The 128,592-nt window shown below is 44.2% G+C and overlaps 2 protein-coding genes across 3 annotated transcripts in view; both read left to right on the plus strand.

Annotated features, from left to right (window-relative positions):
- CTSA (cathepsin A) overlaps positions 1 to 5,416 on the plus strand; it is a 14,108-nt gene extending 8,692 nt beyond the window's left edge. Inside the window, exons 8-15 of the mRNA XM_073683898.1 lie at positions 816 to 900; positions 1,024 to 1,115; positions 1,630 to 1,702; positions 2,288 to 2,436; positions 3,369 to 3,444; positions 3,573 to 3,662; positions 4,488 to 4,589; positions 4,875 to 5,416. Of these exons, the coding sequence (XP_073539999.1) occupies positions 816 to 900; positions 1,024 to 1,115; positions 1,630 to 1,702; positions 2,288 to 2,436; positions 3,369 to 3,444; positions 3,573 to 3,662; positions 4,488 to 4,589; positions 4,875 to 4,958 (751 nt within the window). The 3' untranslated portion in view covers positions 4,959 to 5,416. The remainder of the gene's footprint in view (positions 1 to 815; positions 901 to 1,023; positions 1,116 to 1,629; positions 1,703 to 2,287; positions 2,437 to 3,368; positions 3,445 to 3,572; positions 3,663 to 4,487; positions 4,590 to 4,874) is intronic.
- Positions 5,417 to 35,000: 29,584 nt separating this feature from the next.
- LOC141272822 (lysosomal protective protein-like) lies at positions 35,001 to 119,074 on the plus strand. Of its 2 annotated transcripts, none has more exons than XM_073683899.1 (15): positions 35,001 to 35,143; positions 35,901 to 36,064; positions 36,138 to 36,249; positions 36,343 to 36,393; positions 38,727 to 38,813; positions 41,536 to 41,691; positions 51,405 to 51,496; positions 52,351 to 52,435; positions 52,672 to 52,763; positions 57,161 to 57,233; positions 57,389 to 57,552; positions 97,065 to 97,140; positions 117,662 to 117,751; positions 117,851 to 117,952; positions 118,830 to 119,074. In XM_073683899.1, exons 1-15 carry the CDS (start codon positions 35,033 to 35,035, stop codon positions 118,911 to 118,913), a joined length of 1,539 nt encoding a protein of 512 aa, XP_073540000.1. In that variant the 5' UTR covers positions 35,001 to 35,032; the 3' UTR covers positions 118,914 to 119,074. The 2 variants fall into 2 exon arrangements, with proteins under 2 accessions (XP_073540000.1, XP_073540001.1); XM_073683900.1 differs by having other exon boundaries at positions 57,413 to 57,552.
- Positions 119,075 to 128,592: the final 9,518 nt, after the last annotated feature.

Raw genomic sequence — 128,592 nt, forward strand, 5'->3', positions numbered from 1 at the left:
ATAGGCAGTTTGTACAAAAACCTCTCAATTGTACTCTAATAGTTATTTGACTGGAAAATTACAATGACTGCAATTTATATAGGTAATTTGGGAAAATCTGAGAAAATATTTGCATAATAATTTGGAACACAGTGTAGAAAAGTAAATCTATACATACCTGTATGGCCCATAGTAGAGATTTGATTGCAGAGAAAGCGCTTTAATCAATTCTATTTTGTACAGGCTTGGCATCTGCCTACGCAATAGAAACCTGCAGCACAAATCACAGGCAGACGGGGCCGGGATGAAGAAAAGCGCGCTCTGTGAGCGCATGCCCGGGAAGTCGGAGCACAGTGCACGTCACAGGGCCCTGTGACGTGCAGTGGAGGGGGGAAATATAGTAACTAAGCACATAGGCGGGGATTGCTTGGCGTCCCTCAGACGCCAAGCCTGTACAAAATAGAATGGATCAAAGCGCTTTTCTCTGCAATCAAAACTCTACTATGGGCCATACAGGATTTTATTTATTTTACTCGCTTATATAGCGCCATTAAGTCCACAGCACTTTACAGACATTGGCACTGTCCCCATTGGGGCTCACAATCTAAATTCCCTGTCAGTATGTCTTTGGCGTGTGGGGAGAAACCTGAGGAGAACATACAAACTCGCAGATGTTGCCCTTACTTTTCTATACCCTGTATGGTCATAGTAGAGGTCTGATAACTCCAAAGTGGTGACAGATTCCCTTGAATGGCTCACCCAGCACCAAACAGTATTATGGGGGAATCTGTAATGACATTAGTTTTCAGTTACATTTTTGTTCTGTTTTCTTGCAGCCTCTGGAAGGAACTGCAGACATTCTGCTGTAAAGAGGGAACTTGTCAGTTCTACAACAACCCTGATGCTGAATGCTCCCTGCGGGTAAGTGCCTTCATTGTGGCCATGACAAGTTGTTTTTCAAGAGGAAGTGGTTTCTTTCAGTTTGATTAATTCTTCCACAATGTGGTTTTGCTGTATTTAATCATTGTGTATGATTGTGTGCAGGTACAAGAAGCTATGCATGATGTATACAGCACTGGTCTAAACATCTATAATTTGTATGAGACCTGTCCTGGCGGAGCGCCAGGGGAGATCCGGTATGTAGTGTCCACCCGATGAGTATACGTTTACAATGACTACTTTCTTTTCTGCAGAAGTGTTGACCTTTCAGAAGATCGTATTAGTAACTGACAATTTTGAGTAAAGAGTAAGCTTGCATGTTTACTGCCGGGAGAAGCTTCAGCCAGCAGCTTGTCTCCCAGGTGGAAGAAAGATTTTGCTTGTTGAAACGCCCACCCTTCACTAGTGACAAAACTGGGCTGCCCTTATACATGGCAGAATCTCCTCGCAAGAGATGAATATTTGTAGGTCTCTATTATACCCACTTCCCCCTCCTGACCGATTAAATGGCTGCTGATAGCGTCGGGTCACAAATCAGCAAGTCTATTAGTAGATTATTTGGATAAAAGGACACTTAGATTCTAGGGTAGTAAGTAAGATGCCAAGTCCTAAGCCTATGTATTCTAGTTTTGGAAGCTTCTAAATTTACACTAATATTACAACTGACTTTGGCAGATAAGATTGTACTAATCTTTCCTCCTTTTGTTTCAGGGATAAAGGTGATCACATAGCTGTCCATTTCCCTGGATTCATTTCACCAAAAATGCATGTGCACTTTGAGAAAGTAAGTGCATTGTATGTTTCCTTTGTTTCTGAGACTCGCTTGGGTTTACTAAAGTCAACAGTAGTAGATCTGCCTGTCTGAACTAATTCATCCTCCAGCTTAAACTTCTGCATATCTGCACAGGAGGCTAGAAACCCTGGGTCACAATTACCACAGTTCTTCCCTTCTGGGTTGTCCCATAAGACCCTAATTCCAGGCATGTATCGCTTGCTGTAGTTTTGGATAATCTAGATATCAAAACTACAGCATTCAACCTAATGAGTGACACATCACTTGAATTGGTGTCTCTGCCCATAAAATTATACTGTTCTTAGATGACGCAGCAAAGAAACTGACACTCTTTTAAAGGAAGCTTTAACATGACAGTATTTTTGCATCAGTATTTGGGAGTAGGTCCAAAATAAGGAAGTTTTATAAATTTCTCTGTAGGTTCCATTCCTAGTTTTCACTCCTCAATCCTAAGATATTGATGCGTGGAAGCGGTCTAGGGTGCCTTAGTTACTCAGCGGCTGTATTTACTGGACATATATAGGTTATGAATCTCAGGATGAAAGTCTCACTGTGACCTTTTTCTCTGTGATGCAGAAACTGGTTCTTCTATCCGGCATGGATAAACCAGTTAAATTGGACCCACCATGCGTGAACAGTACTGCTTCCAGCAACTTCCTGAATGACCCCTATGTGAGGAATGCCCTGCATGTTTCACCTGAGGTCAATAAATGGGAGGTATGCAGGTAAGGACCCCACACTCATTCACGATCACTTGGGAGATGAACAAAGCTTTAGAACATGTAAGGGTATGTGCACATGGCAAGTAGTCACAGCAGACATCTCTGCACCCAAAAAAACCCTGCAATTTTGAAATGTGGGGTTTTTTTTTTGCAAGTAATAGAGGGGAAACTCCTAAAATATTGCGTCCTAGATCTCAGCGGTGTCTCCATTTCACTCTTTAGGAGCTGGCTGCAGTAGGAGCCCCCCCTCTGTCCTATATGCGATGGGGCTATGTTAGGGACAAGCTGTACGGCATTGTCTGCAGCAGGGTGTGAAGACTTTATGGAAGCCATTTTGGTTAAGCTGCTTATAGAAAGGCCTGATGCACACATATACAGTATTTGGGATCTGTAAAACAATCCCAATATTGGTCTTGCTGAAAGGCAGCAACACATGCAACCCACCTACTAAATACATTACCATAATATGCAGAGTCTCAGAAAAAACTAAATGCAGCATGTGATATTTATCTGACGTTTCTACCCCAGAGGCTCCGCGTTCAGAGCTTCTCCAGCCAAACCTGATCTGTGATGGAGAACTTTACTCAGAATTAAGCTACATGCATTACAGCTATGTCTTGCACACAGAATCATAGGCCAAAATTCACGAGGCATGAAGCTTGCGATAAAATTTAAAATGCTTGTTTTTTATTTTGCTGTATGAAACTCCTTTTTACTGATAAATTAATGACTTGCTGATGTCCACTGTACATGTAGGGTGCATTTCTGTTGAGCAGTGCCAGCGCCATACCAGTCAGGTGCCAGCTGTTTTTGTTGAAGGGGGACAAAAGAAACTGGCTGTGACAGGAATTGGTTAAGGAGGCAGTGATCTATCTAGGGTCTATAAAACTGTCTATTAATATATCTTGCATGTCATGTTTATATTGCTTCTGCAGTTTTGATGTATACCGAAACTATGGCCGTGTGTATGAGACCATGAAAGAGCATTATTTGAAGCTACTGAGTACCCTGGTAAGAAGTGCGATTAGAAAATATCGGTGTCGGGAGGCTGCATAAAGCTAATTTATAGTTATGTAGAACTGATCTGAAGATAGATTTTACATCCAATGTTCCTCTGACATAACTCTTGCTCTTCTTAGACCTATCGTATTCTGGTGTATAATGGCGATGTAGACATGGCCTGCAACTTCTTGGGTGATGAGTGGTTTGTGGATTCTCTGCAGCAGAAGGTAAATGCTTGTCACTATGATTTTTAGACTATCCTGAAATTGTATTGTCCAACATAAATGTTTCCTGTTCTCAGTATGCAATATTTTATATATATTTTTTTTGGGGGGTTCACCGCTTTTTATATTTAACTCCATACTAAAAGTGTGTGTGTGAAATTCCAGTATGCCGTAAGCACCTCTCACTGCACGCTGTGAGGTCAAAAAAGTGGTCTGCACACCCCAAGTAAGTTGGGGCCCAGAAGGAAAAATAAGTGGATACTGATGTAAAACCTTTGGCACTACGTGAAGATAAAGTTTGCCACATTCCCTGATATGCTACGGGAAGAGGCCCTTTGTCCTATTGACTGATTACCTTGATAAAAGCCGAACCTTTGGGTACATGAATCTCTCATACAGGCTGACTCGATAAACATTTTTAGAATTTATCTTCACGTAGTTCCGAAAGTTTTACTTATTAGTTTTTGCAAGCTGTGTCGGTCTCTGGGGATTTGGCGCTCTGTATTGGACGAGCATAACCTGCAACGATAAAGATAAATTTATTTGGATCCTTTGAATATTTCACCTTAATTTATTTTGCATCTCAGTGGTGGGTTCTCACTCTTAATAACTACCTTGATATAACACAGTATCTGCTGGGAATTTCCCATGGTTGGGAACGGCCCACTTGATGTCGAGTGTCGGACTCGGGACTGCCATAAACGGCAGCATGCAGTACTGATTGGTTTGCCAAGTGAAAACTGGGTATTTCATACAGCCAGCAGTCCTAAGTGACTACACTTCCACTACAAAGATATAGCTATTTTCTGATTAATCCTCTCTGTTTAGCTGCTGGTACAGCGCCGGCCATGGCTCTATACTGATGGAGGCCAGCAGCAGATCGGAGGATTTGTGAAGGAATTTTCCAACTTGACCTTCCTTACAATCAAGGTATGATTAACTGGAGGGCTGAGCACCTCTTATCAAGCCAACATGGCTGCAAATTCACTAGGGGTATTTCTAGATTTACAGCAGATCCAAAGAGTATATACCAATCTTTAAAAGGGTAGTCACCATTTTCACCATTGAAATTGCTTGTAGCTTTGTCCATTCAAGCCTATAGGATTTGCATGTGGCGACAAGCACCATTTCTCGAAGCCCAATGTTTCATCTATCCTCTAACATTCCTATGTAGAGCTTACAATCTTATTTGTCTGTTTTGTTCTCTTCCTCCAGGGAGCCGGTCATATGGTGCCAACGGACAAACCCAGCTCTGCCTTTACCGTCTTCAGCCGCTTTATTAACAATGAGCCTTTCTAAAGCCTGATGATCGCTATGAAGACTGCACAATATTTATTGGGGGTTACAGCCTCCAAGATCCAGGAGCACTTTTTCTGAAGTCTGTTAAACTACTGCAAGTTTCATTTACTTGACCAAACTCTTGTGTCAGCCTTGGCATGAATCTTTTGCATGTCTCCTAGGAACGGGTCATTCTCAATTGTCTCAGGGTGATTATTGGCACTGAAATAGAATTATTCACTATTTTTCTTTAAGCTGATTTACTCTAGAAGTAGATAATTGTCGGGTTTCAGATTTGTGGCCTAACAGCCAGGGACTAAATGTCCCTCGTAAAATGGCATGGATTCCTCCTGTCTTGGCTGTATGTCGGTGTCATTGCTTTTGCACTAACAATCTCATTGTTTTATTGGTTTTTCCATAAATTTTGTACAAATCAGAATGTAGGAAATGTTAATTAAATTCTGTATTTCTTTACTGAATCTCGTCTGTTTTGATTTCTTCTGAAAAAAATGCATGATTTAGTTTGGGATTATTTTGTTTTTTTTTTTAATATAAACTAATTCCCAGCAGTTACATGTTTGTGCAGTGTGCACTTTTCTACTTGTTTCTAACTTGGAAACAGTAATTTCTTGTTTTAAAAATAAAAAAAGCAGACTGCTTTTTTTTTTTTTTTTTTGGCAAATTTTAATCTGATAAATAAACCACACTGGCATGGAGTATTCATAGTGCCTATAGTTTGAAGGGGGCATAAGTAATCTATGGGTCACCATAAGGCCACTCTGGAGAATCTATGGGGGTCCACCCCATTATGGACGAGGATGTTTACAGTAATGGAACACTTCTATCCATGGTAGGTCCAAATGTATGTGACTGGATTGATCATCTTCAGTCTCTTGATGAGACCAACGACACTGTATATCTGCATATATTGCCCATACTACACAAGAAGTTCCTGATCTACATTAAAGTTACAAAAGTGGTTTCAACCAACTATTACAAGCCCTGGCCATATGACTGCACCTTCAGACATTGCCATGATGAAACTGATCTTGATGGCAAACACCTAATGGTGGTGGATAGGCTGGATTATAATCCAATGTGCTGAGAGCGCTATAGGGGTTGTCCAATGCTGCTTGCTTCCGCATAGTCGGTGGCAGTCTATAGTTAACCCCCTTAATGATGCAATAGTTATCTGAGAAATGTGCAAAAATAAAACAAATATTAAACATTCTTGGAAATTCCTTAATTTATCAAAAGGTATGCACTGTCAGGATTCCAGTATGGCTGCTACCATCAATCTCGCCCAGTCCTAGATTTCAGGATGGCCTTTGTGAAGCACGAGACAGATGTCCTGTCAGGCATCGTGAACATCCAATCCTCCATCTCCTGAAGAGAGGAATGCGCGTTCATGATGCCTGACAGGAGGCTATTCTGACGTGACCTCTGTCTCGTGCTTCACACAGCCCATCCTGAAATCTAGGATAGGGTATCATAGCTGCCTTCTTTGGGATCCGAACAGTGCAGTAGATAAAGCATAGCTTTTTGCTAATTGAAGGTATTTTTTTAGAAAGTTTAATATTTAAATGTATTTTTCACATTTCTCAGAGAACATCTTTTAGGCTGTGTGCCCACTATGCTTTTTTTTCGTTTTTGCAGCGGCAATTCCGCTGCTTAAACACTTGATAGAAGGTCTGCCATGTTCCCCCAATGATAATCCGCATGTGCTGTACACATACTGCGGAAATTTCCGCTGCGGATTATCCTTGCTGAAAAATCCGCAGCACTAACAATTATTTTGTGAAATTGCGGCGTTTTCGCCGCCATTGACTTGCATTGGACCTCATGACATCCGCATCACTGCATCTGCAGATGCGGATTCCATGCGTTTCAATGTGCGGATGGTACCTGGGTTTGGAGAAGAGACTCTCCTGCTGACCCGTCACATGGCTAAATGATGTCATGGCAGGTCCTTTTAGTCCACCGCAAGTTGCTGAGATTCATCGCTAAGGACACCGGGGGCAATCAGAAGGTATGTATGTATTATGGTCGCACTATATAAATCCATGCTGGTTTCATGAATTTATATAGTGTGACCAAGTTGTCAAGCACTTTCCAAGTGATGCTAAAATCGCTAGGAAAGCGCTTGTCAACCCGCATGCGGAAATGCATGTGAAGAACGCTTCACATCCGCATGTCCTTGGCAGGAAAACGCATGTACAATCCACATGTGTGTTTTCTGCCAGGGAGATGCAGAAATGCTCAGGAAAAATCCGGAGCATTTCTGCATCGTGGGCACATAGACTTTAAGGCTATTAACCAACTTTGATTACTAATGCACAAGGGCCGTTCCTTCTTAAAGGGGTGTCCACACTGAGCCCTTGGAGGTCCTGGCCTGCCCTGCTGCCAGCGTTTTATCAGAGCGGGGTTTTTAGTGCCGCTGGTGGAATTATAACTGATAAGCGCATCCGCCTGTCAACTGAAAATGCTGATGGGCTGGATTGGGCCAGACTTCTCAACACCACTGAATGATGGCAGCATAACAAACTCAAATCCAGTGTATTTTTTTTGGGGAGGTGTATTCCCATGCATCTTTTCACATCCACAAATGGGTATGCGCTTCCTGATTTTGGCTAATTGCTCTTGTCCTCCTCCTTCTCATCCTCCACCACCATATCACCAGGGTGACCTTGGTCCGTGATGCAACACCCACATAATTATTTTAAAGGGGGTCTTTATGGTGCCCGTAGAAATTTTTTTTTTTTTTATACAGTATGTTCATGTATAAACCCCGCCCAGGGGTAAATGTTTGTCAGCCCATGCACTTAGTGCATGGGCATTACAAGTATAGGAGACCCGCTCCTTTCTAATGGGAGCATTTTTTCATGAGGCCCTCTACGTCCAAGGGGCATTGGAGTGCCTCCCAATTTTTGGCAGCCCTTGCAGTCACTGCATACGCAATAACAGTATAGGAGACCCACTCGTTAATAATGGGAACAACAAAGCATAGCCGGCTGATGGCTCTCTAACAATAGTAAGGGCCGCCTGATGGCCCTATAAAAATAGGCTTTATGACTTTGAGTCCCTTCATCCTAAATGAAACAGGATGCGTCTGATGTGTCACACACCACGTGGCCAGATAAGGTTGTAAAATGTTAAAATGGTATTTCCCGGTGAATGCATTTGTCTTAAAAAAAAAAAAAAAAAAACCAGTAGGATCTTTCTGTAGTATAAAAAACAGAGTCGCCAATGTAACCTCAGTGTAATCACATTGTTCAACTCCTGCACCACCTCCTCCATCTCTGAAATGACCACATCAGTCACAAGCTGAAAGCACTGCCTTGGCCAAGTGGCAACAGGCTGTGCTGAAGATAACATGCTTAATGCTTAGGTGACAAACCGCCCAGCACTGCAGAGTTGTTGAAAGCTGTAACACAGCAGTCTGATCCGTGGCTCTCACCGCTGAACATACAGCCAGGCATGGTCGTGTGTGACAATGGGCGGAACCTGGTGACAGAGAAATGACAGCTGGAGTAGATACTGTTTCCCTCTATGCCAGTCCTTTCACCGAGCTAAAGAATATGGCTGTGGTGACCTACAACTCCCACTGAGAAGCTGTTTCAGATTGAAAAACATTGGGCCCACCAGAGGATTTGATTCTGAAGGCTCACCTTTCTCCCCTGCTCAAGAGCCCTATAGCAGCTGCAAAGTTTGCGCTATCATAAACTCTCCTGATGTAAAAGCCAGGGCACACCAGAGGATTCTCTGGTGGGACCGTCCAACCCTGCCAAGAAGCAGTCCTGGCTAAGAAAAGTGTGTGGGAATGTTCCCGGACACTATGGCTGCTTTTTTTTACTGAGGTGGAAACCCACGCAAACACGGGGAGAACATACAAAATCCTTGCAGATGTTGTCCTTGCTGGGATTTGAACCTGGGATTCCAGCGCTGCAAGGCTTCAGTGCTAACCACTGATTCAATGTGCTGCCGTTCACCCCCTGATATCTAAGAGGCTGGAGAAACTTGCACCTACTGCCACTCTATCTTCAGCTCCTTTGTGAGAAACTAATGTATTTGGGTTGCCACTCAATCTACCAAATAAAATTCCTGAGAAGGAAATTGGGGATGGCTTCGCTACTGGTACTTTGGGCAGTGCTAATACCATGGCGTTGTACCATAGTTTACTGGAAATATTCCAGGCTGGTAGCAGGCAAGCAGATTCCCACAGAAAAGTACCAGCAGTAATGTTCAGGGACCCGTGCTTGTAGAAGGCAGAGACAATACTGGGAGAAATAGTGGCGGCTGGGGACCAAGTACGGACACCCGGCTGCCGCCATGAGGTTGTGGACAGCTTCCACCTCCACGAGCCTAAAAGGCCACATTTCAAGTGCAAGCAGCTGCCCAGAAATCTGGCAGTTTAGTGTTGCGGCCTGTGGGTAGGTGGCTGGCTGCATACTTGCGCTTGCATTCCAAGTAACAGAAAACTAAGCAGATGGTGGCCTCTATCATCATCATGGCCTCACCTCGGCACTATGAACTCTTCTGAAGGAGAAGCCAGGGCCCACCTGAGGAGTCTCCGGTTCTCTGGTGGGCCCGTCCAACCCTGCCGAGAAGCACCCCTGGCTAAGAAAAGTGTGTGGGAAGGTTCCCAGACACTCTATAGCTTCTTTTTTAATGTGGATTGGACGCGCTTATGCATGTTATTTCTCAAACCGCATTGCAGATCAGGCCATTGCTCAACTCTGTAGTCATGAAATTAAAGGCCCAAAGAAAGATGTTTGTGTGTCCAAGCACCACCGACAAGTGCGAACTGATGTTGGACGGGCCGCCATTGCTTCTGCAACAAGCTGCATTAGAGGACTTCCTGGGAGAAATGACACCCAGAGTAGATACAGTTTCCCTCTATGCCAGTCCTTTCACCGAGCTAAAGAATATGGCTGTGGTGAAATACAACTCTCACTGAGAAGCAGTGTCAAACTGAAAAACATTGGGCCCACCAGAGGATTTGATTCTGAGGGCCCACCTTTCTCCCCCGCTCAAGAGCCTCATAGCAGCTGCAAAGTTTGCGCCTATTATAAACTCTCCTGATGGAGAAGCCAGGGCCCACCCGAGGATTCTCTGGTGGGCCAGTCCAACCCTGCTGAGAAGCAACCCTGGCTAAGAAAAGTGTGTGGGAAGGTTCCTGAACACTTTATGGCTGCATTTTTAATGTGGGCTGGCTCCGTACCATCCCTGTCTACATTCACCTGTCCACGTGTTTGTGGTTAGGCGGTCCTTCCCAGTAAGTGCACTGGGGAGGGCACGGGTAATGTTGTTTGACCCGTGCTTGTGGAAGGCGGAAATGATACCGGGAGAAATAGTGGTGGCTGGGACCGAGTATGGACACCCAGCCGCCGCCGGCATGAGGTTGTGAAAAGCTTCCGCCTCCACGAGCCTAAAAGGCCACTTTTCAAGTGCAAGCAGCTTTAGAGGACTTCCTGGGAGAAATGACAGCTGGAGTAGATATGGTTTCCCAAGTCCTTTCACCAAGCTAAAGAATATGGCTGTGGTGAAATACAACTCTCAGCAAAAAAAAGCTATGAACTGGCTCCGTACCGTCCCTGGCCACATTCACTTGACCACGTGTTTGTGGTTAGGTGGTCCTTCCCAGTGAGTGCACTGGAGAGGACACGGGTAATGTTGTGGGACCCGTGCTTGTGGAAGGCGGAGACGATACCGGGAGAAATAGTGGCTGCTGGGGACTGAGTATGGACACCCGGCGGCCACCGGCATGAGGTTGTGAAAAGCTTCCGCCTCCACGAGCCTAAAAGGCCACATTTCAAGTGCGAGTAGCTTTAGAGGACTTCCTGGGAGAAATGACAGCTGGAGTAGATACAGTTTCCCAAAAGTCAGTCCTTTCACTGAGCTAAAAAATATGGCTGTGGTGAAATACAACTTACCGACAAGCTGTTGACTGGCTCCGTACCGTCCCTGGCCACTTTCACTTGACCACGTGTTTGTGGGTAGGCGGTCCTTACCTGTAAGTTCACTGAGGAGGACAGGGGTAATGTTGTAGGACCCGTGCTTGTGGAAGGCGGAGACGACACCGGGACAAATAGTGGCTGCTGGGGACCGAGTATGGATCCACGGTTTCCGCCGCCATAAGGTTGTGGACAGATTCCGCCTCTATGAGCCTAAAAGGCCACATTTCAAGTGCAAGCAGCTGTCAAAAATTTGGCAGTATAGTATTGCAGCCTGTGGGTGGGTGGCTGGCTGCATACTTACGCTTGCATTCCAAGGAATGGGGTAGGGACAACTGAACGCTGCACTGGGACAAGGACGTGGAAGGTGATTGTTGCAAGTCTGCAACGACAGGTGCATGGCGGGAGGCATCTTCGCATGCGCCAAGGATCACTTATGATGGGCACACTTTTAGGCAGTGACCTGGGAGTCAGAGATGCTTCCAGGGGTCTTCCCCATGCTGTTCCCATGTCTCTTCAGCACTGTATGCATGTGTATGATCATGTGTCACACACCACATGGCCAGATAAGGTTGTAAAATGTTAAAATGACATTTCCTGGTGAATGCATTTGTCTTGGTTGAAAGCTATGCAAAAGTGCAAAAACCAATCAAAAACGCTACGTGTGAACATAGCCCAAGATGTGGAGGAGCATTTTTGTTTTTGTTTATTTATTTTGCCTTATATACAAGTCATTACCCTGGAAAGGATGTTCCTTAACATATTTCCCAGGAACATCCATTTTGGTTTAGTTTTTGTATGTTTTATTATGAGTCTGTAAAAGTGGTGTAATACCTCTGACAATGTTGTTGACAGCAGTAACCTGGGAGTCAGAAATGGTTCCAAATGTCTTCCCCATGTTGTTCCCATGTCATTTGAGCACTGTTCCCATCGATTTGGGCAATTTTTAGGCCCTCTGCAGACCGCCGGGGGGTGCCGTCTGAAAAATGCTAGAGTTTCCCATAGACTTACATTGGGCTCGTTGCTTGGGTCGAGCACCCGAGTATTCTAATGTGCTCGACCCGAGCATCGAGCACCCGAGCATTTTAGTGCTAGCCCATCACTACTTACCACCAAGCTTTTGCTTTTAAAGGGAATCTGTCAATAAGATCAACCCTCCTAAGCAGTTTCCATGGTCATGTAGGTCATGGGAAGTTGAATAAAATGACACCTAGATATCTGCGATCCGATGCCTTATTCCAGAGAAATCACGTTTTTCTTATATGTGAATGAGCTGTTCCAGGGTATGGGCCAAACACTGATCTCCCTGGGAAGCCAAAGCTTATTCAAACTGAAAAGGAGCATTACCAGTGTGAGACATGTAATGACTTACTTTACTCTCATATTCACACACAGCTGTGCAGTGAGATCAGAACTAACACATTACAGCAGAAGTGAAGTTTCTCACATTACAAAAACAGTTGCAGCTGCAGTCCTCTGTGCTTCACCTTCTCACAGGCAGCCAGTGTGGGTAAGGGCATTATAGCAGAGTTGACAGTTCTGAGAAGACCACTGCAAATGTGCTTGTTTTGTTTATAATGAGACAAGGTTCAATTCAACTCTGCTGTACTGTGTTGGTTAAAATCAGGCCCATCTCTGCAGCAGAGCAGACAGCACTATGAGAGGACAATAACTCTGCTCAGTGAAAGATGCACCAAGCTGCTTACAAAACTTATATTGTTAATATGCAGATTTTGCTTTCCTTTCAGAAACAAAAAAGGGTCTAAAAGCCTTCCAATAGTCATTGCTTTGCTTGACACTAACAATATGCCTCTCGGCATATTGACGCTGAAAACAAGCCTGTAAGTAACTGAGCATGCAGCTTGCCATGCTAGCCAGTGTGAGCCAGTTGTTTTGTTCTCTGCTCTGGCCTGCAATGGTTGGTCATAGCCAATGTCATCATCGTTATAACAATGAGTGTCAGCATCGTTCTCTAACCATGTGAATGTGGCGCCCCTGAGGGTTCGACCGCCACAGGAATGCTGCACTTCTTTAATGGAGTGTGGTGTTCCTCCTCTGAGGTAAGACCGGTGCAATGGTAGTTATCTAGTTTTGCATCCAACACCACATTTCCACCAGAGGGAGCTAGTATGCACTAGGTGCTGCTCCCCTGGTTACAGGGAGACTGGGGAACACAAAGTAGTAGGAACCAGTTAGTGGGTGTGGGTGGAGGAACAGTTAGTTAGTGACACTTCTAATTTCATATTTAATAGTATGCCATCTTTGATCTTGGTCTTTTCGGTCTCTTGCTGGTCCTTTAGGTTCTGTGTGGACCTGTCCTTCTAAGTGGTCGTACTGTGCTGTCAAAATACTGTGTGTTAAGTGACTTCCCTCCGGGAGCGCAGATCCTGTGTGGGCCTGCACCGGCATGGGACACAGCCCTCGTACCCCGATCTATGGGACGAGAGGGAGGTTGCAGACGAGGAATGTCTCAACCCGGCCAAGGACCAGGATCAAGAAGGCCCGGGAGCTTTAGAGTGTGGCTCTCTAGCAAATGGGTCCTGGGGAGGATGCAGACGGAGCGGAGTACGCCACCTGTCCTCTTCTACCTGATCTATTCAGAGGGATTCCGGCTGCAAGAGGGGTACCGGCCCCCGACACCCGACCTCGTACTCTATGTCCAGGACGGGATGGAGAGGAATTGCCACCCGATCCATACACCTGAGAGGAGCTCAGAGGGAGACCCGGCCTATCTACACACGCACAGACGGGAAGGGGTAAAGTCTGTAGTGCAGGAACACTCTGGTGTAGGGATGCTACCTCATACTGGACTTCCTCGGAGGTAGTCGGACCCCCGTCCCTGGTGACTGCAGGACTCCGCGAGGAGCAGGGGGAAGCCTTGCGCTGCTTATGAGAACTGTGAGTAAAGCCTTGGAAATTCATCCCTATGGCCTCCGGACTGTTCATTACGCGCCATACCACGCGACACGGTGCCCGCACTCCCACACTACTACCCCCCTTTATCCTGCCTTGCCTGCCCTGAGGCCGCGCTCCGCCTGTGGGGAGCAGCGAGAACTTTAGCCGCCATGACATCGGGCCTCAGCGGACTGTAGCGGCGCTGGCGGCGCATCACCAGACACCACAGGTGGCGTAGTCGACAATTACCACTCAACCCGGAAAGCCCTAACATCATTTTCAATGTGACGGCCCTGGGCACGGAACGGGTCGAGGCCACGACTGCATCCCCGTCCTCAACATCTGACCCGGCTCCGAGTACCCCATCTTCCCAGGGCAGGGCTTGCGAGTGTCACATGAAAACTTCTTGTTCCTCCCAACATTGAACTCTGCCTTCTCAAGTCTTAGTTCCTCACCTTCCTACACTCTCTCCTGCATGGTTCAATGTCTATGTGGGTCCCAACAGCCAGAAGGTGGCGAGCATTATATGAAAGCTGTCTTTTCTCCTTTTCTTATTGATCAATGTGAGTGTTTGCTCTACCATAAATATCAGGGGATGACATAGTTGATCCCATCGTTGACTCAACTGATAAATCTTTGAATGGCTTGAGAAGACCAAGTACATCCATGTTGAGCTGCCAATGCCATACCTCAAAATAACATCCTTCCTTCTCACACATATGGTCCAGCATATGTTTGGTGGAACTCCAGCAAGTTGGAACGTCGTAGAGTAAACTGTGCAGAACCAAACCGTTCTGTCACCACTAAGCGGCATGACAGTGACTGTACCACCAACACATTTGCCAGATGGACGTTCAATTGGCACACAAGTGGGTGACTGGGCACATCTTTTTCTTCTGAGTTCTAGGTATGGATAATTAAAAAAATTAAAGAGGTGTCAGTGTATGACAAGAAGTTGATTATGTTGACAGTGATGGTAGTGACAAGCCACTGCTATATAAAAAAAACAAAAAAAAAACAAAGGGTCGTGTTTACCCTAGACCACTTGGACATTCCACAATGCTTTTGGAAAATGTTCTATGGACAGATGAGGATAAAGTGGAACTTTGCAACACAAATGCATAAGGCTATGTCTGGAGGAAAATCGTTACCGATTCTGCACACCAAAACTTCGTCTAAACTGTGAAGGATGGTGGAGGGAACATCATGTTTTGTGATTTCTGTGCTACCTCAGGGCCAGAAGGCTTTGCGGTCATTAAGAAAACAAACAACTCAGCAGTCCATGATCTCAAACTGAAGAGACATTGGGTCATGCAACAAGACAATGACCCAAAAAATAAGGTTTGTACTTTGGAATAGCCAAGTCAGAGACGCAATGTTAAACCAATCGAGACACTGTAGCTCACAAGAAGACAGCTGTTCTCTCAAGGCCCCCAGAAATATTGGCAATCTGAAATGCATTTGCAGGGAGCAATGATCCAAGATTTATCCTCAGTGTTGTGCAAAATCTTGTGTGCAGCTGCAAAATAGGTCCAAGAAGGTGATTGCTAAAAGGGAACCTACAGGTTATTAAATTCAAAGGTTCACTTACTTTTTTCTTTCTGGATTTCAAATTTGCTCAGTTCAAGACATGAATAAAGCAACAGTTTGTGTGTTATTCCTTGTCTATAATTGTGACTTATTGTTAAAGGACCACCTTTCATTAGTAATCACTGCAGGAAGATAGGCAATTATATAGGGTTCATTTACTTTTTGTTACAACTGTACCCCAATGATTCCTGCATCATATAAGTAGATACCATTGCTACAAACTGCATGTAAAGTTGGAGAGCCAAGGAACTTCATATCATACCTTCGGTTCCTTCTCAATCTGGAGGCGCAAGAAGTTTGTCATGGATCAGGCAATTTCAGGATAAAATCACAGTTGAATATAAAGAGCAAATTAAAAAAGAATGAATATGAGGTGCAGAGTGACATAGAAGCCTATTACAAATGGGAGAATTTACATAAATACTAAAGGCTCTCACAGAGCAGAGCACATGGACGAGGAGGTAGGATACAAACACTCAGGTGAGTGCATCATGAAATTCTCCATCCACTTCCATGTTAGCCAACATAGAAGACACCACCGAGACAAAGAGTTCCAAGACAATCTTGGATTGCCAAGAACAGGACAAGAAGAGTTAGGTGGAGAAGGATCTGGGCAGGGTTTGAACCCTTCTTCCTTGTACTCCCCACTTTCCCCCACTTAACTTCTTGCACAACATCAAGATGAGGGAGCTGCAGGCCTGTGAAGGGTACGTTCTTGGTGCCTGTATTCAGACTGAGTATCAGTGACCTGCAGTAGGTGGATTTGGTGACTTTAGAAGTGTTCCTAGCTATAATGTCTTTCAATAAGGCAAAGATTATTAGGGGTAATATAACTCTAAAGATAAGGTAAAAAATTGACACAAAAATAACTTTTTATGTAACTGAGTGGAAAAATCCTGAGCAACAAGCCCCCATCACCAATATACTGAAGGCTCTCACCTTAAATTCTTGGCCCAGGCTTGCTCTGCAAGCTTCTCATTTTGCTGTGGCCTATTTTTCCATAGAAACTTGCTTGTATTTGCTTGGTTGCTTCTTTCCTGAGGCTTCTATTCTGCTTCCATAACATGCCTTAGGTCAGCGGTATATATTCCTTTCATCTTAGGAATGTTGTCAACATAAAGTGCTTTGGAAAAATTATATTTATATTCGTGTCATCTAAAGCAATAAATATTCTCCTGAACTCCAGGTGAGGTAACCAAGATTTAACCTACAGTATGCTGTGATAATCTCCTAAATTAAAAAGAAAAAGGTGTCACATAAAACCATATTGAGAATGCAAATATGGACAAATCCTGTGGTGCTAGTTAGAGACTAGTTTCTTACAGCAAAGAAAGTGAAAAACCTGCACCACCTGCAAGCAGCTGCAATAGTCAGTGCAAAGCTGAACATGTACAGTGCAGACACGTAAATAGGACTTGGTAACATTTCAGGTGCAAAAGCTCATAAAAAAGTTTAAACAGTCCAAAATAACCATAAGAAAGAAAAATGAGCTGCACTCACCAGTCCTTAAAAGCAGTATCTTTATTCCATGAGGATAAAAAGTCCGGCAAGCAGGGAGAGCGGGGAAGAAAAAAAGCTGACAACAGCAGACAACAGCTGTTTCGTGTGAAGGCGCTTCTACAGGTCTGTGTTACACACAAAACATGACATCACATCCTTTATATGCAAATTAAACAAGAACACATGATCAGAAAAATAAAAAAACACAAATCAGAACAGAATCATAAAAACATAGAAAAATCCAGACGATCATTTAATCCCAATGGACCATTAGCATTCAGGCGAATGATCCATTTAGTTTCGATTTGAAGCAGCAGCTTATTCAGATTGCCGCCTCTACTGGGAAAATGCAGCTGTACTAAGCCAGCAAATCTCAATGATTTAGGGTTAGCATTATGAAATTCAGTAACATGCTTGATAAATCTTTTGGAGCCCTTTTGGGTTTCTAGGGAATGTAAATGCTCCCTGATCCTAATAAATAAAGAACGTATAGTCTTCCCTATGTAAAAAAAATTACAAGGACAAAAAATTACATAAACAATATTCTTGTACCTACAGGTAATGAAATCCTTAACAAAATGTGTAATCGGGCCAATATGCAAGGGATTAGTCGTGAGGTGCAGATTACAAAAAGAACAAGAACCGCATCTGAAATTCCCAGAGGAAATGTTTTTCTGCAACCAATTTTTAGATTCCACTGGGAGTCTGTGTTTACTGACTAAGTCTCCTATATTCTGACTACGCATGTAGGATACTATAGGTTTGTTTTTGGCCACTGATAATAAATCTGGATCAGACTCCAAAAGATGCCAATTGTTCAAAATGGCTTTTTTAATCGTGTCATTAATGGGACTATGTTTGAAATGAAAAACAAACCTTTTAGTAGCCGTTTGTGCATGATGGGAGGATGACTTATAGCGTTTTAATAAAAGACTATCTCGTGTAAATTTTTGTGCTTTCTCAAGTGCGGTATTTAGTACATGTCTAGGATAACCACGAGCAAGAAAGTTGTTTTTCAACTCTGAAGCCTGATCAAGAAAGGTTTGGTCAGAAGTATTCAATTTGCGCAGACGGAGAAATTGGCTGTATGGAACCCCAGATTTAGTATGCACTGGATGAGCACTGTTATAATGTAACAAAGTGTTACCAGCTGAAGGTTTTTTAAATAATTTTGTGTGAATGGTATTATTTTCAATTGAAATGGAAACGTCCAGAAAATCAAGAAAAAGTCCTCCAAAATTCGCAATAAAATTCATATTAGCTGTATTTGTGGTGTTCAAAAACTGAACAAAAGCCGTAAAATCTTCTGCGGTACCCGACCAAACGATGAAAATATCATCAATATATCTTAAAAAAGATCTAATATACTTAACAAACGGATTTTTGCAGGAAATGATAAATTGCGTTTCAAAAAAAGATAAAAAAATATTTGCATAGACACACGCTGCGGGTGTGCCCATCGCAGTCCCAATATTCGGGCGGTACCATTGGTTCTGGAACTGAAAACAGTTATTTGAGAGCACAAAATCAAGGCTTTCTAAAATAAAGGAGGAAAATTCCTCACTTTTATTAGACTGCATCAGGAATTTTTTTACTGCCTCCAACCCTAGTGCTTTGGGGATACGAGTGTATAAACTGGTAACATCTATAGAACATAGAGAAAAATCAGGTTGCCAGTTTACCTCCTTTAGAGCAACCAGAAAACTATCAGTGTCCTTTATGAATGAAGGTATTTTTTGTAGAAACGGTTTTAAAAGCCAATCTATGTATCTCGAGAGACAATAGGGCGGCCTGTTTTTTTTTTTTTTTTTCTAATCATGTGTTCTTGCTTAATTTGCATATAAAGGATGTGATGTCATGTTTTGTGTGTAACACAGACCTGTAGAAGCGTCTTCAAGCGAAACAGCTGTTGTCTGCTTTTTTTCTTCCCCGCTCTCCCTGCTTGCCGGACTTTTTATCCTCATGGAATAAAGATACTGCTTTTAAGGACTGGTGAGTGCAGAGACTAGTTTCTAATCGCCCCTCCATCTCTAAACTCTGGAAACACTTGGTCTGCTCTCACTTTTCATTCCTCATGTTTGGCCCCTTTAAAATAAAACATCTATACTCACCTTCTGTGTCGGCGCCGTTCTAGCGTTGTCGGCACTCACTCGGGGCTCACGTGAGGTTGTCATGTCACGTGAGCCCTGCGCCCAATCAGCGATGGCGTCACTGTCCCCACCATTGGACAAGTCGAACATCAAGAGGAAATCAGAGAACAGCCGCAGTCCTGGCTTCCTGTTGATGTTCAATATGTCCAAAGGCATGGACAGTGACGCCATTGCTGGTTGGGCACAGGGCTCATGTGTTGTAACAACCTCACGTGAACACGAGTGCCTACAACTGCTGGAACGGCGCTGGCACCAGAGGTTAGTTTACGTGTTTTTATTTTAATGGGGCCAAAGATGAGGAATGAGAAGGGGTTGTCCAAGTAGTACACAACCCCTTTAAATCCACTATTCTTCTGAAAGCTTTCTTCTTGACCCTTTACAATCGGGTTTTGGGACTCAACGGGTATGTGCACACGTATAGTATTTATATCAGATTTGTCTGTTGAAAAAAGGAGAGTGTTGTCAAGAAAAATGCTGCTTAAAATACGTGCATTCTTTTGTGCATTTTTACTTGTATTTTTCCCCATTCATTTGAATGGATGAAAAATGCTGCAAAACAGCTGAAAGAATTGACATGCTGCAGATTTGAAGAAAAACGCTTTGATGTTTCAAATTTGCAAGGAAAAAATAAGCAGCATGTGTGTGGAATTTCAGAAATCTCATTTACTTTCTTGGTACTGTAAAACACTGCATTTTTTTCAGCGGCAAAAACAAGCCCTACAGATCCTGCCCTTTCTAAGGTCACTAATGATCTACTAACAGCTAAATCTTATAGTTGCTTCTCTCTTCTGATACATCTGTTCTGGACCTTTCGGTAGCATCAAGCACCCTAATAGACCACCAGCTCCAGTATATTCCATACTATTGCTCTTAAAGGGAAGCCATTATCAGAAATTGACCTATTCTTTGAATCAGGTTTATGTGTTACATGTATTTTGAAAACATTTTTATTCATGTTTTTTTCATATCACAATATTAAAAAAAATTGCAATCTTGCAATTTTTACACTTGTTCTTTCAGGAAGAGTTTTCAGTAGGTTCCCCATAAGCAGAGGTAGGAATACAGTAACGTATAACACTTCTATATATATGATAACACAGGATCCACCAATCACAATAGGTAATGTCACACCTGATCCTGAGTATAAAAAAAGTCGAGATCTAAAATTCAAACTGACCGACTCTGATCTCCCACAACATATTCCATTGTAGGAGAATTGGGAGGCCTCCATACACATTAGACTGTTGGCCAATTCCACTGATATTGGAAGATTTGGCCAACTTTAGTCTACAGTGTATGGAGGCCTTAATACCTAGACACCATGCCAACTCATGTGACGTTATATTTGACTCCGATTTTTGCTTTAAGAGTAACCGTTGTTTTAATTTTTATTTCATAAATCAATAGTACACATGAAAAAAGCAACTTTGTAATATATCTTATAAAAAAATTGCTTCTTTCTCCTCCTCGACTGATCATTCATTCTAAAAAATTCTCAATTCATGATGTAGGGATTCGCTTGCTTTCAGGCAGCCGATAGCATTCACACAGGTACAATGCCTCTTGGTGGAACAGGAATATTTATTAAGGCTATGTGCCCACGATGCAGAAATGAAGCAGAAAATTTCTGCAGCATTTCCGCATCTCCCTGGCAGAAAAAACGCATGCAGATTGTACATGCAGATTGTGCACGCGTTTTTCCTGCAGAATACATGCAGATCCACATGCGGGTTCACATGCGTTTCCGCATGCAGATTGACAAGCGCTTTCCAGGCGATAGCATCACTTGGAAAGTGCTTGACAACTAGGTCACACTGTATAAATCCATGCAAACAGCATGGATTTATACAGTGTGACCGTAAAAATAAAAAAATAAAACTATACTTTGCCGCCGCGTGTGCTGTCGCGCTCGTCCTGGCTTCTTCCGGGTTGCCGGCATCTCGCGAGACAGCCTGCGGTCACACGACTGCGACGTCATCTCAGGTCCTGGAAGGAGAAGCGCTGCAGGGGCCGCCGGACAGGTGAATATAAACCATATTTATTATTTTATTCTTTTTTTCACAGGTACAATGGTACCCAGGTCTGGATGAGAGTCTTCTCTGCTCCAGAACTGGGTACCAACTGCACATTGAAATGCATATTATCCGCGTGTACAAATGTACAGTCACCGATTCTATGCGTCTCAATGCAAGTCAATGGCGGCGCTTCCGCAAAATTAATGGACATACTGTGGATTTATTTGCGCTGCAGAAACGCTGCGGAAAAATCCGCAGCATGTGCATTGACATTGCGGAATGCCATTGGGGACCATGGGGTGCGGATTACCATGCGTTTTTGATGCGTTTCCGCTGCGGAAATTCCGCAGCATAAACGCATGAAAAGCGCATCGTGTGCACGCAGCCTAAAGGACATAAACTTCCACAGGACTTCAAACAAAACAGCCTTTCTGGCACCAAGATAAATAGAAATAAAACAGTCCATGCAGTAGGCGCAGGTATGTCAGTGTAGGGCTCACCTGAACAGAAAAAAGTACAGCTCTGAATCTCTGTCAGAGATTAAGTAAAAATCACAAGACTTCTCACCTCCACACATTGGTCCAAGTCCTTGAGGTGTTTCCACCTCTTCTCCCATACACAATCACTGAATAATGCAGCTAAACTGCCTTAAATAGGCTATTTTGAGGCCTGGAATCGGAAGTATGAGAACGGTCAGTCCCTCCCAGCTGTATGGCCATTACTAAAACCTGGACCCAAAATCCGGTCCAATTAAAAAAACACCTTTCAATACCATACGTGCTGGAGCCTGATTTTCCGGGTCTTATATCACCAAAGCATGGCACCTCAGTGACACATACCTCCCATCTAGGACCTGTCCAACTGCCACCTTACAGTGGGTAAAATCTATTCATTGGAAACAAAGTTTTACATCACTGAGATAGATGACAGCTACTACTGATAAGATTTTATAAAGACAGATGGAGGTAGGAGGAGTGAGAAGCTCCGCTTCTGGCTCCTCCATCCTTCCCCCTCCATTTACATAGAATCTGATTAGCAACTGCTATCTTATATAAATGTAATGTAATAATCTGTCTTCAAAGATTACACATTTAACTTGTGAATTGAGAATTTTGAAAATAAATTATCAGTCCAAGAAGAGAAAGAAGCAAATTTCTCTGATAAGTTGCTTATTTTCATGTGTACTATTGATTTATACAATAAAAATGATAACTACGGTTACTCTTTAACTTTCAATGTCACTTGCATGCTCATGTTATCTGCACCTCAAAAACATCTCCAGCGTCATCCTGTGTTTTTATTCTGATAATGTCCTGAGGCATCCTCTGTGATCTAAACCTCATTTTCCTGTCTGCAAGAGTCAATACTCTTCTCTTGCTGCTACGCCAGTTCTCTGGAATGCTCTAACCTGGACAATCAGGCTAATTGCTAGTATAGTTGTATCCACAGTTTTAACCTTCGCCTTTAACCCCTTAAGCCCCGGAGCATTTTCCGTTTTTGCATTTTCGTTTTTGCTCCCCTTGTTCCCAGAGCCATAGCGTTTTTATTTTTTGGTCAATATGGCCATGTGAGGGCTTATTTTTTGCGGGACGAGTTGTACTTTTCAACGCCATTACTAGTTTTACCATATCCTGTACGGGAAAACGGGAAAAAAATTCCAAGTGCGGTAAAATTGCAAAAAAAGTGCAATACCACAGTTTTTTTTTATTTCTTTTTTTTTACCACGTTCACTGAATGCTAAAACTGACCTGCCCTTCTTATTCTACAGGTCATTACGAGTTCATAGACACCAAACATGTATAGGTTCTTTTATATTTAAGTGGTGAAAAAAAATTCCAAAATTTGGTAAAAAAAAAAATAAAAAAATAGCGCCATTTTCTAAGACCCGTAGCGTCTCCATTTTTCGTGATCTGGGGCTGGTTGATGGCTTATTTTTTGCGCACCGGGCAAACGTTTTTATTGATAACATTTGGGGTAGATCCGATGTTTTGATCGCCCGTTATTGCATTTTATTGCAATTTTGCGGCGACCAAAAAACGTAATTCTGGCGTTTAGAATTTTTTTCTCGTTACGCCGTTTACAGATCGTATTAATTCTTTTTTTATATTGATAGATCGGGCGATTCTGAACGCGGCGATACCAAATATGTGTATGTGTTTTTTTTTTTTATATATATATTTTATTTTGAATGGGGCGAAAGGGGGGTGATTTAAACTTTTATATTTTTTTATTTTTTTTTATATTTTTAAAAACTTTTTTTTTTTACTTTTTGCATGCTTCTATAGTCTCCATAGGAGACTAGAAGCAGCAACTGTCCGATCGCCTCTGCTACATACAGGGGACGAGCAGGTCCCCTGCATGCAGCAGAAATGGTCCTGTGCTATGAGCGCCGACCACTAGGTGGCGCTCATAGCGACAAGATCATGACAACCACAGGTGTCTGCTGCAGACCCTGGGTTGTCATGCACGCCCATCGGCGACCCGCGATCACGTGACGGGGTCGCCAGTGGGCGGGGCTGATGACGCGCTACCCGGAAGCGCGCGTTAAATGCTGCTGTCGGAGATTGACAGCGGCATTTAACATGTTAACAGCCGCGGGTGGATCGCGATTCCACCCGCGGCTGTTGCGGGCACATGTCAGCTGTAAGAATCAGCTGACATGTGCTCCGTTCAGTGAGGGCTCAGCGCAGCAGCCCTCACTGAACGGGCAGTACGCAAATATGCGTACTAATACGTCCCCGGTAAGTAAGGGGTTAAACACATATTTGTAGGCAGAACTACATATCTACCGCATTTTTCGGACTATAAGACGCACCGGACCATAAGACGCACCTAGGTTTTAGAGGAGGAAAATACTCCTCCAGCGATGCGTCCTATCTGCCCGCACTGATCTCACCATGTGAGCCGCGCATGGCGTCACTATCATGCTCAGCTCACAAAGAGAGATCAGCTGCCGGAAGTCACTGCTCCCCAGGCTGGACTGTGTGTGCGGGGAGCAGTGACTTCATGCTCCTTAATAGCGGCACACAGTGCTGCTCCTGCTACTGCCGGGCGATCGCGTGTGCCCGCTATTAAAGGGCATGAATATAAACCCCTCACCATGCCCATGGTCGTGGAGAGAGGTTTAATATTCATGCCCTTTAACAGCTGGCACAGGCGATTACAGCAGCAGCAGGAGCAGCACTGCGGCTACACTAAGTGCCGCTATTAAGGACCATGAATATTCATTTTCTTTAGCAGCGGGCACAGTGTAGGCGGCAGCAGGCGGCTGCTGCCTCCTGTGCCCCGCTCCTCCACCTCTACCGCTCCCCCCACACCCCACACAGCATATATATATATATATATATATATATATATATACCCCCTCGCCCCCCAACATTCGGACTATAAGGTGCACCCCCCATTTTCTTCCAAAATTTCGGAGGAAAAAAGTGCGTTTTATAGTCCGAAAAATACGGTATCTTCTTTCCGTTTTCCCTTTGGGAAACTCCTGGACTGACAACTAAGTTACCATGTGGTAAATTCTAGTTTTGGTATAATTTATAGAAGTGGTGAAAATGACTAATAGAAGATATTTGAAATTAACAATCATTGTGGAACAAGGTGCTCATAATTTTATTTAAATTTCACATTAATTAATGAAATTAAAAAAAATGTTTTTTTTAGTCATGCCTTATGCTTACTTGGCCATTGGCCATACAGTACCTGTCAAACTTTTTCTTCTTTGATACTGCTAAAATAGCTCTGACAGCCATATTATCTTCATAATGTTGCAACTAAGTTGAAGAAGTATCAGAGTAACAGGCCCAAATTTCATTATGAGATCTAGTATCTCACAGTCTAGCTTTACTCTCCCTTAGTCATACACATCAGTGGCATAGCAGAGTTGGAGCCATAGCAGCTCCTATGGGGCACGCAGGGCCGTATTTGGCATTCATGCTACCCTAGGAATTTTAAATGGTCACACCCCCTACTGATAAGTCAAAATATGCGTATGTGCACATAATATACACTACCGTTCAAAAGTTTGGGGTCACCCAGACAATTTTGTGTTTTCCATGAAAACTCATACTTTTATTTATCAAATGAGTTGCAAAATGATTAGAGAATATAGTCCAGACATTGACAAGGTTAGAAATAATGATTTTTATTAGAAAGAATAATTTTCTCCCTCAAACTTTGCTTTCGTCAACGAATGCTCCCTTTGCAGCAATTACAGCAATTCTGAGCACATTGATGCAGGTCTGTATCCAGAGATCCCTACCGATTGCTCATAAGATCTCTTAGAAGTGTACAGCTTAGGAGATAGGATTCTGACTTTCTACTGCATCCGATCTGGGTGCACTCTTCTAAAAGGTCTTTTCTACTGTGATTGGGGGTCTCAGGACCAGATTCCCCACCAATCTGCTCAGAATTATTTGGCATAAAACATAAAAAAATCTCCCAAAAGTTTAGTTACTTTTTGAGGCGCATTTACAATGCTGCCAATAATCGTAAACCAATTGGTCTATCTAAACAGGCTGTCAATCACCGGATACACAAGCAAAATGTTGGCTTGTGAAATAATCTTTCAGGTTAGCTAAAGGGAGTCTGTCACCCCCAAAATGCCAATTAAACTGAATAACCATTTACATAGGGAACGTAACCCCTACAAAAATCATAAACAATTTAGTTTAAAGGAGACGTCCAATCTAGAATGACAAGTTTGCAGTCACTCTGTGTGACTGCAGACTTGTGAATCCTCCCAGGGCAGGCACTGTGCCTTGAGAGGATTCACTGGTGTCTGTGCCGGGAATGGCGGTCAGTTATGCAATATGCATACTCTCAGACAGAACCCGTCTAGTGGGTGCCATCTAGCCAGGAGTTTGCATATCGCATACTTGACCAATGTTTCTGCCCAGACACCGGTGAATCCTTGCAGCTCACAGTGCCTGCGCTGGGAGAATACATAAGTCTGCAGTCACACAGAGTGACTGCAGACTTGTCATTATAGACTGGACAACCCTTGCTCAAAAAATCTACTTTTTCATATGCAAATGAGGGGGCTTCAGCGCATCCTTGGCATGGTCTATGCCTTGGTGCACCCTTATGCTCTTATATTTGCATATGAAAGCCAGTCCCTTTTCTTGATTGACAGCACTTAGTCTAAAACCACTTTGTGTTCTGCACTTGTGATAAGAATTGACACCGGATGAGTACAGCAGGGCATTCCAAGTTCCAGCGCGGGTGTGCACAATGTGGCTGTGGGCATGTACTGATGCCGGATTCCTGTGTGCCTGCAGCCGCCACTTTTGCCCCAAAAGAGTAGCAAGCAAATTGCTTCAGTGAGGAGTAGATGGCCTTGTGATATGCACATGCTTTCTGCTCATTGAACACCCCTTCTCTCTACTGAAGCCATTCAAAGGACAGCCAAAGACAGACAAAAATCAGATTCCATCTATGAAGTGTGTCAGTTTCTTAATCTGTTCATGTTCAACTTTCTGGGGAGCACCAACCACAGCCTCCCAGACACTGATCAGAGAGGTGACTGTTTTCCTTCACCGTAAATCTCTCATTTAAGAATGGCCCACAAGAGCTCAATAGAGTTTAGGTCAGGTGAGGAAGGGGCCATGTAATTATTATTCTTTCATATTTAACCCCATAACGCTCAATGACTGATATGGCACGGCATGAGCAGGTGTAAGTTAATGCTCATTGCCGTGCAGTGTCCGTCATAGCTTTGAACTGGGACAGCGTGTAAACACAATGTGCCAGTTCAGTTGTCTGTGACACCTGAGCTTCATGAGAAGGGGTGCAGGGACCCATGCCGTCGGTCCCTGCACCCAGATTGCTGCAATCGGTCAGTCAATCTGACTGACCAATCACAGCATGATGGAGCAGGAGACGCTGAAATTTCAGCGTCTGCTGCCCGATCAGTGCCGGAGCTCAGCGCTGCCAGTGGCTGAGTTGCGGCACTAAACAGCCAGGAGCGGTGTCAGCGCCGCCCCTGGCTGTTAACCCCCTGAATGCTGCGATCGAGCGCGATCGCAGTGTTCAGGAGGCAGGCAGAGGGCTGGGAGCTCCCTCTGCCTTCAGGTCGGCACCCCCGTGACGTCATCGCGGGGGCCCGACCGTTGCCATGGTGACCAGTGGTCGTCATGATGACCCCCAGATCACCAAGCTACGGAAAGCTCCTGAGTAGTGTGAATGTGGACAGAGCAGGAGAAATTGCCATACACACAGCAGGGGAACAGCTGACGTTACTGAACCCCAATAACACGGCAGCAAGTGTTGACTGTGCAGACGGCACTTCTGAACGCCAACTGGCGGTGTTGGAGCTCAGGGATAATACTGAAAACAGAGGAGCCAGAGGTGTAATTGGAGCAAGTTTTAAATCTGTAGTACAGTGGATGTGGACAGAGCAGGATAATTTGCCGGACACACAGCTGGGGATCAGCTGGCGTTACTGAACCCCAATAACACGGCAGCAAGTGTTGACTGTGCAGACGGCACTTCTGAGCAGCAACTAGCGGTGTTGGAGCCCAGGGTAAATACTAAAAACAGAGGAGCCAGATGTGTAATTGGAGCAAGTTTTAAATCTGTAGTACAGTGGATGTGGACAGAGCAGGATAATTTGCCGGACACACAGCTGGGGATCAGCTGGCGTTACTGAACCCCAATAACACTGGAGCAAGCGTTGACTGTGCAGACGGCACTTCTGAGCAGTAACTAGCGGTGTTGGAGCCCAGGGTAAATACTAAAAGCAGAGGAGCCAGAGGTGTAATTGGAGCAAGTTTTAAATCTGTAGTACAGTGGATGTGGACAGAGCAGGAGAATTTGCCGGACACACAGCTGGGGATCAGCTGATGTTACTGAACCCCAATAACACGGCAGCAAGCATTGACTGTGCATATGGCACTTCTGACCATCAACTGGCGGTGTTGGAGCTCAGGGATTACAGTTCAGGTGGTAGAAACATGAACACAACAGGAGACCTGGATACTGTTGCCAACCAATTATTTATTCTGGAAGAGGACTGGCAAATTCATGCGAAATCCAGGCATTGTTCATTTTGAGAAAAGTAAGCCGGTCAACGTTATCGGAGTATAGTCGCATGCGACGGTCTGTTAGTACACCACCTGCGGCACTAAAGACGCGTTCCGATAATACACTAGCAGCAGGGAAAGCTAGCACCTCCAATGCATACTGGCTAAGCTCTGGCCAAGTATCCAGCTTAGAGACCCAAAACTTGAAGGGGGAAGAGCCGTCTGGGAGTACACTGAGAGGGCAAGACATGTAGTCTGTCACCATCTGACGGAAACGTTGCCTCCTGCTGACTGGAGCTGTCTGTAATGGTGTAGACATTTGTGGCGGCGGGGACACAAAACTTTGCCACATTTGGGCCATACTGGTCTTGCCTTGTGCTGAGGCGCTGCTTCTGCTCCCTCTTTGTGCAGAGCTTCCTCCACTGCCTCGACACACTGAGCTGCTTTGTAAAGCACTAGCAGCACTGCTCTCGGTTGGAATGGAGAACATGATGGAATGCACCCGTGCGTCTTGGTACTCCCGCATTTTACGCTCCCGGTTCAACGGTGTTATGAGGCTTTGTAAGTTGTCCCGGTAGCGAGGATCTAGGAGGGTGGACACCCAATAATCAGCCGTGTTGAGAATGTGGGCGATGCGGCGGTCGTTTCTCAGGCACTGCAGCATGAAATCAACCATGTGCTGCAGACTGCCAACTGGCCAAGAAACGCTGTCCCCTGCTTGAGGCGTGATCTCTGCCTGCTCTGCATCACCTCACCCTCGCTCTAGATACTGACTACTAGAGCATTGTGTACCTCCCTCCTCTGGACAGATGTCTTCCTCCTCCATTGACTCCTCATCATCCTCCTCACAAAGTGTCGCCTGCCTAGGCCTTTGTGAGGAACCACGTTGCGCAGACTGTACAGAAGCAGATGGCATTTGTGACTCCTCATCCTCCACCTCTTCCCAAACCTCGTCCCTTAGTGCTTGCAGTGTTTTTTCAAGCAGGCAGATAAGGGGGATAGTCATGCTGACTAGTGCATCATCTGCACTCGCCATCCGCGTGGAATAATCGAAGGCACGCAAAACGTGGCAAATGTCCTTCATAGAGGCCCACTCAGTGGTGGTGAAGTGTGAACGGCGCGCACTGCGATTTGTTTGCGCCTGCTGCAGGTGGTACCCCATTACTGCTGCCTGCTGCTCACACAACCTCTCCAACATATGTAACGTTGAATTCCACCTGGTGGGTAGGTCACATATGATGCGATGTTCCGGAAGACCTAATTGGCGCTGCAGAGCTGCAATGCGCGATCTTGCATTGCTGGAACGCCGCAAGTGAGCGCACTCTTTGCGGACCTTGTGAAGCAGTGCATCAAGATCCGGATAGTCCCTCAAAAAACTCTGCACGACCAAGTTGAGCACATGTGCCAGACATGGGATGGGAGTGAGGTTGCCTAGGCCAAGAGCTGCCACCAGATTTCGGCCATTGTCACACACTACCATGCCTGGCTGGAGATTCGCTGGCACAAACCACACGTCTCTCTGCTGCTTGATGGCATTCCAGAGCTCCTGCGCTGTGTGGCTTCGATTCCCCAAAGAAATAAATTTTAATACGGCCTGTTGATGTTTGGCCACGGCTGTGCTCATATCGGTCATCATAACAGGTAACCCGTTCACGGGTCGATGTGGAGGTAGACTGTGACGCCTCCTGCAGTGCTGATTCAGAGGAACTGGAGTATGAGGAGGAGTCAATGTGTACAGACTGGATTCCTGCAATCCTTGGAGTTGGCAGAACACGAACAGCACCACTCTCAAGATCTGTACCCGGCTCCACAACATTTACCCAATGGGCAGTGAGGGAAAGGTATCGTCCCTGTCCATGCTTACTGGTCCACGCATCGGTGGTCAGGTGGACCTTGCTACTGACGGCGTTTTGTAGCGCATGTTTAATTTTTCCCTCCACATGCAGTTGCAGGACAGGGACGGCTTGCCTGCTGAAATAAAAGCGGCTGGGCACGTTGTATTGTGGGACTGCCAATGCCATAAATTTACGGAAGGTGTCAGTCTCAACCAGCCTGAATGATAGCATTTCAAGGGCCAGTAGTTTAGCAATGCCAGCATTCAGAGCCTTTGCTCGGGGGTGGTTTGCCGAGTATGGGTGCCTTTTCTCCCATGCCTGTGCTAACGATGGCTGTAGACTGGCCTGGGAGTGTGAGGATGACAGGGAAAGTGGTGCTGTGGGTGGAATTACACTGTGTCTCTGTACAACAGTGCCAGAGGTTCTTCCATGGCGATCCTGTGAGGAAGCTGAACCAGCTGTGTGTGAGCTGGAGGAAGAGGCTACAACACGAGATGAAGAGGTGGTAGGTGGCGCTGTAGGTTGACCTAGGTCTTCAGTGTGTTTTTGTAACTCCACCACGTGCTTGGTCTGCACATGTTTCCACATATTTGTGGTATTGAGGTTGCTGACACTTTTCCCTCTTTTCACCTTCTGATTACACAGCTTGCATTTGCAAATGTCATCTGCAACTGTGTCAAAAAAGGACCAGGCACTGCATGTCTTGGGAGCGCCCGCTTTGGATTTTGGAAGAGCCATGCTCCTAATGGGTGCCGAAGTGGAGGCTACAGGCAACCAAGTCTGCCCCCTCCCTCTCCCTCCTTTTTGGGCCGTTCAGGAAATCTCTTCCTCAGAGCTGCTCCCACCACATTCCTGTCCCTCACGCCATGATGGGTCAAGGACCTCATCATCTACACCACCCTCTTCAAACAACTGCTTCTCCTGGGTAGTCTCGACAGCACAGTACGCACCAGAAAGTGGCACCTGAGTCTCATCATCAGATGCGTACTGAGGTGTGCTGCTGACCATAGGCACTGGCCCACCCGCCTCTTCAGATTCACAGAGACAAAACGGTTGTGCATCACTGCATACTACCTCTTCTTCAAATTCTAGAATTCTGCTTGGCTGGCCTCCTCTTTCCAAGCCAAGAGATTTAGAGAACAGAAGTAGAGATGGCTCCTGTCCAGGACTGCCTGGGCAATTTGGCAGGTGGTGAAGAGACAGATGGGTGCTCTTCAGTGCTCAGGACCTGAGAGGATCTGGAACAAATTGAAGTCGATGCGTTAGCTGCCATCCATCCGACAACGGCTTCAATTTGGTCCTCCCACAGCAGTGGGGTACGGCTAGCTCCTACAAAGCTGCGCATAAAGGACTGTTCCCTCGTAAAACTGGGGGATGCTGAGTCACTGGTGCCCGCAGCAGGCACAGAATCCCCACGTCCTCTCCCTGCAGACACAGAATCCTCACGTCCTCTCCCTGCAGAAACTCCACGACCACATGCCTTACTCCCTGCCTTCTTCATCTTGGTAGACTGATAAAGATAGGCAGAAAAGTACTAAGGGCTTAGTGTGCTTATTCCTGAACAGCTGCTAACAGGTATAAGAAACACTAATTTTATAAAGTGTGGACTAGACTTTAATATGAGCTAATGTGGCCTACACAATTGTAAAGTGGAGTGTTTGGTGAACTTTATTTAGTTGTTTTTTGTCACAAAAAGACACTGGATGTGCCCAAAGATGTAATACCGATAGTATCACAAACTTTTTGCAGCTATTACAATGCAGGAAGGTAACCTACAATGCAATAGATGAGGCTACAAAAAATAGGCTAATACTAATCTGGCTGGGGCTGCAGGGCACAATGCTGCAGAAAGGCTCCTCTATCTACTCCTATATAGTGTGTCTGGAACCAATGTAGCTGAATACGGATGGAACCACCACACTAATAGGAGAAATCAGGAAAAATTATCAATTAGCAAAAAAGGACAATGTATGAGGCAGTGACACACACTGAGTGCACTACAACCAGACGTGGTTGAAGCACACACTACAGGGTGAGCTGCACTTACACACCAGACCTTGCAGACAGCGGTGAACAGTACAGATGCAGAGCACTGTGCGCTAGCGCTGCAAGACCAAAAAAATTTCTCTATCTACTCCTATATAGTGTGTTTGGAACCAATTTAGCTGAATACAGATGGAACCACCACACTAATAGGAGATATCAGGAAAAATTATGAATTGGCAAAAAAGGACAATGTATGAGGCAGTGACACACACTGAGTGCACTACAACCAGACGTGGTTGAAGCACACACTACAGGGTGAGCTGCACTCACACACAGAGACCTTGCAGAAAGCGGTGAACAGCACAGAGAACTGTGCACTAGCGCTGCAAGGCACAGCGATTTATAAAGTAGCTTGGGTAAAGCAGAATAGAGCAAATAGGTAGCTAAAACTGTCCCTCAGAACAACAGCGTCCTATCCCTAACTGAATTCACAGCAGAGTGAGCTCAAAATGGCGGCGGCGGCTTTTATAGTGCATCATGACATCATTTCAGCAGCCAATCACAGCCATGCCATTAGTTAACATGCCTACATGCCTAACAGGATGTGCCCACACTTCTTAGGATCCTCATTGGCTGAATAAAATGAAACTGGCTCATTGCATTATGGGAACTTCCGATTCCGGTATACGATATTCTAAAAGTATCGGAATTAAGTATCGGAATTCCGATACCGCGAATATCGGCCGATAACCGATATTTCAGTATCGGAATGCTCAACACTAATTATGACAGCACTGGAGGATATTGGCTTCCTGGTCACTTCACTTATGATCCTTCTCAAATTTTAGCCTGTTAATTAAGTTTTTTTTCTAAACACATTTTTTGCGATCCTGTTGACTGCAGCAAAACATTTGATGGTTCTGTGATCACGTCCCAATATCTTAGCAATTTCAAGAGTGTTGTATTCCCCTGTAAGAGTTTTAACAATTTTTGACATTTCAGAGTCAGTTAAATCTTTAATTTTGCATGAGGAAAACAAGCTGCCTATTAACTCTGCCCACCTTGATAAAGGGTGTTGATATCCTTAGGCCTCACTCCAGTTTATTACACAAATACACATGCTCCATCCAATAAGCATTCAAGTTTATACAGTTTGGAGTTGGAAAATCTGCATAAAAATGATGATGTGGTCAAAATCCTCTTTTTCTAATGTGCATACAGTGTACGTACTAAGTGTTTAACTATCAAAATGGAAGGTAAAGTAACTTCAACAGGACCCTTCAACTGAAGGGACCCAAGTACATTGTTGAAGGAGCATCCAGGTGCGTGACAGCAGGAAGACCAGAGTCTAGTTTTTAAATAATTATTATTTGATATATTTTACAAGCCTTCAAAGATATGAGTATATTTTACAATTATTTTCTAAAAGATTACGACTCCATTGGATCACTTCCTTTACCGTGAGCTTTATGTTCCTTCCTTTGTGTCTTACTTCTGTGGCAGGACAGCTGTGGGCATGTTTATGCCACTGAGGTACAATATTTTATGCAACCAGCGAATGTCTGCAGCCGAGAAAGACACATTTTGTTGGCTTTGGTTAAAAACTCGGAATAAGGCCTGGCTGCTTTAACTGCGGTAGGTAAAGGGGTGCCCTCATTCCACTCATCCAAATTTGGGCTGGCCAAATAATAATAAAAGGAACCCCAACATTAGACTCATGTTGCCTGAACCACGGCTATGTTATTGCAGCCATGTATGTCTTACTGTGAGATACTCTGACGTTTCAGAGAAAACATACTTTTATAAGCTGGCTGGGGTATATGTGTCTCTGATGACTAGTGCAAGAGGTCGATCTCCTGGAGGCTTCTCTCTGCCCCTGTTCTTTTAGACTGGCAGGACTCTTCCTGTGGATGGATGGAGCTTCAGAGGAGCCGGGGCTGGAAAGGACATGGCAATGCCCGCTCATCAAATTCATCAATAGTGGAACCCTTTTTTTCCCTCAGAAATGTTACTCTAGTTCCTGACTGTAGAAAACTCTGGTTTTCTACATGTCTTTTGGAATTATATGGGCACACTCTCGCTTATGCATGCTGACATGCCCTAGCTTAACATAATTTTGGGAAATTTTTATCTAGTTCCTGACTGCAGCAGCATTTTTGGGGATGCACAAGGAGGCGCACATCACTGAATTCATTAATTGGTGTTTGCCTCTTAATGAATTTGGCGCATCCTACTCCAAAGCACTGCTTCAGTCAGACTGGTGAGAACAACATCATTTTTAATTAATTGGACCCATAGTTTTCTTTGAAACAAAACTCTTTCAGTGAAACGTTCACAGCTGCTAAAATGCTGCCAATATCTGATTCACACTGCCCATGGGTCAAGGCAACAGGAATCTCAGGTCAGGTTGGAATTTCAGCTGAGACTTACGCTCTGCTCACATCTCTATTTGAGAGTTCCATTTTAGGAACAGACACATAGAATTCATGCCTAAAATGGACCCATTTGATAACTGATACAATCGGAAGAAGAGGGGCCCCATTGATTATAATCTGGTTTCCTTTGAACTTTTTCTTCCATTCTAAAAAAAACCTGACACTAACCTATAATAATCAATAGGATTTCTCAGCTTCCATTTGCATCTGAAGTTGTGTTTCGGGAGCATGAGCGCTAGACCCAGGGCTTCATAGTCAGAGACTCTGAAATGGTTTAGTAAGTGGCCAGATGGCTGAGGATTTATTTTGCTTTTATTTTGCGATGCATGAAGAAAAAAAAAGCTGAATGAAGACAGTTTCCAACCTAATCCACATTGTTGGAGTGAAAGGTGTTGTGCCACCTGGCTTACTGTATAATGGGGATCCCATGACCTTATTGACCCCCGAGTTGTTACTCTTGTTGAATTCTTCTGTACTTATCATATATGAGGGTTATGATAGTTTATCTGTTGGTTTAACGTATCTCTGCTGAGATAAGATAACATGGATTCCGATCATATGATCTGACATAGTCACACTGTATGTAACAAATCTGCAGCACTTTTTTCCATAAACTTACTTTGCTTTCTTTTCTTCATAGGGATTGTAGCCAATTTTCTGATGTGTTGATAAGTTTAGTATGATTCCAGTTATAGATATTAAAGTGCTTAATGGTTTCTCTGCATATGACTGATAACGGAGGTTGTCATGTGCGTTTGCCTATAAAGACCTATTTCTTAAGTGTCCAAGTCATAGTGTGCCAAGACCAAGACCGCGACATGGTGAGGATTATAGACATTTTGCCAGACACCTATGGCAGCTGTTGACTCCAAGATGTCAGCGGGGATATGAGAACAAAGGATCCAACATGCCTTTCATCTTTCCACCAGTCATCTGCTGTTATATTGTATATGCAGTCTTATCTGTGGGCCAGAAGATATGCATCAGGGAGAACTGAGCAAATTAACATACAGGTTTGTGGAAAATGATTTAGTATAATTTGTTATACAGTACATAGGAATCCCTGCTCTTTTTATGCTTAGGAGTCCAGTGGGCGGTCCTATTCATTGATTCATAGCTATGCCTATATAGGGAATGCTGCTAATCACTAAATAAGATCCCACTCAACTCCTAAGCATACAAAGAATTAATAAAAAGTTATACTAAATCTTTTCCTACAAAACTTTATATCAATCTGCTCTACGTCTTTTACCACTTGCAGCTCTAAAACCATATTCACTGTGACGAGGGCCAGCTGGCAGACCCCCATACACATGAGATTGTCAACTGACTTTTGTCTTGTGTATGGACCACTCAAAAGCGCCTATAGGTATGGGATTGTCTGCTGATCCAACCAAAACTGAAGGGATCTGACAACAAATATATAATATAGCTATGTGTATGCCTGACTTACTGGCCAAAACTTGGATTGTAAAGTTGACTTTCCGAGTGATGTTTGAGTCTGTATGAAGATGTAGCTTGGTTGTGATTTAATCATCTTTCAGCCATTTTTCTTCTCTATTTTACTATGTGTTACAGATATTACCACTATTTCTTTGTGCACTGTTTCTGGGGGTGCTTCCAACATTTTCTGCTCCTGAAGCAGATCAAATCACCGATCTCCCTGGTCTAACTAACCAAGCCTCATTTCGACAGTTTTCTGGATTCTTGAATGCATCAGATGGAAAACGCTTCCATTATTGGTGAGTTATCGTTGACTATAATTACCTATCCAGACCTGTTCTCCATATGTGATCACCTTCATTTTCTCTACAGGTTTGTGGAGTGTCAGACTGATCCAAGCTCTTGTCCTTTGGTCTTGTGGCTGAATGGAGGTCCGGGCTGCAGCAGCCTTTCTGGTTTATTAACTGAGCATGGTCCTTTCCTGGTGCGTCCAGTAGATCATTGTAGATAGTGGACTATTGGTATTTTTCTTTCTAAGATTATAGATTTAACATTTTTCTATTTGCCTTTATGATAGATTAACCCAGATGGCAGAACCCTGGAGAACAACAGATATTCTTGGAATAAGGTGATAATTTTCATAATCTTTTACGCAATTTAGTTAGTTATACATTGAAATCTGCACTATTATATGTGGTGTTCACACCACACATAATCTTAATTTATTTAGTATATCTTCATTTATTTAGTATAAAACATGATTTCCCAGGGACGGTGCTATACATAACAAGCGATGATACTATGGAACAATGGGACAGAACTATACATAACAAAAAAAAGGACGCTATGTAATAAGGGAGAGCATCATATATAAAAGAGGATGCTATGTAATAAGGGATGGTGCTGTACATAACAAGGGAGGATGCTATGTAATTCGAGACAGTGCTATACATAATAAGAGGGGAAACTATGTAATAAGACATGGTGCTATACATAACACGAAAGTACAGTATATACTAAGGGATGGTGCTATGTATAACTGCGGGAAGCTGCTTTACATAGCAAGAGATTACACTATATACTAAGGGAAGCTGCTATACATAATAAGTGAGAACACTATATACTAAAAGGACCGCACTATACATAATATGGCTACATTTATACATCAGTGTGAAGTGTGCTACCTGATTTTTTCTCAGTCAGCACACAGACCCATTATGTTCTATTCTGAGCCTCAAAATTGTATTAGAGTAGGACATGCTCTGAGATTCACGGATCAGATGTGTGAATGGATCTCTGAAACTCCATGGGTCCATGTGCCCTCTGATAAAAATATAGGGCAGCACACAGACATTTCACATGAATGTGTGAATGTACAATAAGAGAGGTTGCTTTACAAACAATATGATTATTCCCATAATCTCTCTACAAATTATTTAGAATACATCTATCCAGATACATCCAGTGACTGACCAGAGACATCTCATTTAATTAGAGTCTTTCTCTGTTTTTTCTTCTCCATCTGGTCAGACCTTCATATTGACATTTTCCAACCATGACTCATCTTGTCACACTGATCACTGTGGCCTTGAAAATAACAAACTCACATATACTAAATATATACATTTACCTCATGAATTAAGAAAAACCCACACTGTGCCCCTGAATACAAATATGTAGAGCACCAATAAAATACAATTAGCCATGCACAATTCATAGAATCATAGAATCATAGAATGGTAGAGTTGGAAGGGACCTCCTGGGTCATCTGGTCCAACCCCCTGCTCAAAGCAGGATTCACTAGATCATCTCAGACAGATGTCTGTCCAGCCTCTGTTTGAAGACGTCCATTGAAGGGGAACTCACCACCTCTCGTGGCAGCCTGTTCCACTCATTAATCACCCTAACTGTCAAAAAGTTTTTTCTAATATCTAATCTGTGTCTCCTCCCATTTAGTTTCATCCCATTGCTTCTAGTCTTTCCTTGTGCAAATGAGAATAAAGATGATCCTTCTACAATGTGACAGCCCTTGACATATTTGTAGACAGCTATTAAGTCTCCTCTCAGTCTTCTTTTTTGCAAGCTAAACATTCCCAAATCCTGCAACCGTTCCTCATAGGACATGGTTTGCAGACCAGTCACCATTCTGGTCGCTCTTCTCTGAACTTGCTCCAGTTTGTCTATGTCTTTCAAAATATAAATTGATAAGCTAGCACTGTGCCACCATTAACTATAATTTCAACTGCCTAATAAATATGAATTAGTCACTGTGACTCTCTCCCTCGTGTCATTCTCAGTCCCTCTGCTGTGTCCTCTATCCCCCTCCCTGTATAATGTTATCACCCACTCTCACAATTTATTATGTCACTGTATAGTGTCACCTTCTATCTCCTAATTCATTATAAGTTCCTGAATAGCATTATCTTCCGCCCCTTAATTCATTATAAGCTGCTGTATGGTGTTCTCTACTACCCCCAAATTCATTAGTCCCAATATAGCATCCTCCCTATTCTCAATTTATTATAAATCTTTGTAGTGTCCTCTTCACCCCTATACATTATATGTTCCTGTATAGCGTCATCTCCCAACCCCCCAGTTGATTATAATTCTCTGTATAACATCCTCCACATCTCACAATCCATTATAAATCCCTCTTCTCCCTCCCATTCATTATAAGTACCTGTAAAGCTTCCTCATATCGTGTTTTCTACCTTCAACCCCATTGTGCTGTCCCCCACTGTGTTACCTCTCCAGACGATCCCCTACGACTTTGCTACCTTCTTCAAGTCCTGAATTTTGAATAACTGTATAGTTCTATACTACTTAAGTATCTGTTGGACAGTATATATTTCGGGAGCATACCATATGAATAGAGTCAAACACAAACAAATAAGGGTAGAGTATGAATAGCTCATATAGAATTTGACATGGCTGACTGTAAAACCTTCTTTTATATTTTAGATTGCAAATGTTCTGTATCTGGAATCTCCTGCCGGAGTTGGATTTTCCTATTCTGATGACAAAAATTATGTAACAGGTGACGCACAGGTATAATTATTATAAGAAAATGGCATATTATTTAAATGAGATTTTGTTTAAAATATTTTTTGTACTTTTAAAAATCAATCTTGAAATCTTAGTTTTCAGACTAGCAACACAATAAACTGATATTTTTTGTCTGTAGCTCCTTTCTTTGCAGCAGAGGATTGGGGGTTTACTGACAGCTGTACAGTACTGCTGGAGACCTGCAGAAGGCAGACTAGTAACTCTATACTTTCCAGAGTCGGCAAACTTTCTGGACACTGGATAAGCCTCTAATAAAGCAGTGTTCCCTGAATGTTTTCTGTGCAAGGTATAGACATGCTGCGTGATAAAGCATAGCCCATCCGTCCAGTTATACATTCAAGAGTCAAGAACAGGGCACTGAAAAAAGTATGATCTGCAAGAGGGGAGAAGTTTATGCTTTAAAAATAATTCAGGGGCTGGGAACAGGGCACTGAAAAGGGCATAGTCTGTAAAAGGGGAAAGCTTACGCTTTAAAAATAATTCAGAAACGCACTCTGCAAGCACACTCCCAACTCTGGGAGGAAAATTACCAAAAGTTGTGAAGAATGCGAAAAACTGTACAAAAAGATAAAGCTTTGTATGCAATATGCATCTCCTAATTTATACAAGTTTATATATTGTACTCCATCATTTTCTGGAGACTGAAATATTGTGTGAAAGTTTTACTTAAACTTTTACTGCTCCTTTTTTTCCTCTCCCTGCACCCACTCCTGAGTGTCTATCACATTTCATATATATATTTCATCCTACATATGGTGTTCTTACTTCCAGTTGAGTCTCATGTTTTCTTTTCTTGAGTCCAAGATTTTACCCTGCCTTTTATTCTTCTGCACTCTGCTTATGAATCCCATGATACAGCATCAAATGATCAGCTACGAACTGCACCATCGTCACCTGCTGTGGAGATCATCTGATTCCTTCCCTCTAAATTCTCCTAAATAAACTAATAGATTATATGTATAAAGATATCCTTCATTATAATTGTGTGATAGGTGCTCACTACTCATCATCAGTAAAGCCCCCTTCACACGTCCGTTTTTAATTTCCGTATGCTGACCGTTTTTAAAGGGCCGCAAATATGGACATACGCACACCCATTGATGGGTGTACACACGTCAGGTTTCTCACCTGGACCTTGTGCCCGTGAGAAAAACTCACAGACATGTCAGGGTTTTTTTGTAAAGCATGCACAAAATGCATGATGCACATGTGCATTCTGATGACACGCATGATATCCGTGTGTCATCAACGTGACATGTACCAGCGCCTGGGAATCAGCGTACTGTTCGCGCTGATCCCCGGCGGCTGCTTAAGGCAGCTCTCATCATTGTCCCCTGCTTGCGTTGAGATCAGCATCAGCAAGAGACAATGTTGAGAATTGTAGGCAGCCCCCGCTATCTACAGCAAGTGTAAAATTAAGAATACAATTTTAAAAAAACACTGTCCGACATACTGTCCCACGCTGTAATCCATATCTACGATAACTGGTTTACAACCTGAACAGTGCCAAGATGCGACCATCCAAGCTGTAAGCCAGGACACAATGAGCTGCTACTAGCACAGCTTGAGTGACAAGCGGTGACGTAATAGAGGTTACTGCCGGTCACTGAAGGTGCGTTCCCATAGGTAGTTCACTGTGAGCCAGGACTATGAACTGTGGGTACTACCTCTTATCAGGCTATAAATATCAGCCCCAACTATCCACTTTCCCTATGCTGGTTAATAAAATGCCATTTTTTTCTGAAATTTAATAATTTATTAAAAAATTACTTGCACAGTGAGCTACAATCACAAAGCACTGATTACATATCTAACTCACATATTTCTATCTATCTATCTATCTATCTATCTATCTATCTATCTATCTATCTATCTATCTATCTATCTTCTGTTCTCTCTCCTGCAGGTCCTGTGTTGTTAAACTTCTTGCAATTAAACTTTAAAAATAAATTGTTTAAATAGTATCCTTTTTTTTCCTGGACAAAACACGGATGCTGCATACGGACACACGGATGGCACACGGCACACGGAAAACACACGGATGTCACATACGGATGGCATACGTACACGGACCACAGATCTCACCAGTACTGTTTTTTCCTGTACAGGAATCATCAGGATGTGTGAAGGAGGTCTAACTGTGATAGTAGTTTCTGTCTACCTTCGATTGAACTTCAGTGATACATTCCATGCAATTTCATTTTACAGACAGTTCTGGTAACTAAGATAGTGTCCCCCCACAGAGAACTCAATGTCAGGGGCCGACATACCATTGGCACAACCTATGCTGCTGCGCAGGGTCCTAATAGTTTAAGGAGCCCACTTAGATTGCACGTAAGGTTATATATCACAATTATGAATAGCAAAAAAACTAAGTTCTTTATGATGAATTATGGGATAAGAGATGGTCTATATACATTTCTTGTGCAAAGGCATCTGCATAACGACATGTTATTAACCAGAGTGCCCCTTTACTCAATGAAATACATAAAAGACTCTGATCATATACAGCACTGCTGATTAAGAACTCGGCAAGATCACAGTATTATGAGCCTGCGAAGACATGGAATGTGCCCCCGGTGTACATAGACTGCAGGTTGAGGTCTATGACACTTCTCTGCTCTGTAGCTTGCACAATCTCATATAGTGTAAGTAGGTTGTACTGTATGTGCTACTTGACATATTTTCCCCTCTTCTTTTCCAGACTGCTCAGGATAACTACCAGGCACTGAAAGATTTTTTCCGCCTGTTCCCAGAGTTTACTAACAATGACTTTTACTTAACAGGGGAGAGTTATGGAGGCTTTTATGTTCCTTGTCTAGCACTGGAGGTTACAAAGGACAGCTCTATAAACTTGAAAGTAAGAAAACATCTTATATGTACCTTTATATTAGTATAACATATATGTGCTATCACCATGGTCAACTACATACAGATCTGCAGACAAGTAAAGAGTTTTATAAAGCCTCCGTCACACTAAGCGAGATCACTGCTGAGTCACAAGTTTTGTGACGCAGCAGCGGCCTCATTAGCGATCTCTCTACGTTTGACACTTAGCAGCGACCAGGCCCCTGCTGTGCGATCGCTGGTCGTGTCGGAATGGTCTGGACATTTTTTTGATCGTTGAGGTCCCGCTGGGTAGCATGCATCGGTGTGTTTGACACCTTACCAACGACCTCAGACACAGAAACACATAGGCGTGCATCGTTATACAGATCGTTAAGGGTCGCTGCATCGTTGCTGCGTCGTTGGGAAGATCTGACTGTTTGACATCTCACCAGCGACCACATAGCAACGCAGCAACGATCCATGACTGGTCGTATCATTGTCGGGATCGCTGTAGCGTCGCTTAGTGTGACGGGGCCTTTAAGGTAAAAAAATGATTAGAACATGATAAGACAGTGCACACTTTCACAAGTGTTTGCATAAGTTTTCATGTACCAGTAAAAGCTATAAAATTTTGGTCCAAAAAGGCAAGTAGCTCCATTCATTTTGCCTCCATATAGGAAGCTGTTTAAAGGGAATCTGTCATCTAGTCTGAGAACAATATAATATAGGGTCAGAGACACTGATTCTAGCGATGTGTCACTTACTGGACTGCTTGATGTAGATTTGATAAAATCACTGTTTTATCAGCTGGAGTTAATCACTAGAGGACTACTAAATCTGCTGCCAGGTAGTCCTCCATTTACGTGAGCTCTGTATAACCTCGCCCCCACCACTGTTTGGCAACTTTCTGCCTATGCACAGTGAACACAGTAAGCTGCTAATCAGTGGTGTGGGCTGGGCTATACAGAGCTCAGCATTCAGAGAACTGGTAGATCTGCAGACGATAAAACAGGGATTTTATCCAAACTCCAGCAAGCAGCCCAGGAATTGATATGTCTCTGAAATCAGGGTCTCTGGCCCTACATCATACTGCTCTCAGATGAGGTGACAAATTCCCTCTGAATTCTGTATATTGTGTCATAGACTCACATGTAGCTCAGTTACTTTTAATAGTATATTTGTATCTAATATTTATATATACAATCAGCATGTGACCTTTCCTATAACAATTAAAGGAGTATTCTTAGATCAGACAAAATTAGACCAGAGGTAAGTAAGCATTATTTACCTGCCAAAGTCCCTTCCACTTCAATGCCGCTCCATCCCCTGGGCTACTTTACAGCATTACCTGCCTCTGTCGCAGTTTTTTCCACTTTTGGATAATGTCTTTAATCCTGAATCTGCTCATTGAATTTATTAACAAACATTATCTGGTTTTGGCAAGAAAGAAAGCTATTTAAACGATTGTCTTTTATCACCATAGATTTAAAATACTTGGCTTATTTTCTGCCAATCATCTCTATGAGGAACCAGTTAATTTTTTCAGATACAGAGCTCTATACACGTTAGATATAAATTATACAAATCTCTATTACTGCAGTAACCACTAGGTGGAGCTTAAGAGCTTACTGCATACAGTTCCCATTGAACTGAGAGATTACAATACAGTACGCTTTTCTGCTCCCTCTAGTGGTGTCTGCAGGTAGTCAATTATTTTTTTGACTGGATGATTAACAGGGAACCTGTCATTTCCCCAAATGCTATTAACCTGCAGATATAATGTTTATCTGCAGGTTAACAATATTAGGCCGCCTTATAGAAAGCGTGACACCCAGGAGAAAATAAACCTTATTCCTCCTGTAAACCGCCGGCTTTCAGTCATAGAGGAGAACACAGAGGACCTACAGTAAGCACACCCCTGGAAGCATGCTACAACACTTTGATTGACAGCTTGCTCTGCACTGATGTGCTGCAGAGTACTGAGCGGTGAATGTAGTCCCCCATGCATGCCCCTATTACTGAAAGCCAGCAACTCCTGGGATTAATAAAGTACATTTTATCCCGGTAGCTGTGCTTTCAATAAAGCAGCCAGAAAACCTTGTAACACTATAAGGCTATGTTAACATGTTGCATTTTTGCTTCTTTTTTATGCAAATTAAAAGCTGCTTTTTACGGTACCAGCCAAAGCTATGAGATTTGAGAAATCTCAAGCACGCGCTTTATTTTTTTTTCCTGACTGAATTGAAAAACTGCTGCTTTTTTAAAAAAGTACATCACTTCTTTCAGTGTTTATGCAACGTTTTTTTCACCCATAGAAAGCAATGAGTAAGTGCAAAAACGCAGCAAAACGCAGCAAAAAATCGTTGTTATCAGTTTTTGCAGCGGTTTTAGTGAAAGAAAGCATGTACAGCAGTATGTGAAACCCATTTATTTTTGTGATTTTCTCAAGTTTAAACCAAAATGTCTTAGTGTCCTTACATGAGCATGGCAGTTAGGATTAGGACAATTTAATTAAATTAGTGATATGTGTTAAAGTAAACAAAGTATGACCATCTCAATGGCCGACAATGTGTGAAAGTAATGAATGTCCAACCAATGTATGAACAGTGACTGACCAACTTAATGGTCCGACCAATGTGTAAAAGTAAACAATGTTCTGCCAATGTCTTAGGTAAATTAATTCCCACCAATTCAATAGCCCCCCACTGTTTTTACATTCGTATTTATGTATTTTTTCATGAATTCATTACCTTTTTTGTTCAGAGTAGTCACTATTTTTTCAAACATAAAAATCTTTTTCCACTAAATAACTTGATCAATTTGCCCTTTTTTCAAAAAATGTTTTATGGTTTCACATATGTCTTGCATTGGTGGCCTATCACCTTACATTGTTCATGCTTGTATGGTTGAAGTAAAGCTGAACTTTGGGATCTTGAAAACGAAGCAAAAAACACAGCAAAAACGCAGCAAAACATGCTTTTTGTCTGCAGTTTTTTTTACTGCCAAGAGATCAGGTTTTAGCTTCAGAAAGAAAGCAGCAAAAGAGCAACGTGTGAACATAGCCTTAACCATAGCCTTAGGCTATGTTCTCATGTTGCGTTTTTGCTGCATTTTTGTTCTGCAGGCAAAACCTGATCTCTTGTCAGTAAGGAAGTTGCTTACAAAAAGCTAATTTTGGTGCATTTTTGCAGCTTTTTTGAGTGTTTTTGCTGCGTGTTTTGGTGCAGATTACATGTGTCATTTGTCTACAGTACATGTTTAATCCATTTTTAATCAGCAGAAACACAACCAAAATTCAGGGGTGAATTTTTCTACTTTCTCATTGCTTTCAATGGTGAAAAAACGGTGAAAAACACCTGAAAGAATTGACATGCTGCATATTTTAACCGCCCACTGTACATATGCCTGGGCTCTGTGCAGCGCGGACGTTTAAAAACGGTGGGTGGTCCCGCAGCGCTCTGACAGGGAACATCATCGGGACCTGATTGGATCAGGTCCCATTGATGTTAACCCTTTGCTGTCTTCTATATGCCGCGATCTATAGTGAGGGGGTGGTATCCTTACCTCTCCGAAGACCCCTGATACCTTCCAGGACCTTGGGTTGCTATGGCAGCTGGAGGTCACATGACCGCCTCCAGCTCTGCCATATATGGTGTCCTGCCTGGCTCAGCCTTCAGCTGAAGCCAGGCAGGAGACTCTGACTGTGAAACAGTCAGTGAAGATCTCATGTAATGTAATATATGTCTATTACATTACATGAGATCAGTGATCAGAAAAATAAAAATTAATGTCCCATACAGGGACTAAGTAAAAATGTAAAAAAAAGTAAAAAAAATGTTTTGAAACTGTTAAAAAAAAATACAAAATAAATTAAAATAAATAAATAAAATATTAAACCGATAAATCCGTATATTTATGCAAAAATAAAAAAAGTACACATATTTGGTATCGCCGCGTCCGAAACAACCCGAGCTATAAAACTGTCACACTAATTAACTCCTTCTGTGCACACCGTAATAAAAATAAATAAAAAACGGAGCAAAAAACTATGCTTTTTCTCATATTGCCAAACAAAAAGTGGAAAAAAATGCGATCAAAAAGCAAAATGGAAATAAAAATGGTACCGCTGAAAACGTCATCTTGTTCCGCAAAAAAAAAGCCGCCATACAGCTCCATCAGCCGAAAAACAAAAAAGTTATAGTGCTCAGAATAAAGCGATGCAAAAAAAATATTTTTTCTATAAAATTGTTTTATTGTGTAAAAGCGCCAAAACATAAAAAAAATATACAGTAAGTGTAGTATCGCTGTAAACGTACTGACCCGAAGAATAACGCTGCCTGATCACTTTTACCACACGCAGAACGGCATAAAAAAAAACCTCAAAAAACAATTCCTGAATTATTGGTTTTTGTTAATTTTACCTCCCAAAAAACGGAATAGAAAGCGATCAAAAAATGTCACGTACCCAAACATGGTACCAATAAAAATGTCAACTCGTCTCGCAAAAAACAAGCCATCACATGACTGTCGGCCGAAATATGGAAAAATTATAGCTCTCAAAATATGGCGATGCAAAAACTAGATTTTGCAAAAAAAAAAAGCGTCTCTTAGTGTGTGACAGCTGTCAGTCATAAAAACCCGATATAAATCTGGTATCTCTGTAATCGCACCGACCCAAAGAATAAAGTAATCTCATCACTTATACCGCACGAGGAACGGCGTAAAAAATAAATAAAACCAATTCTTCACCTGCTACTGATTTGTTTATTATGTCTCCCAAAGATCGCAGTAAGGCTCTGCTCACACTTATCCTGCGCTCTGCGCTGAGCACTTACACCAGAGTTTCCGTGTAAATCTCTGAAATACGTGATTCAGCCGGAACCCATGACGGAAGATTCCCTGTAATGAGGCAGATATAGGCCACTGTGGATGCCGTCTGGCCTGTGATCCCACGGTGTCATTTGTTTTAGGCGTGCATAAAAGTGCAGTTGGCCACAGTTTTGTGCACTTCTGAAAAAAAGGACACCGCTAAACAGAGGCCAGATGGAGTCCAGAGTAACTCTGCTGCCTCATTACAGTGAATGGATCCTGCAGGGGTTTCATCTGAATTACATCACTTGGAAATTTAGATGGAAACCCCGATGTAAGTGCTCAGCCTAGAGCGCCGGATAAATGTTACGTAAAATGTTCCCAATAAAAGCTTCAACTCAGTCCTCAAAAAAAGCTAGTCCCCACTCAGGTCCGTCATCTGTTAAAAATATAAGGGACTTCCAAGTTACTGGTAGCAGAAAGGCTCTGGAAAAGCGAAATGGCCCTTGCCCCCCAAAAGAAATTCAGAAAATTTTGTGCTCCCAAATCCAAATGCCTAATCTACAATAATTTGTTCTCCAATTGTCAAATAGCGCTCCGTCCCCCCCAGATCTCGCCGTATGGCTGAGCGGTACGATACAGCCACATATGGGGTATTGACACTTTTATAAGAAATTGTGTGACACATTTCGGCACCATTTTTACCCATTGCCCTGTGTGAAAATGTAAAATCTGAGGGTAAAACATTTTTTTGTGGTAAAAATATAATTATGCTTTTTTCACTGCCCAATGGTATAAATTTAAAAATTAAAAAATACTCACTACTTCCCTAGATGAATTCCTTGAGAGGTGTAGTTTACAAAATGGGGTCACTTGTGGGGGTTTCTGCTGTTTTGGCATGTCAGCGACTCTTCAAATGTGACATGGTGTCTGCAACCTATCCCAGCCAACATAGCGCTCCTTTCTCTTCCGAACCCTGCCGTACACCAAAGCAGTGGTTTTCCCCCACATATGGGGTATCGGTGTACTCAGGAGAAATTGCACAACAAATTTCACGGTGCAATTTCTCCTGTTATCCTTATGATAATGCAAAATTAGGGAATGAAAAACATTTTTTGTGGGAAAAATGTGAAAATTTTATTTTTATGGCTCAATATTATAAACTTCTGTGAAGCACCTGGGGGTGCAAGGTGCTCACCACACATCTAGATAAGTTCCCTAAGGGGTCTAGTTTCCAAAATGGTGTCGCTTGTGGGAGGTTTCCACTGTTTAGGCACATTAGGGGCCCCCCAAATGCAACATGGCGTCCGCTAATTATTCAAACAAATTTTACATTCAAAAAGTCAAATGGCGCTCCTTCCCTTCCGAACCCTGCCGTGCGCCCAAACAGTGGTTTGCCTCCACATATGGGGTATCAGCGTGTTCAGGAGAAATTGCACAACAAACTTCATGGTGCAATTTATCCTATTACCCTTATGATAATGCAAAATTAAGGGATGAAAAACGTTTTTGTTGGAAAAATGTGAAAATTTTATTTTTACAGCTCAATATTATAAACTTCTGTGAAGCACCTGGGGGTGCAAGGTGCTCACCACACATCTAGATAAGTTCCCTAAGGGGTCTAGTTTCCAAAATGGTGCCACTTGTGGGGGGTTTCCACTGTTTAGGAACATCAGGGGCTCCCCAAATACAACATGGCGTCCGCTAATTATTCAAACAAATTTTACATTCAAAAAGTCAAATGGCGCTCCTTCCCTTCCGAACCCTGCCGTGCGCCCAAACAGTGGTTTGCCTCCACATATGGGGTATCAGCGTGTTCAGGAGAAATTGCACAACAAACTTCATGGTGCAATTTATCCTATTACCCTTATGATAATGCAAAATTAAGGGATGAAAAACGTTTTTGTTGGAAAAATGTGAAAATTTTATTTTTACAGCTCAATATTATAAACTTCTGTGAAGCACCTGGGGGTGCAAGGTGCTCACCACACATCTAGATAAGTTCCCTAAGGGGTCTAGTTTCCAAAATGGTGCCACTTGTGGGGGGTTTCCACTGTTTAGGAACATCAGGGGCTCCCCAAATACAACATGGCGTCCGCTAATTATTCAAACAAATTTTACATTCAAAAAGTCTAATGGCGCTCCTTCCCTTCCGAACCCTGCAGTGCGCCCAAACAGTGGTTTTCCCTCACATATAGGATATCAGCGCGCTCAAGAGAAATTGCACAAAAAATTTTGGGGTCCATTTTTTCCTGTTACCCCTGTGAAAATAAAAAAAATTGGGTCTAAAGTAACATTTTTGTGAAAAAAGTTAAATGTTAATTTTTTTCTTCTACATTCCAAAAATTCCTGTGAAGCACCTGAAGGGTTAATAAAGTTCTTGAATGTGGTTTTGAGCACCTTGAGGGGTGCAGTTTTTAGAATGGTGTCACTTTTGGGTATTTTCTGTCATAAAGACCCCTCAAAGTGACTTCAAATATGATGTGGTCCCTAAAAAAATGTTTTTGTAAATTTTGTTGGAAAAATTTGAAATCGCTGGTCAACTTTTAACCCTTATAGCTCCATAACAAAAAAAAAATTTGGGTTCCAAAATTGTGCTGATGTAAAGTAGACATGTGGGAAATGTTGTTTATTAACTATTTTGTGTGACATATCTCTCTGATTTAAGGGCATGAAAATTCAAAAAACCAAGCAATGTGAACTGAGGTCTAAGATGATAGACATGCAAGAAATAGGAGCATGTTCACACTAGCAAAAAGAAGCAAAACCTACAAAAGACAAAAATATATCTCATACCCTACCATCATTATATATAAATGTAAAGCAAAGTTGCATAATAAATATAGGGTACTTAGTGAACTTAGTGAAAATTCAAAGTTTGAAAATTGCAAAATTTTCAAAATTTTCGCCAAATTTCCGATTTTTTCACAAATAAACGCAAGTGATATCAAAGAAATTTTACCACAATCATGAAGTACAATATGTCACGAAAAAACAATCTCAGAATCAGGGGGATCCGTTGAAGCGTTCCAGAGTAATTACTTCATAAAGTGACAGTGGTCAGAATTGAAAAAATTGGCCCGGTCACGAAGGCAAAAACAGGCTCTGGCACGAAGTGGTTAAAAAAAAGCAGCAGTTTTCCAACTCAGTCAGGAAAAAAAAGATTTCTGAAATCTCATAGCTTTTGCTGGTACTCTATAAAGCAGCTTTTAATTTGCATAAAGACGCAGCAAAAACATAATGTGTGAACATAGCCTTAACCAGATTAACCCTACATCTGCAGGTAAATAGCATTTGAGGACATGACAGGTTCCTTTCAATGGTCTTAATTTGGTATAATATGCATAATATGGACAGTACTGTGCAAGAGTTTTACGTGTGGGAAAAAATGCTGGAAAGTAAGAATGCTTTTAAAAATAGACTTATGAATAATTAATTTTTTTTCACCTGCTTCAAACTTTTGCACAGTATTGTACATGTGCAATGTGCATGGTTCTAAAAGGCATTATGTTCTTACATTTAATGACAGTTTTGGAATGCTAGTAGGAAAAAAGCCATGAGCTATGTTATACATAATAATAAAAGCTATAGATACAGCAAATCACTACAGTCTTAATGTACCCCCGAAGCATAGCACTACAGTCAAAGCTATGAAGTTGTTTTACTATGTTCAGCTAATAATGAAATATATTTTATACTCTTAAATCAAGCTTCCAGTCTGGTAAATCAAGGCTTTTGCTCAAGGATCCGGAAAGCAGCATGTACAGTGTAAAAGATATATGTATGCTGCTATGGTGATCAAGAATAATCGTATAAATCGCATACTGCTATCCTATCTAAAGTGATAGAAGTTTACATTATTTATATACAATACTACGTAAGCATTTTAGGTATATGTGGAAAAAAGATGCAAAGTATAAATGTACAACATGCTTCAAAAATAGACGTGTTAATAGTTTATGTTTATCAATTAACAAATTAAAAAGCGGATGAACAAAAGAGCAATCTAAATTAAATCAATTATTGAACATCCAAAGATCTTGGAGAACTAACCTCAGATCTTCTGTGGATGTAGGTTTGTGCTAATGCTTCTGTCTCTTCATGTAATCCCAGACAGACTTGATGATGTTGAGATCATTGCTCTGTGGGGGACATATCATCACTTCCAGGACTCATCAGTCTTCTTTATGCTAAAGATAGCTTTTAATTATATTATTAATGACAGAAAATCTGTGGTTAGTTCTCCAAGTTGTTTGGAACAACCTTGTTACTGATTTCTTTCAAAAACTGTGGGGAAGTGTACCTAGAAGAATTGACGCTTTTTGAATGCAAAGGTCACACCAAATATTGATATGATTTAGATTTCTCTTTTTTGTTCATTCAATTTGTATTTTGTTAATTGATAACAATAAATAATTTGATTTTGAAAGCATTATTACTTTGCAGCATTTTTTCTCAGACATACTTGATGATGTTGAGATCATGGCTCTGTGGGGGCCATATCATCACTTCCATGACTCATCATCAGTCTTCTTTATGCTAAAGATAGTTCTTAATAATATTCTTAATGACAGAAGATCTGTGGCTATTTCTCCAAGATATTTGGAACAACCTTACTGCTAAGTCCTTTCAAAAACTGTGTGCAAGTATATCTAAAAGAATTGATGCTTTGTGCTGTTTTGAATGCAAAGATCACACCAAATATTGATATGATTTAGATTTCTCTTATGTTCATTCAATATGCATTTTGTTAATTGATAATAATAAATTATTTGCTTTTGAAAGCATTATTACTTTGCAGCATTTTTTACACATATTCCTATAACTTTTGCACATTACTATACTGTATATGTTAGCAACGAGACTCAGAGAATAAGAGGAGGTGATGAGTACGGTAATTCTAGAGAATAATATTATTTTATCTTTTTATTTCAGGGACTTGCTATAGGAAATGGTATTACAGATTATAACTTGGATCACTATTCCTTTTTATATTTTGCATATTACCATGGTCTTTTGGATATAAAGTAAGTGAAAAGCAAACACCTGATCAATATATATGTAAAAGATCTGTATATGTCCCATATTTTTATCTTTCTCTACATGCAAAAGAAAATGTGTGTCAAATTCTTCAAAATGGTGCAGGTTGATTGGTGAATTTTTTGCAAAATCAAAGATGCTCTTCTTTTTACCTTTTTTGAGCATTTTTTTGTGTAAAAAGTCACAAAATGTTGCACAAAAATAAAAATTAGACAGCTTTTATACTTCACTAAGGTACTGGAGGATAATTGCACAAAAAAATTAGTGAAATTTCAAAAAATTCACAAATGATGAATTTGGCTAAAACATCCAGATAAGGAAAACCAAGCCCATGTTGTTAAAAAAAAAAAATCAGTAAAAAGCAAGCTAAAGTTAACTTAAAAAGGGAACAAATTAAATATTGATTTTTTTTTTGGCCGGATTTGATGAGGAGCGTGTTGTAGTCAGACACTTCTTATTCATTACTCGGCACATGCTTCCTAACAAATTGATGTGTCTGATGAGTTTTCTGTGCCTCTGTGGCACTTAGCCAGAAATCTTGCTCCAGTATGCTTACTGGCGTAAGTAACGCCAAAACTAGTCATGAATTAGACAAGCTGAGGTGTCACGCCCCTACAACGCCATCGTCTTGCCCATTTTGGCAGAGCTGGAAAAAACTGGTATGAAAACGCCAAAAGTTGCAAAATTTTTCTGCAACTCTTGAGTTGCTCCCAAATTTTGCAACTTTTCAAAGCAATTTATGCCACAATTCTGGCAACATTGTTTTGATGAATTTGGGCCATAATGCCTTTTAATTCTCAGTCCACTGTTCTTTATAGCTTTCCTTTTATCCCTGATATAGGACCTGGTCACGTCTGGAGCACTTTTGCTGTACAGAAAAAGGTTGTGATTTTCTTACTCCTAGCAGCCTGGCATGTAAGATAGCAGTAAGTATTATGGTCATTGACTGATCACAAGCGTTCTGTGAAAATTCACTTTGTACAATACACATGGTAAATAGCAAAAATCATATCACAATGTAAGTGTACTGAAATACTGTAACACATAAGATATGTGAACACAATGTCTGATCACTAAAGTGTCACCTGACATAACGCCACAATGTCAGCAATAATGAAATCTACAACTTTCATTACTATAATGGTGACTATTCTCTTTCTAGACTAACCTTGCCTTCTCCAAGGCACACAACTCCAAGCTGAATATATATAATATTTATCAGCCATGTGTGGAGGGAGAGCCTGGTGAGATAAGGTACATAGGTCATATATATGTATATCTGTTCTGTGTATATGTAATGTTTACACTTTCTACCTTACAGACCACTCTAAGGCGGTGACTTAATTAAAGGGAAAATCTTCTAGAATAATATTTTCAGATGATGTAGTGATGTTGTCAAATATTATATTGGTAGAGACCAGCGGTCACTGAGGATGCGACTTGGTCTGGAGCGCTTGGGATCCTGCCAACCCAAGTTGTATTTTCAGCTGGATGTGCATTCTTGGACACACATCCAGTTGAACTCTATTGGAGTACAGAGAGCCATTGGCTCCCTGCACTACAATAGCTTTACACACCGCCGGCCTATCAGAAGCAGGCAGCTGATGTGGGGTCATCATAGGTGAAGCAATTACATTACTTCATTTCGCCTCGTATGTCAGATGAAGTAGCCGCTCCACCATTCCAGCCCCCACATAAGCATACTAGGCTAGATTGGGGAACATTATAAGTGTTTAAGGGCCGGAATGGGAGCATTTTAAGTATATTGGGCCAGAATTGGGGTATTATAAGTGTATGGGGGGCCAGAAATGGGACATTATAAGTATATGTGGCCACCATAGGGGCATTATGAGCGTATGGGGCCCAGAATGGGGGTGTTATAAGTGTCTGAGGGCCAGAATGTGGGCATTATAAGTGTATGGAGGCATTATAAGTATATGGGTACCATAATGGGTGCATTATAAGTTTCTGAGGGCCAGAATGGGGGGCATTATAAGTAGACAGAGCCAGAATTTAGGTACAATTTAAGTGTTTAGGGGCATTATAAATATATGGGGCTGTCAGGGACGACAGTGACGACACCGGGGAGATAACACAATATGCCACCGCTGGCATCACTTAGTCAAGACTTCGTCAAGATTGAGCAGGGATTCGCGCACACATGATCCTGATTACTCACTTCGTAGCTATAGGCAAGCGAGCACAAAGCGTATGGCGTACACACCTCCAGATTCCAAAGCATGGAATATGTGTATACGCCCCCGTATGGTTTCTGCCAGCTTCATGATAATCCACTTATTATTATTCGCTGCTACCACCGACCCAATTTGAAATATAATACAGGCCTGGTCAGACGCCTGCGTTCTGGTAGCGTATATGGCTTCGGGGAAGGGAACGATTACAGAGCAAAAGAAACAGGACTATTACATTTTATATTTAATCCAAAAGGGAGGCAGTGTTTATGAAAAATATACAAAAGGTTTTACAATAGGGGACATTTACAGTACAGAATATACAGTTACACAAATAAAATAGGATTAAAGAAGAACTTACTATAAAGTTTGCAGAGACGATTCTGTATAGGTGGAGGGGGGGCATCCCAATTTGATTTGACCGTTATCGAATGTGATCCTTTGCTTATAGAATCTATATCCCCCGGCAGTGAATAGTGACCCATCCTCAGTCGGGTCTTTTATGCTGAAGGGGAACACCTGCCCACACATCCCCTGAGATGACATCATGTGTGATGGGCTCCAGCCTTCACATTTTTATTAAAATATCTGGCTTCTGTGATAACTTATCGCTGGTTGATCGCAGAAGCCCGAAAGTGATACTATATTTTCTATTATGAATTTACCTATCTTTAGAGACCACACATGACATAGCTACCATCTGGTATTTTGTACTTTTGCGTTACCACTCCTCGAAGGGGCGTACCGCTACGGAAAATTATGCATATTGTTCCTTAGCTGACCCTGCCACTAAAAATATGGGTCCCATTATTATCAGAAGTATAGAACTTCAGATATTTCATATTTCATGAAGGTGCCAAAAATCCTGGAGTCTGCAGCTGGGAATTGTCCTGGTTATTGTGAGTAGGGTTTGAACTCAGTGAGCTGCCCTTGTCACCAAGGTGTAAATTTATCGCAGGTCTGTGTCACTAGAAAATACACTCGCATGTTAATTGGGTTTGCCACCTCTCTTTGTACTGACATTTGCCTACAGACAGCTTCGTGGAGGATTGTCAGCTCTTCTCCTCTGACAAATACTATAGGGGAGGGAGGATGAGGTATTTCAGAGGGAGAGAGAAATCCTTAATATTTTCTTAATATTTTTATGACAGGAACCAACATGGAAAACATTACAAGTGTATGGGGTACAGAATGGGGAACATTACAAATGTATGGGGGTCATAAAGAGGGACATCATGAGTGTATGGGAACCAGAATGGGGTACATTATAAGTATATGGGGGCCAAAATGAGACATCAAAAGTGTATAGGGCCAGCATGTGGGACACAATAAGTGAATGGGGGCCAGAATGTGGGGACATTATGAGTGTATGTGGGCCGTAATAGGAGACATTATAGGTGCATGGAGGCCAGAATGGGGGATATTATAAGTGTATGGGGGTCAGAATGAGTGACAGTATAAGAGCATGGAGTCCAAACTGGGGAACATTACAAGTGTATTGGGGATAGAATGGGGAACATTACAAGTTTACGGGGGCCAGAATGGGGAACATTATAAGTTTATGGGAGCCAGAAGAGGGACATAATAAGTGTATGGTGGCCAGAATGGGGACATTATATAGGTGCTTCTCACAAAATTAGAATATCATCAAAAATTTAATTTATTTCAATTCTTCAATACAAAAAGTGAAACTCATATATTATATAGATTCATTACAAACAGAGTGATCTATTTCAAGTGTTTATTTCTGTTAATGTTAATGATTATGGCTTACAGCCAATGAAAACATAAAAGTCATTATCTCAGTAAATTAGAATAATTAACAAAAACACCTGCAAAGGCTTCCTAAGCATTTAAAAAGGTCCCTTAGTCTGCTTCAGTAAGCTCCACAATCATGGGGAAGACTGCTGACTTGACAGATGTCCAGAAGGGAGTCATTGACACACTCCACAAGGAGGGTAAGCCACAAAAGGACATTGCTAAAGAAGCAGGCCGTTCAGAGTGCTGTATCCAAGCATATTAATGGCAAGTTGAGTGGAAGGAAAATGTGTGGTAGTAAAAGGTGCACAAGCAACCGGGATAACCGCAGCCTTGAAAGGATTATTAAGAAAAAGCCATTTAAAAATTTGGGGGAGATTCACTGGACTGATGCTGGAGTCATTGCTTGAGTCATTGCTTCAAGAGCCACCACACACAGACGTATCCAGGACATGGGCTACAAGTGTCGTATTCCATGTGTCAAGCCACCCATGACCAATAGACAACGCCAGAAGCTTCTTACCTGGGCCAAGGAGAAAAAGAACTGGACTGTTGCTCAGTGGTCCAAGGTGTTATTTTCAGATGAAAGTAAATTTTGCATTTATTTTGGAAATCAAGGTCCCAGAGTCTGGAGGAAGAGTGGAGAGGCCACAATCCAAGCTGATCGAGGTCTAGTGTGAAGTTTCCCCAATCAGTAATGGTTTGGGGAGTCATGACATCTGCTGGTGTAGGTTCACTGTGTTTTATCAAGACCAAAGTCAGTGCAGCCGTCTACTAGGAAATTTTAGAGCACTTCATGCTTCCCTCTGCCGACAAGCTTTTTGGAGATGGAAATTTCATTCTCCAGCAGGACTTGGCACCTGTCCACACTGTCAAAAGTACCAATACCTGGTTTAAAAACAACAGTATCACTGTGCTTGATTGGCCAGCAAACTCGCCTGACCTTAACCCCATAGAGAATCTATGGGGTATTGTCAAGAGGAAGATGAGAGACACCAGACCCAACAATGCAGACGAGATGAAGGCTGCTATCAAAGCAACATGGGCTTCCATAACACCTCAGCAGTGCCACAGGCTGATCGCCTCCATGCCACGCCACATTGATGCAGTAATTGATGCAAAAGGAGCCCCGACCAAGTATTGAGTGCATTTACTGAACATACATTTCAGTAGGCCAACATTTCGGATTTTAAAATCATTTTTCAAGCTGGTGTTATAAAGTATTCTAATTTACTGAGATAATGACTTTTGTGTTTTCATTGGCTGTAAGCCATAATCATCAACATTAACAGAAATAAACACTTGAAATAGATCACTCCGTTTGTAATGACTCTATATAATATATGAGTTTCACTTTTTGTATTAAAGAACTGAAATAAATTACATTTTTGAGGATATTCTAATTTTATGAGAAGCACCTGTAAGTACGGTATATGGAATCACAGACAGGGAAGAGAAGACCCAGTGTTCTGTCTGGCCCCTGTGCACCAAAATCTGATTAGCAGAAAACTGCAAAGGGTAATTAAAGAAGAACCACAAAGCAGATTTCTTCACCAAAGGTATCAATGTATCCAGAATTACAGCGCGATTACAGCCATGTCTTTACTTCACATTTTAAAATTGTGCTGACATATTCTCTTTAAGCAGGAGTCCAAAAACAAATTTAAAAAAAAGAAGAAATTATACATTTTCTGTCTGCAGGGACTACGGGGACCATATTAAGGCTTATCACCCTGGCACAATGTCTATTGAACGTCATGCCCAATTCAGTCAGGTACGTAAATGAAGAAAACATACCAAGCACTCAATAGGCAAATCAATGATAGTAGCTACGACATGCCAATGAATGATTGCACTTGCTCACGACCATGTATTTCTGAATGAGTTAAAAGACTATTTTCAGTAGATGTTATTTTTGATTTCATTTAGAAATTGTCCTTTATTATTCGACAGAAATTGAGAGATTTAAACAAGCCAATATCACTGGGTGTTCCTTGTGTGAATGATACAGACCTCTCTACCTACATGAACAACCCAGAGGTGCGGTCAGCATTACACATCCCGAATGAACTGCCCCGGTGGGAGATCTGCAAGTAATTCTTTTAAATGGCACTATTTTACCTATTCAGTATTTGAGAATTTTCCATTACTATTTAGTGATGACGGGAAACCAGTTGGCTTGAAACTAGAGACACATTGATATCACATGTTTTTTTATTGAATTGATAGTCCAATTGTGGAAGTAGTAGATGGGTTGATACTAGTGTTGAGCGAGCACTAAAATGCCCGGGTGCTCGAAGCTCGGGCCGAGCTCACCGTGATACTCGGGTGCTCGACCCGAGCAACGAGCCCAATGTTAGTCTATGGGAGACCCGAGCATTTTTGCGGCGGCACCCCCGGCAGTCTGTAGAAAGCCTAAAAAGTGCCCAAAACGATAGTGACAGTGCTCAAAAGACATGGGGACAACATGGGCATTGCCCCAGGAGGCATTTCTGACCCCCAGGTCACTGCTGTCAACAATGTGGTCAGAGGTACCCCTTTACAGCCTGTGACGTATTAGTACGGCACAGGCTACCTCCCCCGGTTCAGTGAGGGCTCCGGCGGTGAGCCTCACTGAACCGAGCACATGTCAGCTGATTATTACAGCTGACATGTGCCCGCAACAGCCGCGGGTGGAATCGCGATCCACCCGCGGCTGTTAACATGTTAAATGCCGCTGTCAATCTCCGACAGCGGCATTTTACACGCGCTTCCGGGAAGAGCGTCCTAAGCCCCGCCCATCGGCGACCCCGTCACGTGATCGCGGGTCACCAATGGGCGCGCATGACAACCCAGGGTCTGCAGCAGACGCCTGCTATTGTCATGAGCTGGTCACTATGAGCGCCACCTAGTGGTCGGCGCTCATAGCACAGGACCATTTTTGCTGCATACAGGGGATCTGCTGATTCCCTGTATGTAGCAGAGGCGATCGGACAGATGCTGCTTCTAGTCTCCTATGGAGACTATAGAAGCATGCAAAAAGTGAAAAAAAAAAGTTTTTAAAAATATAAAAAAAATTAAAAATATATAAAAGTTTAAATCACCCCCCGTTCGCCCCATTCAAAATAAAATAATAAAATAAAAACCCTACATAGACATATTTAGAATCGCCGCGTTCAGAATCGCCCGATCTATCAATGTAAAAAAAGAATTAATCCGATCGGTAAACAGCGTAACGAGAAAAAAATTCTAAACGCCAGAATTACGTTTTTTGGTTGCTGCAAAATTGCAATAAAATGCAATAACGGGCAATCAAAACATCGGATCTACCCCAAAATGTTATCAATAAAAATGTCAGCCCGGCGCGCAAAAAATAAGCCCTCACCCAGCCCCAGATCCTGAAAAATGGAGACGCTACGGGTCTTAGAAAATGGTGCTATTTTTTTTTTAACCAAATTTTGGAATTTTTTTTCATCACTTAAATAAAAAAGAACCTATACATGTTTGGTGTCTACGAACTCGTAATGACCTGGAGAATAAGAATGGAAGGTCAGTTTTAGCATTCAGTGAACGTGGTAAAAAAATAAATAAAAAACAACTGTGGTATTGCACTTTTTTTGCAATTTCACCGCACTTGGAATTTTTTTCCCGTTTTCCCGTACATGATATGGTAAAACTAGTAATGGCGTAGAAAAGTACAACTCGTCCCACAAAAATAAGCCCTCACATGGCCATATTGTCAAAAAATAAAAACGCTATGGCTCTGGGAACAAGGGGAGCAAAAAACGAAAATGCAAAAACGAAAAATCCCAAGGTTGCTAAAGGGTTAAGCCACTTTTACGGGCTAACAATAAAACGTTTAAAAACGAAACTGAAACGATTTTCCTGTGAAATATGTTAAGGAACTTCCTTTCCATGGTAAAGACTTGTGTATAAGGTAAAATAAATAACCAAAAACAAAAATACTCCTCCACACCTTGGGCTATGTTCACAAGTAGCATTTTTTATGCATTTTTGCACTTTTGTATTGCTTTCAACCGTGACAAATGCATTCACCAGGAAATGTCATTTTAACATTTTACAATCTTATCTGGCCATGTGCTGTGTGACACATGCATACAGTGCTGAAAAGACATGGGAACAGCATGGGGAAGACCCCTGGAAGCATCTCCGACACCCAGGTCACTGCCTAAAAGTGTGCCCATCAGAAGTGATCCTTGCCGCATCAGAAGATGCAGACTTGCAACTATCCCCGTGCAAGTCCTTGTCCCAGGGCAGTGTTCAATTGTAAATCCCCCATTCCTTGCAATGCAAGCGCAAGTATGCAGCCTGCCACCCACCCACCCCCAGGCTGCAATACCATACTGCTAGCTTGCTTGCACTTGAAATTGGGCCTTTTAGGCATGTGGAGGCGGAATCTGGCCACCATGTCATGGCTGCGTCGGCGGCCTGGTATCCATACTCAGTCCCCAGCCGCCCGGCGGCCGGGTGTCCACGCTCGGTCCCCAGCCGCCAGGGGGCGGCCGGGTATCCATACTCGGTCCCCAGCCACCCTGCGGCCGGGCGTCCACACACGGTCCCCAGCCGCCTGGGGGCGGCCGGGTGTCCATAAACGGTCCCCAGCCGCTCCTATTTGAAGGACAGCCTAACCACAAACACGTGGACAAGTGAATGTGGCCAGGGATGGTCGGTCTCACTGACGCCTTCACACTGGGTTAATATTGTGGAAGCCGGGACACAGTTGGACACTGGGATGCAACACGTCCTCCAGACATAGTGGATTGCGGGTCCTGGGTCAATCAGGCTTCAACACAAAGTTCAAAAGGTAGACAGCAGCAGTGGTCGGCCTCCTACACAACGAGTAAATTATTCATGATCATCAGGCCATCCATCTCCTTAGCTTTCTGTTCCTTGGAATGCAAGCGCATGTATGTAGTAGCGGCTAGGCCTGAGGTGGTCAGCGTTTTGGCGCATATCCTACCTCCTCCGAGGATTGCTGGATGTTTTCCTGCTACTATCCCAGTTCTGACTCCCGTTAAAACAAAGCTTCAGGTGATGAATGATAGATGAGGTGGTGGCAAAGAAGAAAGAGCAGGAGGAACAGGGACCATTCACATCAATATCAGGCCAGTCAACCACACATGTCTTGTAGGATATGTTTCTGTACCAAAAGGAGCAGTTCGGCTACACAGTTATAGGGCATACAGTGAGTGCAATGCCTACCAAAAATTTTGAGGCACTCCAATGCCCCTTGGAAATGACATGGAGGTCAGAGGGCCTTAACTAAACCGTTTTTTCCATTTATAGCAACTGGGTCTCCTGTGCACTGTTGGCCTAAGCAGGGAATGGAAGGCTTTCCAAAAATTATGAGGAACTGCAATGGCCCTTGAAACAGATGTGGATTACAGCATACTAAAAAACTATGCATTGAAAAGTAAAAGCTGACTAAAATTAGGAGGAAATGCAATGCCCGTTGGGAGAGTCATGGAGGTTAGAGAAAATTAAAAACAACATTTCAATGCGCCTTGGAAGAGCTGTGGAGCTCAGAATGGTTTAACAAGACGGTTTTAATGCCCCTTGGAAGAGACGTGGAAGTCACAGTAGCTTAACAAGACGGTTTTAATGCCCCTTGGAAGAGACATGGAGGTCACAGTAGCTTAACAAGATGGTTTTAATGCCCCTTGGAAGAGACGTGGAGGTCGCAGTAGCTTAACAAGACGGTTTTAATGCCCCTTGGAGAAGTGGTGGAGGTCACAGTAGCTTAACAAGACGGTTTTAATGCTCCTTGGAAGAGACGTGGAGGTCGCAGTAGCTTAACAAGACAGTTTTAACGCCCCTTGGAGAAGTGGTGGAGGTCGCAGTAGCTTAAAAAGACGGTTTAAATGCCCCTTGGAAGAGACGTGGAGGTTGCAGTAGCTTAAAAAGATGGTTTTAATGCCCCTTGGAAGAGACGTGGAGGTCGCAGTAGCTTAAAAAGACGGTTTTAATGCCCCTTGGAAGAGACGTGGAGGTCACAGTGGAATAAAAAGACAATATCAATGCCCCTGGGAAAAGTAGTGGAGGTCACAGTATCTTAACAAGACGGTTTTAATGCCCCTTGGAAGAGCAGTGGAGGTCGCAGTAGCTTAAAAAGACGGTTTTAATGCCCCTTGGAAGAGACGTGGAGGTCACAGTAGCTTAACAAGACAGTTTTAATGCCCCTTGGAAGAGACGTGGAGGTCACAGTGGAATAAAAAGACAATATCAATGCCCCTGGGAAAAGTGGTGGAGGTCGCAGTAGCTTAACAAGATGGTTTTAATGCCCCTTGGAAGAGCGGTGGAGGTCGCAGTAGCTTAACAAGACGGTTTTAATGCTCCTTGGAGAAGTGGTGGAGGTCGCAGTTGCTTAAAAAGATGTTTTAAATGCCCCTTGGAATAGACGTGGAGGTCGCAGTAGCTTAACAAGACGGTTTTAATGCCCCTTGGAAGAGACGTGGAGGTCGCAGTAGCTTAACAAGACGGTTTAAATGCCCCTTGGAAGAATGGTGGAGGTCGCAGTAGCTTAACAAGACGGTTTAAATGCCCCTTGGAAGAGACGTGGAGGTTGCAGTAGCTTAACAAGATGGTTTAAATGCACTTGGAAGAGACGTGGAGGTCGCAGTAGCTTAACAAGACGGTTTAAATGCACTTGGAAGAGACGTGGAGGTCGCAGTAGCTTAACAAGACGGTTTTAATGCCCCTTGGAAGAGACGTGGAGGTCGCAGTAACTCAACAAGACGGTTTAAATGCCCCTTGGAAGAGACGTGGAGGTCGCAGTAGCTTAACAAGACGGTTTTAATGCGCCTTGGAAGAGACGTGGAGGTCGCAGTAGCTTAACAAGACGGTTTAAATGCCCCTTGGAAGAGACGTGGAGGTCGCAGTAGCTTAACAAGACGGTTTAAATGCCCCTTGGAAAAGACGTGGAGGTTGCAGTAGCTTAACAAGACGGTTTAAATGCCCCTTGGAAGAGACGTGGAGGTCGCAGTAGCTTAACAAGACGGTTTTAATGCCTTTTGGAAGAGACGTGGAGGTTGCAGTAGCTTAACAAGACGGTTTAAATGTCCCTTGGAAGAGACGTGGAGGTTGCAGTAGCTTAACAAGACGGTTTAAATGCCCCTTGGAAGAGACGTGGAGGTCGCAGTAGCTTAACAAGACGGTTTTAATGCCTTTTGGAAGAGACGTGGAGGTTGCAGTAGCTTAACAAGACGGTTTAAATGTCCCTTGGAAGAGACGTGGAGGTTGCAGTAGCTTAAAAGGACGGTTTTAATGCCCCTTTGAAAAGTGGTGGAGGTCTCAGTTGCTTAACAAGACGGTTTAAATGCCTCTTGAAAGAGACGTGGAGGTCGCAGTAGCTTAACAAGACGGTTTTAATGCCCCTTGGAAGAGACGTGGAGGTCGCAGTAGCTTAACAAGACGGTTTTAATGCCCCTTGGAAAAGTGGTGGAGGTCTCAGTTGCTTAACAAGACGGTTTAAATGCCCCTTGGAAGAGACGTGGAGGTCGCAGTAGCTTAACAAGACGGTTTAAATGCCCCTTGGAAGAGACGTGGAGGTCGCAGTAGCTTAATAAGACGATTTAAATGCCCCTTGGAAGAATGGTGGAGGTCGCAGTAGCTTAACAAGACGATTTTAATGCCCCTTACAAGAGCCATGCAGTACAGCATATTAAAAACATTATTCCCATTATTGAGGAGTGGGTCTCCCATAGTCTTTGCCTATGCCTTCCAAGCAAAATCTGGCAAAAATTAGGACGGAGGAACTTGCAATGCTGGCAACACGGACCACAGTCACCCTGGTGGTATAGTGCTGGTGGAGGCTGAGGATAAGAAGAAGAGCAAAATACTGCCGAAATGAGGAAGCGTATACCCATGTGTGGGTGTGAAGCGGTGCATGGGAATACACCTCCCGAAATAACACAGTGGATTTGACTTTATGTTACTCTGCTGTCATTTGGTGGTGATGAGAAGTCTGGCCCAATCCAGCCCTTGTTCATTTTGATAAGGGTCAGCTTGTCAGCATTGTCAGTTGACAGGCGAGTGCGCTTATCAGTTATAATTCCCCCAGCGGCACTAAAAACACGCTCCGATAACACGCTAGCGGCAGGGCAGGCCAGGACCTCCAAGGCGTACAGAGCGAGTTCATTGCAAGTGTCCAGCTTGGATACCCAATAATTAAAAGGCACAGAGGAATCACAGAGGATGCTGGTACGGTCGGCCAGGTACTCCCTCACCATCTTTTGAAACTTTCCACTCCTTGTGAGAGTACCCCGCGCCTCAGGGCCTGTAAGCTGGGCGGGTCTCAGAAAACTGTCCCAGAATGTTGACCGTGTTCCCCCGCCTCTGCTGGATTGGAGTTGCGTCTCTCTCGCCTGTACGCCTTGGTTGGTCAACGAACTGTGACCTCTGCCGCTAGCGTGTTCAGATGGGAATTTTTTTAACAGTTCTGCAGCAAGGGCTTTCTGGTACTGCCACATTTTTTGTAGACCTCTCCACCTCAGGAATAAGAGAGTGAAAATTGTCCTTGTAGCGGGGGTCTAAAAGTGTCATCAACCGGTAATGACTGTCACCCAACATTTTGACAACGCGAGGGTCACGGTTAAGGCAGCGTGACATAAAGTCAGCCATGCGTGCCAGACTGGTAACAGGTAAGACTTCCGTGTCCTCACCAAGATGACGACTGACCATGCTCTCCTCCTCCTCCTCCCCCCTGTCCTGAGGCCGCCCACGCTGAACCGACTGTATGACAGTTGTACAGGTACTACCGTCTACAGTGCATGATACCAGCTCCTGTTCTTCCTCCTCCTCCTCCTCTCCCTCATTGTCCCCCAATGCACGTTGGGATGAGATGAGGCTGGGCTGTGTGTAATCGCCCGCTACGGCTTCTTGATCCATCTCATCATACTCTGGCTGCAATGCCTCCTCTTTAATTCTCTGCAGAGAGCGTTGCAAAAGACAGACAAGTGGGATGCTGACGCTAATGATGGCGTCATTGCCACTCACCATCTTGGTGGATTCCTCAAAGTTTGTCAGGATGGTACATATGTCAGGCATCCAGGTCCACTCCTGAGGTCTTATGTGTGGAGTCTCACCTGAATATCGACAGCCTTGTTGCAGCTGGTACTCCACAACTGCTCTCTTCTGCTCATAAATCCTTTGCAACATGTGGAGGGTAGAGTTCCAAAGTGTGGGGACATCACACACCAGTCGGTGTGCCGGAAGCTGCAAACGCTGCTGCAACACAGCAAGGGCGGCGGAAGCTATAGCCGACTTCCGAAAATGAGCTGACAGGCGGCGTACTTTGACGAGCAGATCTGGCAACTCGGGGTACGATTTAAGAAACCGCTGAACCACGAGGTTAAGCACATGAGCCAGGCATGGTACGTTTGTGATCTCGCCTCCCCTCACAGCCGCCACCAGGTTACGGCCATTGTCACACACGACCATGCCTGGATGTAGGTTCTGCGGTCTCAGCCACAGATCTGCCTGCTCTTTCACAGCTGTCCACAACTCACAAGCAGTGTGAGGTTTATCACCTAAGCTTATGAGTTTCAGCACAGCCTGTTGCCGCTTGGCTGAGGCAGTACTGCAGTGCTTCCAGCTTGTAACTGATGCGGTGATATCTGAGATGGAGGCTGAACATGAGGAGGAGGAGGAGGAAGATGATGTGCAGGACCTGTACACTGTGGGGGCAACTCTGACTGACATAGGGCCCGCAATCCTCGGTGTGGGGAGGATGTGTTCCGTCCCAAGGTCCGACTGGGTCCCGGCTTCCACTATGTTTACCCAGTGTGCCGTCAGGGAGATGTACCATCCCTGGCCACAAGCACTTGTCCACGTGTCCGTTGTCAGGACTCTCCCAGTAACTGCATTGTTGAGGGCACGGCTGATGTTTTGGGACACGTGCTTGTGTATTGCGGTGATGGCACACCAGGCAAAATAGTGTCGGCTTGGGACCGAGTACCGAGGGACGGCCACCGCCATAAGGTTGCGGAAGGATTCAGTCTCCACCAGCCTAAAAGGCAGCATTTCCAACGCAAGCAGTCGTGAAATGTGCGAATTTAGGACTGTGGCCTGTGGGGCGTTGGCTGCGAATTTGCGCTTTCGTTCAAAGGTCTGGGATATGGACAATTGAACGCTGCGGTGGGACGTGGACGTGGACGTTGATGCTGTTTCTTGAGAAACTGCCATAACAAGTGAAGACTGAGAGGAGGGGGCATCTTTGCATGCAGTATGGACAGGGGATTGCCTTGCACGCACAACAGGGGGTTCTATTACATGCACAACAGAGGAAGAAGCAGTGGTGACACCCGCTGACACTGGTCGTGGACCCTGGGGTTCGCCCCACAAAGTCGGGTGCTTTGCTGCCATGTGCCTGATCATGCTGGTGGTGGTCAGGCTGGTAGTTTTGTCACCCCTGCTGATGCTGGCATGGCAGGTGGTACAAATGGCCTTTTTGGGGTTATCAGCAGAGTCTTTAAAAAAATTACAGACTCTGGAAGACCTACCATAACACCAACACATCCCTCGTGTTGGTGTTACGGGGAACGGTTGCCCGCCTTCTGTCTGCGGCCACCACACTGCTTCTTCCTGCCTGTTGGGGTACTCTGCCTCCCTCCCCCTGTGTGCTGCTGGCTTCGCTCTGCGTGTCCTCCTGCCACGTTGGGTCAGTTACTAGATCATCCACCACCTCCTCCTCTTCCACTTGAGCACCACAATCCTCCTCCTCACTTTGTGGCAATTGTGTCTCGTCATCGTCCACCTCTTGTGACAAATTGCCAGCGTCGACTTCCTCTGGCCGTGGCTGTTCAGATATTTGGGTATCGCTACATGGGATCTCCTCTTCCACCACTTCAAGCGGAGGAGGCGAGAGGCACAAATATGGAAATGGACCAGTGAACAGCTCTTCAGAGTGTCCAAGTGTGGGATCAGTTGCTGTCTGACGACACTCGGAATGGTGGGAGGAAGGAGCATCAGGGTGAGGAGGAGTATGCGGGCGAGACTCACGGCTACCAAAAGTTGACCGTGTGGAAGACAGACCGGAGGTGGTGGTGCCCAGGTAACTGGAAGTATTATCTGCTATCCAATTAATAACCTATTCACACTGATCAGTTCGCAATAGTGGTCTTGTTGTTGTGTGCTTCCCTAGTAATTCGGTCAAGAACTGGGAGCGAGAAGATGTGGCTGTTGGTTGTGGCACATTTTCACCTTGGCCACGGCCCCGTCCTCTACACACACCATAACCAGAACGTCCAGTTCCACGTCCCTTGCCACGCGCCTTGCCCATTGTAAATGAAGTAAAATAGCTTACACTCACACTATCAATGGAAAAAGGGTAATAAAAAGGACATTAGAACCGTGGAAGAGGAAAACCACAGTTATATTTTTCTGGCCTACACCAGAATATTTCAAACAGATATATTTGTGTCTGAACAATCAGGGAGACACTATTACTGTTTTTCTTTACGGAAAAAATACCAAAAGCTGGATAATACAGAGATCTGACCAGTGGAACTGCAAAACCACAGTTATATTTTTCTGGCTACACCAGAATCTTTCAAACAGATATATTTGTGTCTGAACAATCAGGGAGACACTATTACTGTTTTTTTTTTACGGAAAAAATGTCAAAAAAAGGATAATACAGAGATTTGACCTGTGGAACTGCAAAACAAAAGTTATACTTTTCTGGCCTACACCAGAATCTTTCAAATAGATATATTTGTGTCTGAACAATCAGGGAGACACTATTACTGTTTTTTTTTACGGCAAAAAATGCCAAAAAAAGGATAATACAGAGATTTCACCTGTGGAACTGCAAAACCACAGTTATACTTTTCTGGCCTAAACCAGAATCTTTCAAACAGATATATTTGTGTCTGAACAATCAGGGAGACAATATTACTGTTTTTTTTTTTTATGGCAAAAAATGACAAAAAAAGGAAAATACAGAGATTTGACCTGTGGAACTGCAAAACCACAGTTATATTTTTCTGGCCTACACCAGACTCTTTTAAACAGATATATTGGTGTCTGAACAGTCGCAGACACACTCAATTTTTTTTTTTTTTGGGGGGGGGGATACCAAAAGGTTAATAAGACGTGAATTTGGACAGTCTGACTGAGGAAAAAAAAATACAAGATTTAGATGAAAAAAAAAAAAGGATTTTTCCTGGCCCCTGAGACCGGGGGGATAAGTCTAGCAATTTGACCAGCAGGAGCACACAGGACTGTAATGCAGCGTTTGCTGGTATAACCACTGCGTCTCCTATACAGCCTGCCTGCCTGCCTGATATCTGGGATGGATATTGGTCCTGAGAAGGACTGTTTGTTTGATTTGGCAGGCTTTAGAGACCCTACACTACCTATTTCGCAGTATAAATCTCTCCCTAGGTCAGCAGCACTCTCCCTACACTGTCTGATCCGGAGCGACTGTGTCCAAGATGGCGGCGCCCGGTTTTAAATACTCGAGGTGACGCTGTGCGGCCAACCAATCACTGTAATGCCCACAAACAACATGGCTGCGGCATTACAGTCACTGGCTGGCAATCCCTGCATGTTCATTGGCTCTGTAAAGAGCGCCAAACGTGCAGGGCGGAGACCCCAGCTCCCGCCCGAGTAACCCAGAAATGCTCGGTGCTCGCCGAACATCCCGAGTAGTGAGATGCTCGGGCGAGTGCCGAGCAGTGTCGAGCATGCTCGCTCAGCACTAGTTGATACAGATTTTCTTTTATGTAGGGTGTCTATTTGAGGCTTTCACACCATTAAAAAACAGTCCTTCATGGGGAATTTATTAGCAAGATCAAACCCCCAAACCACGTATATGGGCATGTAGATCTTTAAAATGTAAATGTATAGAAACCTTCTATCTCAGGGTAGGACAATGCATCTGTGGGCCCCTGTGCAATAAGTGTGTCTTTGGCAATAAAACTAGAGATCATATATACAGTATTACAGAAAAGTATCAAAACACAGGAGAGTTTAAATGGTACAAAAAGACAAATTTTATTACATCAAAAATATAATACATCAGAATAAATAACAAGTATTATAATGTATCCATAGTGGTGATTAGTGCTTCGTGTCAGGAAAATACAGCGCAATTTGAGGTACCAGCCTGCTTTAAAGCCTACATTTTAGAGGTAAAACACGATAGGAAAAGAGGGAGGAAGGAAGACTTGAGGGGAGATGCGGGCAATATACATGTACAGGTACAAGTGTGCAACAACGGTATCATGAGCCCGCAAACAAACAGCTCAAATCGCCTTACCACAAACAAAGCAGGAGGAATGCTAGGCACTGTAAAGAGAATGGTGGAAGAAAATGCCTTGACGCGCGTTTCGCCCAGAAAGGTCTGGCTTTCTCAAGAGGATGTTTGAATGGTACACTCAAGGACCTTTAAATTTGCCCCCAAGAAGGTCACATATCATATCATGAGACCGCAGTATAATATCAGTTACGGCCGCAAGTGTGGGCAAGCGCTGGGTGAGGGAGACCGTCAGGAACGCATGCACACAGCACCAGTGACTGTAATACCGGCAAGGAGGAAAGAAAAGATGAAAATCCAAGCTATTATCATAAAAGGACCAATGTCAAGAGGTAAGTATTAGAGATGAGCGTTGTTCTACTCGAACTGTTCGCCAATCTCAAATTCGAGCTGTTTTGGGCGGTGTTCGAGCCGGTCGGCGAGCACGAACAATTTGAGAAAAATTCGGCTGTTCGAGGTTATGTTCGATAACTGTTCGTGCACCAAAATCATAACTGGATTTTTTCTCAGTAATGATGAAAATTAATGTTAATACGCAGTTTGAGTGTACAGCGGGGCGGGGGGAGGGGCAGGGGATGGATCTCTGCAGGAACAATGAATATCTCCATTTTTTTTTCTCTTTCCCGCATTTGCAGTGGGGAGTAGAGATGAGCGTTGTTCTACTCGAACTGTTCGCCAATCTCAAATTCGAGCTGTTTTGGGCGGTGTTCGAGCCGGTCGGCGAACACGAACAATTTGAGAAAAATTCGGCTGTTCGAGGTTATGTTCGATAACTGTTCGTGCACCAAAATCATAACTGGATTTTTTCTCAGTAATGATGAAAATTAATGTTAATACGCAGTTTGAGTGTACAGCGGGGCGGGGGGAGGGGCAGGGGATGGATCTCTGCAGGAACAATGAAGATCTCCATTTTTTTTTCTCTTTCCCGCATTTGCAGTGGGGAGGTGCAATCTGTCAGCCTATCAGCAGCGCACACACGGAGCGAAGTGCTTTTTTTCACACAAGCAAGGGCATGTGTGATTGGCAGTGTATGTCACATGTCCTTGCCCTATAAGACCAAGCCATTTTCCCCGTCGCCACCATTTTCTCACTGCTGCAGCTGCGTGTTAGACGGCACCGCTGTTGCTGTGTGCGCTATACCTTGTTAATTTCAAGCCAATTTTCGCACAAATATACAGATAGCTTGGGAGTAGGGAATAGTTGTGATTGCAGTCCTTTTAAGGACTAGGTTACAGCATTTCCTACGACTTTTATCAAGCAGGTCTGTGCTCTTAAATAGATAGATTGTGGGAGTAAAGACTAATTGTAATTGGAGTCCTTTTCAGGACTAGGTTACATCAGTTCCTATCAGTTTTTGCCAGGCAGGTCTGTGCCAGTGCTGTGCAAGTTTTTTTCACAGCATTTGGCTGAATCTAGCAAAGCTAATCCTTTTTGGCCTATTGCAGAGTGTGTTAGTCAGTGGAGTAGCCTATCTGTGTTGCAAGATATACCACCTGTGTATAGAATACCAATTTTTTTACTGCACCTAGTGAAGTAAAATCTTTTGGGCATAGCATCATTCTATTAGTCCATCTATACTGACCTCCATCAGGTTGCAAATTAAAAATAATTTTTTTCTGCATCTAGCTCTGAAAAAATATTTGGGCTTCTAGCAGTGTGTGGGACTTGGTCTATTAGTCCATCTATACTGACCTCCATCAGGTTGCAAATTAAAAATAATTTTTTTCTTCATTTATCTCTGAAAAAATATTTGGGCTTCTAGCAGCGTGTGGGACTTGTTCTATTAGTCCATCTATACTGACCTCCATCAGGTTGCAAATTAAAAATAATTTTTTTCTGCATCTAGCTCTGAAAAAATATTTGGGCTTCTAGCGGTGTGTGGGACTTGGTCTATTAGTCCATCTATACTGACCTCCATCAGGTTGCAAATTAAAAATAATTTTTTTCTGCATCTAGCTCTGAAAAAATATTTGGGCTTCTAGCAGTGTGTGGGACTTGGTCTATTAGTCCATCTATACTGACCTCCATCAGGTTGCAAATTGAATAAAAAAATTTTCTGCATCTAGCTCTGAAAAAATATTTGGGCTTCTAGCGGTGTGTGGGACTTGGTCTATTAGTCCATCTATACTGACCTCCATCAGGTTGCAAATTAAAAATAATTTTTTTCTGCATCTAGCTCTGAAAAAATATTTGGGCTTCTAGCAGTGTGTGGGACTTGGTCTATTAGTCCATCTATACTGACCTCCATCAGGTTGCAAATTAAAAATAATTTTTTTCTTCATTTAGCTCTGAAAAAAAATTTGGGCTTCTAGCAGTGTGTGGGACTTGTTCTATTAGTCCTTCTATACTGACCTCCAGCAGGTTGCAAATTGAATATAATTTTTTTCTGCATCTAGCTCTGAAAAAATATTTGGGCTTCTAGCAGTGTGTGGGACTTGGTCTATTAGTCCATCTATACTGACCTCCATCAGGTTGCAAATTAAAAATAATTTTTTTCTGCATCTAGCTCTGAAAAAATATTTGGGCTTCTAGCAGTGTGTGGGACTTGGTCTATTAGTCCATCTATACTGACCTCCATCAGGTTGCAAATTAAAAATAATTTTTTTCTTCATTTATCTCTGAAAAAATATTTGGGCTTCTAGCAGCGTGTGGGACTTGTTCTATTAGTCCATCTATACTGACCTCCATCAGGTTGCAAATTAAAAATAATTTTTTTCTGCATCTAGCTCTGAAAAAATATTTGGGCTTCTAGCAGTGTGTGGGACTTGGTCTATTAGTCCATCTATACTGACCTCCATCAGGTTGCAAATTAAAAATAATTTTTTTCTTCATTTATCTCTGAAAAAATATTTGGGCTTCTAGCAGCGTGTGGGACTTGTTCTATTAGTCCATCTATACTGACCTCCATCAGGTTGCAAATTAAAAATAATTTTTTTCTGCATCTAGCTCTGAAAAAATATTTGGGCTTCTAGCAGTGTGTGGGACTTGGTCTATTAGTCCATCTATACTGACCTCCATCAGGTTGCAAATTAAAAATAATTTTTTTCTTCATTTAGCTCTGAAAAAATATTTGGGCTTCTAGCAGTGTGTGGGACTTGTTCTATTAGTCCTTCTATACTGACGTCCAGCAGGTTGCAAATTGAATATAATTTTTTTCTGCATCTAGCTCTGAAAAAATATTTGGGCTTCTAGCGGTGTGTGGGACTTGGTCTATTAGTCCATCTATACTGACCTCCATCAGGTTGCAAATTAAAAATAATTTTTTTCTGCATCTAGCTCTGAAAAAATATTTGGGCTTCTAGCAGCGTGTGGGACTTGGTCTATTAGTCCATCTATACTGACCTCCATCAGGTTGCAAATTGAATAAAAAAAATTTCTGCATCTAGCTCTGAAAAAATATTTGGGCTTCTAGCGGTGTGTGGGACTTGGTCTATTAGTCCATCTATACTGACCTCCATCAGGTTGCAAATTAAAAATAATTTTTTTCTGCATCTAACCCAGCCAATAGTTTTGGCCTAATACCACAGTTTGGCCACTCAGCTCTGCTCGGTTACCATCCATTGTTTTTTTGTGCAAACAACTCCAGAGTTGTGAATTAGTTAACCACCAAAATGAGTGGAAAAAGGCCTGCTGCTGGTGGAAAGGGGAATAGGCGTGTTGGGAAGGGGAAAAAAGGTTGTGTCCGTGGGGTAGGTGCAGAAGAAAGACCATCTTCCAGCCAAACTAAAATGTCTACTTCTTTTAGCGGACAATGTGATAAGATCCCTTTCTTACGGCCACGCCAATCGCTACAAATTCCAGATGAGGCACAAAAACAGCAGGTGCTTCAACGGATATCAAGTGCTCCTTTAAGTGGGCTCTCCTCCACATCAACTTCAACATCACAAATACTCCAGTCCTCAAAGGTGTCACCCAAATCGCACTTGCTTCCTCACAGCTCCCAAATCTCCAGCTGCCCGTCTGAGTATGAGGTAGAACAGATGGTTGAGTCTGCAGAGCTGTTTACTCATACTATAGCCTGGGAATCAGAGGTCGACTCCAGCGCTTCTGTGAATCCAGACGAGGAAATGATCTGCACTGATGCCCAGAATCTTTATGAGTCGGATCCAGGACCAGACGCAGAAGGTTCTGACCATAATGTAGACCCTCATTCCCAAACTGTAACTCCTGTTGGTGGAGACAATGAGGAAGACGATGATAAGACTCAAATACCTGATTGGAGCGACAACTTTAGTTTTTTGTCAGGGCAGGAACAGGTTGGCTCTGAGGACGACGGGTGTGATAACGCACAGGGTGATGATGATGAGGTCGGAGATCCCACTTACTGTCAACCCACAGTCAGCCAAGAGATGAGGTCAGCAGAGGAGGTGGAGGAAGATGCTAGTGACGACGAGGTCAGGTTGCGCCTTCCTGGACAGAGACGTAGTACTGGAAGCACGTCAACAACTGCATCCTCAAACACAACTCTGCCTCTCACCACAAGTCGTGGTGGCTCTTCAGGTCGCATGGGTGCTAAGCCTTGCATAGCCTGGGCATTTTTTCAGATCGATAAAGATGACCCAACTCGTGTTATCTGTAACATTTGTCAGCAAAAGCTAAGTAGAGGCCAAAAAATACATAGTTTGAGTACTTCATGCATGAACCGGCACATGGACATGAAGCATAAGTTGCAGTGGGAAGCTCAGTGTGCTACAATGCGGCCTAGCCGGCCGGGCCAACCGCCGTCTGCCATATCTTGTGCATCCGCGGCCTCTTCATCCTCTGTGACTGGGGGGACAGCAGTCACACCTGTTTTGGGGCGCAGACCTGCCACCTCTTTACCCGCAACAGCCAGCGTGATTGGCAGGTCATCATTTTCTTTGGAGGTGGTAACACCAGCTGGTCTTGAGCGCTGTCCGACATCGATAGCACCACCTTTGGATCAAGGCAACCTAACATGTCCGCCTGCATCTTCCTCACAGACCGGCAGTTTGCCGGGGACACCGTTATCAACCCCATCTAAGCACAATAGCCAGCCCTCGGTCCCTCAGATGTGGACAAGTAAAAGACCATTTCCTCCTAGCCATGAGAAAGCTAAGAGGTTGAATTTCACCATCTGCAAGCTCTTGGCTACAGAAATGCTGCCTTTCCGCCTGGTGGACACAGAGGATTTTCGAAACCTTATGTCCGTCGCAGTGCCCCAGTACCAGATGCCCAGTCGGCACTACTTCTCAAAGAAAGGTGTGCCTGCGCTCCACCAGCATGTCGCACACAACATCACCGCTTCTTTGAGAAACTCTGTGTGTGACAGGGTGCATTTCACCACAGACACTTGGACGAGTAGGCATGGACAGGGGCGTTACATGTCGCTGACTGGGCACTGGGTAACTATGGTGACAGCAGGACAAGGGGCTGCTGTCCAAGTCTTGCCGTCCCCACGAGTTGTGCGTCAATCCTCTTTATGTCAAAGTTCCTCCACTGCTTCTGCCTCCTCAACCTCCTCTCGGTCTTCCACCTGCACCCAAAGCCTGTCTGGTCATGCCACAAGCTTTCTAACTGCGCAGAAGGGATCCTGCACACCTCCTTACTATGCTGGCAGTAGGGCTCAACGTCATCAGGCGGTTTTTACATTGAAATGTCTGGGAAATGTGAGTCACACAGCTGAGGAGTTGTGGTCAGCTCTGGAGAACCAATTTCATGAATGGTTGTCTCCACTGGACCTGAAACCAGGGAAGGCCGTGTGCGACAATGCTGCAAACCTGGGTGCGGCCCTTCGCCGGGGCAATGTCACACACGTGCCTTGTATGGCTCACGTGTTGAACCTGGTTGTCCAGCAATTTTTAGCCCACTATCCCAGACTAGATGGCCTTCTGCAGAGGGCACGGTCGCTGTGTGCTCACTTCCGCCGTTCGCATCCCGCAGCTCAGCGACTTACATCTCTACAGAAGTCGTTGGGCCTGCCACTTCACCGGCTAAAATGCGATGTGCCTACCCGGTGGAATTCAACTCTGCACATGTTGCAGCGACTGTGGCAGCACCGACAAGCCCTGGTGCAATACGTTCTGACGTATAGCCTGGGCCAACGAGATTCAGAGGTGGGGAAAATCACGCTGGAGGAGTGGTCTCAGATCAGGGACCTATGCACCCTTCTGCACAGTTTTGAAATGGCGACGAAGATGTTTAGTGCTGACGATGCCATTATCAGCATGACTATTCCGGTGATTTACATGCTGGAGCACATGTTAAACAGAATTCGGAGTCAGGTGGTGGCACAAGAGGAGGTGGAGGAAGTAGAGGAGGAGGAGTTGTATGCGGAAGGGCTAACATCTGCAAGGTTCAGACGGTCGGCAGCACCAAGGCGGCAGGCATGTGAGGGTGGGGGAGATGGTTTTACCAGGGCGCATGGTAGCAGCCAAACTAGTGAGGAAGGTGCAGGAGCCCAGGAAGAAGTGGAGGACGAACTGATGGAAGACTCATCAGATGAGGGAGACCTTGATCACATTTCTGTTGTGCGAGGTTGGGGGGAGAGGACAGAGGAAGGAAGCATGATTGTTACCTCGCCACCAACACAACAGGGACTTGGTGCTCCTGGATGCGCAACACACATGAGTGCCTTCTTGCTGCACTACCTGCAACATGACCCTCGAATTGTGAGAATTAGAAATAATCCTGACTACTGGGTTGCCACACTGTTAGATCCCCGGTACAAAAGTAAATTTGCAGAAATTATTCCTGCCATAGAAAGGGATGCACGCATGCAGGAGTATCAGCAGAGACTGTTGCAGAATCTTACATGTGCTTTTCCACAAAATACCAGTGGTGCACGTAGTGAATCTCACAGTTCCAACTTGCCAACCGTGGGACCGTCAAGTGTTCAGCACTCAAACCGTAACAGAACCACAGTATCTGCTGGTAACATCAATTTTGCGGAATCATTTCACCACTTTTTTAGCCCATCCTTTGCAAGGCCACAGGAGACAAGAAGTCTGACACATAGTCAACGCCTAGAGACGATGGTACAGGAGTATCTCCAAGTAAACATTGAAGCCACGACTGTGTCACTGGGCCCTTGCTCTTTTTGGGCTTCCAATCTGGATAAATGGCCGGAGCTAGCCACTTATGCCTTGGAGATCTTGTCATGCCCCGCAGCCAGCGTTCTGTCTGAACGTGTGTTCAGCGCTGCTGGTGGTGTGCTGACAGATAAGCGCACGCGTCTCTCCACTGATAATGTAGACAGACTCACGTTCATAAAGATGAACAAATCATGGATCCGAAACGACTTTTCTACCCCTGTGTCATCCTGGGGAGAGTAAAAGCTTGATGATTGGTTAAAATCACCCTACCAACCGTTTTAAGCTTTCAAATTACTAATCATGTTTATCTGTATCTTGACTGGAAAATAATTTGGGCTTTGTAGCAGTGTGCAGCACTGATCCTATTAGGCCATCTATAATAAGCTTCACCAGATTTAAAATTAAAAATAATTTTTAGCTGCATCTAGCCCGGAAAATAATTTTGGGGCTCCGAGATGCGCAAGACACATAAGTGCCTTCTTGCTGCACTACCTGCAGCATGACCCTCATATTGTCAGAATTCGAAGTAATCATGACTACTGGGTTGCCACACTCTTAGATCCCCCAAACTTTTCGATCAACCTTTTCATTTTAATAAAGACCAAAAAAATGGTCATTTTTGAAATTATAAGCATTAGCAGGTTGTTAGAAACTGAAATCAAACAGTTTTCAACTCAAAACTTTATTCTAGGTGATGTTACATTTTCACATAGGACCCCTTGTTCGAAAGGAGCTTCTGAACTCTCTCGTCCATTGAATTTGTCAGGTTTTGGATGGTTTCTGCTTCAATTGTTTTGCATGAGGACAGAATACCCTCCCAGAGCTGTTGCTTAGATGTGAACTGCCTCCCGCCATCATAGACACTCCTTTTAATGATGCTCCAAAGGTTCTGAATGGGGTAGAGGTCAGGGGAGCATGGGGGTCACACCATAAGTTTGTCCCCTTTTATGCCCATATCAGCCAGAGATGCAGATGTTTTATGTGCAGCATGAGATGGTGCATTATCATGCAGAAAAATGATCTTGCTGTGAAATACACGGTTCTTCTTCTTGAACCATGGCAGGAAGTGCTGTTTGAGAAAATCCACATACATTATGGAGTTCATCTTTAGCGCCTTCAGGGATCCTAAAGGGGCCGACAATCTCTCTCCCCATGATTCCAGCCCAAAACATTACTCCACCTCCTCCTTGTTGGCGCTGTAGCCGTGTTTGCGTGGGGTGTCCATCAACCAGCCATCCTCCACTCCATTCATCTGGACCATCGAGCGCTGCACGGCACTCATCCGTGAACAAAACAGTTTTGAAATCAGTCTTCATGTAATGTTTGGCCCACTGGAGCCGTTTCTGCTTGTGTGAAGTGGATAGAGGAGGTCGACAGGATGGCGTATGCACAGCTGCAAACCTCTGAAGGACCCTGCATCTTGTTGTACGGGGGACGTTGGAGGCACAAGCAGCTTCAAAAACTTGTCTGCTGCTATGACAAGGCTTTTTTGCCGCTGCTCTTTCAACCTGACGTAATTGCCTGTAGGAAAGAGTCCTCAATTTGCCCTTATCAGCACGCACACGTGTGTACTGTGAATCAGCTACATACTTCTTGATTGCCAAGACACTTCATCCTGATCATCGCACAATGTTGATTGTAGTCATGCCTTGACCTAAACACTCCACAATTTGTTGCTTCTCAGCAGCCGACACATCCTTTTTCTTTCCCATTTTGGCAGAAAATGTAGGCTGCTTAATAATGTGAGAGAGCCTTCTTAAGTAGTCTTGCCTTTCATTGGACACACCTGCCAAACTAATTAGCACAGGTGTCTGCAATTGCTTACAGTGATATAAAGAGCCCTGACACACATCACCATCAATGAGTTTAACTGACAAACAAACAAATTCTTCCCTTATCACTCCTAAACACTTTTTGCATAATAATTTGGAACGCGGTGTACATGTGCTTTTCCACAAAACACCAGTGGTTCACGTAGTGAATCTTACAGTTCTAACTTGCCAACCGTGGTCTGTATGGAATTGTTCAATAAAGGGCCCAAAATTAAGATAACATAGATGGGAGAGGTCTCTATGAATAGGAATTCCTAAGTATTTGATACCCTGTGAGGGCCAGGCAAAGGGAAAGTTGGACTGGATGGAATCCTATATGGATTTAGGGAGGGAGACATCGAGGGCCTCAGACTTCGCTGCATTGATTTTAAAATTTTACCATGTAACAAAGTGATCTATTTCAGCCATAACAGCAGGGATGGATATATGTGATTGAGTGATATATACTAGGACATCATCAGCAAATAGAGAGCACTTGTACTCGGTGCCTTCCACCTCAATCCACCTAATATTGGGGTTATGGCGAATTGATGAGAGCAGGTGCTCCGTCACTAGGATGTATAAGAGAGGGGACAGAGGACATCCCTGCCTTGTCCCATTGGTGATTGTGAAAGGTGATGAAAATGTTCTGACGCACCCCCTGGGCCTTGGGACACCCGGAGCCGGACCCTTTTTGGTGGATGCTGGTGGTTGTAGTCTTCGTGGCGGCCATCCGGTTCCGTGGCTCAGGGCGGTCAAACCAGTGGCGGAACTATTTATGTGGTTTTGATGTTTAAATGTCCGACTACGCCACCCGTGGATTGCGGTCAGAGTGAACCGCCGCTACAGGGCAGACCTCTAAGGCTGGTGTTGTGGGTGCAGCAGAGCGTAGCATAACTCCCCACGGGAGGAGTATAGCCTCAGGGCAGTGTATGCGGAGGATGGGGGTGATGGTGCAGGGCAGCAGCAGTAACGACACGGAGTCAGTGATGCAGTTCAGGGCCTTTACTCACAGTTCTTATTATCCAGACCACGTCTGCAGGTAACGGCTGCCCACGTCGTACTGTGCTCACCAGGTGAGGGGCTCAGACAACTCCCAGATAACTTTGGAGCGCTTCACAGGACCCCCTTTGTGTGTCCTTTGTCTGGCCTTTCTTACCAACACTTCTGTCCGGCTGCCTCGGGCCTCCTCTTGGTAAACTTGGCGCCAGTTTCCCTGACCCTATGTGGTGCCTTCCTAGCGGGTGGAGCAAGGGGCTGCGCCACATAAAATGTCAGAGCCTCCGGTTTCTAGCTGAGGGTCGTTTCCTGCCTCCACTAGTTCGGGGACCGGTCTCCCCCTTTGGCCTGACCCCTCCACGCAGGTGGATTCGGGCGTGCGGTGGCGACTCGCCCGTCCGCACCCCTGGGATCCCTTCATTCCTCGTTCCTGGAGCCTTCTCCGCTCCTCTTCCTTCCTTCTCCCTCTTGCAGGCCTGGGCCTCTGTTACTAGGCCCGCCTCCGGAGCAGAGCTCATGCAGAGCCCCTGCTCCCTGCCACTTCTGCTCAGACTTCTCTGCACTGAACTAAGATGGTGCCCACCTTTTATACTCCCTTCTCAATGCACCCAGGAACTGCTTCCTCCCTGCTCCTGCACTGCAGGGTTCCCCTTCCTCAGTGTTCCCTCCCCCCACTCCAGCCAGGGACAGGGACTGTCGTGCCCATCTCAGGGGCATATTGGTCGCCCTGCCCCACGGCAATGTGGTGTAATGCATGCAGGTGTCGGGTCCTGATCCACACTCCATCCTTATCTGAGAGTGAGATATCACACCTCTGGGTGAGGTGCAATACGTCTGTAGCAACCGAGCCCTCGGTGCTACAGTTCCATTTATCTTCAGCCTAGGTGACGTATTGTGATACAGGGCCGTGATTTTGGCTATAAAAGGGTCCCCTAGACCCCTACCCCAAGCTTTTTAAGAGAATCATATATGGCGTGCCAGGAGACTCTATGGAATGCTTTCTCAGCATCCAACGAGAGTATCTACTTACAAATTTTTAACTGCATCTAGCCCAGGAAATACTTTGTGCCTAGTAGCAGTGTCTGCTAGTCAGCGGATTATCCCGGCTGTTAAGCAAGCTACACCACCTGTAGTTTGGACACTTAATTTTTTCAAAGGAAATGCTTCGGGACCACGGGATACTCAGTGAAGAGCATCAGGAGGCACCCCAAGGCATAGGGGCTGGGACTGGCACTAGGATGCCTTGCGGTGGACAGCCGAGCTCGATCCTTATAAAAGCTTTTTAACTGCAGCAGCTTTAGTGGACGCTACTGGAGCTGGAATTACGCGGCTGCTGGCATGAGACTTGCCCTCCAATAGATCCTTGTAAATGGATTTAAAGTGTATTCATTCAAATTAGAGGGACAATTTAAATTAAAAAGCTTAGAGCTGCCTCCACCACAGGGGGGCTCTCTCGACCCACCAGCGGACAGGCACCAGTATTGGGAGAGGGGGGCTGGCCGTCAGGGTTCACCGCGGCTCTGGCACAAACCCGGCGACACGGAGGTTGCACGGGCAGGAGCGGACTGGCCGTCTCGGCTTCTCACTTTTTGGATTTTAGAAGGGCATGACATGCCTATATCTGTGTCTCCCCCTCCTTTTACTCCTCCACCTCTTTTCTTTTCGCATGACTATATGTACTTGTCACTTTTCCATGTGTTAGTTGTGTCTTCTGAGCAGTTTGTCAGCTTTTGGACACCTTTGAAGGTGTTTTCTATGTGTTTCTATGTGTTTTTGTTTGCCTGCCATTGGTTTTAACGGTGTTCGAAGGTGTTCGACGAACAGTTCGACGAACAGTTCGGCGAACACACGGGTGTTCGACGAACCGAACCGTACTCGAACACTACGGGGGTGGCTCAACACTAGTAAGTATACATAAGTGTAACATTATAACATATTAATTAATATAAACAAACAAAGTCATGCAAAATGCTGCCCATATATGTAATCTTAATCAAAACAAATAATATAAGTTATATAAAAAAATTAAAGGGCAATAGTACAACAGTACATCATCATATATGAAAATAGACGCCACATCAGATGAAAAATAACTGATGTGAGAAATGAAGATCCATAATGAAGTTGTCAATATTGTAATGCAGCGACTTGCTGGCATTACGGTAATGTTCCAGGATGTGTTTTACCTGACCATGTACCTTCCCCCTCAGGTGACTGGTCACATGACTGTGACATAGCACAGGTCCTGCGCGCACAGAATGTCTGTCTGATCACATGACTGTGACATCAGCAAGGTCCTGTCTGTGTGTCTGTGTGTGTGCACGGGATGGATATATAAACCCGGCTTGATGGGAGACAGGTGTCCGGTGTGTTCTGTGAGAGAGGCGTAAGGCCTGCTCCCGTGTGTGTGGGACACCGACCGTGTGAGGCCTAGTGAGGCCGAGTGAAGCCTGGTGCCTGAAAGGTCGAGACTGGATCCTGTGTGGATGCTAGTGGCCTTGGAAGGCAGAGGCTTGATGAAGAGTCCTGAAAGGCAAAGCCTGGATCCTGTGTGGATGTCAGTGGCCTTTGGGGGGATGACGGCTAGAGACCCCCACCTGGGAAGCCGCAAAGTCACAGTGGTGGCGGATTAAATGGACTGCAGCAGCTAAACCCGGCAGAGGTAATACACTGTGTTATATGGACATTGATATGGACATCGCTATGTTATTACCTTGCCGAAGGCTGTACCTGGAGCAAGTGGGCCGCTCTGCCACTTGGCTCATGAACATTATATATATATATGTGTGTCAGCGTGCCACTGAGTTGGACCCGGTGAACTGTGGTTTATGAAGTGCAATAAACTGCAGCATTGTGAAATACCGGAAGGACATTGCTGGTGTGCTTAATTTACCCGGTGCAGCGAGTATCCCCCATTATGATGACTAGTGCTGCCTTACATATGGTTCGAGAATGCGGGCAACTGCAGCCCGGTTGCTAGCGGCAACGACAACCCGGTTGCTAGGGGCAACTGCAGCCCTGTTGCTAGGGGCAACGGCACAGGTCGACGAGTGTGGTAAAGCATCTGGCTGCAACTCGGCGGGGTTGCGAAGATTGGCATCGGACTCAAACCTGGTTTGCGGTGGCTCGGCGTGGCTCACCAAGTTTAAAGCATCTGGCTGCAACTCGGCGGGGTTGCGAAGATTGTCGTCGCACTCAAATCCTGTTTTGCTGTGGCTCGGCGGGGCCACGAAAATTTTCGGGGAGAGCGGTGTAAAGTGTCTAGTGTGTACCGCAATGGCCATGAATGGTGCAGTATCTCCAGACGGAAGGGAGAAGGAGTTAGATGACCGTGTGCAATCTCTCTTCGGCATAATGGAGTGTCCTGAAGAATTGCAGGAGCTGATAAAGATGGCTGTGAAAGGAGCCGCAAATGAGTCTGAAGCTGTTGAGCGTTTGAAATGCCTGGTGGAGTCGCAGCAGCAGGCATTTGAGAAACAGCGACAGGACACACAGCAGGTATTTGAGAAACAGCTACAGGACTCACAGCAGGTATTTGAGAAACTTTTACAGGACATGGTGCAGTAACCACAGGAGCTGTGGGCACCATATAGAATGGCGGCAGCGGACCATTCTGTGAATTCTCCGGTGGCGCCATTGTTGTCCCAGAGTGCCCGGGGAGGTGGTAAGAGCTGTTGTGAACTGAGTCCTAAGACTACTGTTGATTTTTCTTGTAAAAATTCCCCTGCCGGTGTGGTTGTTTAAAAGGGGGCGGAGTCTAAAAAAGGGGCGGTTGTTCAAAACAGCGTGGAGGATAGAAAATAAAAAAAAATTACTGGTGGTGGGTTGGTACCTCCTAAAAATGACAATGTGACCGTTGATAACGGGGTAGCTCCAGTAGAAGGGGGTGACGTCAAAGTGGGAGGTGACCTGTTAGTCCACAACACCATGGGGAGTGACACAGACCCCGTAGCTGACGGTGACACTACGAAAGTAGAAGGAGAGGTCAGTCAGGAGGGGCTAGACGAGGTGAGAAAGTCCCCATCTCGTAGACGGCGCAAGGGCCACAAAAAGGTTGCTCCTGTAGACTTGGCTGAAAGTGAAAATAAGGAAAATGTAGTACGGTGTGCCTTTGATTCAAGGGTGGATCCTCCTTCCGAGGCAGAAGAGGAGGTGACGTTGCCAGTAGCAACCTCCGGTACGGTACCGAGTCAGAAGGATCTGACAGTCCTGAAAGAGGAGGCGGCCAGTCGTGACCAAGAGCTGGAGCCTATCAGCCAGCAGGGTCAGAGTGACGTGCAGCAACTATGTGGAAACCTGGAGATTGTGTCCTCAGATCAGCTGGGCGTGGAGTCTGAACGGCAGAAAATAAACCAGGTTGTGAGGAACTTGCAGCGAGAACTGGAGGAAAACAGCAAGGAAGTCAACAATTGGAAGGAAAAGTTCCAGAGAAATAAAGAGGAGGTCTTTCAGTTGGGGCTTGACAAAGCGGAGTTTGAAGATGAGCTGCGCGAGTTGAAAGATAGGTTTTCCCTGGTACACCTAGAGTTGATACAAGTGAAGCAAAAGCTGGATGAGGGACTACACCAGAGGGATAGAGAGCTGTCTGCCTTAAAAGAGGCGCTGCAGGTTGAAGTTTCCGGATGTGACCTAAACCTAAAACAACTGCACGAACAGTTCAACCGGGAGCTATGTGACTCCAAGAAGGAATATGGTGAAAAGCTCAATAGGGAACTGCAACAAATCAAGAGAGACTATGAGGATCTCCTCAGGGTTAAAGGAAAACTAGAGGATGATAAGGTGGATGCAGAGCACATACGCCAAGTGGTTGAGACCACTCTGCAGGACACCCGTAATGAAAATGGTGATCTCCGCAGAAAGACCTTAGGTCTGGAAGCTCAGGTGAAGGAGCTGCAGACGTTCTGTGATAATCTCCAGAGGGCAGAGACGTGCCTTAAGGAAAGTCTCAGCAAGATGGAGGCTGAGCAGAAGCAGATGGAGGAGTCTATCGGAGAAGCCACAGACCAGGGCCAGGAGTGGGCTGCTGGTGATGGGAGGTATGAAGCAGATACCTCCTCGAGTGATGTGAGCTCGGATGATTCGGTGGATGTAGGAGCCGAGATCAATGAGTCGCTACAAACCCATTGGAAGCAAGAGGAGCTTCAGAGATGGGCCGTTGGGAGGCAAGTGGCGGAGCTAGAGGAAGAAGTTTCCGGGCTCAAAAGTCGCCTGACAAAGTATCACTCAGTGAACGAGGCCTTCTTGGAGAAGGAAAAGGGCGAACACGTTGCACTCACTCCCTTATACCAAGAGAGGGTGGACCTGAGGAGAGCTAAGAGAGTGTTAACCACAGATAAATATGAGATGGAAGTGGTCAAGACGAAAATTGGTGAATTTGTAGCTGTGAGTCAGCTCAGGGGAAGCGTAAAGGGGGAAGAAGCTGAAAGTCAGTTCTCCCTGAACCCTGAGCTGGTTGATCGTAGGGAAACCACTGGTGAGACCGAAACGTCTTGGTACAAGTGCCTCGTAGATGTGCCCGAGGATTTGAGGGAAGAATGCATCCGTGAGTCCGTGCATGAGGAGTTTAAGAAGGCCGTGGGAGCCTGTAAGGTGTACTTAATCTCAGAAGCTAAACAGCTGGTGGTCCTGTCCACGACCGAAGTCACAGTGAAGAGGGTGGCTATCCTAAGTGACATGCACTGGCGATGTATTCACACGAAGCGGTTTCTCCGGTTGAAGACGGAACAAGCCATTAGACAACTGGAGTTGATGAGGAAAGCTCACAGTATGCGTGAAGAGGTCATCCGGGTGCCTCATGTTCTGTGAGGAAGCTTGTTGGGAGAAATGGTCGAGCCATGCAGATGATGGTCAAGAAGTCTGGTGTGGTGAAAGTAAGCAGTCCACGTGATCGTCAGGACTGGATACCAGACGAAGACGGCATGGTATCATTCTCCGCTGTAGGAACAGAAGAAAGCCTGGGATATATGCGCATGCTGTTGGAGTACCGAGTGACCTACCTGCGAGAGGTAGAACAGTTGAATCTCGCTAGACTGCGAGTGGATAGACAGCATCATCTGAGTAACAGAAGATGGCAGCCATCTAGAAATTATGAGACCAGACAGAGAAAGGGCCCCCTAAATAACAGAACAGCTATAGCTGGAGTTAGGGACCTTTCAAGATGTCCTGAGAGTAGTGGGCGTGGATTTAGAGGTAGTGAGACCTCCAGTAACTCAGGTTTGAGCAGCCCATACAAACTACCCAATAGAGGACGGGACAGTACGGAGTCGAACCGGACCTTAGATACCAGGGCATGTGAGTCACACCGCTGTATGACTGACCGCTGGGAGTGGGGGAGACCTGACAAGGTTACGACTGACTGCTGGGAGCGGGGGAGACCTGACAAGGTTACGACTGACCGCTGGGAGCGGGGGAGCTCTGACAAGGTTATGACCCGGAAAGGTGACCTGACTAAGTCAGTGACAGTGACAAATGGTAGGTCCCTAAGGAATGGGCTAATGTCGTTGACTAATGTTCCAGGGGCTGAGTAGCACAATTGTAAAGTACATGGTCTCTATGTGAACTGGGGGTTATAATGTCATTGTGTATATTATGTGCTCAACTCCACAAGTTTGAACAGAGCTGGGGGTTATAGTGATTGTGTATATTATGTGTTCAACCCCACAAGTTTGAACAGAGGGGGGGGATATGTAATGCAGCGACTTGCTGGCATTACGGTAATGGTCCAGGATGTGTTTTACCTGACCATGTACCTTCCCCCTCAGGTGACTGGTCACATGACTGTGACATAGCACAGGTTCTGCGCGCACAGAATGTCTGTCTGATCACATGACTGTGACATCAGCAAGGTCCTGTCTGTGTGTCTGTGTGTGTGCACGGGATGGATATATAAACTCGGCTTGATGGGAGACAGGTGTCCGGTGTGTTCTGTGAGAGATGCATAAGGCCTGTTCCCGTGTGTGTGGGACACCGACCGTGTGAGGCCTAGTGAGGCCGAGTGAAGCCTGGTGCCTGAAAGGTCGAGACTGGATCCTGTGTGGATGCTAGTGGCCTTGGAAGGCAGAGGCTTGATGAAGAGTCCTGAAAGGCAAAGCCTGGATCCTGTGTGGATGTCAGTGGCCTTTGAGGGGACGACGGCTAGAGACCCCCACCTGGGAAGCCGCAAAGCCACAGTGGTGGCGGATTAAATGGACTGCAGCAGCTAAACCCGGCAAAGGTAATACACTGTGTTATATGGACATTGATATGGACATTGCTATGTTATTACCTTGCTGAAGGCTGTACCTGGAGCAAGTGGGCCGGTCTGCCACTTGGCTCGTGAACATTATATATATATATGTGTGTCGGCGTGCCACTGAGTTGGACCCGGTGAACTGTGGTTTATGAAGTGCAATAAACTGCAGCATTGTGAAATACCGGAAGGACATTGCTGGTGTGCTTAAGTTACCCGATGCTGCGAGTATCCCCCATTATGATGACTAGTGCTGCCTTACAATATTCATATTGTATTGCAGATTCTTGTAGACGTACATATCAGTACCGCATGGTACCACTCTGAATGAAGAGCAATAAAAAACATAATTAAAATAAAATAGTTAAAAACAAATAAAATAACCACCATAATAATGAACAGAGTCTGCAGGAGAACAACCGGAGATAACCTGTATTTATAAAAAAGATGCAAAGCTCAGGGCCTCATTAAGGCCCCGCAGACTCACCGTGTCCAAGTTAACAATCCACCTTGCCTCTTTTTGGGCCAGGAGTTGTTTAACGTTACCCCCGAAAGTTCAAATGCACCACATCTATGCCACGCACTTTCAATGTTCTAGAGTCACAATTATGAGTAACTTTGAGGTGTCGTGGTAAAGTTTTGAGCTCTCGGGGGTTGGCCACTGTCCCGGACGTGTCAATGTCCCGCACGTGCTCACGCACCCTAACTCGTAGCTGTCTTGATGTCAATTCGATGTATATCAAATTGCATCCACAAGTAGCATAATATATCACATTGCTAGTACTGCAAGAGATATGCTTATTAATTTTGTACTCCCGAGAGACATTAGAGGATGCGAAAGAGACACTGTGCAGGACATTGGCGCAGGCTAGACAGTGGCAGCAAGGAAAACATCCGACGGTGGGTCCACTGGACCGAAACGGAATAGATAAGGGTGGAACATAATGACTGGAGACTAACATGTCCCCCATATTTTTTGCTTGTCGGGCTGTTGACGCGCCCCTGGGCCTGTGTCGCGCTGCGGTGCGCACGCGGGAGCTTACCCGGAGCCGGATCCGTGGAGGGTTGTAATCTCGTGGCGGTGACCCGGTCCGTGCCCAGGGAGTCAAACTAGACGGCAGTCTATTAGTAGTAAATAGTTGATGACTACGCCACCCGTTGAGTGCAGCCAGGAAGCTGCTGCTGCAGGGCAGACCGCTGAGGCCGGTGGTAGGATTGTGCAGCGTGATAGTATAACCCCCAACGGGAGGGGTATGGCCTCAGGGCAGCCGACGTGGATGATGGGGGTAGCAGGAACCACTCAGAGACGGTACGGTGTAGTTCAGGGTCTTTACTGGTAACAACGACAGACCCTCCCGGAGTACTTGCTAGCAAACGGGGCCTGGTCAGTCTTTGAGCAGATGGGATCTCCCCTGGCCAGGCGTAGTTGTAGGCCTCCCAAACTGACTGTACTCTTCTGGCTACCTTGCTAGAAGCTGATGTAAGTAGCCCACGTCCCTGAGTGTACCGTGTGGTGCTCACCCGTATGGCCGGTGACTCGGGGCCTTCTAATGGCTTCCGCTCCACGATGGCGGTGCTGGTCCCACGCGTGTGACCGTGCCTTCGGGCTTCTGGGCCAGAGGACCTGAAATCCCCTGCCCGACGGATTCTGCTGCTGGGTAGGAGTTAGTCCCCACAGCCTCGGACTCCGGGTCCGGTAAAGAATCTTCTTAGTCAGGGCGAGCTCTGTAGCTGCCAGCCCCTGACTCCTTGTAACTCTGCTGTTTCCTATGCTGCTTCTCTTCTTCACTCTCCTTGTCTGACTCACCCTGCCTCAGCCCCGGGTTTATACAGGGGAAGTTCTTCCCCTCCCAAGACTGGGCAGGAGGTGTGGCATGCACAGGATCCCTGACCAAAGGACCTCCCACCTGCTCTCAGACATAATATCTCTATCACTGTGGCAACCAGACCCCTGGGGTGTCACACTGTCATCAATGGATAATCACCAAGATGATCCCGGAGGGAGGGCTCCGTGCCAAGAATTCCCCAGTGCCTAATGAAAATCATGGTCGCATGGTGTCCCACTCGTGATTAAATTATGAAATATAATGAGTTTTATCATGTGTATCTTTCTTTAGTCTAGACTGGCCAGAATATAATAGGCTATTACGGGAGGTTGCCCGCGCCCTTTCATAGCCACGCCTGATGCTCCTATTACTGTTTCCGTTTTGTTTAAATCGATTAGTCAAATCAGCCGCTTGAGTCTCAAATTTAGAATTGGTACAGCAGATCTGACTCATCTTCAGGAACTGTCCGACCGGGACTGCCCTAATCGTCGGTGAGTAATGTTCAGACTCAGCGTGGATCAAGGCATTGACTGACGTAGACTTTCTAAATACATCATTCTAGATGGTGGAATCATTATCCACCTCCAGAGTGATGTCAAGAAAGTCAATACGTTTGCTGTGATAAGTATACGTCAACTTGATACCACACGAGTTCGAATTGACCCTTCACATAAAATCGTTGAGCTCACCCACTGTCCCCCGCCAAAAAAAACAAAATGTCATTGATATATCTCAGCCATGACACCAAATAGTACAAGAAAGCCAGATAGGATTGGGTTAAATCTTAGCACTGCTGGTCTTGATTATAGGACCTGGCTAGCTCTGAATAAGAAACAGGACATGTGTTCACTTTGGTCTCTCAGTCTGCTGGGGAAGCTGAGTAGAATAGAGTGTGTTGTACCTGGTAAGCAATCAGCAAATGTGGGCTGTATCTGGGAGGAAGAAAGACCCCTGGTGTTGGCAGCCTCAGCCAGAAGCTGAGAGGGAGAGGAGTGTAATTGACTCGTCCCCTGGGCCGTGGGGCACCCGGAACCGAGCCTTTTGTAGGATGCTGGGGGTTGTAGTCTCCGTGTGGCGGCGACCCGGTCCCGTGGCTCAGGGTGGTCAGGCCAATGGCGGTGTTTTTGTAAGGGTTTTAGATTAATTGTCCGACTACGCCACCCGTGGATTGCGGTCAGTGCGGATCGCCGCTGCAAGGCAGACCGCTGGGGCTGATGGTGTATGCAGCTGAGGTAGTGTGACTCCCCACGGGAAGAATGCAGCCCCAGGGCAGAGTAGTAGATGGTGGGGGTGATAGTGCACGGGCGTCCCGGCACTAGTAGTGCTGGTGCGGCGAGGAAGCACAGAGACGTGGGATTGCAGTTCAAATGCTTTACTCACAGTTCTTTATATTCTTAGTCATTCCGCCGTCAATGACTGCCCAAGCCGTGCTGCGTCCACCAGGCAGGGGCTCGGTCAACCCCCAGGTAATTCCAGAGTGTGTCACAGGACTCCCTTCTATTCCTTTCTCTGGCTGTGCCCCACCAGTGACACTACTTTTGTCCAGCTCCCGCGGGCCTTCTCTTGGGAGGGCTTCGTGCTCACTGCCCTGACCCTATGTGGTATGCCTTTCTAGTAGGTGTAGTGAGGGGTCGCAACAAGACATGATCGCGACCGCCGGTCTTTAGCTGAGGATTAGTCGCCTCCACCAACTTGGGATCCGGTACCCTGTTCTGCCAACCCGTCACCCGCAATCTCCTGGGTCCTTAGGGTTCCTTCTGCTTCCGTGTCTCTGGGCCTCTCTTGGTGTTCTGTTCCTTTCTTTCTTTCCCTTCTGATCCTGTTCCTTGCTGTTACTGTCCTTCTCCTCTGGCTCTGGCCTTCACTCTAGGCCTGCCTCCGGAGCAGAGCTCCACAGAGGCCCTGCTCTGTCACTTCCTCTCTCAGACTGAACTTCTCTTCTTCTCTCAGAACTAAGATGGTGCCTACCTTATATACCTCCCTCTCTGTGTATGAGCCCAGGTGACTTGCAACCAATGGGCTCCTACCTATGCCCAGAGACCGTCCCCTCCTGCTCCTACATCACTGGGTTTTCCTCCCCCCTCCCCACTCCAGGGACAGATGCTGTTGTGCCTGCACTTCTGTCTAGTGGGAGCACCGTTGAGCTGTCCCTCGGAAATGGGGTGTGTGTGATGCATGCAGCCTACCGAGCCTTGGTCCACCTTCCATCCTTACCCGGGAGTGGAATATCACACCTCTGGTTTGAGGTGCAATACCCCTGTAGCGGCCGAACCCTCGGGGCGCTACATAATCTGTTCGGGTGATTCCGCAGTGACATATATGTGCCTGCTGAATGAACTTTTTATTTGCTGTTATACCTTTGTGCCCAGAAGGGTCTATTTTGTTTTGAATCTTTTGGAGTTTTATGAAAGCAATAAAACTGCACTTTGGAACAACGGCATTGCCTGTGTGAACGCTACCTAATGCCTATATGAGAGTGTGAATTCCTACAATTGGTGGAGAATGCAGACATGAAGTCCCAAAGAGCACAGGTGATTGCATTGTAAAGACTGAATGTCCTGGGTAAAGGCAGCTACAGTGTTGCAAGCACAGTCGGAAAGCAAGGAGGAGATTGTTAAGTAGTTGATCCAGGTGCAGCAGCAGTATCTGAAATAATTAGAGCAGCAGCATGAGCAGCAGCAGCAACAGTTTCAGCAGCAGATGGCTCTCTTGGCAGAAACTGTCCAGGCCAGGGAGTCTGCAATTTCCGCCGGCCAAAGTGCTATGAAAGGAGGAGAGCTATAAGCAGAGTTTATCATGTGACTCAACCAAACTCAGCTGCACTGCTCCTCCCCCCACACTGACTCCTGCAGGAGGTTAGACCAGGAGATTAGGGCTGTAGCATTACACCTCCTCAAATCGCAAAAACAACTAAGGATCTGGGAATGCAAACTTATTAGAGTCTTTGATACCCTCCACGCAGGACTAAATCTGCCAGGAGAATTTATGACTCACTACTAATACTACTAATATCTGAAGAATCTGCTTCAGGGACAGGAGGGCACCAGGTCTGTGATCTTACAGGGATATTGGGACAATAAAACTTTCACACCACTAATCTAATCTAATTAGGGATTCACTCTCTAAACTCAGTTTTTTATTTATTTAAATGTCCATTTATTAAGCTATGCCTCTGCTCTTTCTGTGTATGTTTGTGTGTTTTTTTCAAATACTTTGTTATACCATGCCTGATAAAGAGGCCTAAGTAGTCTCGAAAGCTTGCTTTATAATATCATTTATTTTATTTTTGTAACCATTAAAAGGTATCATAACTACAAGATTATTATTTAGTTGTTATCACTGAGTGCAATCTTATTACACCTCCTCACACACTGAGAAACCTGCTATAAGCTATGGTGGGGGTGTGTGCTTCTTTCGTATGAGTGTTGCTGGCTGCCTATAATTGGTCAGCATCATACAGGAAGAAGTAGTACACTCTGTCAGGGTTCACAGGGGGGACACCGGGGAGATCACACAATCTCCCACCGCTGCCACCAATTTGTCAGGGAAGTCAGTGACGACACCGGGGAGATCACACAATATCTCACCACTGCAGTCACTCTGTCAGGATTTCGTCAAGGATCCGTGCACACACGATCCCAACTACTCACTACGTAGCTATCGGCAAGTGAGCAGAAAGCGTATGGCGTCACACTTCCGGATTCCAACGCATGGAATATGTGTATACACCCTGTACGGTTACTGCCAGCTTCAAGATAGCCCAATTAATATTATTCACTGGCACCACCGGCCAGATTTGAAGTATAATACAGCCCTGGTTGAACGCCTGCGTTCTGGTAGCGTATATGGCTTTGGGGGAGGGAACGATTACAGAGCAAAAGAAACAGGACTATTACATTTTATATTTAATCAAAAAAAATACATATTTAATGCAACAAGAAATCCCAAAGGCATATTGCCCTATAGCACACAATACGAACCACAGGTTGTGTGCCGTTCCAAGTGCTAGACTCCAAAAACATATATACCACAAAGAAGAGAGAATGGAGCTTTTGTTTGAAGATAAAAAATGTATAAATTTTATTAACACAGAATATGAGACAAAACAAGACACATAATAAAAAGACATGTGCAAGAGGGCTAGACTAAATAGCAGCGGATACTGGCAATACTTAGGGTGAGAAGGAGATTACAGGGGGATACATGCCAAAATAGTAACCACACATCAATAAATATGGCTTGCACCCATGAGACCCCTGGACCCCTCACTGTGGCAATAAGACTCCACTGAGTAAAGCTCTGCAAATAGACTGTGGACTATGGCAATATTCAAATTATTCAATCACTGGTAGGTGCTTCAGCTATAGAAGTCCAATAGACAGCAGAGAAAGATCACACAATATCTCACCACTGCAGTCACTCTGTCAGGATTTCGTCAAGGATCCTTGCACACACGATCCCAACTACTCACTACTTAGCTATCGGCAAGTGAGCAGAAAGCGTATGGCGTCACACTTCCGGATTCCAACGCATGGAATATGTGTATACGCCCTGTACGGTTACTGCCAGCTTCAAGATAGCCCAATTAATATTATTCACTGGCACCACCGGCCAGATTTGAAGTATAATACAGCCCTGGTTGAACGCCTGCGTTCTGGTAGCGTATATGGCTTTGGGGGAGGGAACGATTACAGAGCAAAAGAAACAGGACTATTACATTTTATATTTAATCCAAAAAAATACATATGTAGTTACACAAAATAGTAAGGATTAAAGAAGAACTTACTATAAGACCCAGAGTCGATTCAGTATAGCTGAAGGGTGGGGGGCGCCCTACTTATTGATTTGACTGTTATCAAACGGGATCTGTTGCTTATAGTCTCTATACCCCCCTGGCAATGAATACTGATCCATCCTCTGTGGATTCTTTTATGCCCAAGGAGAGACCTGCCTACACACCCCCTGTGCTGACATCATGTTGGCTGGGCTCCAGCCATCACATTTTTATTAAAATATCTGGCTTTTGTGATAACTTATTGCTGGTTGATCGCAGAAGTCCAAAAGTGGTACAATATTTTCTATTATGATTTTACCTATCTTTAGAGACCACACACGAGTTATTTTGTTACTTTAGTGCCACAGCTCACAAGAGGGGTTCACAGCTACAGGAAAATAAGCATATTGTTCCTTGGCTGACCCAGCCTCTAAAAATATGGGTCCCACGATTATCAGAAGTATAGAACTTCAGATATTCCATATTTTGTATCGATGCCGGACGTCCTGGTGTTTGTGGCTGGAAATTGTGAGTATTGTGGCAATGTTCCTTTGAAGTCCGTAACTGTATGCTTCTCACCCACATGTCTAATTATCCCAGGCCTCTGCCAGGGGGAAACCCACCAGCATGTTAATTGGGGTTGTAGCACCTCTCTTTGTACTAGCATTTGTTTAAGCTACTTGTGCTGTGGGTGATAATTTGCATACTGACAGATGGTGGATTGTGAGCTCTCCTCTTGTGACAAATGGTATAGGGGAGGAGGGAAGAGAGGTTTCATTGGGAGAAAGAATATTTTCACTATTTCTATGACACACACCCACTGTGAAAACTGTCTACTATCTGACAACATCTACTTTAACTTAACGAAAATTAACACATTAGGGACCAAATAATTTCATTGTTAAATAACCACTCCAGCATATTTTTGTTCTTATTTTACCTCTGTAGTGGTGCCTCTAATCTTAATTCCCTGCAACTAGTATCACACTTACAAGCCACCATCGCTATCTGTTATTGGCGCCGCTCCAGTAATATTCAACAATTTGTGACCTGCCAGATCACTCCAGTGCTTGCTGGACCAATCAGAAGTCACAACTCAATGTAAATCTATAAGAGCCAGAATGATATTTTCATAGACTTGCACTGAGAGCTTGGGAACATTACCTCTGACTACTGGTCAGTCAGAAGTTGCGGTTACAAGAAAAGCAGAAGACGTCGGCTGGTAAATGTAATACTGGGGTCAGGGAACTTGGAGTAGTAGCACCACTCCAGTGCTGAAATGAAAAAAAGCTGGAATGGTGCTTTAATTACTCCACTTTGGAGAGGCAAAATAAAACAATAACAATGTATTATTCTGCTCTGCAGCCACTATTACATTGTGTGTCCAGTTCAGCATGAACATTTTTTAATGCCTTATTTCAATACCAATTAAAATGAGGTATCTCCAGGAATGCAGCAACAGATATAAGATACGGTAGTGTTCAAAATAATAGCAGTGTGTTCAAAAACATGAGTTAAGCACAAAATCGTTATACTAGTTTTTATTTCCACGCATTGGGAACATTGCACACTGTTTTCTAATTCAAAACATGAAGAGAAATGTAAATAATTTTTAACTACTTTACAGAAAATAACAAAAAATGAAAATTGGGCTGTTCTAAAATATAGCAGTGTCTGCATTTGTCTTTACAAACTCACAAAATATACTCTTTTTTTAGGATTTAGCATTTCTGTAAATCATTAACTTAATATTTCAGTGTATACCCACAGGTTTTTAGAACTGCTTCACATCTATGCTGCATAGAGTCAACAAACTTCTGGCACCTGTCAACTGTTATTCTAGCCCAGGATACTTTGACTACATCCCACATTTTCTTGCCATTTGTTGGCTTTGCCTCAGAAACAGCATTTTTGATGTCACCCCACAAGTGTTCAATCGGATTAAGGTCCGGGGATTAGGCTGGCCACTCCATAACCTCAATTTTGTTGGACTGGAACCAAGATTTTGGTCATTTACTGGTGTGTTTAGGGTCGTTGTCTTGTTGAAACACCTATTTCAAAGGCATATCCTCTTCAGCGTAAGGCAACATGACCTCTTTAAGTATTTTAATATATGCAAACTGGTCTATGATCCCAGGTATGCGGTAAATAGGTCCGGCACCATAGTAAGAGAAACATGCCCATATCATGATGCTTGCAAAACCAGGCCTCACTATCTTCAGAGTGTACTGTGGCTTGATTGCAGAATTTATGGGTCATCTGACAAACTGTCTGCGGCCCTTGGACCCAAAAAGAACAATTTTACTTTCATCAGTCCACACAATGTTTCTCCATTTCTCTTTAGACCAGTTAACGTGTTCTTTGGCAAATTGTATCCGCTTCAATACTTGTCTTTTTTAACAGTGGGACTTTGTGGAGACTTCTTGCTAAGAGATTAGCTTCACACAGGCATCTTCTAACTGTCACAGTACTCACACGTAACTTGAGACTGTCTTGGATCATCCTGGAGCTGATCATTGGCTGAGCCTTTGCCATACGGCATAATGGTAGTCTTCAGCTTTCTTCCACGTCTCTTTGGTTTTGCTTTCCATTTTAAAGCATTGGAGATCATTTTAGCTGAACAGCCCATCACTGTCTGTACTTCTTTATAAGTTTTCCCTTCTCCAATCAACTTTTTAATCAAAGTACGCCATTCTTCTGAACAATGTCTCGAAGGACCCATATTTCTCAGGCTTTCAAGGAGAAATACATGTACAACATGTGCTGGCTTCATCCTTAAATAAGGGCCACCTGATTCACACCTGTTTCTTCACAGAATGATTGACCTCACTAACTGAACTCCACACTGCTATTATTTTGAACACACCTCCTTTCAATTAATCATTCAAAAACATGCAGATCATGAATGCTGAGTCTGTTGGTTTTCTTAGAATCTATTGCACCAACTGGTAAATTGTTTGACATGTGGTGATATAATTTATACCATATACAGTGATTAATCTGGTTAGTCATATTGGACACTGACTGAGGTGAAAGAAGGGAGGCTGTATATATTGGAATGCAGTACATTAAAGGGAATCTGTCAACAGATTTTTGCTATGTAATCTGAAGACAACAGGAGATAGAGGCTGAAACACAGAATTCAGGGATGTGTCATTTGTCAAAGTATGTGCTGTAGTTTACTAAATGTGAAGGATTTATCACTAAGAGATTAACATTTCAGGACTACATTAGTCCGGCAACGCCCCTCCTGTGATAAGCAGCTCATTGTCTATAGACTTTGTACACAGAGTCTCCTGTAGGAGGGATTAGCTTTCTCAGCTCTGCTTTATTCTAAATCTAAAAAGTCTGATTGTGTCAGAATGGCTGCACCTAGTAAGCTAAGTGATACATCAATGGTTTCAGCTTCTCTTTGCCTATATTATGATGCTTTCAGATGAAGTAGCAAAAACCAAGTGACAGATTCCTTTAAATAACATCGAGGAAAAAATAATGGGACATAATGATTTCCAAGATAATCATAACCTTTGTATTTCTTGAATGCACTCACTGCTGACAATTTTCATTGCACTTTAAGACCCATTTACAAGTTCATAGAGCTGCATGATTGTTATTTGTCTGCCTATGGAGAGTTGCCAACTGTCTGTATATTTCTGAGCACTCTGAATAATTAGGCAATTTGTTTTCGATGTACATATTAAATACATGTCCGTAATTTTAGGAAGCTGGGGTACCCTTACTGACTATTATGTTTCTAAGTATCAGAATTGAACAATTCATAAAACTACTGATCTCACTCTTCTGAGCCTTAGATTGATATTGCTTGTAATCTTTATCATAAATCACGATATTCTAATTTCTCAGTACAATAAATGTTCGCTGTCCGTGATTTTCGGGTGAGCTGTCCAGAAAAAGTGAAAGAGGTTGGTAACCAGTGGCGCAATGACTGCAGAAATTTTAAACTTGATGTGCGTCCTCAGACGCACATCCAGTTGAAGTGTATTGCAGCGCACAGACCCATCGGGTGCACGCGCCACACTACACGCTGTCAGCCAATCAGAGGCCAGCAGCTGACGCAGCACATGGCAGTGACATCACACACTCTTGTTGCAGCCTGAAGTCAGCTGCCAGCTTCACAATAGGAAGCGTGCAGCGGGGAGCAAAGGAAAGGCGAGTAATTTTTTTTTACTTCATGGATGACTATGCGGTTGCATTATACTACATGGATAACTATGGGGTGCATTATACTTTATAGATGACTATGGGCTGTACAGTATATTATATGGAGGACTATGGGATGTATTATACTATATGGAGGATTATGGGGGTGCATTATACTTCTTTTATGGAGCCCCATGACTTCTATGTACGCCCCTGGTGAGTATAATGGTTTATTTTCTTCTATACATTGAAGAACAGAGTCAGAGAGGGAGCCATATAGCAGAATGGGTGATATATATACCAGGATTGGGCCAGGATGAGGGACATATATACCAGGATGAGGGACATATATACCAGGATGGAGGACGTATATATATATAATTTATTCATGGGGGGGGAGCCCCAGTCCAAATCTTGCCCAGGGCCCATAAGACTCTAGTTATGCCACTGTTGATATCCTAATGCCTATATTTAATCTACTTCTGTTTGTTCACAGCGATGAAGTGTTTAGTAACTTTCGGCGAGAAATTGAAAGTGCACGCGACCAATACCTTCAGCTTCTGAATAAAAAGGTATTTAAACTGCTTGTGAGCTGTTAATAGTAAAACACTGCATCTAAGTGTTACACTTAGGTGTTTTATCCATTTTTGTCACGGATGCAACGCGTACCCATTATAATCTTTGGAGGTGTTCATGTTTTTTTCAAGAACCATGTGTCCGTGCAAAACTCATGGAGACTTGTCCGATTTTCTCCAGTATTACAGATGAAAAGGCCAATACAAGTCTATGGGCACACGTACAGCACATGTACAGCATACGGATGGCATCTGTGTGCTGTGCGTATTTAACATTGTAAAGGATTGTGAAGATTTGAAATGTATCCTTCTGTGAAAAACACTAATAATACACTGACCAAACACTGATGACATCGGTACCATTTTCTCGCTCTTGGTATCCAGTGTTAAGATCACTAGGACAGGAGAAAGAAGCATTATTTGTGCGTCCCAAACTGTATGTTCATTGCAGTGCATACAGTGATCAGAAAGGCAGAGATGGTAATTAACCATGCCTGTTACATAGATGCACAAACTCTGTGCAGTTGCTGACTCTAAAGTTAAGTTCCCGCAATGAGTTCTTGGTGAGTTTTTGACGCTGCTTATTTTCACTGCTCAAAAAATGCAGCATCTTCGAGTTTCAGCAAAGTGGATGGGATTTATAGAAATCTCACGCCCACTATACTTTTTTTTACTCAGTGTAAACTGACCTACAGTATATGTATGCCAGTTATGAACCGTTGCCTTGTCCATTCCATAGTTGGTTATTTTTGCAATAAGAATTGTATGAGATACTTTGTCAAATGCTTTGCTGAAGTCAAAATATACTATATCTACTGTGTTTTCCTGATCCACCCAATCAGTGATTCTGTCATTGATGGAAATTAAGTTAGTCTGACGTTACTTATTAGTTACAAACCCATGCTGGCTCTGGTTAATCACTTCATTCTTATAAAGGTACTTGCATACGTGTTGTTTAATGATTTGTTCAAAGATCTTTCCTGGTATAGAAGTAAGGCTCACAGGCCTATAGTTCCCTGGGTCCACCTTCTTCCCCTTTTTGAAGATAGGGACAATATTTGCTCTTCTCCAGTCTTCTGGGACTTTTCCTGTACTCCAAGAATTTTCAAAGATTATGGAGAGTGGTTCAATAATTTTCTCTGCTACAGTGGTGGCCAAAAGTATTGGCACCCCTGCAATTCTGTCAGATAATACTCAGTTTCTTCCTGAAAATGATTACAATTACAAATTCTTTGGTATTATTATCTTCATTTAATTTTGTCTTCAATGAAAAAACACAAAAATAATTGTCCTAAAGCCAAATTGGATATAATTCCACACCAAACCTAAAAAAGGGGGTGGACAAAAGTATTGGCACTGTTTGAAAAATCATGTGATGCTTCTCTAATTCGTGTAATTAACAGCACCTGTAACTTACCTGTGGCACCTAACAGGTGTTGGCAATAACTAAATCACACTTGCAGCCAGTTAACATGGATTAAAGTTGACTCAACCTCTGTCCTGTGTCCTTGTGTGTACCACATTGAGCATGGAAAAAAGAAAGAAGACCAAAGAACTGTCTGAGGACTTGAGAAACCAAATTGTGAGGAAGCATGAGCAATCTCAAGGCTACAAGTCCATCTCCAAAGACCTGAATGTTCCTGTGTCTTCCGTGCGCAGTGTCATCAAGAAGTTTAAAGCCCATGGCACTGTGGCTAACCTCCCTAGATGTGGACAGAAAAGAAAAATTGACGAGAGATTTCAACGCAAGATTGTGCGGATGGTGGATAAAGAACCTCGACTAACATCCAAACAAGTTCAAGCTGCCCTGCAGTCCGAGGGTACAGCAGTGTCGACCTGTACTATCCGTCGGCATCTGAATGAAAAGGGACTGTATGGTAGGATACCAAGGAAGACCCCACTTCTTACCCCGAGACATAAAAAAGCCAGGCTGGAGTTTGCCAAAACTTACCTGAGAAAGCCTAAAACGTTTTGGAAGAATGTTCTCTGGTCAGATGAGACAAAAGTAGAGCTTTTTTTGGAAAAAGCATCAACATAGAGTGTACAGGAAAAAAAAAGAGGCATTCAAAGAAAAGAGCACGGTCCCTACAGTCAAACATGGCAGAGGTTCCCTGATGTTTTGGGGTTGCTTTGCTGCCTCTGGCACTGGACTGCTTGACCGTGTGCACGGCATTATGAAGTCTGAAGACTACCAACAAATTTTGCAGCATAATGTAGGGCCCAGTGTGAGAAAACTGGGTCTCCCTCAGAGGTCATGGGTCTTCCAGCAGGACAATGACCCAAAACACACTTCCAAAAGCACTATAAAATAGTTTGAGAGAAAGCACTGGAGACTTCTAAGGTGGCCAGCAATGAGTCCAGACCTGAATCCCATAGAACACCTGTGGAGAGATCTCAAAATGGCAGTTTGGAGAAGGCACCCTTCAAATATCAGGGACCTGGAGCAGTTTACCAAAGAAGAATGGTCTACAATTCCAGCAGAGCATTGTAAGAAACTCATTGGTTACCGGAAGCGGTTTTTCGCAGTTATTTTGGCTAAAGGTTGTGGAACCAAGTATTAGGCTGAGAGTGCCAATACTTTTGTCTGGCCCATTTTTGGAGTTTTGTGTGAAATGATCAATGATTTGATTTTTGCTTCATTCTCTTTTGTGTTTTTTCCTTGCAAGCAAATTAAATGAAGATATTAATACCAAAGAATTTGTGATTGCAATCATTTTCAGGAAGAAACTGAGTATTATCTGACAGAATTGCAGGGGTGCCAATACTTTTGGCCACCACTGTATCTCCTTCAGTACCCTAGGATGTAATTCATCTGGACCTGGAGACTTGAATTCATTTATGTTAACTAAGTATTCCCTCACTATCTCTTTGTTTATAGATAGTGTAGATTCTTCTATTCCTTCAAAAGTACAGTGAAGATCAGTTGATGTTACATTTACATTCTTAGAGAACACAGAAGCAAAATAGGAATTTAAGTTTGGTCTTCTTAGCATTATTTTTACCACTTTACCATTTTCATCCTGTAAAAATCCTATTGCAGTTTTGATTTTTCTTTTACTTTGACATACCCCCCAAATCCTTTCGTAATGCTTTTGACATCTCTTGCAAGCATTCATTATCAACTTTAGCTAATCTGATATGTGCCCTACAGGTTCTGCAGACAGCATTATATTCGTCTTTAGATATGTCTCCCTCTTTCCATTTGATAAACATTTCTTTCATCCTTTTTAGCATGTGTTTAAGTTCTGTGTTAATCCATCGTAGTTTCCTTAAATACAATATGATTGTTCTCAGCAACATGTGTCCTATTTACTAAAATACTAAGTGCTGCCGAGAACGATGCTTTTTAAACTGACTAAAACATCATTACATACGATAAATGAGCTTTTTGATCATTCATCTGAATATCGAACTGTTTAGATGGCCTGATAGTCAAAAAGGGAAGTTGGACTTCAATTATTGGCCCTTTCATGTTAAAAGAGCATTATTATTGGACTGCATGCACTAAACAGGATCAATTTTTATGGTATTAGCGGAAAATGGTGAAACAAATGAGAAAAAAAAAGAATCTATTCTTTTGTGTGGGACTAAATAATTACTACAATTTCACACATTTCCTTTGCTTTTCACATATACAACCCATATACATATACAGTGTATATACACTGCTCAAAAAAATAAAGGAAACACTCAAATAACACATCCTAGATCTGAATGAATGAAATATTCTCATTGAATACTTTGTTCTGTACAACAGCATGTGAAATTGATTGTCAATCAGTGCTGCTTCCTAAGTGGACAGTTTGATTTCACAGAAGTTTGATTTACTTGGAGTTATATTCTGTTGTTTAAGTGTCCCTTTATTTTTTTGAGCAGTGTATATATATATATATATATATATATATATATATATATATATATATATATATATATATATATATATATTTATACAGTATTCAGACCCCTTTAAATTTTTCACTTTTTGTTTAATTGTAGCCATTTGGTAAATTCGAAAAAGTTTATTTTTTTTCTCATTAAGGTACACTCTGTACCCCATCTTGACTGAAAAAAACAGAAATGCAGAAATTTTTGCAAATTTATTAAAAAAGAAAAACTGAAATATCACATGGTCATAAGTATTCAGACCCTTTGCTCAGACACTCATATTTAAGTCATATGCTGTCCATTTCCTTGTGATCCTCTTTGAGATGGTTCTACTCCTTCATTGGAGTCCAGCTGTGTTTAATTAAACTGATAGGACTTGATTTGGAAAGGCACACACCTGTCTATATAAGACCTCACAGCTCACAGTGCATGTCAGACCAAATGAGAATCATGAGCTCAAAGGAACTGCCCAAGGAGCTCAGAGACAGAATTGTGGCAAGGCACAGATCTGGCCAAGGTTACAAAAGAATTTCTGCATTGCTCAAGGTTCCTAAGAGAACAGTGGCCCCCATAATCCTTAAATGGAAGAAGTTTGGGACCACCAGTAGTCTTCCTAGACCTGGCCGTCCAGCCAAACTGAGCAATCGTGGGAGAAGAGCCTTAGTGAGAGAGGTAAAGAAGAACCCCAAGATCACTGTGGCTGAGCTCCAGAGATGCGGTAGGGAGATGAGAGAAAGTTCCACAAAGTCAACTATCACTGCAGCCCTCCACCAGTCGGGCCTTAATGGCAGAGTGGCCCGACGGAAGCCTCTCCTCAGTACAAGACAGATGAAAGCCAGCATAGAGTTTTCTCAAAAACACATGAAGGACTCCCAGGCTATGAGAAATAAGATTCTTTGGTCTGATGAGATGAAGATAGAACTAACTGGTGATAATTCTAAGCGGTATGTGTGGGACTTGGTGCACCCACTGCTGGATAAAGGTTATCACCTGTACGTGGATAACTTTTATACAAGTATCCCGCTCTTCAAGTCCCTCTCTGCGCGACATACCGCAGCTTGCGGTACTGTCCGCAAAAATCAGAAAGGCCTCCCAAAGACACTAATTGGGCTGCTGCTCAGAAGGGGTGAGAGCAGAGCCCAATGTAGCGACCACCTATTGGTGGTCAAGTACAAGGACAAGAGGGATGTCCCTCTCTTGACCACCATACATGGTGATGGCAGCACCCTCAGCATTGTAAGAGGTTCCACTACACAGGTCGCCAAACCAGACTGTGTAGTGGGGTACAACAAGTACATGGGGGGAATTGATCTCTCCGATCAAGTCCTCTAGCCGTACAGTGCTTTGAGAAAGGCCAAGATATGGTATAAGAAGCTGGCCATGCACATTGCTCATATGGCAATGCACAACGCTTTCCTTCTGTCAAAATATGCAGGCCAGACTTCTGCGTCGTATCTTCACTTTCAGGAGACAGTTATCAAGGCCCTGATATTTGGCAGTGGTGGCGGAGCGGGCCCCACTACTTCTGGAACTGAAGGACTTCGAATTGTACCGGGCCAGCATTTCCCGGGGCAGATCCCTCACAGCGGAAAAAAGGTAAATCACAAAAGAAGTGCCGAGTGTGTTACCGAAGGGGAATACGCAAGGACACCATTTACCAATGTGACACCTGCCCCGACAAACCTGGTCTCTGCATGAAAGACTGCTTCAAAAGGTACCATACTTCCATGGGCTATTGAATTAATTTCTGACGTATGACAACCTGACGAACACTACACAGCTGACGTAGTGTTCGTCAGGTTGTCATACTTCAGTTGTATAGTGTTTGTCAGGTTGTCCTACACAACTGGTGTATAACACTACATTATAAAATTGACAAATCAGGTATCCGTTCCAAAAAGGGGGCACTTGTTGGGCATTTCCACTGTTTAGGCACATCAGGGGCTCTGAGAACGTGATATGACGCCCGCAGACCATTCCATCAAAGTATGCATTCCAAAGCGTCACTCCTTACCTTCTGAGCCCTGACATGCGCCCAAACAGTAGTTTTCTCCAACACATGGGGTATCAGCATACTCAGGAGAACTTTTGGGGTCCAATTTCTCCTAGTACCCTCATAAAAATAAAAATATTGCGGCTAAAAGAGCGTTTTTGTGGGAAAAAAATGATTTTTTTTTTCACGGCTCTACGTCATAAACCTTTGCAAAACACTTGGGGGTTCAAAGTGCTCACCACACATCTAGATAAGTTCCCTGGGGGGTCTAGTTTCCAAAATGGGGTTACTTGTGGGGGAGCTCCAATGTTTAGGCACACAGGGGCTCTCCAACCGCGACATGGTGTCCGCTAACAAATTGGAACCATGTCGCGTTTGGAGAGCCCCTGTGTGCCTAAACATTGGAGCTCCCCCACAAGTGACCTCATTTTGGAAACTAGACCCCCCAAGGCACCTATCTAGATGCATAGTGAGCACTTGGAACCCCCAGGTGCTTCACAAATTGATTTGTAAAAATGAAAAAGTGGAAAAAAAATACTTTTTCATTTTTACGGATTAATTTGTGAAGCACTTGGGGGTTCAAAATGCTCACCACCCATCTAGATAAGTTCCCTGGGGGGTCTAGTTTCCAAAATGGGGTCACTTGTGGGGGGTTCCACTGTTTAGACACATCAAGGGCTCTCCAAATGCAACATGGCGTTGGCTAATTATTCAAGCAAATTTTACAATCAAAAAGTCAAATGGTGCTCCTTCCCTTCCGAGCCCTGCCGTGCGCCCAAACAGTGGTTTTTCCCCACATATGGGGTATCTGCGTGCCCAGGGGAAATTGCACAACAAATTTTGGGGTCCATTTTTTCTTGTTACTTCTGTGAAAATAAAAAAATTGGGTCTAAAGTAACATTTTTGTGAAAAAAGTTAACTTCATTTTTTTTCTTCCACATTCCAAAAATTCCTGTGAAGCACCTGAAGGGTTAATAAAGTTCTTGAATGGGGTTTTGAGCACCTTGAGGGGTGCAGTTTTTAGAATGGTGTCACTTTTTAGTATTTTCTGTCATAAAGACCTCTTAAAGTGACTTCAAATGTGATGTGGTCCCTAAAAAAATGGTTTTCTAAATTTTGTTGGAAAAATGAGAAATCACTGGTCAACTTTTAACCCTTATAGCTCCCTAACAAAAAAAATTTTGGTTCCAAAATTGTGCTGATGTAAAGTAAACATGTGGGAAATGTTATTTATTAACTATTTTGTGTGACATATCTCTCTGATTTAAGGGCATAAAAATTAAAATTTTGAAAATTGAAAAATTTTCAAAATTTTCGCCAAATTTCCATTTTTTTGCACAAATAAACGCAAGTGATATCGAAGAAATTTTACCACTATCATGAAGTACAATATGTCACGAAAAAACAATCTCAGAATCAGGGAGATCCGTTGAAGCGTTCCAGAGTAATTACCTCATAAAGTGACAGTGGTCAGAATTGTAAAAATTGGCCTGGTCATTAACGTGCAAACCACCCTCGGGGGTAAAGGGGTTAAATGGGTCTGAATACTTTCCGTACCCACTGTATATACACTGCTCAAAAAAATAAAGGGAACACTCAAATAACACATCCTAGATCTGAATGAATGAAATATTCTAATTGAATACTTTGTTCTGCACAAAATTAAATGTGCTGACAACAAAATCACACAAAAATCATCAATGGAAATCAAATTTATTAACCAATGGAGGCCTGGATTTGGAGTCACCCCCAAAATTCAAGTGGAAAAACACACTACAGGCTGATCCAACTTTGATGTAATGTCCTTAAAACAAGTCAAAATGAGGCTCAGTATTGTGTGTGGCCTCCACGTGCCTGTATGACTTCCCTACAACGCCTGGACATGCTCCTGATGAGGTTGCGGATGGTCTCCTGTGGGATCTCCTCCCAGACCTGGGCTAAAGCATCCGCCAACTCCTGGACAGTCTGTGATGCAACGTGACATTGGTGGATGGAGCGAGACATGATGTCCCAGATGTGCTCAATCGGATTCAGGTCTGGGGAACGGGCGGGCCAGTCCATAGCTTCAATGCCTTCATCTTGCAGGATCTGCTGACACATTCCAGCAACATGAGGTCAGGCATTGTCCTGCATTAGGAGGAACCCAGGGCCAACCGCACCAGCATATGGTCTCACAAGGGGTCTGAGGATCTCATCTCGGTGCCTAATGGCAGTCAGGCTACCTCTGCGAACACATGGAGGGCTGTGCAGCCCTCCAAAGAAATGCCACCCCACACCATTACTGACCCACTGCCAAACCGGTCATGCTGAAGGATGTTGCAGGCTGCAGATCGCTCTCCACGGTGTCTCCAGACTCAGTCACGTTTGTCAAATGTGCTCAGTGTGAACCTGCTTTCATCTGTGAAGAGCACAGGGCGCCAGTGGTGACTTTGCCAATCCTGGTGTTCTGTGGCAAATGCAAAGCGTGCTGCACGGTGTTGGGCTGTGAGCACAACTCCCATCTGTGGACGTTGGGCACTCATACCACCCTCATGGAGTCGGTTTCTAACCGTTTGTGCAGAAACATGCACATTTGTGGCCTACTAGAGGTCATTTTGCAAGGCTCTGGCAGTGCTCCTCCTGTTCTCCCTTGCACAACGGCGGAGGTAGCGGTCTTACTGCTGGGTTGTTGCCCTCCTACGGCCCCCTCCACGTCTCCTGGTGTACTGGCCTGTCTCCTGGTAGCGCCTCCAGCCTCTGGACACTACGCTGACAGACACATTAAACCTTCTTGCCACAGCTCGCATTGATGTGCCATCCTGGAGGAGATACCACAGGAGACCATCCGCAGGCATTGTAGGAAGGTCATACAGGCACGTGGAGGCCACACACATTACTGAGCCTCATTTTGACTTGATTTAAGGACATTACATCAAAGTTGGATCAGCGTGTAGTGTGTTTTTCCACTTTAATTTTGGGGGTGACTCCAAATCCAGGCCTCCATTGGTTAATACATTTGATTTCCATTGATGATTTTTGTGTGATTTTGTTGTCAGCACATTCAACTTTGTACAGAACAAAGTATTCAATGAGAATATTTCATTCAATCAGATCTAGGATGTGTTATTTGAGTGTTCCCTTTATTTTTTTGAGCAGTGTGTGTATACAGTACTGGCCAAAAGTATTGGCACCCCTGCAATTCTGTCAGATAATACTCAGTTTCTTCCTGAAAATGATTGCAATCACAAATTCTTTGGTATTATTTTCTTCATTTAATTTGCTTGCAATGAAAAAACACAAAAGAGAATGAAGCAAAAGTCAAATCATTGATCATTTCACACAAAACTCCAAAAAAGGGCCAGACAAAAGTATTGGCACCCTCAGCCTAATACTTGGCTGCACAACCTATAGCCAAAATAACTGCGAACAACCGCTTCCGGTAACCATCAATGAGTTTCTTACAATGCTCTGCTGGAATTGTAGACCATTCTTCTTTGGCAAACTGCTCCAGGTCCCTGATATTTGAAGGGGGCCTTCTCCAAACTGCCATTTTGAGATCTCTCCACAGGTGTTCTATGGGATTCAGGTCTGGACTCATTGCTGGCCACCTTAGAAGTCTCCAGTGTTTTCTCTAAAACCATTTTATAGTGCTTTTGGAAGTGTGTTTTGGGTCATTGTCCTGCTGGAATACCCATGACCTCTGAGGGAGACCCAGCTTTCTCACACTGGGCTCTACATTATGCTGCAAAATTTGTTGGTAGTCTTCAGACTTCATAATGCCATGCACACGGTCAAGCAGTCCAGTGCCAGAGGCAGCAAAGCAACCCCAAAACATCAGGGAACCTCCGCCATGTTTGACTGTAGGGACCGTGTTCTTTACTTTGAATGCCTCTTTTTTTTTCCTGTACACTCTATGTTGATGCTTTTTGCCAAAAAGCTCTACTTTTGTCTCATCTGACCAGAGAACATTCTTCCAAAACGTTTTAGGCTTTCTCAGGTAAGTTTTGGCAAACTCCAGCCTGGCTTTTTTATGTCTCGGGGTAAGAAGTGGGGTCTTCCTGGGTATCCTACCATACAGTCCCTTTTCATTCAGACGCAGACGGATAGTACGGGTTGACACTGTTGTACCCTCGGACTGCAGGGCAGCTTGAACTTGTTTGGATGTTAGTCGAGGTTCTTTATCCACCATCCGCACAATCTTGCGTTGAAATCTCTCGTCAATTTTTCTTTTCCGTCCACATCTAGGGAGGTTAGCCACAGTGCTATGGGCTTTAAACTTCTTGATGACACTGCGCACGGAAGACACAGGAACATTCAGGTCTTTGGAGATGGACTTGTAGCCTTGAGATTGCTCATGCTTCCTCACAATTTGGTTTCTCAAGTCCTCAGACAGTTCTTTGGTCTTCCTTCTTTTCTCCATGCTCAATGTGGTACACACAAGGACGCAGGACAGAGGTTGAGTCAACTTTAATCCATGTTAACTGGCTGCAAGTGTGTTTTAGTTATTGCCAACACCTGTTAGGTGCCACAGGTAAGTTACAGGTGCTGTTAAACGAATTAGAGAAGCATCACATGATTTTTCAAACGGTGCCAATACTTTTGTCCACCCCCCTTTTTAGGTTTGGTGTGGAATTATATCAAATTTGGCTTTAGGACAATTCTTTTTGTGTTTTTTCATTGAAGACAAATTAAATGAAGATAATAATATCAAAGAATTTGTGATTGCAATCATTTTCAGGAAGAAACTGAGTATTATCTGACAGAATTGCAGGGGTGCCAATGCTTTTGGCCAGCACTGTATATACAAAAGTATTGGCACTGTTTGAAAAATCATGTGATGCTTCTCTAATTCGTGTAATTAAAAGCACCTGTATCTTACCTGTGGCAACTAACAGGTGTTGACAATAACTAAATCACACTTGCAGCCAGTTAACATGGATTAAAGTTGACTCAACCTCTGTCCTGTGTCCTTGTGTGTACCACATTGAGCATGGAGAAAAGAAAGAAGACCAAAGAACTGTTTGAGGACTTGAGAAACCAAATTGTGAGGAAGCATGAGCAATCTCAAGGCTACAAGTCCATCTCCAAAGACCTGAATGTTCCTGTGTCTTCCGTGCGCAGTGTCATCAAGAAGTTTAAGGCCCATGGCACTGTGGCTAACCTCCCTAGATGTGGACGGAAAAGAAAAATTGACGAGAGATTTCAACACAAGATTGTGCGGATGGTGGATAAAGAACCTCGACTAACATCCAAACAAGTTCAAGCTGCCCTGCAGTCCGAGGGTACAACAGTGTCAACCCGTACTATCCGTCGGCGTCTGAATGAAAGCGACTGTATGGTAGGATACCCAGGAAGACCCCACGTCTTAACCCGAGACATAAAAAATCCAGGCTGGTGTTTTCCAAAACTTACCTGAGAAAGCCTAAAACGTTTTGGAAGAATGTTCTCTGGTCAGATGAGACAAAAGTATAGCTTTTTTGGAAAAAGCATCAACATAGAGTGTACAGGAAAAAAAAAGAGGCATTCAAAGAAAAGAACACGGTCCCTACAGTCAAACATGGCAGAGGTTCCCTGATGTTTTGGGGTTGTTTTGCTGCCTCTGGCACTGGACTGCTTGACCGTGTGAATGGCATTATGAAGTCTGAAGACTACCAACAAATTTTGCAGCATAATATAGGGCCCAGTGTGAGAAAGCTGGGTCTCCCTCAGAGGTCATGGGTATTCCAGCAGGACAATGACCCAAAACACACTTCCAAAAGCACTATAAAATGGTTTGAGAAAAAGCACTGGAGACTTCTAAGGTGGCCAGCAATGAGTCCAGACCTGAATCCCATAGAACACCTGGGGAGAGATCTCAAAATGGCAGTTTGGAGAAGGCACCCTTCAAATACCAGGGACCTGGAGCAGTTTGCCAAAGAAGAATGATCTACAATTCCAGCAGAGCATTGTAAGAAACGCATTGATGGTTACCGGAAGCGGTTGTTCGCAGTTATTTTGGCTAAAGGTTGCGCAACCAAGTATTAGGCTGAGGGTGCCAATACTTTTGTCTGGCCCATTTTTGGAGTTTTGTGTGAAATGATCAATGAATTGATTTTTGCTTCATTCTCTTTTGTGTTTTTTCCTTGCAAGCAAATTAAATGAAGATAATAATACCAAAGAATTTGTGATTGCAATCATTTTCAGGAAGAAACTGAGTATAATCTGACAGAATTGCAGGGGTGCCAATACTTTCGGCCACCACTGTATATATATATATATATATATATATATATATATACAGTGCAGACCAAATGTTTGGACACACCTTCTCATTTAAAGATTTTTCTGTATTTTCATGGCTATGAAAATTGTACATTCACACTGAAGGCATCAAAACTATGAATTAACACATGTGGAATTATATACTTAACAAAAAAGTGTGAAACAACTGAAAATATGTCTTATATTCTAGGTTCTTCAAAGTAGCCACCTTTTGCTTTGATGACTGCTTTGCACACTCTTGGCATTCTCTTGATGAGCTTCAAGTGGTAGTCTCCGGAAATGGTTTTCACTTCACAGGTGTGCCCTGTCAGGTTTAATAAGTGGGATTTCTTGCCTTATAAATGGGATTGAGACCATCAGTTGTGTTGTGCAGAAGTCTGGTGGATACACAGCTGATAGTCCTACTGAATAGATTGTTAGAATTTGTATTATGGCAAGAAAAAAGCAGCTAAGTAAAGAAAAACAGTGGCCATCATTACTTTAAGAAATGAAGGTCAGTCAGTCCGAAAAATTGGGAAAACTTTGAAAGCGCAGTTGCAAAAACCATCAAGCACTACAAAGAAACTGGCTCACATGAGGACCGCCCCAGGAAAGGAAGACCGAGAATCACCTCTGCTTCTGAGGATAAGTTTATCCGAGTCACCAGCGTCAGAAATCGCAGGTTAACCGCAGCTCAGATTAGAGACCAGGTCAATGCCACACAGAGTTCTAGCAGCAGACACATCTCTTCAACAACTGTTAAGAGGAGACTTTGTGCAGCAGGCCTTCATGGTAAAATAGCTGCTAGGAAACCACTGCTAAGGACAGGCAACAAGCAGAAGAGACTTGTTTGTGCTAAAGAACACAAGGAATGGACGTTAGACCAGTGGAAATCTGTGCTTTGGTCTGATGAGTCCAAATTTGAGATCTTTGGTTCCAACCACCATGTCTTTGTGCGACGCAGAAAAGGTGAACGGATGGACTCTACATGCCTGGTTCCCACCGTGAAGCATGGAGTAGGAGGTGTGATGGTGTGGGGGTGCTTTGCTGGTGACACTGTTGGGGATTTATTCAAAATTGAAGGCATACTGAACCAGCATGGCTACCACAGCATCTTGCAGCGTCATGCTATTCCATCCGGTTTGCGTTTAGTTGGACCATCATTTGTTTTTCAACAGGACAATGACCCCAAACACACCTCCAGGCTGTGTAAGGGCTATTTGACCAAGAGGGAGGGTGATGGGGTGCTACGCCAGATGACCTGACCTCCACAGTCACCAGACCTGAACCCAATCGAGATGGTTTGGGGTGAGCTGGACCGCAGAGTGAAAGCAAAAGAGCCAACAAGTGCTAAGCATCTCTGGGAACTCCTTCAAGATTGTTGGAAGACCATTTCCGGTGACTACCTCTTGAAGCTCATCAAGAGAATGCCAAGAGTGTGCAAAGCAGTCATCAAAGCAAAAGGTGGCTACTTTGAAGAACCTAGAATATAAAACATATTTTCAGTTGTTTCACACTTTTTTGTTAAGTATATAATTCCACATGTGTTAATTCATAGTTTTGATGCCTTCAGTGTGAATGTACAATTTTCATAGTCATGAAAATACAGAAAAATGTTTAAATGAGAAGGTGTGTCCAAACTTTTGGTCTGTACTGTATATATGCCCCATTCTTGCTGGGAAAGCAATCATAAAATTGCTACTAGTGATGAATGAGCACTAAAATGCTCTGGTGCTTGTTGCTCGGGTCGAGCAAATTGTAATGTTCGGGTGCTCGACCTGAGCAACGGGCCCCATGTAAGTCAATGGCAAACTCGAGCAGTTTTCCGGCAGGCTCCCCCGGAGGTCTGGAGAGGGCTTATAAATTGGCCACTGTTTCAATGGAAATAGTGCTCAAATGATATGGGAACGACATGGGGAAGACTGCTGGCAGCATCTCTGATATCCAGGTCACTGCTGTGAACAATGTAGTCAGAGTATTATGCCACTTTTACGTACTGACAATAAAACATACAAACACAAAGCCAAAATGGATGTTCCTGGAAAATTGTTAAGGAACATTCTTTCCAGGGTAATGACTTGTATATAAGGCCAAAAAAATAACAAAAAACCAAAATGCTCCTCCACACCTTGGGCTATTTTCATACGTACTGTTTTTGATGCGTTTTTGCACTTTCGCATTGCTTTCAACGGTGAAAAATACTTTTACCAGTAAATGTAATTTTAACATTTTACTACCTTATCTGGTCATGTGGTGTGTGAGACATGATCAGACACATCCATACAGTGCTGAAATGACATGGGAACAGCATGGGGAAGATCCCTGGAAGCATCTCTGCATCCCAGGTCACTGCCTAAAACCGTGGTCATCAGACGTGATCCTATATTACTGTGGTAATAATACAGACATTTTTGGCAACGTGACAAATATTAAACTCCATTTAAAATGGGCAAGGCGCGTGGCAAGGGACGGGGAAGTGGACGTAATGGTGATGGCAGAGGCCGTGGGCAAGATGAAACTGTGCCTGCTGAAGGAGCACAACAAGCACCCACATCATGTCGACCTAGCTTCCTGTCCCACTTTCTAGGGGGCCGCGGAATACCACTCTTGAAGCCAGACCGGTGTGAAAAGGTTGGTTTGATAGCAGATAAATAGATAATGCTTCCAATCAGTTTGCAACCACAATCACCACCTTGTCTTCCACATGGTCCAGTCTCAGTAGCCATGAGTCTGGACCACATTATTATTATTATAGCGCCATTTATTCCATGGTGCTTTACATGTGAAATAGGGGTATACATAGCAAAAACAATTAAAATAATCTTGAACAAAAATGTGACGGTGACTGGTACAGGAGGAGAGAGGACCCTGACCGCGAGGGCTCACAGTCTACAAGGGATGGGTGAGGATACAATAGGTGAGGGTAGAGCTGGTCGTGCAGCGGTATGGTATAGCAGTGGTTACTGCAGGTTGTAGGCTTGTCGGAAGAGATGTGTCTTCAGGTTCAGGCGAGAATCTAATATGTTGGGGTAGAGAGTTCCAGAGTAGGGGGGATGCACGGGAGAAATCTTGTATGCGATTATGGGAAAAGGAGATAAGAGGGAAGTAGAGAAGAAGATCTTGTGAGGATCGGAGGTTGTGTGTAGGTATGTACCGGGAGACTTGGTCACAGATGTATGGAGGAGACAGGTTGTGGATGGCTTTGTATGCAAAGGTTAGGGTTTTGAACTGGAATCTTTGGGCAATGGGGAGCCAGTGAAGGGATTGACAGAGAGAAAAGGCAGGGGGACAGGTGGATTAGTCAGGCAGCAGAGTTTAGAATAGATTGGAGAGGTGCGAGAGTGTTAGAAGGGAGGCCACAGAGCAGGAGGTTGCAGTAGTCAAGGCGGGAGATGATGAGGGCATGCACAATTGTTTTTGCAGATTCTAATTTGAGGAGATTTTTTTTACTTGGAGTCAGCATATTCCTCACCCTGATCCGCCTTCCTCCCACCATGCCGAGTGTCCGGAGACAACTGATCCCACACTTGGACACTCCGAAGAGCTGTTTTGTTCATCTTTCCATCCATAGGTTCTGGCCTCTCGCTCGGTCTGCTTTAACCGGGGCAGCAGGAGATTGCATGTAGCAATGCCCAAATATTTGAGCAGCCATGGTCACCTGAAGGTGCAATTACTGTCACAAGAGGTGGATGATGATGAGACACAATGGACAAAAGTCAGGAGGAGGAAAAGGGTGCGGAAGTGTGAGACTAGGTGGTGGACAAGGAAGCCAGTGACCCAACCTGGTAAGGTGACATGCATAGCGAGGACAGCAGCACAGAGGGGGCGGGAGGCGTAGCACCACAACAGGCGGGAAGAATCAGTGGGATGGCCGCAGACACAAGGCGGACAACTGTTCTCCAAAACACCAATACCAGGGAAGTTGCCAGTCCATCTGCTGGGTCTTCCCGAGTCTGGCTCTTTTTTAAAGACTGTCCAGTTAACCCAAAAAAGGCCATTTGCAACATCTGCCCTGCCAGCATCAGCAGGGGCAGCAAAACTACCAGCCTGACCACCACCAGCATGCTCAGGTACATGACAGCATAGCACCCGAGTAGTTTGACCGAAATCTAGGGTCCAGAAACAGTGTCAGCGGGTGACACCACTGCCTCTTCCCCTGTTGTACGTGCACGCCAAGCCTTCGTCCATGATGCAGGCGAAGATTTCTCCCACCCTGCACCTGTCGTTGCACACTTGCAACCATCACCGTCAGCAACTACATACACGTCCTTGTCCCAGTGCAGCGTTCAGCTATCCCTACCCCAGTCCTTCGAACACAAGCGCAAATATGCAGTGACCCACCCACAGGCTACAATACTCAACTGCCACATTTCTCGACCACTTGCACTAGAGATTTTGCCTCTTAGGCTTGTGGAGGCAGAAACTTTCCACAACCTCATGACGATGGCTGTCCCTCTGTGCTCGGTCCCCAGCTACCACTGTTTCTTCCGGTGTGCTGTCCCCGACTTATAGGAACCAGTTGGATGTACACGTAAGTGGGCTGTGCTGCTGGAGTAAATTAATTCTTCAGAGATGATGATGAAAAGGCTTTTTATTCACAACGCGTTTCAACGCCGTACCGGCGTCTTTTTCAAGTGTTTTTTTCACTTGATTCAATATCTCCTGGAGGATTAATCCACCAGCCACGTGGCGACAGCAGCTGTTTTTCTTCATGCCTACATAGGAGTTGTGCCTGTCAAAACTCCACCAGGTGAGCGTAACCAGCACTCTCCTACTCTCCCTCCATAGGGTATCACTCTATTGTGCGCTCTGTTCCCCACATTTAGATTTACATGTCCCCGACTTATACTAGCACAGAACATTACCCGTACCCTCACCAATGCAGTTATTGGGAAGGACCACCTAACCCCAGACATGTGGAAAAGTGCTTGTGGCCAGGGACGGTACATGTCACCGATGGCACACTGGGTTAATATTGTGGAAGCCGGGACCCAGTCGGACCCTGGGACGGAACACGTCCTCCCGATGCAGAAGATTGCGGGCCCTGGGTCAATCAGGGTAGGTCCCACATTCTACAGCTCTTGCACCTCCTCCTCCTTTTCAGCCTCCATCTCCGAAATGACCACATCAGTCATAAGCTGGAAGCACTGCATTACTGCCTCGGCCAAGCGGCAACAGGCTGTGCTGAAGATAATATGCTTAGGTGACAAACCGCACCACGCTGCAGAGTTGTTGAAATCTGTAACAGAGCAGGCAGATCTGTGGCTCTCACCACTGAACCTTCAGCCATGCATGGTCGTGTGTCACAATGGCTGGAACCTGGTGGCAGCTCTGAGGCTTGGCAACCTCACACACGTACAATGCCTGGCCCATGCGCTCAACTTAGTGGTTCAGCGGTTTCTCAAACCTACCCAGATCTGCCAGAGCTGCTTGTGAAAGTGTGCCGTGTGTGTGCCCATTTCAGAAAATCAGCTACAGCTTTCACCGCCCTGGCCTTGCTTCAGCAGAGTTTGCAGGTTCCAGCTCACCAACCAGGCATTGCAGGCGGAGCACGATGAGATGGAGCAAGGAACTATACAGGGGGCTGTTACACTGCCCAGCCTCATCTCATCTCAACATGGATTGGGTGATAATGAGGAGGAGGATGAGGAGGAGAACATGGACAGTCGTCCTCTCGGTGAGGACAAGGATGTCTTGGCTGTTGGCAGTCTGACAGACATGGCTGACTAGAGTGTTCCACTGCCTTTACCGTGACCCTCAAGTTGTACGCATTTTGGGCAACAGTAATTACTGGTTAATCACACTCAATAACAATAATTTTTATTTATATAGCTCCGACATCTTCTGCAGCACTTTAAAATTAAGTAGGAACATGTACAGACAATACAATTTATCACATTTCAACAGTTACAGGTGGAGTGAGGGCCCTGCTCGCAAGCTTACAATCTATATGGAAATAGGGGGACACAATAGATAGAACATGGACATCAGCCAGTATCTGTCTAAGTGCAGTTACCGTGTGCTATTGCATGCATGGAGGATGTGGAGACAGATGAATAGGTAGGAGTAGATTAAGATTAAAATTTAGGAGGGAACAGGGAAGAGTTGGGTTATTGAGTTGTGGTGATAGGCTTGTCTAAACAGATGTGTTTTTAAAGCATGTTTAAAAACATGGGGGCTAGATATAAATCGCATTGTTTGGGGTAGCGCATTCCAGAAAACTGTTGCGGCATGAGAGAAGTCTTGGAGACCGAGTGTGAGGTTTGGATTAAGGAAGATGTTAGTCTTAGATCAATTGCAGAACAGAGGGCACGGGAGGGGTGATAGACAGAAATGAGGGATGAGATATGGGGTGGTACAGAACTGTGGAGAGCTTTGTGGGTGAGAGAAATGAATTTGTATTGTATTCTGTAGTGAATGGGTAACCACTAACCAGTGCAATGACTGGCACAGGGTAGAGGTGGCGGTGAAGAGGCTTGATAGAAATATGACCCTGGCTGCTGCATTCAGGATGGATTGGAGAGAAGAGAGTTTGTTTAGAGGGAGACCAATTAGAAGAGAGTTGCAGTAGTGAATAAGAGCGACAGTAAGAGTTTTTGCAGTATCAAGGGTGAAAAAGGTCGGATTCTGGAGATGTTTTTAAGGTGCAGGTGACATGAGCGAGTGCGTGATTGTACATGGGGAATAAAGGAAAGTTGTGTGTCAAATATGACTCCAAGACAGCAGGCGTGCTGCTTGGGAGTTATGGTGGCACCACCTAAGGAAATTGCAAAGTCAGGTATAGGTAGGTTAGTAGAGGGAGGAAACACAAGGAGTTCAGTTTTGGAGAGATTCAGTTTCAGGCCCTTGATGAAGAATTATTAAAAAAATTCCCATCTGACAACGATAGCGGCAGTGGTCACAGTTCATTGGACAACCAAGGAGTACAGGCGAAGGAGACACAAACCAGATGCGGCAGAGGCAGGAGAACACTGTCAAAGGTCTGGGACAGTTTTCTCAGACCTGCCCAGCGCCCCGGCCCTGATACGTGGGGTACTCTGACAAGGAGGGAAACATTTTGTTAGATGCTGAAGTACTACCTTGGCGACCAGTGTCCTACATGATTCCTCTGTGTTTAAATTAAATAAAGTCCGATTTGAACTGGACAATATTCACATAGGTGGTCACCACCAAATATAAAACTATTAGAAAATAGGAAGGGTACCAAGGAGGAAAAGAATGTGAATAAAATTTAACTTTTAATAATAAGACTAAAAATATTGATAAAACAAATTATCATACATCCAAGAGGGATGTATATTGGGCCACTGCTGTAGTGAACTATGAACAGCTATGACCCACAAAGTCCTGACTTCAATGTGACAGCACCAATACAAAATATTCCACAACTAATGTCCCCACAATTAAATGGTTGGGTATTATAAAAATCTCCTATCTAGGGATCCCATCCATCCCCGTCTTTGCCTGTCAAAAATTATTTTTATTGAATGTGCCGTGTAATGAGAAACATCCTCAATATAAAAGGTGGCTGATATAAGGACCACCATTCATCAACCTCATATTTTGTTATATATCAAGTCTGTGGGACTGATATATTTATGTCTATAGTAAGTGAAAAGACAGCAGATATATCGTTATCCGCGATTGCAATATACATCCCTCTTGGATGTATGATAATTTGTTTTATCAATATTTTTAGTCTTATTATTGAAAGTTAAATTCCTCTGTGTTTGTTGTTGTGAAGTTTCTCTGCTTCCACAATACAGCAATACAAATAAAATGAAACAAACCTGGCTGTAGCAAATGGAGCACTAAAATGGTGTATTATATTGCTTTTCAAGCAAATAATCAGGATTAAGAGCAAAAAGAATATTAGCCCTGATATCTAGGGCTATGGATATCAGTAACAGCAGCAGACAGAACATGCAATGGACCTATTCTGCTCTATACACTCGCCACAAACTCTGCCTGCCTAATCCTGCTTCCACCAGGATTAATAATATGCATGTGGATTAGTCCTTAGAAGAGCTGTTAGTTGAGATGTATATTGCTCTGGAATACCTAATATCTCACTAAATAAACTGTCAATTCTCTCCCTAGCTCAGCAGCAACTCTCCCTACTCTGCCTGTCTGAAGGGTAGTCTGTGACGAGCATAGGGTCACCGGGTCTGATATAGACCCGATGACTCTATGTGGCCAGCTAATCATTGTAATGCCACAACCAACATGGCTGCGGCATTTCAGTGACTAGCAGGCTATCCCCGCATGTTTATTCGCTGTCTAAACAATGGCAAACATGCGGGGCGGGGACCCGAGCACCGAGCATCTGGAACAGTGAGATGCTCGGACGAGTACCAAGCAGTTGCGAGCACGTTCAGTCATCACTAATTGCAAATAACTGTTGTCAATCCTTTTCTGCAGAAGTACCGCATCCTGGTGTTTAGTGGAGACACAGACATGGCGTGCAACTTTCTAGGCATTGAGTGGTTTGTGCATGACCTTGGCCTAGAGGTAAGAAGACTAATGTAATAAATCTCTGAGATCTATTTCTGCCACTCAGTAAATTTTTGATATGTACTCATTACACACTATGTCCTCTTTTTATCTAAGGTAGAGAAATCATACCATCCTTGGATGTACAAAGAAGGAAAGCAGTCACAGATTGCTGGTTACGCAAAACAATATGCCAACCTTACCCTTCTAACTGTAAAGGTATAGACGTGTCTTTTTTCCATCTGGTCTTTACAACAGGACTGCATGCAGTTTTCTGTTTCTTAATTTTTCGTTGCTATATTTTATCAACGTATATAGTGAAATAAAAAAAAGTGTCTGGACGCCACCTTCCAACTAAGTTCTCTTGCTGCTAGGACCCCAACTGTATTTTGCGGGAAGGCCTGGCAGCAAGTGTTCATCGTGGGGGGAAATGACACATTTCTATTAAAATCAATAAACTGGCAATGCAAACTATGAATGTTTCTCACAGACCTCCTCTACACAATAATACAGTGACAGTGTCTCTTCTCACTGGAAGAAAGCCTCCTCTCCTCTTTTGCATTCAGTTTCTTATGGAACATTCACACTTTGCGTTTTTGACTAGTTTCTGCACGCATTTTTTCAGCGCATTTTAGCAGAGAAAAAAATTCAGAATTTTACTGTGCCGGCAACGTGAAATCTCATTCACACATTGCTTATTTTATCTTTACAGAATTGAACCAGTTTCATATCTACAGCATGTTGATTCTTTCAGAATTTTTGCAGCATTTTTCACTTATACTAGTGAGTGGGGAAAATAACACATCAAAAAACACATAAAAACGCATTTTTTTCCAGCCAACAGTCCAGTATTTGCATCAGATTTTCTGCTGCAAATACTGAATGTGTGCACACACCCTGATACTTCTGGTGACCTTGACTTAACACTTATTATTTATTGTCTTGATACGTATCTGATTTTTTTGCTTATTCTTTAGAATAACATTAGATAGCACAGTATACTACTCTCCTAAAATCCAATCTTTCTCTGGAGATCCCACATCCTGAATATAAAAAAAAACAATATTTTAAATGTTTTCCTTTCTTTGATTGACAGGGAGCCGGTCACATGGTGCCGACGGACAAACCTTTGGAGGCTTTTCAAATGTTCAGACGATTCATTGACAATGAGCCATTCTAGACCTTCAGTTCCAGATCATGGCCTCACTGGATCACTCCAGATTGCTTCTATGTTACTGTTCCCATAGATTGCACAGTTTGCTTAAATGTTATGGATGGCTTTTAAGTATTGTTAAATTGTCAGTCGCCTAGCAACAATAAATTTCTCTTATACAAAAATAAGTTTTTCATTCTAACACAAGGCAAAGATTTCTCATAACTATTGTAGATTGTATCATGATTGGTGCAGAAGATGTAACGTAAAGAGCTCCTGTCATCATGAAAATGGCACCTGATCTGCAGGTAGAATACTATAGGACAGGAGGAGCCAATCAGATTGATACACACTGTGTATACAATTATTAGGCAATTTATATTTATGACTAATTTTATTGTTGAACAACTACAATGCTGTCAGTCAATCAGTGTCAATCCATGCCATTATTCTTTCATCTTTAAGGCCTTTACTGGCAGCCAAGCAGTAGAGACTTCGTTGTATGTGATAGAGTATTGATTTGAAGAAAGTGTCTTCTAAAAACTGGCACTAGGTTTGGGAGTTGAATTGGAGTCCATCTTGCACCCAAAAAGGTCCAGCTCATCTGTAATAATACCAGCTCATAGCAGTACCCCATCTCCAACTTGCTGCCATTTAAGATGAAGTGGAGGTCTGTGCCCTTTACTGATCGAATCACGAGCCCATCCATCTGGTTCGTCTACTAGCTATTGAACCCGTTCTACGCCCGAGTGGCGAGCATTTTTATTGGTATATGGTCTCCCATGCTGGTATGTGCTGCCCCCCTCCTTGTATTTGTGCTGCCCCCATCCTGTCCCCACCATCCAATCCTGGTATGCGTGGACCCCTCATCCCCAATCCTGGTATGTGTGGCACCCCTCACCCCCAATCCTGGTATGCGTGGCACCCCTCACCGCCAATCCTGGTATGCGTGGCACCCCTCACCCCCAATCCTGGTATACGTGGCACCCCTCATCCCTATCCTGGTGTATATGGTATCCCTCATCCTGGTATGCATGGCACCCTATCCCTCACTCCCAATCCCGGTATGCGTGGCACCCCTCATCTCCAATCCCGGTATGCGTGGCACCCCTCATCCCGGTATGCGTGGCACCCCTCACCCCCAATCCCGGTATGCGTGGCACCCCTCACCCCCAATCCCGGTATGCGTGGCACCCCTCATCCCCAATCCCGGTATGCGTGACACCACTCATCCCCAATCCCAGTATGCGTGGCACCCCTCATCCCCAATCCCGGTATGTGTGGCACCCTTCATCCCCAAGCCCGGTATGCGTGGCACCCCTCACCCTCAATCCTGGTATGCATGGTCCCCTCACCCCCCAATCCTGGTATGCGTGGTACCCATCTCCCCCCAATCCTGGTATGCGTGGTACCCCTCACCCCCCCATCCTGGTATGCGTGGTACCCCTCACCCCCAATCCTGGTATGTGTGGCACCCCTCACCGCCCAATCCTGGTATGTGTGGTACCCCTCACCCCCAATCCTGGTATGTGTGGTACCCCTCACCCCCCAATCCTGATATGTGTGGTACCCCTCACCCCCCAATCCTGGTATGTGTGGTACCCCTCACCCCCCAATCCTGGTATGTGTGGTACCCCTCACCCCCAATCCTGGTATGTGTGGTACCCCTCACCCCCAATCCTGGTATGTGTGGCTCCCCTCACCGCCCAATCCTGGTATGCGTGGTACACCTCACCCCCAATCCTGGTATGTGTGGTACCCCTGACCCCCCAATACTGGTATGTGTGGTACCCCTCACCCCCAATCCTGGTATGCGTGGTACCCCTCACCCCCAATCCTGGTATGTGTGGCCCCCTCATCCCTTTCACACTGTACACACATACAAAAAAAATAAACAGTTATACTCACCTTTCTTCCCTGTGCTCCAGCTCTGCTGCGTCCTCTTCTGCCGGAGGCCGGGGGAGGAGAGCGGCGCCGGAGCACCACGCTGTCCGGCACCATTTTGCTGAAGACACACTGTAAATGTGTCTTCAGTAAAATGGCGCCGGATAGCGCAATGCGCACGCGCCGGTCCAACGCCTTCACTCCGCCCCCGGTCTCCAGCGAAGAGAGGCGCCGCGACAACGCTCCTCCCAGTCAGGTAAGTATGTAAGTATGGCACCGGAGATCGCCGTATGCGTTCAGTGTCTACGCATCCCGCGATCTCCGGCGCCATATACTCCTCTTACCTGTAACGGCTGGATGCGTGCTTCTCTCTGGAGCCAGACTGCGCGTCACGCATGCGCAGTCTATCGAGGCTTCAGACAGAGACACGCATCCCCGGTTATATTATAGATTTTAAAATCTGTCTTCAGATATTTCTAGACCCTGTCTTGACATTTCATCTTCTTTCTCTTGTTCAGTGGTAGTCGGCTTTCAGCCTCCCTTACATTGGCCATGTTTCTGAGCACTGAACACCTTGTACTACTGGGCACTCCAGGGAAGTTGCAGTTCTGGAATATGACAGCATTGGAGCATAATGGGTTCACTTCACTTTGATTCTTCTCAAATCTTTGGCAGGTAAAGAGATTGTCCACTACTTTATCATAGGATAGGTCATTAATAGAGATGAGCGTTGTTCTACTCGAACTGTTCGCCAATCTCAAATTCGAGCTGTTTTGGGCGGTGTTCGAGCCGGTCGGCGAACACGAACAATTTGAGAAAAATTCGGCTGTTCGAGGTTATGTTCGATAACTGTTCGTGCACCAAAATCATAACTGGATTTTTTCTCAGTAATGATGAAAATTAATGTTAATACGCAGTTTGAGTGTACAGCGGGGCGGAGAGGGGCAGGGGATGGATCTCTGCAGAAATAATGAAGATCTCCATTTTTTTTTCTCTTTCCCGCATTTGCAGTGGGGAGGTGCAATCTGTCAGCCTATCAGCAGCGCACACACGGAGCGAAGTGCTTTTTTTCACACAAGCAAGGGCATGTGTGATTGGCAGTGTATGTCACATGTCCTTGCCCTATAAGACCAAGCCATTTTCCCCGTCGCCACCATTTTCTCACTGCTGCAGCTGCGTGTTAGACGGCACCGCTGTTGCTGTGTGCGCTATACCTTGTTAATTTCAAGCCAATTTTCGCACAAATATACAGATAGCTTGGGAGTAGGGAATAGTTGTGATTGCAGTCCTTTTAAGGACTAGGTTACAGCATTTCCTACGACTTTTATCAGGCAGGTCTGTGCTCTTAAATAGATAGATTGTGGGAGTAAAGACTAATTGTAATTGGAGTCCTTTTCAGGACTAGGTTACATCAGTTCCTATCAGTTTTTGCCAGGCAGGTCTGTGCCAGTGCTGTGCAAGTTTTTTTCACAGCATTTGGCTGAATCTAGCAAAGCTAATCCTTTTTGGCCTATTGCAGAGTGTGTTAGTCAGTGGAGTAGCCTATCTGTGTTGCAAGATATACCACCTGTGTATAGAATACCAATATTTTTACTGCACCTAGTGAAGTAAAATCTTTTGGACATAGCATCATTCTATTAGTCCATCTATACTGACCTCCATCAGGTTGCAAACTGAATATAATTTTTTTCTGCATCTAGCTCTGAAAAAATATTTGGGCTTCTAGCAGTGTGTGGGACTTGGTCTATTAGTCCATCTATACTGACCTCCATCAGGTTGCAAATTAAAAATAATTTTTTTCTTCATTTAGCTCTGAAAAAATATTTGGGCTTCTAGCAGTGTGTGGGACTTGTTCTATTAGTCCTTCTATACTGACCTCCAGCAGGTTGCAAATTGAATATAATTTTTTTCTGCATCTAGCTCTGAAAAAATATTTGGGCTTCTAGCGGTGTGTGGGACTTGGTCTATTAGTCCATCTATACTGACCTCCATCAGGTTGCAAATTAAAAATAATTTTTTTCTGCATCTAGCTCTGAAAAAATATTTGGGCTTCTAGCAGTGTGTGGGACTTGGTCTATTAGTCCATCTATACTGACCTCCATCAGGTTGCAAATTAAAAATAATTTTTTTCTTCATTTATCTCTGAAAAAATATTTGGGCTTCTAGCAGCGTGTGGGACTTGTTCTATTAGTCCATCTATACTGACCTCCATCAGGTTGCAAATTAAAAATAATTTTTTTCTGCATCTAGCTCTGAAAAAATATTTGGGCTTCTAGCAGTGTGTGGGACTTGGTCTATTAGTCCATCTATACTGACCTCCATCAGGTTGCAAATTAAAAATAATTTTTTTCTGCATCTAGCTCTGAAAAAATATTTGGGCTTCTAGCAGTGTGTGGGACTTGGTCTATTAGTCCATCTATACTGACCTCCATCAGGTTGCAAATTGAATAAAAAAAATTTCTGCATCTAGCTCTGAAAAAATATTTGGGCTTCTAGCGGTGTGTGGGACTTGGTCTATTAGTCCATCTATACTGACCTCCATCAGGTTGCAAATTAAAAATAATTTTTTTCTGCATCTAGCTCTGAAAAAATATTTGGGCTTCTAGCAGTGTGTGGGACTTGGTCTATTAGTCCATCTATACTGACCTCCATCAGGTTGCAAATTAAAAATAATTTTTTTCTGCATCTAGCTCTGAAAAAATATTTGGGCTTCTAGCAGTGTGTGGGACTTGGTCTATTAGTCTATCTATACTGACCTCCATCAGGTTGCAAATTAAAAATAATTTTTTTCTTCATTTAGCTCTGAAAAAATATTTGGGCTTCTAGCAGTGTGTGGGACTTGTTCTATTAGTCCTTCTATACTGACCTCCAGCAGGTTGCAAATTGAATATAATTTTTTTCTGCATCTAGCTCTGAAAAAATATTTGGGCTTCTAGCGGTGTGTGGGACTTGGTCTATTAGTCCATCTATACTGACCTCCATCAGGTTGCAAATTAAAAATAATTTTTTTCTGCATCTAGCTCTGAAAAAATATTTGGGCTTCTAGCGGTGTGTGGGACTTGGTCTATTAGTCCATCTATACTGACCTCCATCAGGTTGCAAATTGAATAAAAAAATTTTCTGCATCTAGCTCTGAAAAAATATTTGGGCTTCTAGCGGTGTGTGGGACTTGGTCTATTAGTCCATCTATACTGACCTCCATCAGGTTGCAAATTAAAAATAATTTTTTTCTGCATCTAACCCAGCCAATAGTTTTGGCCTAATACCACAGTTTGGCCACTCAGCTCTGCTCGGTTACCATCCATTGTTTTTTTGTGCAAACAACTCCAGAGTTGTGAATTAGTTAACCACCAAAATGAGTGGAAAAAGGCCTGCTGCTGGTGGAAAGGGGAATAGGCGTGTTGGGAAGGGGAAAAAAGGTTGTGTCCGTGGGGTAGGTGCAGAAGAAAGACCATCTTCCAGCCAAACTAAAATGTCTACTTCTTTTAGCGGACAATGTGATAAGATCCCTTTCTTACGGCCACGCCAATCGCTACAAATTCCAGATGAGGCACAAAAACAGCAGGTGCTTCAACGGATATCAAGTGCTCCTTTAAGTGGGCTCTCCTCCACATCAACTTCAACATCACAAATACTCCAGTCCTCAAAGGTGTCACCCAAATCGCACTTGCTTCCTCACAGCTCCCAAATCTCCAGCTGCCCGTCTGAGTATGAGGTAGAACAGATGGTTGAGTCTGCAGAGCTGTTTACTCATACTATAGCCTGGGAATCAGAGGTCGACTCCAGCGCTTCTGTGAATCCAGACGAGGAAATGATCTGCACTGATGCCCAGAATCTTTATGAGTCGGATCCAGGACCAGACGCAGAAGGTTCTGACCATAATGTAGACCCTCATTCCCAAACTGAAACTCCTGTTGGTGGAGACAATGAGGAAGACGATGATAAGACTCAAATACCTGATTGGAGCGACAACTTTAGTTTTTTGTCAGGGCAGGAACAGGTTGGCTCTGAGGACGACGGGTGTGATAACGCACAGGGTGATGATGATGAGGTCGGAGATCCCACTTACTGTCAACCCACAGTCAGCCAAGAGATGAGGTCAGCAGAGGAGGTGGAGGAAGATGCTAGTGACGACGAGGTCAGGTTGCGCCTTCCTGGACAGAGACGTAGTACTGGAAGCACGTCAACAACTGCATCCTCAAACACAACTCTGCCTCTCACCACAAGTCGTGGTGGCTCTTCAGGTCGCATGGGTGCTAAGCCTTGCATAGCCTGGGCATTTTTTCAGATCGATAAAGATGACCCAACTCGTGTTATCTGTAACATTTGTCAGCAAAAGCTAAGTAGAGGCCAAAAAATACATAGTTTGAGTACTTCATGCATGAACCGGCACATGGACATGAAGCATAAGTTGCAGTGGGAAGCTCAGTGTGCTACAATGCGGTCTAGCCGGCCGGGCCAACCACCGTCTGCCATATCTTGTGCATCCGCGGCCTCTTCATCCTCTGTGACTGGGGGGACAGCAGTCACACCTGTTTTGGGGCGCAGACCTGCCACCTCTTTACCCGCAACAGCCAGCGTGATTGGCAGGTCATCATTTTCTTTGGAGGTGGTAACACCAGCTGGTCTTGAGCGCTGTCCGACATCGATAGCACCACCTTTGGATCAAGGCAACCTAACATGTCCGCCTGCATCTTCCTCACAGACCGGCAGTTTGCCGGGGACACCCTTATCAACCCCGTCTAAGCACAATAGCCAGCCCTCGGTCCCTCAGATGTGGACAAGTAAAAGACCATTTCCTCCTAGCCATGAGAAAGCTAAGAGGTTGAATTTCACCATCTGCAAGCTCTTGGCTACAGAAATGCTGCCTTTCCGCCTGGTGGACACAGAGGATTTTCGAGACCTTATGTCCGTCGCAGTGCCCCAGTACCAGATGCCCAGTCGGCACTACTTCTCAAAGAAAGGTGTGCCTGCGCTCCACCAGCATGTCGCACACAACATCACCGCTTCTTTGAGAAACTCTGTGTGTGACAGGGTGCATTTCACCACAGACACTTGGACGAGTAGGCATGGACAGGGGCGTTACATGTCGCTGACTGGGCACTGGGTAACTATGGTGACAGCAGGACAAGGGGCTGCTGTCCAAGTCTTGCCGTCCCCACGAGTTGTGCGTCAATCCTCTTTATGTCATTTTTCCTCCACTGCTTCTGCCTCCTCAACCTCCTCTCGGTCTTCCACCTGCACCCAAAGCCTGTCTGGTCATGCCACAAGCTTTCTAACTGCGCAGAAGGGATCCTGCACACCTCCTTACTATGCTGGCAGTAGGGCTCAACGTCATCAGGCGGTTTTTACATTGAAATGTCTGGGAAATGTGAGTCACACAGCTGAGGAGTTGTGGTCAGCTCTGGAGAACCAATTTCATGAATGGTTGTCTCCACTGGACCTGAAACCAGGGAAGGCCGTGTGCGACAATGCTGCAAACCTGGGTGCGGCCCTTCGCCGGGGCAATGTCACACACGTGCCTTGTATGGCTCACGTGTTGAACCTGGTTGTCCAGCAATTTTTAGCCCACTATCCCAGACTAGATGGCCTTCTGCAGAGGGCACGGTCGCTGTGTGCTCACTTCCGCCGTTCGCATCCCGCAGCTCAGCGACTTACATCTCTACAGAAGTCGTTGGGCCTGCCACTTCACCGGCTAAAATGCGATGTGCCTACCCGGTGGAATTCAACTCTGCACATGTTGCAGCGACTGTGGCAGCACCGACAAGCCCTGGTGCAATACGTTCTGACGTATAGCCTGGGCCAACGAGATTCAGAGGTGGGGCAAATCATGCTGGAGGAGTGGTCTCAGATCAGGGACCTATGCACCCTTCTGCACAGTTTTGAAATGGCGACGAAGATGTTTAGTGCTGACGATGCCATTATCAGCATGACTATTCCGGTGATTTACATGCTGGAGCACATGTTAAACAGAATTCGGAGTCAGGTGGTGGCACAAGAGGAGGTGGAGGAAGTAGAGGAGGAGGAGTTGTATGCGGAAGGGCTAACATCTGCAAGGTCCAGACGGTCGGCAGCACCAGGGCGGCAGGCATGTGAGGGTGGGGGAGATGATTTTACCAGGGCGCATGGTAGCAGCCAAACTAGTGAGGAAGGTGCAGGAGCCCAGGAAGAAGTGGAGGACGAACTGATGGAAGACTCATCAGATGAGGGAGACCTTGATCACATTTCTGTTGTGCGAGGTTGGGGGGAGAGGACAGAGGAAGGAAGCATGATTGTTACCTCGCCACCAACACAACAGGGACTTGGTGCTCCTGGATGCGCAACACACATGAGTGCCTTCTTGCTGCACTACCTGCAACATGACCCTCGAATTGTGAGAATTAGAAATAATCCTGACTACTGGGTTGCCACACTGTTAGATCCCCGGTACAAAAGTAAATTTGCAGAAATTATTCCTGCCATAGAAAGGGATGCACGCATGCAGGAGTATCAGCAGAGACTGTTGCAGAATCTTACATGTGCTTTTCCACAAAATACCAGTGGTGCACGTAGTGAATCTCACAGTTCCAACTTGCCAACCGTGGGACCGTCAAGTGTTCAGCACTCAAACCGTAACAGAACCACAGTATCTGCTGGTAACATCAATTTTGCGGAATCATTTCACCACTTTTTTAGCCCATCCTTTGCAAGGCCACAGGAGACAAGAAGTCTGACACATAGTCAACGCCTAGAGACGATGGTACAGGAGTATCTCCAAGTAAACATTGAAGCCACGACTGTGTCACTGGACCCTTGCTCTTTTTGGGCTTCCAATCTGGATAAATGGCCGGAGCTAGCCACTTACGCCTTGGAGATCTTGTCATGCCCCGCAGCCAGCGTTCTGTCTGAACGTGTGTTCAGCGCTGCTGGTGGTGTGCTGACAGATAAGCGCACGCGGCTCTCCACTGATAATGTAGACAGACTCACGTTCATGAAGATGAACAAATCATGGATCCGAAACGACTTTTCTACCCCTGTGTCATCCTGGGGAGAGTAAAAGCTTGATGATTGGTTAAAATCACCCTACCAACCGTTTTAAGCTTTCAAATTACTAATCATGTTTATCTGTATCTTGACTGGAAAATAATTTGGGCTTTGTAGCAGTGTGCAGCACTGATCCTATTAGGCCATCTATAATAAGCTTCACCAGATTTAAAATTAAAAATAATTTTTAGCTGCATCTAGCCCGGAAAATAATTTTGGGGCTCCGAGATGCGCAAGACACATTAGTGCCTTCTTGCTGCACTACCTGCAGCATGACCCTCATATTGTCAGAATTCGAAGTAATCATGACTACTGGGTTGCCACACTCTTAGATCCCCCAAACTTTTCGATCAACCTTTTCATTTTAATAAAGACCAAAAAAATGGTCATTTTTGAAATTATAAGCATTAGCAGGTTGTTAGAAACTGAAATCAAACAGTTTTCAACTCAAAACTTTATTCTAGGTGATGTTACATTTTCACATAGGACCCCTTGTTCGAAAGGAGCTTCTGAACTCTCTCGTCCATTGAATTTGTCAGGTTTTGGATGGTTTCTGCTTCAATTGTTTTGCATGAGGACAGAATACCCTCCCAGAGCTGTTGCTTAGATGTGAACTGCCTCCCGCCATCATAGACACTCCTTTTAATGATGCTCCAAAGGTTCTGAATGGGGTAGAGGTCAGGGGAGCATGGGGGTCACACCATAAGTTTGTCCCCTTTTATGCCCATATCAGCCAGAGATGCAGATGTTTTATGTGCAGCATGAGATGGTGCATTATCATGCAGAAAAATGATCTTGC

The sequence above is a fragment of the Phyllobates terribilis genome, unplaced genomic scaffold, assembly GCF_046119375.1.
Source record: "Phyllobates terribilis strain yellow unplaced genomic scaffold, ASM4611937v1 Scaffold_5__5_contigs__length_657084704, whole genome shotgun sequence".
NCBI lineage: Eukaryota > Metazoa > Chordata > Amphibia > Anura > Dendrobatidae > Phyllobates > Phyllobates terribilis.

Coding starts and splice junctions, on each gene's coding strand:
- LOC141272822 (XM_073683899.1), top strand. CDS start 35,033: ATGGTTTCTCTGCATATGACTGATAACGGAGGTTGTCATGTGCGTTTG. Junction 117,752..117,850: donor TGCATGACCTTGGCCTAGAG/GTAAGAAGACTA, acceptor TTTTTATCTAAG/GTAGAGAAATCATACCATCC. Junction 117,953..118,829: donor TTACCCTTCTAACTGTAAAG/GTATAGACGTGT, acceptor TTTGATTGACAG/GGAGCCGGTCACATGGTGCC.